The following is a 144179-nucleotide window of genomic DNA, read 5'->3' on the forward strand; positions in this document are numbered from 1 at the left end:
CCAAGTGCTCATGCAGGGAGCCAGGCCTTACAACATGGACTGCTTGAAACCCCTATGCAGTATGCATACAGGCCTCTAGTCACCTACACATTTGTCTTTTACTTCTTTAATTAACTAGTCAGTTTCTATATACTTCAATAAACATCTTGTCATTCATCTTGCACTCATCCAGTGAATGATCCAGTACCATGTACTAATCTTTTTACTGTGCCAAAACTGAAAAACTTAACAGTTTTACCCAGGCACTCTTCTAGCAGTAGTCTAATGATTCAGTCAGTTTCCAGGTACCCATGTAGTGAACCATGCATTACCACATAGAGGGCTACACATGTCTATGCAGTATGCATGCAGTCTTGTAACACACTATACACTTGTCCTTAACAGCTTCAATTCCCCAGTCAGTATCCATGTACTTTCAGCAAACATCCTGTCACTCCCCTTGCAGTGTTCCAGTGACTTATTCAGCACCATGTAGTAATGTATTCACTGTGCCAAAACTGAAACACTTGTAAATTCACCCAGGTACGCTTCTTGCAATAGTCTAATCATTCAGTCAGCACCTAAGTACTAATGGAGTGAGGCAGGCCTTAGCACATGGATTGATTCAAATGTGTTTCCAGTATGCATGGAGGCCTGTAAGTACCAACATAATTGCCTTTGAGATGTTCAATTTCTCTGTCAGTATCTATAAACTGCAATAAACACTCTTTAATTGCACACCTCCACTGACTCATTTGACAGTAAGTACTAACCTATTCACTGCACTAGAATCCAAAATCTTAAAAAGATTCACTGAGTCACTTTTTTTTGTAGTACTCTAATGATTCAGTCAGTAGTCAGGTAGTTTTGCAGTGATCCAAGTGTTACTCTATGGACTGTTTCAAACGTCTATCCATTATGGATGTAGGTCTCTAGCCACCTACATACTTGTCTTTCACACCTTCAATATCCCAGACAGTATTCATACAGTTCCTGCAAGTACTCTCTCACTCTCCTTATACTACTCCAGTGACCCATTCAGCAACATGTACTAATCCATTCACTGCACTGAAAGGCAACCACTTATAAATTTACACAGGTAGTCTCCTTGCAGTGCTTTAATCATTCAGTCAGTATCCAAGTACTCATGCAGTGAGCCAGCCCTTAGCACATGAATTGCTTCAAACGTCTATCCAGTATGCATGCAGTCTTCTAACCACCTACACACTTGTCTTTCAAATCTTTAATTCCCCACTCAGTATACATATAGTGCAGCAAACATCATATCACTCCCCTTGTACTCCTCCAGTGACCCATTCAGCACCGTGTACTAATCCATTCAGTGCGCCAAAACCCAAACACTTTTAAATTCACCCAGGCATTCTCTTTGCAGTACTCTAATCATTCAGTCAGTACCCAAGTACTCATGCAGTGAGCCAGGCCTTAGTACATGAATTGCTTCAAATGCCTATCCACTATACATGCAGTCCTCTAACCACCTACATACTTGTGTTTTCCACCTTCAATTCCCTAGTCAGTATTCATACACTTCTAGCAAATACTCAGTCACTCCTCTTAGAGTCCTCTAGTGACCCAGTCAGCACCATGGAGTAATCCATTCACTGTGCCAAAACCCGAACACTTATAAACTCACCCGGGCATTCTTCTTGCAGTACTCTAATCATTTAATCAGTATCCAAATAGTATTGGAGTGAGACAGGCGTTAACGTATGAATGGATTGAAACATGTGTCCAGTATGCATGTAGGTCTCCAATCATCTTCACACTTGTCTTTCCCACCATCAATAATCATGTCAGTATTCATACACTTCTAGGAAATACCCTGTCACACACCCAGTTTGTTTCCTAATTGTATTGTAATCATTCAGTCAGTTAGTAGGTACTCTTTTAGTGAGGTAGGCTTTAGGGCATAAACTGTTTCAAAGTAGTATGTACTGTGCTTGTAGTGTTTTAACCATTGTCACACTTGTGCTTCATGGCTATAGTTTCTTAGTCAGTTTTTATGTAAAATGTGTTTTTACAGTAATAGAATAGTATGAATTATGAAAGTTATTAATATACTTTTATTTGTGATTCTTTTTTACAGATACTGTTTTTCGACGTTAAAATAGAGAAATCATGCCTGAAAAAAAAAGAAAAAGAACAGAGACAGGAGAATTACTTGAAGAAAAGTCAACCACAAGTATTGAATGTACAAGATAATGTGGCTAAAAAGAAAAAAATCTTCTGGTAAGATCACAAAGCAATTTATTAAAAATGTTTGTAGGAGGAAACAGAATGTACAGAATGCTGAATCCACTGTAAATGTTTCAACTAGAAAAAAAAATCTAAATAAGAGGAAAAGCAAAAAAACAAATATTCAGTCAAAGGAAACAAAGTGTGCTAAAAGAAGGCAAAATCAGTATAAGGAATTACGAAAAAAAATATTTTACAAGAGAGTAGTACATAATTTGCTGAAAGATGTGAAGAAATATAAAAAGAGAGCTCTGGTTTATATAAAGAAGAAGCATATTGAAAACATTGTTGAAAAGGCTTTAGAAGTAAAAAAGTCAACTATTCATTTTAGTATTAAACAGAATTCGATCACTAGATAAACCAATCAATTTAATGAAGGCCAAAAGTAGGAGGAAAAGAGTAATTAATAGAAAAAAAAATCAGTTCCAGTTCAGAGCCTTTCTTTAATGAAGAGAGTTCAAGTCAAGTCAAATGATCTTTATTCGGATATATTAAAAACATCCATAAAAGTACATATAAATCACAACAATCATCCCTATAAACAGTAAAAACAAGCATTTGTTAACTATAACATATGTGAGGGAGCAACCATTAGTGCAAATATGCAATGTGCAAATAATGCAGAGATAGTGCAAACTTATCAGACCGTGTTCATTATTGCTCGAGATCGGACAGCAAACTGAAAGAAACAACTGACTCTAAAGGTTGCATCCATAAAAGTACTTATAAATCACAACAATCATCCCGATAAAACAATAAAAGCAGGCATTGTTAACTATAACATGTGCAAGGGAACAACCACTGGTGCAAATATGCAATGTGCAAATAATGCAAAGATAGTACAAACTTATCAGGCCATGTTCATTGTTGCTCGAGATCGGACAGAGGATTGAAAGAAACGACTAACTCTAAAGATTACATCATCTGAACTTAACAACAATAAATCTCTAAATGCTAAGTTAAAATCCGTCAAGGCACTCTCTCTAAAATATGGAATTAGGTAATGTTTGGTGTATTTTATATAAAAACCACAAAAAAATGTAAAATGTAACAAGCTTTGTTTGCCACCTAGGTTACAGGGACAGCTTAGATTTCCCAGATTTTTAATATAGCCTAAGGGGAAGCAAAGTCAATTTACAACACTCCCATCCCTGAACCGAAACAGCAAACTCCTATTCCATCTACCCAGTTTCTTTCGCAGGTAACCCTGGGGCATATTGTGGGGCCTACCACATGGTTCCTGAATGGGGATGTACCTAAGGATGGCTGGCTTTACAAACTCGATCTTTTCTCTATTTTCTCGGTACAGGTCATACAACGCCCTTTTTACTAAATTCTTATGTATACGCTCAATAGTTTGGGGTGCTAAGAATAGGTGCTTCATCTCCACACTTACTAAACTCTTCTCGACTGCCCTGAGCCAAGGTATATGATTGGCCCGCTCACTTTTTAGGCAGTCCGAGATAATATCACAGGTCAAGGAAGCAGCAGGATTCTGCCATATTTTCAACCAAAACAGGGCGGGTCTAGATTTTATGAAGTCCTCTATATAGGGGAGATTCAATTCTCTGTGGCACACGTAAGATGGGGCCGAAATGACCCCCCCCAAAACCTTCCTGCAGAATTTATTCTCTTCAATCTGTATACTAGTACAGTTCGAGTATCCCCACACCTCTGCGCCATAGGTTCCTGTTGGTAAGCACTGGGTTCTATAAATTTGTAAAAGTGGCGTGATGACCTCAGCATGTTTAGGTTGACGGAGGGTGATTATAGAGTTAATAGCTTTACCCAGTTTATTCCTCCCTCTGGCAACATGAGGTTGCCAGGATCCGAAGTCGGAAAACAACAAGCCTAAATAAGGAAAAGTGCAAGTGCTATTTAAATCATTGTTCCCTGACATGATGTAACGAATTTTATGTTTCTTTGGGCCACAGGACATTATATAGGATTTTTTAAAATTGGTACATAAGCCGAGATCGGCCATGTATAAAACAAAACCTGAGATTAAAGTGTGCAATGCATTAGGTGTGCGGCCCATAAGGACCGCATCGTCTGCATAAAGGAGTGCGGGGAGTGGTTTGCCATTAATGTGCGGAACATCGCTAGTTAATTTACACAAAGATTTGCTTAGTTCATTTATATACAAAATAAAAAGCAAGGGGGCCAAGACACAATCTTGTCTTACCCCCCTGCCAATTAAAATCTCGCCCGAGACCTCACCATCATTATTTTTTCGAACACAGGCTTTTAGGTGTAGGTGGGCCAAAAAATGAACCAAGGGTTCATCTAAGCCATAACTCAACAAAACTGACCATAAATGGGAACGGTGAACAAAATCAAAAGCAGAACTTAAATCCATAAAACCTAAATACAGTGGGGATTTTTTAGCAATGGTATATTTGGCCAATAATAAATTTAAATTTAAGCATTGCTCCACGGTCCCTACATTGCTTCTAAAGCCGAACTGGCATGGATGTAGGATCATGTGTTCTTCAGCCCAGGTTCTGATCTTATTAAAAATAACCCTGCCTAAAATCTTCAAAGTGTTATCAATTAAGGATATTGGGCGATAACTACCAGGGTCAAGTATGTTGCCTTTTTTAAAAATTGGAACAATAATACTATTAGACCAAGAACCTGGCAGTGGTGTGTTAGATAAATTATTAAAAATATTGCACAATAAAGGTGACCAAAAGTCAGGCTCTGATTTGATTAAGTCGATAGATAATCCATCAGGGCCAGGAGCTTTGTTCCCTGCACTTTGTGAAATGGCATCTTCCACCTCCATTATAGAAATATTCAGTGTCATAAGGGGCTGAGAGTTTTCCATGGAAGAGTGCGGTGCCGCGTAAATATTTGAAAAATGCTCCACCCACACATCCCCTAATATGTTACAATTTATGGGGGTAATGTTAGATCCAATTGATCTCAAATTCTTAACCTCGCTCCAAAACCCAGCAGCATCCTTCATTGCCGCTGTGCGTACAAGGGATTCCCAATGGGCTTTTAAAAGCTCTTCAGATCTTATTTTTAAGGTGCGCTTGTATCTTGATCTCAGAGTCCTCACCAGTGACTGGTCTGGTGGTTCAGCTGTAAGGGCGACCCTTAGTTCCCGATTTGCTTTGGAACATGAGTTGTCGAACCACCTTGGGTTTTTGGTGTTATTGACTGGGACTGGTTTGGAAATCTCCTTTTTTATAGCCTTACACAGCCCTGTGAATGCTTCAACGATATCATGTCCACGAAGAGAGTTATTTACAGAGAAAAAAATTACTGTTTGCAGTTGACACCAGTGGTAGAGGTTACGAAGTTAGAGATGGTTGTCCAATTGAGAAAGAGAAAATGGTTGAAAGAAATGCAGAAGAAGTGATAGCTGATGAAGTTCTACTGAGACGTCCTAAACACCCTGTGTATACATGGGATTGCGGTAGTATTTGTAGTGTACGACAGAAATCTATTGATAAATTATGTAGTTTTTTACGAGCATATACTAAAAAAAGTGTTAAACAAAAGATTATGGTGTTGCAAGGACTAGACCCTTGCAGAGTGAGAAAAAATACTGGTTTGCAAGGTCATTCTCTGGCTTGTCTTTCTAGGAAAGTTTGTGAATGTGTTTTTCACCATTTCAGGATGCGGAAGTTAGTGAGAAGATTGTATTATGCGAAAAGTCCAGCACTAAAGTTAAATGAGTTGAACAGTGCTCTTTTACATGGCTCAGTATCAGATGTGAAGAAGGTTTGTGAGGATATTGAGTTTTGTTACTTTGGTCCTCAGCAAGAGAGTGGAGAAACTGTGACATTAGTAGAAGAAAATGTTGAAGACAATGTAGAACCTGTGATTACAAAAAATGTTGCGGATAAAATCACAAATTTTAAGGTAATTTAAGGTGAAAGACCAAATGTTTCTTGTATTTGTTGTCAGCGAACTCACTATAAAAATCAGACTAGGAGTGTCAATCTGTATTTAAAAAGTGAAATAGAAGATAATGATAAGTGGATGGAATTTGCAACTTATTTGCTGGTAGAGGATTGTTTTGATTTGGGATCTGAGCAGCGTATTTGCAAATATTGTTATAACAAATTAGATGAGAATAAAATGCCTGCTAGAGCAGTTCATAATAATCTAGAGTTGGTTGCTATTCCTCCAGAGCTGATAGATTTAAATACGTATGAGTCTATTCTCATTCAATGTGTTCACCCGTTTCAGGCTATTGTTCGTATGGAGCCTAAAACAGGTAAATTACCTCCATCAGAGTTGCAGAGGATTGAAAGGAGGAGTTCTGTATTTACCGTTAGACTTAAGTAGAAATATTGAAACTATTGGTGTAGACCATGCAGAAAATGAGCCACTAGTCATTCTAGTTAATGGTGTTCCTACTAAGAATAAGAAAATCTGGCAAGAGTCAGTGGATGTTAGAAAAGTGCAAAAGGCATCATTGTATCTGTTAAAAAATAATGAGTACTATAGAAATGTGTTTGTAGGAGAAGAAGAAATAGATTTAGCAGAAGATACTGAAACATTAAGTGAACAAATTGAAAAAGTGGACATGTCCAGATGTGAAGAAATCTATGAACATTACAGTGTACATCCACTTCATTCTAAAGAGGTGATGGGGAATACAATTGAGTTGTTCCAAATGAAAAAAGCAACAGGAAGTCCCATGAGTGTATGGGAAGAGAGTTTGGAAGCTCGTTGTTTCCTGCAGTTGTTTCCAACAGGAAAAGGTGAACGATATGATGAACGTCCTGTGCAGATTCCTGCATCTGAATATCGGACAACAAGATTATATGCAGAAGATCCAAGATTTCGATAATGTATCCCTTATATGTTTCATCTTCTGTTTGAAAGTGACTTGTCTGGACTTTCATATGCAGTAAATCACATTTTAAAAAATGGAATGCATCTGCAAAATTTTACTGCTAAGGATTTTATGGATAAAGTGCATCAGAGAGATGATCATTTAGAATCTCAGTTGATTAATCTGATGGCATGTCAGCGAGGGACTAATGAATATTGGTACCGTCGTCATGGAGAACTGAAATGTATGGTACGTAACTTGAGAACTCCTTCTTGGTTTGTTACACTAAGCTGTGCTGAGTATGCTTTGGATGATTTACTTGAATTTCTTTGAGAGGCAAATTGTAATATAAAAAATATTGAATACAAGACTCCTGGAGAATTGTGCTAATTGGATCCTGTTAATGTATGCAGATATTTCAATCATAGATTTGAAGCTATGATGTCTTTCATCTACAATAAAAATAATCCTCCTCTTGGAGAAGTTGTGGATTTCTTTTGGAGAAAGGAGTATCAAGCAAGAGGTGCTCCTCAGATACATGTGTTGTTATGGATCAAGGACGCCCCCAAATTTGGAACAGATTCAGATGAAACTGTTTTGTCTTTCTTTGAAGATTATGCCACATGTGCTGTACCCAATAGCAAAGAACAGAAAAACTTAAAACAACAAGTCATACGATTCCAAAGCCATCGATGTGGAAAATACTGTCGACGAAAGTACAAGTCAAAGGATAAGTTCTATACCAAATGTTGTTTTGGATTTTCACGTCCTGTATTATCCAAAGGAAGAGTGAACAGTTTTATGTCAGCTGTGCGACATACTATCACAAGAAAGTCTCCGAAAAATACCTACAACTTAAAAAGAAGTGAAGAATCAAAATACATAATTGACTACAATCCAGTTATTTTATCCATGTGGAATGCTAACATGGATATTCAGTATGTTGCGGACAATTCCACTGCTGTCGCTCGGTATGTAACGTCCTACATTACTAAATCAGAAAAGACGGAATTGAAAGAAATGTGGGAAGAGATTTCTCACGAGAAGACTCTAAGTAAGAAATTATACAGTTTCAGTTTGAAGATGTTATCGCATTGTGAAATTGGAGCATATGAATGTTCAGATCGGTTATCATCTGCAAGTCTATATTCAAAAAGTAGAAGAATCATTTGGGTGAGTCTGGGTCTTGCAGGAATGAGAAATCGGGTACTGAAATCTGTTCAAGAAATTGAATATTTAGCAGAAAAAGAACCAGAAAGTACAGATATTTTGAAAACAAATATGTTGGACACATATTACCCGAACAGAAGTCATCATCTTGAGAGCATGTGTCTCTATGAAGTGCTGCAAAACTGAGTTGCGACACTGCTGATAAAAGGGAATTTTACTATTTAGCCCTTTTGCAAATGTTCAAACCATGGCGTTCAGAACTGGAATTACTTGGAGATTTTCAGAGCTATAAACATTCATTTAATGCTTGTAAAGACAGCATACAGTGCAGTGCTTTTGCAAATTATGTGAAAATGTTGAATGATGAAATTGATCAAGAAGCTACAATTGCAGCTGAGATTGCTAGAGACAGTTTTCAAGACAGTCAAAGTTCTGCTGCACTGAGTCAAGATCCACTAGGACAACCAATTGTTGAAAATGAAGCAGCAACTGCCATGAATGAGGTGGAAACAGCAATGTATCAAGCTCAAGAAATGTAGTACAGTTAGGAAACTTGGAAGAACATCTAAATGTTGAACAGAAACGAATATATCAACAAGTGAAAGAGCAGATTGACCATGGATTACTTCATGAAAAGAAAGGGTGCTCATGTACATCATTTCAACCTATCCGAATGTATGTGAGTAGTCAAGTTGGAACAGGAAAAAGTTTCTTAATTAAAGTAATTACAAGTTATCTGCAAAAAACAACTGAGTCGCATTTGTCTTGTGTTGTCACTGCTCCAACTGGGTTGGCAGCACATAACATTAAAGGAATTACATTACATTGTTTACTAATGCTACCAGTAGAGCATGAGAACAAATTGGAATACCACAAGCTATCTGGAGAAGCTTGTTGTGAAGTTTTAAGAGTCTTGAAGAAAATGAAACTTCTCATTATTGATGTGGTGAGCATGGTCTCTTACTTGATGCTTGCCTTTGTGCATTTAAGAATGCAACAAATTCTTAAAACAGAGTATGACGTGTTATTTGGAGGAAAACAAGTCATAGTTTTTGGAGATCTATTGCATTTTACTCCGGTAAAAGGACAACCGGTATTTAAAACACTTGCACATGAAGATACTAGAAAGTCTCTTGGTAGAGTTGGTAATGTGAACATTTGGACTAATTTTGAATACAAAGAACTGACAACAAATATGCTGAATATGGAAGTATTCTTCAAGATATAAGAATTGGAATTCTTACAAAACATGGCAAACAAGCTTTGAGAAGTTGATTACTTTGCAATGTCTTTCCAAATGAAAATGTACTTCCTGCAAAAGTGTACATGAAAATTGCTGAAAATAAATCAGTGATCTGTTTAATGCCAACACTGCAAGAGTGTTCCATATTCAACGAAGAACTATTGAAACTGGAAAATGAAGAAATTATAAAAATGGAAGCAATCGATAAAATAGAGCATGAAGGAATTACTATTATTTTGGCGAGAAAGTTGAAAACAAAACTGGATTCTTCAGAAAAAAAAATATCTAAAACAGCTGGTTTAGAAAAGACACTGTATGCGTGTGTAAACTGTCGGGTAATTTTAAGGTGAAATTTGGATGTAGAAAAAGGGTTAGTTAATGGCGCAATGGGTAAAGTGGTAGATTTTGTTAATTATCAGAAAAAAGAAGGAATTTTTAAAAATTAAATTTGATCAGATTGAAGAAGATAAAGAAATTGGTCGTTGTTCAGTTCGTTTTTTGCTTGTTAAAGATTTATATGTCTGTAGGAAACAATTTCCATTTTCTCTGGCATATGCAGTGACTATTCATAAATCTCAAGGATTAAGTGTAGACAGTGCATTGGTGAACATTGGATCTACTGTATTTAAAGAGGGTATGGCATATGTTGCTTTGTCGCGAGTCAGAACATTATCTGGTTTGTTTTTGATTGATTTTGATGAGACAAAGGTTACTGCAGATGCAAACTGTGTAAAAGAGTATAATAGGTTAAGAAGGGTATATGCTCCAAAATTAGGTCAATATCCTGTATTTGAAAAGCGTGTGGTTGGTTGAAAAAGAAGGTTTGACAGTATCTGTTCTGAAGGTGTTGAGAAGGGAATAGCACAAGATAATGTTGTGATTGCAAGTAAAAAGAAATTGGACACTGTTGAAGAGGTTGTTGGCTATCAGTTTCAAAATAGTTCAGGTGTCAACTGCTATGCTAATGTAGTGGTCAATGTTGGTTTTTATCTTGAAGGTTTGCAAGAACAAATTATATAGAATCGGCAACAAAGATTTTGTTCTCTGTTGCATTCTGTTTTTGACAACAGACACAAGTAAAATACAATCTGTTTCAGATGTTTGTAATCTTTTGGATGTGAGTTCTGGTTCTACACAATTTTCACAAAATATCCACCAAGTTGCTCAGGAATTTTTAATGTATATGCTTACCATTTTTGAAAATGAAGGTGTAGAAATAGAAAATATTTTTGGCCTTTCTTACAAATTGGAACATTATTGTGAAAATTGCATGTATACATGTAGCTCCAATGTAGACACTGAGAGATTACTGTATTTAACATTACCAGACTGTATATCAGTGCCTTTCAATAAATTAGTTAAAGGTGCAAATCAAAACATGGAGTGTAGCCAATGTAAATCAGAAATGTTATTCACATTATTTTTAACAAAATATGGCAAATACATAATATTAATGATGCAACGTTGTACGGCTGATGGAAGAAAATTGGATACTTTAATAAAGCAATTTGTAGCAGCACAACTATCAATATCAGGAAGGAGTTTTGAAGCAATTGCTATAAGTTTCCATGATGGTCCTTCCACCACATCTGGACATTACACTGCCTATCTAAAATGTGACAAAGTCTGGACACTTTGTAATGATGCCCAGTTGGTTTTCAAACAACGTTTGCCTAGTGAATTACCAATTTCTTACCTAATATTTTTAAAGCCAAAGTTTTAGGAAGATAATTCATTCTCTGAAAAATGTATTATTATAATTTAATAGGACTACCATTGGACAATGTAGATAAAAAAGGAGTTCAAAAATACCATTTTATAAGTTAAACTTATATAATTTTGTAAGCCGTAAGTATTTCATATATGTGTGATTTGTATTTTCTGGTATTTTACTGAGAATAGCATGTTGGTTTTTTTTTAACAATATTTCTGATTGTTTTTTTTTTTGCCCGCTGTTAAGTGATGAGTACGATTGAAATTACTATTTCTAGTGAAATTCAATATATTCTGAGAACAGCAAAAAAGGCAAACAAATTACCTTGTGGAAATTATGTTGTGTTGTAAAAAAAATGTTATTACATGTTATAACTATTTTTTTCTTTTCTTTCACAGATACTAATTTTAAAATAAGCAATTTACATCAATTTAGATTGCAAAGAAAATTTGAAAAAAATGTATACCATTTTTGATTTCTATTACTGTGAAGGTAAGTTTAACTAAGTATCAATATGCAGACTGGAGAGATCTGCAAGAAGCTACTAAGTTTAAACACGTTTATAAAAACACTCTGTTTATACCTATGTAGTTTTGAAATCTGACCGTAATCGGATATCATGTGACCTGCAAAAACAGAGATTTGAGGGATTCATAATATTTCCCATTGTACCTGTTGAAGGACCGCAATCATTTCAATCATTCTTCTTTGAACATCTTTGCAGACAAAACTCTGTGCTTTCCTTCTATCATTTGCAAGCAATTTTAAAAACAGAAATATGTCACTTTTTGTAACATAGTTATTGCGCAAGACACTCTTTCATATTTACAAAGAGAGGAAAAGGCACTCTGTGCACTTTTTCTAGTCCATGTCAATACAACCTCATCATACACACCACTTTGCGTTGAAAGGGTGTTCTATAAGTGTTGTTGTGCATGATTGCACTGAATGCTCATAGAACAAGACACATCTCTAGATTTATCAGAAATCATAAATCTCGATGTGTCTGAATGCTGCACCATTCTCAAATTGGTGTAAGAAAGCACAACAAGGAGAATTGTTTTCATTTCTCCACATTTTTATGTCTTCAATGCATGCTACAATACTCAGCATACATTGAAGGAGAAAAATGCCTTTACTGATTGTTTTTGTGCAGGAAGGTGTGTCTTCCTGCACACAAACAAACAGTACATGACACAGATATCCTTGCACTATGTTGCAAGGGTGCCTGTGTCACCACATGGCTGCAGTTTAAGCAGCCGTGCAGAGAGAAGCATAGATTTGCAACATATTTATGTACATATGTTGCATCCCTGTTCTTCGGAAGTACTACAGCACATTGCAGTTAAAGAGGTTACTGTGTGATGCTGCAGCACTTCCTCATAGTTCTGCACTTATACATTCACCATACGCTACTAATGCATTCATTCAGTCTACGTACTACACATACATTCATCTAAACTTTCACACACAAACAAACAAATATAGCTCTTTTTTTAAACCAGGAAAGTTAGTTCTTACAAGAACTTTTTTTTTCTTCTTTCTTCTTTTATATTTTTCTGGTGGGTTTTCTGAACAATTTTTAAATTTGTTGGTGTTTCTGCAAAAAAAAAGGAAAAAACAGAACAGGAGGAAAAAAACAATGAACTTCAGGGAAAAAAAAAAAATAGCAATGGTGACTTTCTTGCTTACGGCAGATCAGATTGATAGACTACTATCCGTAGCATAAAGTTGCATTGCATTTAGTGCAGAGCACTTTCAAAAATTGGAATTGTGGACGGATGTCCAAATTTTGTGCTGAAGGATGCACTCTTGAAGTGCTCGGCTGCGATGCGTCGGAAGGAGCAGGAGCGACTCTCATCCTTCGGCATTCCTCCCAAGCAAGATTTACCGGATGAAGGGTCCTCAGGTGCTTCATCATACTCGCCGTTCCGCAAGAATATTTCTTATTTGGATCCCCACGAGACCGCACTCTCTGGCAGATCTTGCAAGTGACCAAGGTGGCATTGGACTTTGTTTGCCCCTCTGGATAAGTAAAAAATTTCCAAACCACAGATGAAAAACGTGGTGTGCGTGGTGGCTCTTCCACAAAATCATCCTCAGATGTATGAGGAGATGCAGGAGATGCCTGCTGCCCTGAAGCCATTGTATGTTCTGAAAAAAAGTTTGAGCTAAGTAAAAACTTAGTCAAAAAAGGTTCTTTTCTGCAGAGATGCTCTTCCAAAGAAGGTCAAAGAAGAATGATTGAAATGGGTGGGGTCTTTCAATAGTTAGAACAGGAAGTGTAATGAACCAATCAAATCTCTTTTTTTTGCAGGTCACATGGGATCCGCGCACCCTGCGCTTACGAAGCACGCACCCAGCACGCATCCGCAAAAATGAATTTAAAAGGAATATAGGATTAGATCTATAAATATATTACTTTTAATAGTAGTTTAGAGTTTCTCTTCAATTAATATTCACATGAAATATATATAAATATATGTTTTTTTAAATGTTCAATATTTCGCGGGATGCGCGCACCCACACGCTTATTCGTACGCGTCGCGTATAGGCTTGGAGTCATGTACCGGTCGCATTGGAATCGCGCATCAAACACATACACAACGCATACCGTGCGCGAATGCTGTCGCGTAGGGATGTTGAACGGTGCGCATAGGGTGTGCGGATCCCCAAAAAATGGAGAAAAAAATAAAAAAGAAAGTTTTTAAAATATAGTTTATAAAATATTTTTAAAAATATAAAAAAAATATTTTTAAAAACAAATAATATTTTTTAATTTTTAAAAGGATTAATTGAAATAATAAGTTAAAAAAATGGTGATAAAAAAGTATTTAAAAAAAGATAATTAATGAAATTGACACACTGAAAATGAAAAATATAGAAATCCAATGAAAATCATTAAACGTGATATCTTTAGAGAAGTTATAGATAGAAATTAGCATTTACAAAACCTTTGAAATTCACTGAAAAAACTATAGGTTTCATGCACGTTATAGTTAGGTATTGGCATTTAAAAAACCTTTGAAATTCACTTAAAAACCATAGGTTTCAGGCAAGTTATAGTTAGGAATTAGCATTTAAAAAACCTTAGAAATTCACAGCAAAAACCATAGGTTTCAGGGGTGTTAGCTGGACATTTCACTCATACAAAAGCATAGAAATTCCCCCGTTATAGTTAGTTCAGTGAACTATAACTCGCGCCGCCGCAATGCACTGCTGATGATGTCACATATTACATCACTCATGACATGGTCAGTGACATCACTGATGACATCACTGATGACATCTCAAATGACATCACTGATGACATCATTCCTGTGATAATTTGATGCATCTTCACACACCCTAATATAAGCTTTGATACACCCACTCTAAATAACAGACTGGAATTCTCAAAACCATAGACACTCCAACACCAATAACTACATACCCACTTACTGATTCTTAGGTCTACACTCCCATCCACTCACTCACCCATACAGTCACTCACACTTATGGTCACTCATTACAGGACTATCATATGCACTCGTACACCTATATAGACACTCACACACCGCCACTCATCCACAGAGGTACACACACACCTACTCAGTCATGCAAATAATTAATCACACTGCCATTTACTCACCTATACAGTTATACGCACACCAGCTCAATTACTCATACAAATAGTAGCGAATTCTTACGCTCTTATACAATCAATGATACAAGCACACACTCATCCATACAGCCACTCTCAGAATCACACACTCTCACTTATAGCCATTTATGTACTCCAACACACATATATACTGCCTTTCACATATGTAGATACTCACACATGTACCACTGAAATATACATTCACTCACTAAGACAACCATACACACACTCACCCACCCATACTGTCCATCACAGATGCACTCTTGAAACCATGCACCCAGTGAATCACCCACTCACACATCTATGCACAGAGTCACACACACCCCACCCACACAAACAATCAGGCACCCATACAGATACTCAGACAACCAACCTATAACCCATATAGACACTCATGTAGCTATGCACAAACCCATGCAGCTGCTTACACACCAACAGACAGATCGATACAGACATTCACACAGTTTACACACCAACCCATGCATTTAGTAAGATAAGTTTAATCAATCACTTATAGACTCAGTTACGCACTCATCCAATCAGACACTTATACACCCACTCATTCTTCACTACACCTTTCCCTATATATATTAAACATAGTTAAACTTTACAGAAACACACAGTCACAGGATGATGTCATCAGTGATGTCATCAGTGATGTCATTTGAGATGTCATCAGTGATATAACTGACCATGTCATATGTGATGTAATATGTGACATCATCAGCAGTGCATTGCGGGGGCGCCAGTTATAGTTAGCTGTACTAACTATAACGGGGGAATTTCTATGGTTTTGTACGAGTGAAATGTCCAACTAACTATAACTTTCTCTAAAACCTATTTTTTATCCAGTGAATATATATATATATATACGTGTGGCAGCATCCTGATCACTACAGTGGCATCCGAAGAAGGCTTCATTAGCCGAAATGCATCATGCCTTTAAGCTGTGTGGAATAAACGCTCCTGAATCTTCTCCTCGTGTGGCCTCCTCCTTTTCCTGACTGAAGGGGCTTTGGTGCATGTTTCAGGCCGTCCAGTGGCGTTTTGGGAGGCTCCGTCCTACAAAGTGGCTGAAGTACTGCTGGAGTCTGCTGTTGCAGTTTGTTCACTTTTCCGAGGATTCGGATTACTTCAGCCCACCTTCAAAGTGAGATGTTTCAAGGCTGCTGTGCACTACAGTTCGTGATTTCACGTAGAGCAGGTCACATTGTTTTCCTGCTCACGGCCTGCTGGATTCCCATTTTATAAGGCTTGGACGTTTGAGGAGAGACAAGGAAGAGTTTTGGGACATTCTTTCACTCAGGATTTCATTTCGGACACCCTGCGCCAGTCCTGCCCAGCAACTTACCTCTTTTGGACAGAATCCATCATGTCCATCCCTGCGCAGCATCCTTCCCGGTAAGGTGGTTTCTGGGAGTCGCAGTGTATTCACACTGCTTCAGATGTGCGATCATGTGACAGGGGCTGGCTGGTACTCTCACCAATCAGAGAGCGCAGGACTATTTTAAAATGCGGGTGTGGCAGCATCCTGATCACTACAGTGGCATCCGAAGAAGGCTTCATTAGCCGAAATGCATCATGCCTTTAAGCTGTGTGGAATAAACACTCCTGAATCTTCTCCTCGTGTGGCCTCCTCCTTTTGCTGACTGAAGGGGCTTTGGTGCATGTTTCACGCCGTCCAGTGGCGTTTTGGGAGGCTCCGTCCTACAAAGTGGCTGAAGTACTGCTGGAGTCTGCTGTTGCAGTTTGTTCACTTTTCCGAGGATTCGGATTACTTCAGCCCACCTTCAAAGTGAGATTTTTCAAGGCTGCTGTGCACTACAGTTCGTGATTTCACGTAGAGCAGGTCACATTGTTTTCCTGCTCACGGCCTGCTGGATTCCCATTTTATAAGGCTTGGACGTTTGAGGAGAGACAAGGAAGCGTTTTGGGACATTATTTCACTCAGGATTTCATTTCGGACACCCTGCGCCAGTCCTGCCCAGCAACTTACCTCTTTTGGACAGAATCCATCATGTCCATCCCTGCGCAGCATCCTTCCCGGTAAGGTGGTTTCTGGGAGTCGCAGTGTATTCACACTGCTTCAGATGTGCGATCATGTGACAGGGGCTGGCTGGTACTCTCACCAATCAGAGAGCGCAGGACTATTTTAAAATGCGGGTGTGGCAGCATCCTGATCACTACAGTGGCATCCGAAGAAGGCTTCATTAGCCGAAATGCATCATGCCTTTAAGCTGTGTGGAATAAACGCTCCTGAATCTTCTCCTCGTGTGGCCTCCTCCTTTTCCTGACTGAAGGGGCTTTGGTGCATATATATATATATATATATATATATATATATATATATATATTACCTACTGGCGGTCGCCAGTAGGTAGTTATAGTTAGGACCACGTTTCCATAGGAAAACCTCAACATTCTATTTTGAATAACTTTGACGCCGGTCGACGAATCCTCGCGAATTTCTCAAAATAGGTGGGGCGCTACGCTCCGCTCCTACCCTGAAAGTCTCGGGGGGATCCGTCAAGCGGGGGCTGAGATAAAAGGGGGGTCCCAAAACGCGTTTTTCCCATGCATTTTTCCATAGGACCTTTAGAACGAGCTACAGCCCGAACGGCTGAATAGAATTACTCGAAATTTGGCAGAGAGGTAGTCCCTAGGTCAAGGAAGTGCCTTTTGTAGGTTTGGTGTAAATCTGTTCAGTAGATTCTGAGAAAATAGCCTTTAAATCAATATATATATCTGAGCCAGCTTACGGTACGCTTACCGTACGCTTACGGTAAGCGTACGGTGGCGTGCGCGAGCGCGATTCTGATTGGCTCTTAGATCTTAGTAAACATTCGGATCGGCCGAAACCAGGAAGCGGCGGCCGCCATTTTGTGTATTTCACTCTGAAAAAAAAGAGTGAAAACAAGGAAAGGGGGCAATGAGGAGAGTTACAGACCCCCTAACAATTGTAAGGGGGTCAAAGAAGGACAGAAAAGTACAAAAAAAACATTTATTGATTTAAAAAAAAATCACGGGGTACGCGTACGGTAAGCTTACGGTAAGCGTACGGTAAAAAAAAAAAATAAATAAAAGAAAATCAGATTTAAGAGTTTAGAAATTAGGGAGCTCTAAAAAGAGCTGTTGTGTTTATGGAGTCATTTTTTTAGTGGTACCTACAAGTAAGTACCGATGCAGAGTCTAAGGTTCAAGAGGAAGACTCTGTTCCCTTCATCATTGAAGTGCACACCATCTCCTCTATAAATGTCTTGCATGTCGTAACGCAAGTTGTTGTGGTAAATGGCACCCATACCATAGTCACGGAGGAAAGCAGAAACAGATTTGTTGACGTGCTTTCTTGCTTTGTCAATCTGTGGACAGAAATGATTGGACCAGTTCCATTTTTGCCTTTGGCATATGTTGGAAAACACAAAGGCAGTTTTAGGGAAAAGTGTAAACAGTTGTGCAAAGGTGTCCTTCATAAGCATTTCCAGACCTACCCCAGTCAAAGTGCCTAGGTCATTGCCACCACAGTGCACTATTATGAGGTCAGGGTGTTGGATTTGCATGAAGGATTTCACCAATGGCATCAATTGGTGCCACTTTAACCCTCTCTGACCAATCCATTTAATGTCTACATTTGGCAAAGCAAGGTCTCTCACCATATCTGTTTTCTCTGCAAACTTTTCACTCCAGAAGACATAGCTGTGCCCTACAATCCACACTGTGAACATCTTCAAAGGAGAACTGGATGCACTCAGGAGGTGTCTTTCAGTAGAATGGCAATATGAAAAGAAAGACAGTTTGGAAATGGAGGCATACATATTTTTTACAAAACAAAAAAAACTGATTGGCTGTTTCATACCATTCTAGAAAAAAAACTAGGCTGTATGTGAAAATTAATAGAAGCATGTTTTGTATTGGTACAAAAAAATGTGTAACCAAAGAACAGTACTATGGATTTGCTGTTAGGATTGAAAAGTCAAGCACTCTTGCTCTGTGGAATTGAAACATTGTGTGTCGAACTTCTGACCTAACTGCACACAGCAGTGTTCCATGAGCTGTTGCTATGGTAGCAGGCAGAAGTCAAGTTGGGGGAAGGGTACTAGGCAGAAGTCAAGTTGGGGGCAGGGTACTTTTGGAAAAGGGTTGGTTTTCAACCAATAGAAATGTGTCATTACATTTGAAAAAAAGGGGGAAGCACTGAGATTTGAAACTTACATGTATATGTGTGGAAAAAAAGAGGGAAAGTTTGCCATTATCTGGTTCTGCTGAGAGGAGAGAGGTGAACACAACAGAGATCCTGGCTCTGATAATCTGCTGTTTGAGTGACACATTTCTTTCACAACTAACTAATTTTAAAGGTGAGTTTACAGTTTGAGAGGGGATGTATGTGGTAACTTAAGAAATGAATAATAGAAATGGGAATTGTTTTTGTTGTAGTTACACATGGTGGATTCATAATGTGTCAGTCTGTAAAAGAGATTTTCACTTGGCCCGAAAAAAAAAGAGCAGTAAGTGTGCTTTCAAATTGGCAAAGAAATTTCATTTTGGGACTAATGTGAAAACATGACTCTGTGTGCATAGAAGAATTATAGGCAGAAATGTATTGCGTCTTGCTCTGGTGATTTCACAGTTGCAGTAGATGGAAAAGAGGAGCGAATTTTTGGGGGAAGAAGCAGAGGCTTAGCACACACCCATGTGCTTGCCATGTATAGTAATGCACAGTAATTAGAAGCGAGTGGGGTTTTCAGGTTTAAGTCTGTAATGCAAATACATTCAGCATCACTAAGGCTGGTTGCCCCTGCTGGAGTGTAGGCAGTCACAGAGAATACACACGGTGGTGGTCTGAAAAAAAAACAGCTTGGACATGTGCATTTAAATAAATATAAAAAAAAGGTTTCAGAATGTGTCAGTCTGTAAAAGTGATTTCAAAGTGTAAAAAGAGATTTTCACTTGGCCCGAAAAAAAAAGAGCAGTAAGTGTGCTTTCAAATTGGCAAAGAAATTTCGTTTTGGGACTAATGTGAAAACATGACTCTGTGTGCATAGAAGAATTATAGGCAGAAATGTATTGCGTCTTGCTCTGGTGATTTCACAGTTGCAGTAGATGGAAAAGAGGAGCGAATTTTTGGGGGAAGAAGCAGAGGCTTAGCACACACCCATGTGCTTGCCATGTATAGTCATGCACAGTAATTAGAAGCGAGTGGGGTTTTCAGGTTTAAGTCTGTAATGCAAATACATTCAGCATCACTAAGGCTGGTTGCCCCTGCTGGAGTGTAGGCAGTCACAGAGAATACACACGGTGGTGGTCTGAAAAAAAAACAGCTTGGACATGTGCATTTAAATAAATTTAAAAAAAAGGTTTCAGAATGTGTCAGTCTGTAAAAGTGATTTCAAAGTGTAAAAAGAGATTTTCACTTGGCCCAAAAAAAAAAGAGCAGTAAGTGTGCTTTCAAATTGGCAAAGAAATTTCGTTTTGGCACTAATGTGAAAACATGACTCTGTGTGCATAGAAGAATTATAGGCAGAAATGTATTGCGTCTTGCTCTGGTGATTTCACAGTTGCAGTAGATGGAAAAGAGGAGCGAATTTTTGGGGGAAGAAGCAGAGGCTTAGCACACACCCATGTGCTTGCCATGTATAGTCATGCACAGTAATTAGAAGCGAGTGGGGTTTTCAGGTTTAAGTCTGTAATGCAAATACATTCAGCATCACTAAGGCTGGTTGCCCCTGCTGGAGTGTAGGCAGTCACAGAGAATACACACGGTGGTGGTCTGAAAAAAAAACAGCTTGGACATGTGCATTTAAATAAATATAAAAAAAGGTTTCAGAATGTGTCAGTCTGTAAAAGTGATTTCAAAGTGTAAAAAGAGATTTTCACTTGGCCCGAAAAAAAAAGAGCAGTAAGTGTGCTTTCAAATTGGCAAAGAAATTTCGTTTTGGGACTAATGTGAAAACATGACTCTGTGTGCATAGAAGAATTATAGGCAGAAATGTATTGCGTCTTGCTCTGGTGATTTCACAGTTGCAGTAGATGGAAAAGAGGAGCGAATTTTTGGGGGAAGAAGCAGAGGCTTAGCACACACCCATGTGCTTGCCATGTATAGTCATGCACAGTAATTAGAAGCGAGTGGGGTTTTCAGGTTTAAGTCTGTAATGCAAATACATTCAGCATCACTAAGGCTGGTTGCCCCTGCTGGAGTGTAGGCAGTCACAGAGAATACACACGGTGGTGGTCTGAAAAAAAAACAGCTTGGACATGTGCATTTAAATAAATTTAAAAAAAAGGTTTCAGAATGTGTCAGTCTGTAAAAGTGATTTCAAAGTGTAAAAAGAGATTTTCACTTGGCCCAAAAAAAAAAGAGCAGTAAGTGTGCTTTCAAATTGGCAAAGAAATTTCGTTTTGGCACTAATGTGAAAACATGACTCTGTGTGCATAGAAGAATTATAGGCAGAAATTTATTGCGTCTTGCTCTGGTGATTTCACAGTTGCAGTAGATGGAAAAGAGGAGCGAATTTTTGGGGGAAGAAGCAGAGGCTTAGCACACACCCATGTGCTTGCCATGTATAGTCATGCACAGTAATTAGAAGCGAGTGGGGTTTTCAGGTTTAAGTCTGTAATGCAAATACATTCAGCATCACTAAGGCTGGTTGCCCCTGCTGGAGTGTAGGCAGTCACAGAGAATACACACGGTGGTGGTCTGAAAAAAAAACAGCTTGGACATGTGCATTTAAATAAATTTAAAAAAAAGGTTTCAGATTGTGTCAGTCTGTAAAAGTGATTTCAAAGTGTAAAAAGAGATTTTCACTTGGCCCAAAAAAAAAAGAGCAGTAAGTGTGCTTTCAAATTGGCAAAGAAATTTCGTTTTGGCACTAATGTGAAAACATGACTCTGTGTGCATAGAAGAATTATAGGCAGAAATTTATTGCGTCTTGCTCTGGTGATTTCACAGTTGCAGTAGATGGAAAAGAGGAGCGAATTTTTGGGGGAAGAAGCAGAGGCTTAGCACACACCCATGTGCTTGCCATGTATAGTCATGCACAGTAATTAGAAGCGAGTGGGGTTTTCAGGTTTAAGTCTGTAATGCAAATACATTCAGCATCACTAAGGCTGGTTGCCCCTGCTGGAGTGTAGGCAGTCACAGAGAATACACACGGTGGTGGTCTGAAAAAAAAACAGCTTGGACATGTGCATTTAAATAAATTTAAAAAAAAGGTTTCAGAATGTGTCAGTCTGTAAAAGTGATTTCAAAGTGTAAAAAGAGATTTTCACTTGGCCCAAAAAAAAAAGAGCAGTAAGTGTGCTTTCAAATTGGCAAAGAAATTTCGTTTTGGCACTAATGTGAAAACATGACTCTGTGTGCATAGAAGAATTATAGGCAGAAATGTATTGCGTCTTGCTCTGGTGATTTCACAGTTGCAGTAGATGGAAAAGAGGAGCGAATTTTTGGGGGAAGAAGCAGAGGCTTAGCACACACCCATGTGCTTGCCATGTATAGTCATGCACAGTAATTAGAAGCGAGTGGGGTTTTCAGGTTTAAGTCTGTAATGCAAATACATTCAGCATCACTAAGGCTGGTTGCCCCTGCTGGAGTGTAGGCAGTCACAGAGAATACACACGGTGGTGGTCTGAAAAAAAAAAACAGCTTGGACATGTGCATTTAAATAAATTTAAAAAAAGGTTTCAGAATGTGTCAGTCTGTAAAAGTGATTTCAAAGTGTAAAAAGAGATTTTCACTTGGCCCAAAAAAAAAAAGAGCAGTAAGTGTGCTTTCAAATTGGCAAAGAAATTTCGTTTTGGCACTAATGTGAAAACATGACTCTGTGTGCATAGAAGAATTATAGGCAGAAATTTATTGCGTCTTGCTCTGGTGATTTCACAGTTGCAGTAGATGGAAAAGAGGAGCGAATTTTTGGGGGAAGAAGCAGAGGCTTAGCACACACCCATGTGCTTGCCATGTATAGTCATGCACAGTAATTAGAAGCGAGTGGGGTTTTCAGGTTTAAGTCTGTAATGCAAATACATTCAGCATCACTAAGGCTGGTTGCCCCTGCTGGAGTGTAGGCAGTCACAGAGAATACACACGGTGGTGGTCTGAAAAAAAAACAGCTTGGACATGTGCATTTAAATAAATTTAAAAAAAAGGTTTCAGAATGTGTCAGTCTGTAAAAGTGATTTCAAAGTGTAAAAAGAGATTTTCACTTGGCCCAAAAATAAAAAAAAGAGCAGTAAGTGTGCTTTCAAATAGGCAAAGAAATTTCGTTTTGGGACTAATGTGAAAACATGACTCTGTGTGCATAGAAGAATTATAGGCAGAAATTTATTGCGTCTTGCTCTGGTGATTTCACAGTTGCAGTAGATGGAAAAGAGGAGCGAATTTTTGGGGGAAGAAGCAGAGGCTTAGCACACACCCATGTGCTTGCCATGTATAGTCATGCACAGTAATTAGAAGCGAGTGGGGTTTTCAGGTTTAAGTCTGTAATGCAAATACATTCAGCATCACTAAGGCTGGTTGCCCCTGCTGGAGTGTAGGCAGTCACAGAGAATGCACACGGTGGTGGTCTGAAAAAAAAAAACAGCTTGGACATGTGCATTTAAATAAATTTAAAAAAAAGAGCAGTTTGTGTGCATTCAAAATGGCAAAGAAATTTCGTTTTGTGACTATTGTGAAAAGAAATGTAGTAATATATTTAAATACAATAAAGGATTTTTTTTTTAGTTTTTTTCAGGTATTGCTGAAGAACAGTGAACAAAATTTAAGATGCCTACAAAATCTCGAGTTCAAAAAACGCTAAAAAAAAAACTATATTTGAAGACAACTGGAGGACCAAAGTTAGTAGAAGATGCTGATGTTGGGAAAAAGAAAAAATCTTCTGGTAAGCAAAAAAAACAATTCCTAAACAAAATATTGAAAACAAACAAAAATGTACAAAATGTCTGTTCTCGGAAAAATGTAACAAAACCTACAGAACAGCAAAAAATTGAGGATTTAGTTAATGCAAATATACCTTCTGCAATTGAAAAGTTTAACATAAACAGAAAAACAGCATTTAAAGAGATACGTAGAAAAATGTTTCTGAGAAGAGTTATGTCCAATTTGATAAAGGATATAAAGAAATATAAGCAAAAGGCTAAATATTTCAAGAGAAAAAAAGAAATTGAAGCCATTGCAGCAAAAGCATTAGAATTAAAAAGGAAACTATTCATATTAATTTTGAATAGGATGCGTACATTAGATAAAATGGTTAATGTACTGAAATCACAAAGCAAAAGGAAAAGAGTAGTGAACAGAACAAACTTTTGTAAAGTGTTTTTAGGAAAGTGGATGCATAGTTCAAGTAGTGAACCTTTTTTTAATGAAGAAAGCTATTTTCAAAGTAATAGTTTGCTGCATGCAGTTGACACCAGAGGTCGTTCATACGAAGTAAAAAATGGTTGCATAATGGAGAAGGAGATAATGGTTCCAAGAGATGAGGTACAAGTGATGGCAGATGAGGCAATGGGGAGACGTCCTAAAGCCCCAGTGTACACTTGGAATTGTAGTAGTATTTGCACTGTGCGTCAGGAATCTATTGACAGATTTCGAGAGTTTCTAAGAGAATATAGTAAAAAAAGTGTAAAACAAAAGATTAAGGTGCTTCAAAGTCTGGATCCATGCAGAGTGAGAGAGAATACTGGTTTGCAGGGTCATTCTCTTGCTTGTCTATCTAGAAAAGTGTGCAATAGTGTTTTCCATCATTTTAGGATGCTGGCTGTTCATCATACTGAAATGAGAAAGTTTGTGAGACGGTTGTATTTTGCCAAAAGTCCAGCAATACAGTTAAATGAATTGAATAGGGCTCTGTTCCGAGGAACGGTATCAGATGTAGAGAAGGTTGTTGATGAAATTCAGTTTTGTTACTTTGGTCCTGAACAAAACAGTGCAGAGAAGGACACAGTAAATGAGGCAGAAGTGGAAGAGAATGTAGAACCTTGTGTAAGTAAGACATTTAATGATCACATAACAAAATTTGCAATAGTCTCTAATGAAAGACCAAATGTTACTTGTATTTGTTGCCGCAGAACTCATTATAGAAAACAAACTAGGAATGTTGATCTCTACAGAAAGAGTGAAAATGAAGATAATTATAAGTGGATGGATTTTGCCACATATATATTTCTTGAAAATTGTTTTGAATTGGGTGAAGATCAGCGTATTTGTAAATACTGCTACAACAAGTTAGAGGAAAATAGAATGCCGACCAGAGCAGTACATAATAATTTAGAATTGGATGCTATTCCTGCTGAACTTTCTGAATTAAATACATATGAGTCTATACTCATTCAATGTGTTCATCCGTTCCAGACCATAGTACGTATGGAGCCCAAAACTGGTAAATTACCTCCTTCAGATTTACTGAGAGGTTTAAAAGGTAGAGTGGTGTATTTGCCCTTGGATTTGAAAAAAAATATGGAAACTATTGATGCAGATACTTTGGAAACTGAACCATTAATTATTCTGGTTAATGGTGTCCCTACAAAGAATAAGAAGATTTGGCAGGAGCTGGTAGATGTGCGGAAAGTACAAAGAGCAAATTTGTATTTGAAAAAAAATAACAAATGGTATGAATCAATTTATATAGAAGAAGAAGAAGAAGAAGAAGATTTACAAGGAGACACAGAAACACCAACTGGACAAATTGAAAAAGTGGACAAGTCAAAGGAAGAAGAAATTTATGAACATTTTAGCATACATCCTCTCCATTCGAAAGAAGTTATGGGAGACAATATTGATCTCTTTCAGATGAAGAAAGCAAAAGGAAATCCCGTGAGTGTATGGGAGGAGAGCTTGGAAGCTCGATGTTTTCCCCAGCTGTTTCCTAAAGGAAAAGGAGGACGATACGATGAACGTCCGGAACAGATTCCAGCTTCTGAGTATCGGACTACAAGACTATATGCTGAAGATCCCAGATTTCGACAAAGTATCCCTTATTTGTTCCATCTTTTATTTGAAAGCGACTTGTCTGCACTGTCTTATGCAGTAAATCACATTTTAAAAAGTGGAGTACATTTACAAAATGTGTCTGCTAAGGATTTTATGGAGAAAGTGCAGCACCGAGATGATCATTTGGAAACACAACTGATCAATCTGATGGCTTGTCAGCGTGGGACAAATGAATATTGGTACAGACGCCATGGTGAACTAAAATGCATGTTACGGAATTTAGGAACACCAACATGGTTCCTTACCCTAAGCTGTGCCGAGTACGCTTGGGATGATTTACTGGATTTTCTACGAGAGGCCAATTCAAACATTAAAAACATCGAATACAAGACAGCAGGAGAACTGTGCTCATTGGATCCGGTTAATGTTTGCAGATATTTCAATCATAGATTTGAGGCTATGATGTCCTTCATCTGCAATAAAAAAAATCCACCCCTTGGAGAAGTAGTGGATTTCTTTTGGAGAAAAGAGTACCAGGCAAGAGGTGCTCCTCATATTCATATGCTGCTGTGGATCAAGGATGCCCCAAAGTTTGGAACAGATACTGATGAAGCAGTGTTATCTTACATTGAAGAATATGCAACATGTGCTATACCTAAAAGCACAGAAGAGAACAAGTTAAAGGAGCAAGTTCTACGTTTCCAAAGTCATCGGTGTGGAAAATACTGTCGACGGAAATACAAGAGCAAAGAAAAATACTACACTAAATGTCGATTTGGATTTCCTAGACCTGTTCTTACAAATGGAAGAGTCAACAGTTTTATGTCAGCTGTGAGACATACTATCACAAGAAAATCACCTAAGAATACCTACAACCTTAAAAGAAAAGAAGAATCAAAAAATATAAATGACTACAACCCAGTCATTTTATCCATGTGGAACGCTAACATGGATATACAGTATGTTGCTGACAATTCCATTGCTGTTGCTCGATATGTAACGTCTTACATTACGAAATCAGAAAAAACAGAATTGAAGGAAATGTGGGAAGAGATTTCTCACGAGAAGACTGTCAGTAAGAAGCTGTACAGTTTCAGTTTGAAGATGTTATCGCATCGAGAAATTGGATCCTACGAATGTTCAGATAGGTTATCTTCTGCAAGTCTCTACTCGAAGTCAAGAAGAATAATTTGGGCAAGTTTAGGCCTTGCAGCAATGAGAAATCGGGTACTGAAATCTGTTGGAGAAATTGAATATTTGGCTGAGAATGACCCAGAAAGTACAGACATATTGAAAACAAACATGTTGGACACATATTATCCCAAGAGAAGTCATCATCTGGAGAACATGTGTCTCTATGAAGTGCTGCAGAACTACATTTATTCACGGAAAGCTGCAGAAGACATCAACAGTGGAAAATATAAAGTTGTTGGTGAAGAAGGATGTTTGGTGAAGCAAACCAAAGGAAGTTTGATAAATCACCGGAAGCTGAGTTGCGACACTACCGACAAGAAAGAATTTTACTACTTGGCTCTTTTACAGTTGTTTAAACCATGGCGTACAGAGGATGAACTACTGGGAGAATTCCAGAGCTATGAAGATTCTTTTAATGCTTGCAAAGACAGCATACAATGCAGTACATTCTCAACTTATCTGCAAATGTTAAATGAAGAAATTGAACAGGAAACTACAATTGCAGCAGAAATAGCTAGAGACAGTTCTCAGGACAGCCAAAGTTCAGGAACATACAGTCAAGATCCCCTAGGACAACCAATCGTTGAAAATGAAGCATCAATAGCCATGAATGAAGTGGAAACGGCTATGAATCAAGCTCAAGAAGAATTTATAGACTTAGAAAATTTGGAAAGACAACTGAATCAAGAGCAGCAACAAATTTATGAAGAGATCAAAAACAAAATTGATCACGGATTTCTACATGAAAAAAAAGAGTGCTCATGCACATCATTTCATCCAATCAGGATGTATGTAAGCGGACAAGCTGGCACTGGAAAAAGTTTCCTAATTAAAGTCATCAGAAGCTACCTAAAGCAAAAAACGGATTCTACTTTGTCTTGTGTGGTTACTGCTCCAACTGGGTTAGCAGCATATAACATAAAAGGAATCACCTTACATCGTTTGCTAATGTTACCAGTGGAGCATGAGAACAAAATACAATTCAACAAGCTAACTGGAGAAGCATCCTTGGAAGTGTCAAGAGTATTGAAGAAGATGCAAGTTCTCATTATTGATGAGGTGAGCATGGTATCAAACTTAATGCTTGCCTTTGTGCATTTAAGAATGCAGCAAATTTTGAAGACAGACTATGACGTGTTATTTGGTGGAAAACACGTCATAGTTTTTGGGGATCTTTTGCAACTTACTCCAGTTAAAGGACAACCAGTGTTTAATACTGTGACACATGAAGACACGAAGAAGTCATTGGGAAGCATTGGAAATACAAATATTTGGTCCTTCTTTGAGTACAAGGAACTTACAACTAATATGAGGCAAGCAAACGATGAAGAATATGGAAGTATTCTGAAAGATATCAGAATTGGACTACTCACAGAAGTTGGCAAAAAAGCATTACAGAGTCGGCTGTTACATAACTTATTTCCAAAGGAAGAAATAGTTGCAGAGAAAATATACAAGAATATTGCAGAAAACAAAAGTGTCATCTGCTTAATGCCAACTCTACGTGAATGCTCAATCTTTAATGAGGAGCTTTTGAAATTGGAAAATGAAGACATCAAGAAATTGGAAGCAGTGGACAAAATTGAGGATGGAAGAATTACTGTCACAGTAACAGGCAAACTGAAAAATAAATTGGACTCACTAGAGAAGAATATCTCCAAAACAGCAGGATTAGAAAAAAATCTATATGTTTGCATGAACTGTAGAGTGTTTTTAAGGAGAAATTTGGATGTTGAAAAAGGCTTAGTGAATGGAGCGATGGGAAGAGTTGTGGGTTTTATTAATTATCAGAAAAAAGATGGAATTGAATGTTTAAAAATAAAATTTGATCAGATAGAGGAAGTTAAAGACATTTGTCGTTGTTCAGTTCGTTTCATGCTTGTGAAAGACTTATATGTACGTAGGAAGCAGTTTCCGTTTTCACTAGCATATGCTGTAACTATCCACAAGTCTCAAGGATTGACTGTAGATTGTGCATTTGTGAACATTGGTTCAACTGTGTTCAAAGAAGGTATGGCATATGTAGCTTTGTCACGAGTCAAAACATTATCAGGTTTATTCATGATTGACTTTGATGATTCAAAAGTTAGTGCTGATACAAACTGTGTAAAGGAGTATAATAGATTAAGAAGAAGCTATGCTCCTCATTTAGGTCAGTATCCTGTGTTGGAGAAACGTGTAAGTTCTCGTAAAAGGAGAAATGAGAATATCTGTAATGAAGATGTAGAGAAGAGGAAAAAAAAGAGGAGTGATGTAATTGCAAGCAAAAAGAATAAGGAAAATGAAGAAGAGGTTGTAGGATGTCATTTTGAAAATAGCTCTGGTGTCAACTGCTACGCTAATGTAGTGCTGAATGTTGCATTTTATCTGGAAAGTTTGCAAGAGCAGATAATAGAAAATCAGGGAAAAAGATTCTGTTCAGAGCTCAGTCTCCTTTTTCAAAAGCTGAGTAAAGACAAAACTCAAATAGAAAGTGCTACTGACATTAGAAAACTTTTAGATGTATGTTCAGGACGAACACAGTTTTCTCAAAATGAACAGCAAGATGCACACGATTTTTTGATGTATTTTCTTCAGGTAGTGGAAGAAGAAGGAGTTCCCATTGACATTTTTTTTGGTCTCTCTTATAAATGGGAACATAGTTGTGAAAATTGTTATAATATATGTGGCTCTATTGTTGATAATGAAAGGTTTATTTATTTGACATTGCCAGAGAGTAAAACAGTCACTTTTGCAAAATTAGTTAAAGATGCTAATCATAGCATGAAATGTGGTGAGTGTAATTCTGACATGTTTTCAACATTAATTTTAAGGGAATACGGACAGTATGTAATTTTAATGATGCAACGATGTAGAGCTGATGGTTCAAAATTGGATACTTTAATAAAGAAGTTTACAGGACAGCAATTATCAATTTCAGGAAAAACTTTTGTAACTGTTGCAATAATTTTCCATGAAGGACCTACTGTTACTTCTGGACATTACACAGTTTATCTTAAATGTGAAAAAGGCTGGACACTGTGTAATGATTCCCAATTGATTTTCAAACAACGTTTGCCTTTTGATTTAGCAAATTCCTATCTAATCTTCCTGAAACCTAAATTTTAGAGAGACTTGGCAAGATCTGGACAAAATAATTTTACCATTTTACTGGATTACCATTACAATTTTGTTGAAAAAATATTTTTTAAAATTATCATTTGGCCTAAAGGAAAGATAACCAATTGTAATGTGGACTTTTTAAATTTTTAATGCAATTTTGAAAAACCAATAATTTAGAGATAATCGGTAACTTCTGCACATTTTAAATTTTGGAATGCTTTTGGACTGCCATTGGAAATTTTTACAAAAATGATTTAAAAAATTACTATTTGGCCATGTGGAAAAGTAAGCAATTCTATTGTGGACTAAATATATTATTCCAAAAATTTTCGTGAACCAAAATGTTACAGAGAATCGGTGAGATCTGGACAGATTAAACTTTAGAATTTTAATGGTTTTCCCTTGGAAATTTATTCCAGGGGAAAAAAAAAAATACTATTTGGCCTAAAGGAAATAAAATCAGATGTATTTTGGAGTTATTTGAGATATAATATTGTGATTATACTCCTGAAACAAAAATATCAGACGGTATTTTAAAGAAAAAAGTATTGTTTTTAGATGATATTTTTTTAGAATAATATGCATTTCTGTAATGATATGTTTAAGTGAGAAGAGATTCTGGGCTTTTTTAATACAATCTTTGAGATTGTTATTTTTTTTTGCCCGCTGTAAAATGATGAATGCAATTGCTTTCACAATTTATAGTGAAATGCAATATATTCTGAAAACAGCAAAAATAAGGCAAAAATATTTTTGGGTAAAAAATGTAAATATGTGTACTGTATTATAAAATGGTTTAAAAATATTAATACTTTTTTCTTTTTTTTCAGATCGATATAGAAAATTTTCGTAAACTACAACCATTTTAAAAACTATTTTTTAAAAAAACAAATGAATAAATATTTTTTTGAGTGAGTATGGTAAGTCAATTGTAATAATTGTAGTCTCTCAAGGACCTTGTAATGTGATAAATGATTTTTAGTGTTTTTTTTAAAAATAAAAAAAAAGGTACGCTTACCGTACGCGTACGGTAAAAAAAAAAAAAAAAGTTTTTAAAAAAAAATGTAAAAAAAAGATGAAAGATAAGGTTGGCTCTTAAAAGAACCGTTGTGTTCATGCAGGGACAGAGGAAAGGAACCATGGGAAAATCATTCAAAGCTACAAATGTGCTGATCTATTTTGTTATTCACTAGGGAAACACTGGTCTCCCTATAACAAATTAGAGCTTTACAAAATGTGCAATGAATATCAACCTTCCGAAATCGAGGGTTCATTTCCAGAGGGCCAGCAAAAGGAGATTCTCCCCCCACAGATGAAGGGCTCACCTGAGCTGCAGAAGAAGGAGTAAGCTCTGCAGGTGATGGTCCAGGCTGAGCTGCTGTGGATGTACTGGCTCGTCTTTCTGAAGAGTTACCTCCAAAAAGTTGAGCATGTGTCCTTTTGTGTACATCCTTGAGGTGCCTCATCATGGTGTGATTCCCAAAGGAATACTTCCTGTCAGGATTACCTCTAGAAAGTACACGCTGACACAGCTTGCAAGTAACTAAGGGTGAATTCACCTTTTGCTGGCCTTCTGGAAAAGTAAAATAATCCCAAACATAAGAAGGTTTTACTTTCCTCGCTCTCTGCCTCAAGACAGTGCTGCTGGTGCTAGCCTCACTCTCAGAAGAGCTCTGCTGTTCTGCCATCGTATCCCAAAGACAAACCAGCTCCTTCTCCCAAGGGATCACAAGCAGAAATGAGGGGAATGGGTGTGGTGTAGGAGAGTTCTAGAACTGAAAGTACTTTCAACCAATCAAAAGTTGTGTTTCATGATCACATGACCTACCGTACGCTTACGGTACGCTTACGGTACGCTTACGGCAAAAAGTACGCGTGCGCGTAAAAAAGACACGCGCTTGCGCGCATGCGCATAACAGTCACTCCCCGGCACTTCCGCGTAACGTGCGCGTGTTGCGTAAGCGCGCACGCGTTCCACGCGCAGTACGCGCGGCTACGCAAAGTACGTAACTATACGCAAGCAGCGTAGATAGATTACGGACGTTGCGTAAACCGTACGCTTACCGTGAGCTTACGGTACGCGTACTATAAAAAAAAAAAAAAAAAAAAAAATAAATCTGGAAATAAATTTTACTTGTTTATTTTAAAAAATTTATATAAAATAAATATTTAATGATTTTAAAAAATTAAGCATAGACTTTATAAAAGGTAAGAAAATTAAATTAAAAATATGTTTGAAAAAAATGAAGAAAAAAAAAAAAAATAGCATTTAAAAAACCTTGCAAATTCACTGAAAAAAACATGGGTTTCACACACGTTATAGTTAGGAATTAGCATTTAAAAAACCTTAGAAATTCACTGAAAAAACCATAGGTTTCACACACGTTATAGTTAGGAATTAGCATTTAAAAAACCTTAGAAATTCAGTGAAAAAACCATAGGTTTCACACATGTTATAGTTAGCTGGACATTTTACTCGTAAAAAACCAATGAAATTGCCCCGTTATAGTTAGTTCAGCTAACTATAACTCGCGCGCCCGCAATGCACTGCTGATGACGTCACATATTACATCACTCATGACATGGTCAGTGACATCACTCATGACATCACTGATGACATCTCAAATGACATCACTGATGACATCACTGATGACATCATCCTTGTGATAGAGTGACAGACCGCCTCTCACACTAATATAACCTTTGATACACACATTCAAAAATAGAGACTAAAATTTTCAAAACAATGGACATACCAATACCAGTTACAACAACCTCTTCAGTAATACTAAGATCCACATACACATCCACTCATTCACCAACAGTCCTATACAGTCACTCATACATGTACTCACTCATCATATTTACTCATACACCTATACATCCTGTAACACAATGCCACTCATCCATAGAGTTACTCACACACATAGTCACTCATGCTAATAAAGAATCAAACATACATTCACCTGCATATACAGTTATACACACACCACCACACTTACTTCTACGGAAACTTACACATACTTAGTCTTTTAAACAATCACTTATAGAAACATATACTTATTCATACAGGAACTCTTTCAATCTCTCCCTCTCACATATACTCACATATATACACCAATAATCACATATACTAGTTTAAAACATATGTAGTTACTCCTGAAGACACTATTGAGACAGTCATTCACTCACTAACACACCCATACACACACTCATCCACCCATACAGTCTTGCACACATGCTGTGTTCAACACATACAAACCGTGAGTCACTCATTCATGCACCTATGTACTACGTAATACCCCCCACCGAACCATGCAGACACTCAGACTGATACTCAAAAAAACAACTAATAACCTATATAGACACCCATGTAGCTACTCACCAACCCATGCAGCCACTTATACACAAAGTGAGAGACTGTCACAGATATTTATATGTTTAAACATTACTCACTAAACCATGTATTCACTATGATACACTTAAACAGTCAGTTACACAATCAATTTTTCAAAAAAAAAACAACCATTTACACACTTATATACCCATTTATTCTTCCATCGACCTTTAGATATACATATATAAAACATATTTAATTTTTCAGAAAAACACACATTCACTGGATGATGTCATCAGTGATGTCATCAGTGATGTCATTTGAGATGTCATCAGTGATGTCATGAGTGATGTCACTGACCATGTCATGAGTGATGTAATATGTGACGTCATCAGCAGTGCATTGCGGGCGCGCGAGTTATAGTTAGCTGAACTAACTATAACGGGGCAATTTCATTGGTTTTTTACGAGTAAAATGTCCAGCTAACTATAACATGTGTGAAACCTATGGTTTTTTCACTGAATTTCTAAGGTTTTTTAAATGCTAATTCCTAACTATAACGTGTGTGAAACCTATGGTTTTTTCAGTGAATATATATATATATATATATATATATATATATATATATATATATATATATATATAATCTACTGGCGGTCGGCAGTAGATAGTTATAGTTAGGACCGTGTTTCCATAGGAGATCCGCAACATTCTATTTGGAATAACTTTGGCGCCGGTTGACGAATCCTCGCAAAATTTTCAAAATAGGTGGGGCGCTCCGTTCCGCTCCTACCCTGAAAGTCTCGGGGTGATTCGTCAAGCGGGGGCTGAGAAAAAAGGGGGGAAAGTATTTCCTACTGAGGAGACTGCAGTAAATGAGGAAATTAGGAAACTTCATAACAAATAAGTCTCCCAAGATGGCCACCAGAGACAAAAGAGCCCAAATGTAGCCCAAATATCACCCAGATGTAGCCCAAGTATAGCCCAATGACAGAATGTCCCAGAGTAGTTCTTAAAAACAACTAGAGCGCTTACTGTCTTCATTATGACAAAAGTATGGCACACCTGAAGCCATCTTGATTGGAATAAACTGGTAACACTTAAAACATTTAATCTAAAAAGGAACACAATGAGGGGGTTCATTTTGCCATAGAAATTATGATTAATGCTGAAGAAAGAAAATGAGGGCACATTTTGAGTGACTTCTCAAATCCTCTTCTATTTCATTAAAAAATTCTGACATGCAGACTGAAACATGCACTTTTAATACCAGGAGCAGACTTCCATGGTGAACAGTAGTTTTACTACAGTGATCTAATGAGCAACTAGATTGCTAACATTCAGAATTTATGGCAAATGTGTGACATATCTGAATACCTTCATGATGGAATCAAAATAAAAAACTGAAAGCATTTCCTACTGAGGAGACTGCAGTACATGAGGAAATTAGGAAACTTCATAACAAATAAATCTCCCAAAATGGCCACCGGAGACAAAAGAGCCCAAATGTAGCCCAAAATCACCCAGATGTAGCCCAAATATAGCCCAATGACAGAAGTGTGCAAAACACTTATTATTTTGTGTTTTTGCAGTGTTATATTGTGCAGACTTGCAAGGTATTGGAGTGCTTTACATGAGCATTGGTTACATCACAAAAGAACAAATTCATTTTGGTTGTAGACATGGGGAGACTAAGTGAATTGACCAGAATCACAGAATGTCGAGCTGAAGCAGAAACTCCAACCTGGTCCCCAGTTAAAAAGTCTGCAGTTCTGGAAGTAACACCACATCCTCTCCCCTAAGTGCAACATTTAATCAAGTGGTCAACTGGATAAAAAAACATAAAGATAACAAATAATTTAAAAGTGGTTTGTCGCTATTTGAAAACTCAGAAAATATGTCCTTATTTTAGTCTTTTAGAACACTAACCATAATTTTGATGCCAATAAGACCCTTTCATATATGTAATTTCTAAAGGAAATGCTCTAGGTATTACAGTTTTGATTACATCAAGATGATGTCAGGCGTTCCACACTTTTGTAATAAATATAGAATGTTAGCAATCTAGTTGTTCATTAGGATATTGTTGAGAGGCAGAGGCCAGGGGCACGGACTCTGAAAATTGAAGGCAGGTAGGAGGGTGCAAAGGCAACAATTTAACCACACTGAGAAGGCAGGAAGGGCCGTGGCAGCACAACAGACTATGGAGGGCAGTGGAAAGGGGGGCAGGGGCAACAAACCAACAATACAGGACTTGCAAGAGAGGCTGTGGCAATGTAATAGACCATTGTGGGCAGAAGGAAGAGGCAATGGTAGTACAACCATACATGCCAACAGACCCGATTCAGCCAGGAAACGTCCAATGTTTTTAAGCTCAAATGGGCTTTATTTGATCTGTCTCCTGTCTACAATCTCCTATTTTTCAATGTAACTCAAACGGGAAAATCAATACCCTAGCTTTTTTTCAAAATCTCCCTCTTACCAACTTCAAAATGTTCGCAAGTATGGTACATTGGATCATTGAAGGAAATGGGGTAGGGACATGGATTTGGATAACAGAGGACAGGAGGGACATGGAGAGGTGCACCAAACTGACCCTGCAGGGCAGGCATCAGGGTTTGCAGCAGCACAATACACCACACAGGGCATGCGGGACAGGAGTGCAGCACAACAATCCATAGAAAGCAAGAGGGAGGGGACAGGACCATGCACATGGACAACAGAGAACAGAGGGGCAAGAGGCAATGGTAGCTAGCTGACCATAATGGACAGACAGGAGAGAAAGCTGCAGCATAACAGACCATAAAGGGCAGGAGGGATGGATCAGGGGCATTACAATGGAACAGACAAGCCAGGAGGGAGGGAGTAGGGGTCTGCACATGTAAACAGAGGGCTGGGGGCAAGGGGGCAGGGCAGGAGCAGCAAGATAGCCATGGAGGTCAGGCAGGATGGGCACTAGAAGCAAGACACACCATGAAGAGCAACAGTGAGACTGTGATGGCATACACACAGACCATGGAGGGAAGGTGGGAGGGGGTCAGGGGCAGCTAACTGACCACACAGGGAAGGTGGGAGGGGCCAATGCAGCACAGAAGACCATGCATGGCAAGTGGGAGGGTTAGTGGCAGCACAATGGCTATGATGGGCAAGAAGGAGGGTGCAGGGGCATGCACAAAGGACGATGGAGGATAGAAGGGAGGGTCAGGACCTGTGCACAGACAAGAAAGTTCAGGGGAAGGGGCCTCACAACAGACCGCATGGGGCAGGCAGGAGGAGCAGTTGCAGCACAACAGACCAGGGAGGGCAGAAGGGTGTGGCAGTACAATGGACCATGTGGACAGGAGGAAGAGGATAGGGGCGTGGCATGTGGACAGGCAGGGTGGAGGTGGCAGGGACAGGTTACAGTCATCTGACAATGCTAGGCAGGTGGGAGGGGAGTGGCAGCTCAACAGAACACTCAGAGTAGATAGGAGTGGCAGGTCCATGGAACATGGTGGGCAAAAACGATGGAGCAGGGGCATGCACAAAGACATCGGAGGGCAGGGGGAAAGAGAATAGGGGCAGCAAGCTAAGCACAGAGTTTAAGCAGGAGGTCAATGATGGGACATAGAATTGGGCAATGGAGGGCAGGAGGAGTGGACTGGTACATCATACTAAATTGAGGGCAGTGGCAGCACATCAGACCATGCATGGCAGGAGGGAGGAGGCTAGTCCATGGATTCACACAACAGAGGATAGGGAGGAGGGGGATGGGGCAGCAAGCTAACTGTTCAGAGAAGGCAGGTATTAGGAACTTTATTGTTTTTAAAACGTGTGTCTGTGCGAACTACTTAAAATATGAACAAGTATGCAGCATAATCTCACTTTTATTCAGGAAGAAGAGGACGTTTGTGACCGTGAATCCGGGCTCACTTGGCAGAAAGACCCCCTGACCCTCCACCCCCTATCGCAAAATGTAATGCCCGTGAAAAGGGTAGGTGAACACAGTGTTATATAGAACATAGTCCTGAGAGCACGATTGAAAATGAAAACTAGATATAGTGTATGGTATAAACTATGCACCAAAAAGTGTGATATAAGATGAACCGGGTGTGAAATATAATATGCAATACATTGTGCGCAATGACAGATTCATTGGAGAGCGCGAGATAGCACAGGCACTAGCGCATGCTATGCGATATGCGCCTTGGAGTGTAATATGCACAGGGCAGTGTTGTGTAACCTAACTAGTCTCTAAAGTTGTAATATAAAATATGTGCTGGGGAGTGTAACGTTGCTTATGCACTGTGACAAAGATATGGATCCCAGATTGTAATATTTATGGCATAGCACTGTGCGTTATAACATAGGCATCGAGGAAGGCACGTTAGATGGGTCAATATAACCCGTGCGAAGACAAGTGTGGCATGACATATTCACGGGGTGGTGTTACAGTGCACATGGGCTAGAGAGTGTCATAGCATATGCAGTAGCTAATGGAATACAACACAGAGGTGTGTGGCACTCAGCAGGCAATGGTGGGTGTAACACAGCATTGGGCTCTGCCAGGAGCGCGCTGTGACTCTCAAGTGATGTGCGCCCCCTTTCCAGAGAGTAAAATAAAAAGTATTACACATCCGGCAGTGGATGTGTGTTTTATTAATCGTGAGGGGGGTTTCTTGCATAGTTTTGGTCGAATTTTTGTCAAATCCCCTTTGAATGGCTTGGTGTGCATGTGTATTAAATGTGCCCGTCAATAGCTACCCATGTTTGTATAAATAAACGACAAGGGTGTCTACCGGGATTAGGCACGGTAGGGCATCAGACATGTCAGAGCTTCACTAGTGGTGTAAATACATTCCACATGGATTCATTGTATGCATAGTCGCCTTTTAATGAATATCACGCAAATCGTCATGGTGATAGGTACGTACGGTTTATCCAGCATGTCATAGGTGTGTCTATAAATATATATTTTTTAAAAATAATAAAAAACAGTGGCCGGCCCTGGGGATTGGGGTCAAAAAAATATAATTAGGAGTCAGGCCCTGGGGGATGGGGTCATCAGGGCCAATAAATTAGAATAAGAAGGGGAACAACACAGCCCCCCTTCTTAAAAAATTAAAATAAATAAAAGACTGGCATCGTGCCGGAGGCGACGCCCCCTCCTTGCAGCACTCTGCAAACGCGCCCCCTGGCGAGTTGTAAGTTGGGGAATTAATTCCTCTTCAGTACTGAGGGTCCCTGAGGGCCAACTAGCCCAACAGGCATCTCCAGTATGCGCCAGGGAGCTGCGCTGCAGACAGGTGTTCTGAGGCCAGGCCCCTTTTTACACCTCTCTGCAACGCAGCTCTGTGGCGCTTACTGGAGGTACCTAGTGGTCTAGTTTGACCCTAGGGACCCTTAGGATTCAAGGGGACTTAATCTCTCAACTTAGAACAGCCACAGGGCGCGTTTACACAGTGGTGAAGGGAGGGGATGGGGCCTGAGGTGACGTGTGCAAACACGCACTATTTCACGTTTTAAATTGGGGATATAATTTCCCTTCAATACTGAGGGCCCCTGGGGGCTAACTAGCCCACCAAGTGCTTCCAGTAAGCGCCACTGAGCTGCATTGCAGAGAGGTGGTCCAGGCCGTGCCACTTTTTACACCTCTCTGCAACGCAGCTCTGTGGCACTTACTGGAGGTACCTAGTGGGCTAGTTGGACCCTAGGGACCCTCAGGATTCAAATGAACTTAATCTCCCAACTAAAAACGGACACAGGGCGTGTTTACACAGTGGTGAAGGGAGGGGACGGGGCCTGAATTAACGTGTGCAAAAACGCCCTGTGGCCTGTTTTAAGAGGTAGTTTTAATCCCCCTGCCCTATTATATACTCGGGGCTTACAGAGGAGGTCATGCTAATCACAGGGGGACTCCAACGCATAATGTTCCCTAGTGTATGTAGGTGTTTTCACTGTATTCTAAGTGTCTTTTAACATAGCACTGGCTCTAGGACTGGTTAGTCAGACTCAGTTACCACCAGTATCCGTCTGAAAAAGTTGAGGGTACAGGATGATTTTGCAACAAGGCTTCTTTCTGCTCTTCTTTTTGTTCTTTCTGCACGTTATCCTTCTTCCTGCACTTTTCTTCGTCTTTGAGGAATTCTGTTGCTTCTTTCTGCACTTCTTTTTTTCTTTCTGTGCATTTTTTCTTCTTTCTTCACATGTCCTATCTCTGTAGGCATAGTTAGAAATTAGCATTTAAAAAACCTTTGAAATTCACAGAAAAAACCATAGGTTTCAGGCACGTTATAGTTAGGAATTAGCATTTAAAAAACCTCAGAAATTCACTGAAAAAACCATAGGTTTCAGGGGTGTTATAGTTAGCTGGACTTTTCACTTGTACAAAACCATTGAAATTCCCCCGTTATAGTTAGTTCAGCTAACTATAACTCGCGCGCCCGCAATGCACTGCTGACATGGTTTCCCAGATGATGAAGCGAGCCACCTTATGTGGATGATGGGAACACTTTTGTTTTGAATATACATACATTCATACATACATATATCAACATATGTCAATTAACAGGATTACTCAACGGAGCATTCTCTTTGTACTAGTGTTTAGGTCTTAAATACTACAAGTCTCATAGTTTTCTTTGTGTATTATAGTATTGTGATTTGGGGATTTTGAAACTATTCGAGTCTTTAAAACAGATCCCTTTGACCCCTACTCTTTACTGAGATACTTTAATATTGTTGTGTAACTGGATATACAAGAGGTTGTATGGGGGTGTGAGTGGGTGTTATGCTCCTCCCCCCCCGAACATCGTGCGTACCATGTACACCTCCGACCTTGCGGAGAGGTGGCGGGGGCATACGGCAAGAAATCAAAGCAAAGGCCCTTTGGGGATGGCTGACCGAGTGGTGGGGGCAACTCGAAAACTATAACAGAGACGGACAGACCATACGCCAGGCAGCGGGACTACAGTTCCCAGGTGTCCCAGCTCGCCGTTACTGACGCCGCTCCCGTGGGCGTAACCCGGAAGCGGCTCCTGTTTAAAACGCCGCTTGGCGTTTCCTTCGCTGCTGGTTATTCCTGGATGCAGCCGAGGACTTCTAAGCAGTAGTTCGATTACCCGATCTACAGAACCACCCGTGTAGGGTAAGGGTGCACCTGCACCACCGTGAACCTTGTGAGCCGACCGGCTCTCGTGACATTAACGCGGAGAACGTGTTGCTCTTCGCAAAATCAGACGCTACAGGCGTTGTTTGTATTCTGGTGAGCTGAGCACCGGTAACATTGTCATGCCACAGCAAGTCTTGAGGGGGTTAGGTGATTAGGAAACCAGTACCCCTATTGAGGCATTAACCTGTGACCAGCGATACTTACAGAGTTGAAAGACGTATTTTAACTCACCTTTCCTTGTATGCTTTAACAGGGGGTTTAAGAGGCGGCAGTCTGCTCTTCCCCTGTGACGAGAAGCAAGGCATTGACTCTGGTGTGTATGAGTTCCGGGCGCGGCTGGGAGTTGGTGCATGGTGGATTGTGAAGGGTGCATGTACTTACCAGGTTTCCTTTTCTCCATAGAAACCATAGTGACATACAGAACCTATTATTGATTGTGTGAAGTCCAGGATGATTACACCTGGAGAACACGAGTTTATTTGATTTACAGGTGTGTTAGATACAATACCCTCACAGGCTGAAGTTACCTCCATTAAGGGCCAGGAGGCTAATGTTGTAGTGTCTTTTCCTTTTCAGATCTCCCTCCCAGCTGTTCCCATCCTTTCCTTCCCCCGCTTGACCATCCCGCTCTCCTGTGCTTTAACAGCAATCAGGGTTGGGGCTGTCGAGAGAGGGACCCCTTTTGGCATCGAACCGCTCCCGAGGAATCTTCGAGGCAACAGAATAACCAGCCCACGAATTGAATTCCTCCTGGGCGGGTCAATGCAAACATGACAACATTAGAAGAGGTATTGGGTGCCCTGTCATTAGTGCAGCAAGAGCTAGCCGCCTCTCGGGCAGAGACAGCGGCCTTAAAACAAAGATTCGAAGGGATGCAACGAAATCCCTTCGATGCAGGTACAGGAAGGTTTCCCTCAGGGAGTTTTTCAGCTTCAGCCACCCCATTTAGCGTAGAATTCCCAACGCCTATTCAGCTTGCTGCACCAGAACGGTTCTCAGGAGAAGCCCATAAGGTCCAGGTGTTCATTACACAAATTCTCCTGCACTTTTCTTGCAAGCCGAAGGCATTCCCTTCTAACCAGTCTCGGGTGGCCTTTACTATTTCTTACTTAAACGGCGATGCTGCTCAGTGGGCCGTTCCCTTAGTAAGGCGAGATGATCCCCTGTTGTACGACTGGGACGCGTTCCGTGAGGAATTTGAACGTGTGTTTGATCGCAGGGCAGCCACCTTTACAGCTGACCGTGAGTTATTAGAATTACGACAAGGGAACAGGGACCTTGTAGCCTACGTAAACGCCTTCCAACGGTTGGTTGCGGAAACAGAGTGGCCAGATAGTAAACAAAGCGCACTGTTTTATCAGGGCCTCAAAGATGAACTCAAGGACGCCCTAGCGACGATCGACCCGCAACCCACCTCCTGTCAAGCTCTTATAAGTTTAACCCAGAGGTTAGATCATCGCCTAGTAGACCGCCGTGAAAATAGAAGATGAGGAGATAAACCCACACTCAGGTATGACAGAGCTAGAACAGTTCCAGGAAGTTATACTACAGCACCAGAACCCATGGAAATAGGTTCGGTACGGGCCCACCTCACCACAGAGGAAAAAGAGCAAAGACGCAGGAATGGATTGTGTTTATACTGCGGTAAGAAAGGCCATTACGTGAAGGATTGTGTAGCAAAACCTAAAGGGAGGGACAGAGAGCTGTTAACTCGTATGGGAGGCGAAGGCACGAAGGCGGAAAACCCCAGGGCTCAAGAAATCAAGAAGGGAGGTCCTTGGGCATGAAAACAATCCCTTCGGTTCAAAACACCGTTGAAGGACCGACATCCCACTTCCATGTGCGGCTACAAGTGCACCTGGAGGAACGGGAGTGTTCTTTTACAGCCATGGTGGATTCAGGAGCCACAGGCCTATTTATGGATAAAGAACTAGCTACCTTATTGCAGATACCATTGATACCCAAATCCGAACCGGAAATAGTGATGACCGTGGATGGGCGGCAACTGCTTTCTGGCCCCATTCGGCATTGTACCAAAGATCTGGTAATTTCCTGGGAAGACCATCACTGGGAAACACTCAGTTTCAACGTCATACATGCACCCCAGTATGGGGTTATCTTAGGCCTTCCATGGCTCAGAAAGCACAATCCAACCATTGATTGGGAGAAAGAAGTAATTGACTTCACATCACCCTATTGTAAGGAACATTGCTTCCATAGCCACAAACCAGGGAAAGAACCTTTCACAACACATGTGATAGCCACAGCTGAAGAAAAGGAAGTCCTTTTACCATCCCACTATCAGGATCTTAAGGAAGTATTCGACGAGGACCAAGCCAATGTATTGCCACCGCATCGCAGCTACGACTGCCAAATAGATTTGATACCAGGGGCAGTGGTGCCATGTGGTAGAGTGTACGCCCTCACCGAGCCGGAAAATAAGCATCTGCGCCAGTATCTGGACACCTACTTGCACAACGGATTCATAAGGCCATCCCAATCACCCGCAGCTTCACCACTCTTTTTTATACCAAAGGCAAACAAAGAACTTAGAGCCTGTGTGGACTTCAGGGCGCTGAATAGCATTACTATAAAGAACCGGTATCCCTTGCCGCTTATTCCCGTGCTATTAGATCAAGTGCGTCAAGCGGTAATATATACCCGCTTGGACCTAAAAGGCGCATACCACTTGGTACGGATGCGCAAAGGCGATGAATGGAAAACTGCCTTTCGTACCAGATATGGGTTATTTGAGTACTGCGTTATGCCCTATGGACTATGTAATGCCCCAGCCGCATTTCAATACTTTCTGACAGATGTACTTCGGGAATTCCTTGATATCACGGTCATCGTATACATCGATGATATTTTGGTATATTCAGAAAGAGAAGAAGACCACATAGAACATGTTCGGGCAGTGTTGCTTACTCTTAGAAAACATCGCCTATATTGCAAGATAAGCAAATGCGAGTTTCAGGTGAGAAAGGTAGAATTCCTGGGAATAATTCTATCAGCTGAGGGACAAGAGATGGCGGTCCGGAAGATACAAGCCGTCCTAGATTGGTCACCTCCCAAGAATGTGAAAGAGCTACAACGTTTTCTGGGATTCGCTAACTTTTATAGGCGTTTTATTCAGCAATTCTCACAGGTATCAGCCCCCTTAACAGGACTGCTGAAGAAAAACGTTGCCTATACATGGACTGAAGATACCCAGAAGGCTTTTGACAGGTTGAAAACCGCCTTCACCACCGCCCCTGTTTTGGCTCACCCTGACACTGAAGTGCCCTATATAGTAGAGGCAGATGCATCGGACGTGGCGGTAGGGGCCATTTTATCCCAAAGAAATAAGGATAACGGGCAACTACATCCGGTGGCTTATATGTCCCGTAAGTTGAACACGGCAGAAACCCACTACACGATAGCGGAGAAAGAACTCCTAGCCATCAAAGACGCCTTTCTGGAGTGGAGGCATCATCTAATGGGAGCCAAACATACGGTCACGGTTTATACGGACCATAGAAACCTGCAATTTATGAAGTCAGCCCGCTTGCTTACACCGCGTCAACTACGATGGATGTTGTTCTTCGCTGAGTTCGACTTCATAGTGACGTATAGACCAGGGGCTGAGAACCGGAAGGCAGATGCCCTATCACGTCGTGACAATTCCCTTGCTGTAGAACAACCTGAACTACACGCCATCATTTCCTCCGATAAGGTTATCGGTGTAATCCAAACAGATAAATTCCTGGACCAAGTGAAACAAGCCATGAAAAAGGTAACATGGAAGAAATGGATGGAAAAAAATACCGAATGGCAAGTAAAAGATGGCCTTCCTATGAGGAAAAATCAGTTGTTAATCCCAACCGCTATTTTAAGGAAAACTGTCTTCAATTGGTGTCATGAGAATCCATGTGCAGGACACGCAGGGATTGAGAAAACCATGGAGAAAATATCACGAAACTTTTGGTGGCCAAAACTCAGACAAGACATTACTGAAAGAATCCAACAATGCACAGTGTGCAGCCAGGCCAAGGCAGACCACAGGAAACCCTCAGGATTGCTGCAACCGTTACCCACTCCTGAAAAACCTTGGGAAAGTGTATCTATGGATTTCATTGTAGGATTACCTATGGACCAAGGTTACACAGTCATCCTGGTGGTAGTGGATAGCCTTACAAAGTTGGGTCACTTTATTGCATGTACAGGCCTCCCTTCGTCATCTCAGTTGGCAACGATATTGCTTACAAACATCGTTCGTTTTCACGGCCTACCCAAAGTTATCATCACAGATAGGGGCCCTCAATTCACCAGCAGGTTTTGGAAAACCTGGTGCGCAACCCCGCACATTTCAAACAATACATCCACGGCGTTCCACCCCCAAACAGACGGACAGACAGAGCGTCTTAATCAAACGTTAAAACAATACTTACGATGCTATGTCGACCAATCAACAGAGGAATGGGTGGATCTATTATGGTTGGCCGAGGTTGCTTATAACGATGCCCGGCACAGTTCTAGTAATCTCTCACCATTCTACTGTACTTATGGATTTCATCCCTGCTTCCTCCCCATGGCAAAACCTCACGGCAATGAAAGGATACCTAAAGTACACGAACGAATTACACTCATACAAGAGAACTTGAAGAACGCTAGGAAGAACCTACAAAAATCTAAGGACCTATACAAAGCACAGGCTGATAAACATCGTAGGGCGGGCCCAGACTATAAGAAAGGCGATTTTGTGTGGCTTTCTACAAGAAATTTACGATTTCGCAAATACAGTATATTTAATCCGCGGTACATTGGGCCATACCGCATACTGAAAAGAGTCAACCCGGTGGCGTTCAAACTTGCCTTGCCCTCACACATGAAAATCCATCCGGTTTTTCATGTTTCCCTTCTGAAACCTTCAACCAGACCACAACAACCACCACAGAACCCGGTATTAGTAGACGGGGAACCCGAGTACGAGGTGAAAAAAATCCTTGATTCCAAATGGAGACGCAAGACCTTGTGGTACCTTTTGGCATGGAAAAACTACGGACCCGAAGAAAATTCATGGGAGTCAGCGGCGAATATACACGCTCCTCGCCTAGTCGCTCTTTTCCACAGAAACCATCCGAATAAACCTGGTCCTCGGAAAGGGGCCCCGAAAGAAGGATGTGCTGTTATGCTCCTCCCCCCCCGAACATCGTGCGTACCATGTACACCTCCGACCTTGCGGAGAGGTGGCGGGGGCATACAGCAAGAAATCAAAGCAAAGGCCCTTTGGGGATGGCTGACCGAGTGGTGGGGGCAACTCGAAAACTATAACAGAGACGGACAGACCATACGCCAGGCAGCGGGACTACAGTTCCCAGGTGTCCCAGCTCGCCGTTACTGACGCCGCTCCCGTGGGCGTAACCCGGAAGCGGCTCCTGTTTAAAACGCCGCTTGGCGTTTCCTTCGCTGCTGGTTATTCCTGGATGCAGCCGAGGACTTCTAAGCAGTAGTTAGATTACCCGATCTACAGAACCACCCGTGTAGGGTAAGGGTGCACCTGCACCACCGTGAACCTTGTGAGCCGACCGGCTCTCGTGACATTAACGCGGAGAACGTGTTGCTCTTCGCAAAATCAGACGCTACAGGCGTTGTTTGTATTCTGGTGAGCTGAGCACCGGTAACATTGTCATGCCACAGCAAGTCTTGAGGGGGTTAGGTGATTAGGAAACCAGTACCCCTATTGAGGCATTAACCTGTGACCAGCGATACTTACGGAGTTGAAAGACGTATTTTAACTCACCTTTCCTTGTATGCTTTAACAGGGGGTTTAAGAGGCGGCAGTCTGCTCTTCCCCTGTGACGAGAAGCAAGGCATTGACTCTGGTGTGTATGAGTTCCGGGCGCGGCTGGGAGTTGGTGCATGGTGGATTGTGAAGGGTGCATGTACTTACCAGGTTTCCTTTTCTCCATAGAAACCATAGTGACATACAGAACCTAATATTGATTGTGTGAAGTCCAGGATGATTACACCTGGAGAACACGAGTTTATTTGATTTACAGGTGTGTTAGATACAATACCCTCACAGGCTGAAGTTACCTCCATTAAGGGCCAGGAGGCTAATGTTGTAGTGTCTTTTCCTTTTCAGATCTCCCTCCCAGCTGTTCCCATCCTTTCCTTCCCCCGCTTGACCATCCCGCTCTCCTGTGCTTTAACAGCAATCATGGTTGGGGCTGTCGAGAGAGGGACCCCTTTTGGCATCGAACCGCTCCCGAGGAATCTTCGAGGCAACAGTGGGTGTGTGAGTGGGTCTGTGGATATCATCTGTGATATCATCAGCTATGTCATTTGAAATGACATCAGTGATGTCATCAGAGATGTTACTGACCATATCATGAGTTATGTAATATGTAGGAATGGAAGTATAACTGAGTATATGTGCCTGAAAGTGTGGAAGTAGGTCACTGAAATTACTAACTACATGTGTTGATTTTATACACGTAAGAGAGTATCCTTCTGCCTATCTATATGCTAACTTACGTTTGGGTTACATCTGGTAGAACAAGAGGGTAAAGCTTGTCAAGGAGTTTTATATGTCAAGTTGACCTACTAGTAGAACTGGATGGATAGCGTCAAGTATACCAGGTATACGACATGTTTAAAGGGTTAGTACTGTGGGTGGTTTGCTTGATTGTATAAGTTCTTTACTACATATCTGAAACACTGTCTCAGTTCCTATCGGGAGTCTGTTTCCATATGTAAGTATGTTTGTTGGTGCATTGCTTCCTCTGTGTGTAAGTGCATATCTCTCTAAATGTATATGTAATAGATAGTATGGACTGCCCTCTGGTTGTATTGTTAGTATTGGGGAATTTAGCGAAGTGTTCCACTACATGCATTAGTGCCACATCCATACGAGATCTGTCTGTGCATATGAGTGAATATTTAGATGATTGTGACAATGTCTAAGGTGATATATTAGTAAGTTAGCCCTTTTAAATGTGCTTATCTGAGATTCTAATTAGAGTATGAGAATGGATGTATAACTGAGCATATGTTCCTGAAAGTATGCATGCACATCACTGAAACTAGTAACTATATATGTTAGCTTCTATACACATTGCACACTAGCCTATCCTACTGTCATAACCATGTAAACATTCACTGTGATGTACCAAGATAGATAGATACATATGAAACACACCTCTACATAGTTACTGAGACATCAATCCAGATATCTACTAAAGAACTGACACTATCATCCTTGCAGACAATTAGCCCTTTTAACATAGCTCAGGCCTGGTACATTTGAGCATGTGTATGCAGTTCTAATCGTAGGATGAGGTGGTATCCAAAACACCTTCACAAGCCTTAATATGCTGTTCTACCACATATAACTCCTCCATAAGGTAGCCTATAGGTAGGCCATAGGGTACAGTGCAATGTACCACTGTCACTAGTAGTGACTATATAGCTCTCTAAATATGCATCAAAGGAGCAACATCAATTACTTTCAGCTTGTATTAGTCAGTATTCATGTACACAAGTCTGTGATTGCAGGAGTGCTCCTAGTTAGACTAGATGCATATAATGTATCAGTATATGTGAGTAGATGCTTCAGTGTTAATGTAAGTGAGCGAGTGGGTGTAGGAATGAGTATCTTTATGGCTCCATACATATGATTTATCTCTATATGCAAGCTCTGAATCAGTAACTTAGACTGTGTATGAGTGCAGTTTGAGTGAGTAAATGGCTGTTTTAGTGACTATTTCAGAAAACAAGTGGCTACACTTGATGAATGAAGTAGTGGGTATGTGAGTGTTTGTAAGATAATTTAATGAATGACACGTTGATGGGGGGTCTGTAATTCTATAATTTCATACTGAAATGTTTACTTATAAAAATAGGCAGAAAAAAGTCATGTGAAGCTCTCACAAGACCACTTAATGTATAAAAACATTCTCCATCAATACCTCTAATCAATGTTTATTTTAAAAATGTATTTTCAGATATCTTAGAATGTTGAATTGTAGCCAGTATTAAAAACAAAAAGACAGAAAAATGCATTAATATGATATCTTTTCAAATACAGTATTAGAACAATACATATTTCTTTTACTATAGCACTGTATTACAAATGGATAAAAGTATTAATTCGTCTTTTTTAATGTTCTCAGCTTTCATTCTACTTTACCATACACAGTGGTCTGTATGTAGCATCATCTTCGAACAGTGGGGAAAAAGCAATTGTATGGATTATCGAAAAAAATAATTGCGCAATACATCATTGTAAATAAGTGTTACTATGCTTGCACTCACTACAATTTGCTAATCTGTTGTTTTACCTACACTTAGTCTACTACTGAAAACAAATGCATCTCAAAACATTTTCTATTATTACTATACCTGGTACAGTACTACAAATAAATGTATTCCATACTTGAATTTTCAAGATACTTTTAAAAATATCCTGCTTTGAAGTTTGCAATTTCAGTTTCCAACATAGATCTATCTGCTTTACATTGTTGCATTATTAATTTGAGGTATTTTCTACTTCTGTATATTTGCAATATAGGTACAACCTCTGATTTACATTTTGGCAGCTCATATTTTGGTTTGCTGTTTTAATCAATCTGTCAAAAGACACTGATTTGCAATCTAGTAGTGTTAGGTACAAGAATCGGTCAACATTTATTTTGGTGATAGGTGTCAATGAGCAATCTACACACTCATGGTCCCGTTTGTAAGTTAGTCCAAATAAGTAATCGGTATTTACTTCTGAAAACTGCAAGTATGAAAATTATAAATTATTGTGCATCTTGTTGAATGTTGAGACAAAATATTACTGATCTGATACATGTATCAAAATGATCTTGAATACCTGTAGCAGAATGTATTAAAATTCTGTTACTGACTAATGTTGGAGTAAATGATACTATGCAGAACTGAAGCTTTTTTCACGTTTCTGTTCAATCTGATTACCAAGATGTGGTACGTGAAACACTACATTGAGAACAACATTTGCACAGCAGTTGATTCCTGAACTGTTTTCCAATTGGTGTCCTACAATATATGTCTGAGCTTCAAATTGTTTCTTCTTAGCAGTTTGTACTGAAAAGTTTATAGCTTTCTTTTCTTCAACATCAGTTGAGTCTTTTGTTTGCTTCCATTTTGGACACATTATCTGCTTCTCATAAATAAGGTATTGATTAAATAAGGACCGTACAACATCTTATCTGGTTGTATTCTATTGCACAATTTCCATTGAAACAAACTTTTTTGCCATCAAATTTAATCAACTACAAACCGGACAATATTTTTACTCCAGACAATGCAACGTATGTCATTCCTTCTTTGAACACACTACTACAGATGTTCACAAAATCACTATCTCCACTTAAACCTTCAGGCTTCTGGATATTTACAGCATATGTTAGGGACACTAGCAACTGTTGTTGTCAGACATACAAGTCCTTTACAAGCACAAAACGAGCAATACATCACCTAATCTGCTTTATGCAATCAATATGATCAAATTTTATAGCCAAGAATTCTATCTGATCCATGTTTGGATAAATAATGAACTCAATAACTTTACCTATATCACCATTTACCAACCCTTCCTCTGCATTCAAATTACGCTGCAAATTTACTTTACAGTTTTTACACGTGTAAACAGTTTTCTAAAGCTGCACTCTTTCATACAGACTTCTCCACAGAATACAATTTTGCTTGTAGTTTTCCATTTAGTAGTATTGTTACTTCCTGTTGTTTCATTTTTGCTGATAGCTGTCATTTCCAAAATATGCTGTTTTTCCAATTGTATTAGTTTTTCATTAAAGTTGGAGCATTCTTGTAGTGCAGGCATTAAACAAATGAAGGATTTGTCTTCTGCAATGAAATTACACATTAGTTGCGCTGGTGTATTTTGAGATGAAAACAGTTTCTTGATTAATACATTTTCCAAAGCATGTTTACTGTTTTTAGTCAAAACTCCTATTCTGGTGTCCTTTAGAATATTTCCATAATCTCCATCAGATGCTTGACACATATTCTTTACTAGTTCCTTGTATTCAAAGTTGAACCAAATATTTTCAATGCAAATGCTACCCAAAGAATTCCCTTTCTCCTTATGGAGAAGTGTCTTGAAAACTGGTGGCCCTCTCACAGGGGTAGGTTGCAGTATGCCAGCAAAGACAATGAAATTCTGTCCTCCAAACAGTACATTGTACACTGTTTTTAAAATCTATTGCATTCTCAAGTGTTAGTTTGAGACCATCATCGCCTCATTGATGATTAAAAGTTTCAGTTATTTCAGTACTCTTGAGACTTCATGTCAAGCTTCACCAGATAACTTCTGGTATTCCAGTTTATTATCATGTTCAACAGGAGCTCAAGTAGTCGATGTAAAGAAATTCCTTTAATAATGTGTGTTGGTAATCCAGTTAGTGCTGTTACTATACAGAAAAAGACACACAATTGATGGACGGAATTCAGAACAAATCAAAACATTCACCCCCAGTCAAGAGATCTGGGTTAAATCCATAATTCATTTGTTCACCATGCCACCCCAGTTTAGACCTGGCCATTTGCAAATCAGTCTTGACCCTGTGCCTCATGGGAACAGTCAATACTGAACTGCCAAGCCAGGTCCTCACTGAACTGGAAACAAGCATCCTGGGGCTGGTTTCAGGGTTTCACCCCTCATCAGCCAGAATATCTTGAATCCAGTGGCACAGTGAGCCTGCGACCTACGTCTGGGCATACCTGGCACACTTAGGACGAGAAAGCAAAAGACACACAATTGATGGACAGAATGCAGAACAAATTAAAACATTCACCCCCAGTCAAGAGATGTATAATAGAATAGGTTTAAATGATGAGCATTGACGTTCTTTCGTCTTGTGGAGGAATCCATGTTGTTTTATCTCTTTTAATTTTATAAAGATTTCTTTCTGTTCAGTATTTAGTTGTCCTTCTAACTGTTCAAAATCAATAGTATCCTTCCTCGCTTGTTCCATTGGAGTTTCCACCTCATTCATGGTTATTGCTGCTTCAATCTGAATAATTGGTTGTCCAAGAGGATCTTGACTCAATGGCTCTGAAATTTGGTTACTTTGTGAACTCTCTTTAGCTATTTCAGCTGCAAATGTTTCTTCTTGTTCAATCTCATCATTCAACATTTTCAAATCGATAGAAAAGACTGAACACTGAATATTGTCTTTTATAAGGTTGAAAGAATCTTTGCTGCAGTCATAGTCTCCAAGTAATTCTGTTTCAGCACGCCTGGGCTTGAAGAGTTGCAAAAGTGCTAAATAAAAAAATACTCTCTTATTCAGAGTTAGGCAACTGAGTTTTCTATGGTTAATAAGATTTCTTTCGGCATGTTTGACCAAACATCCGTCACATCACTACTGTATATTTTTCTTCTGTAGGTTTACTGTTAAATACTTTTTATACCTGTAGTGTTGAAGTACTTCATAGAGGCACATATTTACCAGATGTGGGTTCCTTATTGGAGAGTAGATATCCAACATATTTGTTTTGACAACATCAGTACTTTCTGGCTCAAACTCTGCTAATTATTGGATTTCTGGAAAGACTTCAACACTCTCTTCCATGTGCTGGCTAGGGCTTGGCTCACTCAAACGATTCCTCTTGACTTTGAGAACAAACTGGCCGAGCTCAACCGATCTGAACACTCATAAAGTCCTATCTCTCTATGGGAAAGCATCTTCAAGCTGAAGCTGTACAATCTCTTGCTGAGACTCTTTTCCGCAGAAATCTCCTCCCACATCTTTTTCATCTCTGACTTCTCTGATTTTGTAATGTGTGATGTGCCGTAACGAGCAACAGCAATTGTAACTTGCAAACTGCAATCTGCAACAAACTGAATATCGATGTTCACATTTCACATTTTCAGAATGACTGGATTATAGTCATTAATATACTTTGAAGCTTCTGTTCTCCTTAGCTTGTATGTGTTTTTGGGTGATTTCCGAGTTACTGTATGTCTTGCTGCTGTTTACTCTTCCTTGTGAAATGACAGGTCCTGGGAATCTTAAATGACATCTTGTATAATATTTACCTTTGCATCTGTATTTTCGACAGCAGGATTTTCCACACCTATGACTTTGAAACCATAACACTTTTTGTCTGAAGGTGTTTTCAACCCTATCTTTTGGGATGGCACATGTGACATACTGTTCAGTGAAAGACAGGACAGCCTCATCCCTATCTCTCCTAAATTTTGATGCATCCTTTATCCATAATAGAAAGTGTATATGTGGAGCACCTCTGACTTGACACTCTTTTTGCCAAAAGAAATCAGTCACTTCTCCTAAAGGAGGATTTCTTTTGTTGCAAATGAAAGATACCCTAGCTTCAAACCACCAGCTATCTTCACTTCAAAATTCTTTGTTTAAATTTGTTTCTCGCAAGAACTTGAGTAGGTCATCCCACGCATACTCAGCACAACTGAGTGTTAGAAACCAAGTAGGTGCTCCTAGGTTTCTCAACAAGCACTTGAGTTCACCATGACGATGACACCAATACTCGTTGATGCCAAGTTGGCATGCCATCAAATTGATTAGGTTATATTCCATCTCTTCAATTAATTTTGCCAATTAATTCCCTTGAAGAGAAATTTTGTAGATGACGTCCTGTCTTTAATATATGGTTAACAGCATATGAAAGTCCAGATAAATCGCACTCAAACAAAAGATGAAATATGTAGGGAATATACTACCCAAACTTGGATCATGTGAGCATAATCTCGTGGGCTGGTATTCAGATGCTGGTATTAGGCCTGGGCTAAAATTCTGTTCCGCTCGCGGAAATTGCGATAATTTCACATTTTCATGTTCCGCGGAGAGCGCGTAAAGGTCAAAATTTCCGCAATCCGCATCTTACCGGAAAGTTTTTGCTTGCTCGCACTATAAAAAGATACATTATCATGTGCACGCGATCGCCTTACCTGAATCCCTGCGTTCGCCGACAAGTTTTCCCGATCCGGTCACGTTCTCCACGAGCTGTTGGATTGTTGGTAGCCATTTGCGCTGTCTCGCGACAGTTCGCGCCCGCAGTAACGTAATTCGTCGCGCGATCACGTCTTTCTTCTCGCGATCATGCACAGCGAGACAAGTGAAATCAAGATTGCCGCGCACGTGAGCAACCGCATGGGTAAGTTGGCGAGCTGCGACCACGCAGAAAATACCGCGAACGGGCGGGAAAAAAACTTCTGCGTCTTTGCAATATTTCCACGTGTTTGCGGAGATTTTTAACATTTTCGCGATAGTTTGCGAAAGTGAATTTCGCAAATTCCGCCCACCCCTAGCTGGTATCTTTACAGGGCGGTCATCAAAGCATCCACCTTCTCCAATGGGAAAGAGGTGTAGAAAACAGCAAGCTTCTAAACTTTTCTCCAATATACTCATTGGAGCACCTTTTGCTGGCTTCTTTTGAAATAATTCAATACCATTACCTATCACTTGTTTTGAATGTAGAGGATGGATGCTGTAGTGTTCATAAATCTCTTCTGATTTGGATCAATTCACTTTTTCAATCTGTCCACTTGATGGCAATATATTTTCCTGTACAAATGTCGCATATTGAACAACATCAACATTCTTATAATGAAGATTATTTTGTACCAGGTATAATGTTACATTTTCAGCTTTATTAATATCTACTACCGCTTGCCAGATTTTTTTATTCTTTGTAGGCTTACCATTTACTAGAACAACAAGTAGTTCTTGATTGTCTCTGGCTACAAGTATACAACTCTTCTTTTAAGAACTTTTTGTAGGTCAGTTGGTGGCAGCTTCCCTGTTTTAGCCTCCATACGAACTATGCCTGGAACGGATGTACAAGTTGTTTTAGAATAGACTCATAAACAGTTAATTCTGCTAGTTCTTGAGGAATAGTTGCCAACTCTAAGTTATTAATTACTGCTCTGGCTGGCATTTTGTTTTCTTCTAACCTGCTGTAAAAGGTAGTACGTATAACTTGACAGGTGGACAAGTCAAACTGCTCCTCTACATATAAATAAACAGCAAATTTTTGACACTTATCATTGTTTTGTTTTTCACTTTTTAAATACAAGTCAACATTCAACATTCTGAGTTTGTCTTTTGTAGTGAGTGTGTCGACACCAAATACAAACACACTTTGGTTTTTCAGAAGAAACTGTGTTACATTTTGTAATTTCTTCTACAAAGTTATCAATACTAATCTTTATGTTATCTTCTATTACACCTGCAGTTGACAAGTCATCACTTTACCTATACTCCTCTTTAGGACCAAAGAAACTAAACTAAACTGAACATCATCACAGACTTTGTCATGTCTGCTACTCTACCACTATTCATTTCTCCTAAACATAGTGCAGGGGTTTTAACATAGTAAAGTCTCCTAACTTCTGCATTTCAGACTGGTCAACAGCTAAAATTCTGAAAAATGCTTTAGTACACATTCTTTGATAGACAAGCTAGTGAATGTCCTTCTAAATTACTATACTTTCTCACTTTGCATGGACCTAAGCCCTGTAAAAATTAACATTTTCTGCTTCAAACTTCAGCATGAAAACTCACATAGAAAGCTTTTTATTATATCAATTGATTCTTACCCTCTTTTTACTGTCTTACCCATACCTCTTCAGCTATCACTTCCTCAATATTCCTAGTAACAAATTCCTCTTTTGCAACAGGAATACCACCTAAATACATAGGAGTTGGTTTTGTGCATGTGAGTGAATGTGCATACGCTTCTGACAGTGTCTCAGGGGATGTTTTAGTGGGTCTCTGCTTCTGGGCATGCTTATATAAGATGCAAATCAGGGTGGGAGAGTGGATATATAACTGAGCATATAGGCCTGTAAGTGTGCATATAGATTTCTGAAACTTCTAACTGCATGTGTTAGCTTTTATGCACATAGCAGTGTACCTTATATGCCTAGCTACAACCTACTTTAAGGTTAAGCTATATGTGAGAGAACAGCAGGTTAACATTTGTCAAGGAGTCTTAAATGCAAAGTTGGCCTAACGGTAGAATTGGTGCACACTCTCAAGTATATCAAACTCAGACATGTTTAAATGGCTATTTCTCTAGATGGTTAACTTGGTAGTGTCTGTTATTTATTAGATATTTGAATGAGTGTGTCAGTTCCTATGTGGGGGGTGTTTCCATTTATAACTAAGGTTGTTGAAAAATTGCTGCATTTGTTTGTGACTGTATAGTTCTGTATTTTTATGTGTGAGGGGCAGCATGGTTTCCCTCTTGAGTGTGTTATTACTATTGAGTTATTTTAGAGAGTTAGTGCGGCCTCCATTAGTGCTAGATACATAACATTTCTGTCTGCATATGTGAGTGAATGTTTAGATGTTTTGTGACAGTGTGTAAGGGGATGTATTTCTGGTTCTCCCCTTTTCTATATGCTTATATAAGATTCCAATCATTGTGAAACACTGCGTGTATATTTGAGCATATGGGCCTTTAAGTGTCCATGTAGCTGACTCAAACTTATAACTACTTGTGTGAGCTTTTATGCCCATATGACGAATAATATGGGCTAGCTATAGGCTACCTTTCTACTGTAAACGTTCTTGGTAAATTGCTGGCTCTGTTTGTGATTGTATGACTCTGCAAATCTATATGTAAGGGGTGGCATGGATTGGCTCTTGGGTGTGTCAGTCATTCATGGGGTATGTAAGTGGGTATCTCACTGCCTGAATTAGTGCTATATCCATAAGAGTTCTGTTTGTGCATATGAGTGAAAGTTTACATGATTGTGACACTGTCTAAGTGGATGTTTTAGTAGATTAAACCTTTTCAACGTGCTTTTCTGAGATTTAAATCAGACTGCCAGACTGGATGTATAATTGACCATTAAAACCTGAAAATGTGGCTGTAACTCACTGAAACTTCTAACTACATGTGCTAGCTTGCATGCACATAGGAGTGTACCATATGGCCTACCTATCCACTACTTAACAGCTCACTTATATGTAGTACAACACCAATTTAAAACGTGACGATGTTTTTTAAAACTCAAATCAAGCAAGCAGTAACACTTCATCACATCTTCAACAGCACAAGATTCTATCTCAAGTAGAGCACTGAAATTCAACCTTACAAACAAATAAAAAAAACACCACTTCCAGATAAGGTAACAAAACTATGTATACAACTTAAAAATATTCACTAAACCAGAGCAAATTATTTAATCATCTCATTTGAAATGCATTGTTGAAAGGATAAGATTTATGGATGGTGAGTATTTCATTATGCAAATACCTATCTATGACACTCTTCACATGTACATATTAATTACTATTCCAATAAATAACTAGTTCAGTATTCACTACACTTAATCTATAAGAAAATATTCCAAATCTTTTACATTTAGCTCTTCAGCAGAATCATCCTCAATTGGGAGAAGATAATAATGCCGCAAACATAGCAGTGGACAAGTGGATTGTTGAACCACTGGATGCAGTTACTCTATGGACTACTAATATCCCTCAGAGACTAACCAAATTGGCGCCATGGTTCAATGAAGATCTGATGTTAGTTAAAAATCCTGCAAGCGCATAGAGCGCCAATAGAGGAAAAATTTCTCCAAAAGCAATAAGGCTGCCTACAAGTCAGAACTAAAGAACTACTATTCTCTTATTAAGAAAACCCGCGCTGCTTACTATAATGATAGAATAGAGCAGGCGGACAATTCTGCCAAAGAACTGTTCACCATCCTTAAAGATTTATCCTCCCTGAAGAGAAATATGGCTTCTGCCATTAGTTCTCCAGAGTTGTGTAACCAGATTGCAGAATTCTTTGGTATGAAGATATCCAAAATATATGAGTCCTTTCCTGATGAGGCCCGTAACTGCACATTTTCTCAATCCGAGAGAATCCCTGTGTTTTAGGCCAATTCCCTCTCGAATTTCTCCGCTCCTTCATTGGAAGATTTAAAAGGTCTAGTTCTAATAATCAAATCTGGTTCACAAGTGGACCCAGCCCCGCCTAAAATCATTAGGGAAGTTCTAGAAGTAATACTGCCCTATGTACAGCAACTCCTGGAGATGTCCTTCCGCTGCAGTGAGTTCCAGAGTAAGTGAAAGCAAGTAATTGTCCTCGCCTTAAAGAAACAAATATCAGCGAATCTGGGTCTATTGGATAACCTGTGCCCTATTTCACTCCTGCCCTACTTCTCTAAAATAGCAGAGAATATGGTACAACCTATACCATCCCACACAATCAGGATTCAGAGCCAAGTACTCTATGGAGTCAGCGTTACTCCTCGCCACAGAGACACTATACAGACCTAGTTTTCAGTCTAGAATGTTCGCAAACAGCCAATCATGAGTGATGTAATATGTGACGTCATCAGCAGTGCATTGCGGGCGTGCGAGTTATAGTTAGCTGAACTAACTATAACGGGGGAATTTCAATGGTTTTGTACAAGTGAAAAGTCCAGCTAACTATAACACCCCTGAAACCTATGGTTTTTTCAGTGAATTTCTGAGGTTTTTTAAATGCTAATTCCTAACTATAACGTGCCTGAAACCTATGGTTTTTTCTGTGAATTTCAAAGGTTTTTTAAATGCTAATTTCTAACTATGCCTACAGAGATAGGACATGTGAAGAAAGAAGAAAAAATGCACAGAAAGAAAAAAAAGAAGTGCAGAAAGAAGCAACAGAAGTCCTCAAAGACAAAGAAAAGTGCAGGAAGAAGGATAACGTGCGGAAAGAACAAAAAGAAGAGCAGAAAGAATCCTTGTTGCAAAATCATCCTGTACCCTCAACTTTTTCAGACGGATACTGGTGGTAACTGAGTCTGACTAACCAGTCCTAGAGCCAGTGCTATGTTAAAAGACACTTAGAATACAGTGAAAACACCTACATACACTAGGGAACATTATGCGTTGGGGTCCCCCTGTGATTAGCATGACCTCCTCTGTAAGCCCCTAGTATATAATAGGGCAGGGGGATTAAAACTACCTCTTAAAACAGGCCACAGGGCGTTGTTGCACACGTTAACTCAGGCCCCGTCCCCTCCCTTCACCACTGTGTAAACCCGCCCTGTGTCCGTTTTTAGTTGGGAGATTAAGTTCATTTGAATCCTGAGGGTCCCTAGGGTCCAACTAGCCCACTAGGTACCTCAAGTAAGTGCCACAGAGCTGCGTTGCAGAGAGGTGTAAAAAGTGGCACAGCCTGGACCACCTCTCTGCAATGCAGCTCAGTGGCGCTTACTGGAAGCACTTGGTGGGCTAGTTAGCCCCCAGGGGCCCTCAGTATTGAAGGGAAATTATATCCCCAATTTAAAACGTGCCATAGTGCGTGTTTGCACACGTCACCTCAGGCCCCGTCCCCTCCCTTCACCACTGTGTAAACGCGCCCTGTGGCTGTTCTAAGTTGAGAGATTAAGTCCCCTTGAATCCTAAGGGTCCCTAGGGTCAAACTAGACCACTAGGTACCTCCAGAAAGCGCCACAGAGCTGCGTTGCAGAGAGGTGTAAAAAGGGGCTTGGCCTCAGAACACCTGTCTGCAGCGCAGCTCCCTGGCGCATACTAAAGATGCCTAGTTGGCCCTCAGGGGCCCTCAGTATTGAAGAGGAATTAATTCCCCAACTTACAACTCGCCAGGGGGTGCGTTTGCAGAGTGCTGCAAGGAGGGGGCGTGGCCTCCGGCACAATGCCAGTCTTTTATTTATTTTAATTTTTTAAGAAGGGGGGCTGTGTGGTTCCCCTTCTTATTCCAATTTATTGGCCCTGATGACCCCATCCCCCAGGGCCTGTCTCCTAATAATATTTTTGTTGACCCCAATCCCCAAGGCCGGCCACTGTTTTTTATTATTTTTAAAAAATATATATTTATAGACACACCTAGGACATGCTGGACAAACCGTACGTACCTATCACCATTTGAGTGATATTCATTAAAAGGCGACTATGCATACAATGAATCCACGTGGAATATATATTACACCACTAGTAAAGCTCTGACATGTCTGATGCCCTACCGTGCCTAATCCCGGTAGACACCCTTGTCGTTTATTTATACAAACATGGGTAGCTATTGACGGGCACATTTAATACACATGCACACCAAGCCATTCAAAGGGAATTCGACAACAATTCGACCAAAACTATGTAAGAAACCCCCCTCACGGTTAATAAAACACACATCCACTGCCGGATGTGTGATACTTTTTATTTTACTCTCTGGAAAGGGGACGAACATCACTTGAGAGTCACAGCGCGCTCCTGGCAGAGCCCAATGCTGTGTTACACCCACCATTGCCTGCTGAGTGCCACACACGTCTGTGTTGTATTCCACAAGCTAGTGCATATGCTATGACACTCTCTAGCCCATGTGCAGTGTAACACCACCCCGTGAATATGTCATGCCACACTTGTCTTCGCACGGGTTATATTGCCCCATCTAACGTGCCTTCCTCGATGCCTATGTTATAACGCACAGTGCTATGCCATACATATTACAATCTGGGAGCCATATCTTTGTCACAGTGCATATGCAACGTTACACTCCCCAGCACATATTTTATATTACAACTTTAGAGACTAGTTAGGTTACACAACACTGCCCTGTGCATATTACACTCCAAGGCGCACATCGTATAGCACGCGCTAGTGCCTGTGCTATCTCGCGCTCTCCAATGAATCTGTCATTGCGCACAATGTATTGCATATTATATTTCACGCCCGGTTCATCTTATATCACACTTTTTGGTGCATAGTTTATACCATACACTATATCTAGTTTTCATTTTCAATCGTGCTCTCAGGACTATGTTCTATATAACACTGTGTTCACCTACCCTTTTCACGGGCATTACATTTTGCGATAGGGGGTGGAGGGTCAGGGGGTGTTTCTGCCAAGTGAGCCCGGAGTCACAGTCACAAACGTCCTCTTCTTCCTGAATAAAAGTGAGATTATGCTGCATACTTGTTCATATTTTAAGTAGTTCGCACAGACACACGTTTTAAAAACAATAAAGTTCCTAATACCCGCCTTCTCTGAACAGTTAGCTTGCTGCCCCATCCCCCTCCTCCCTATCCTCTGTTGTGTGAATCCATGGACTAGCCTCCTCCCTCCTGCCATGCATGGTCTGATGTGCTGCCACTGCCCTCAATTTAGTATGATGTACCAGTCCCCTCCTCCTGCGCTCCATTGCCCAATTCTATGCCCCATCATTGACCTCCTGCTTAAACTCTGTGCTTAGCTTGCTGCCCCTATTCTCCTGCCCCCTGCCCTCCGATGTCTTTGTGCATGCCCCTGCTCCATCCTTTTTGCCCACCATGTTCCATGGACCTGCCACTCCTATCTACTCCATTTATTGTTCTGTTGAGCTGCCACTCCCCTCCCACCTGCCTAGCATTGTCAGATGACTGTAACCTGTCCCTGCCACCTCCACCCTGCCTGTCCACATGCCATGCCCCTATCCTCTTCCATCTGTCCTACATGGTCCATTGTACTGCCACACCCTTCTGCCCTCCCTGGTCTGGCGTGCTGCAACTGCTCCTCCTGCCTGCCCCGTGCGGTCTGTTGTGAGGCCCCTTCCCCTGAACTTTCTTGTCTGTGCACAGGTCGTTACTCTGCCTTCTATCCTCCATCGTCCTTTGTGCATGCCCCTGCACCCTCCTTCTTGCCCATCATAGCCATTATGCTGTCACTAACCCTCCCACTTGCCATGCATGGTCTTCTGTGCTGCCATGGCCCCTGCCACCTTCCCTGTGTGGTCAGTTAGCTGCCCCTGACCCCCTCCCACCTTCCCTCCATGGTCTGTGTGTATGCCATCACAGTCTCACTGTTGCGCTTCATGGTGTGTCTTGCTTCTAGTGCCCATCCTGCCTGACCTCCATGGCTATCTTGCTGCTCCTGCCCTGCCCCCTTGCCCCCAGCCCTCTGTTTACATGTGAAGACCCCTACTCCCTCCCTCCTGGCTTGTCTGTTCCATTGTAATGCCCCTGATCCGCCCCTCCTGTCCTTTATGGTCTGTTATGCTGCAGCTTTCTCTCCTGTCTGTCCATTATGGTCAGCTAGCTACCATTGCCTCTTGCCCCTCTGTTCTCTGTTGTCCATGTGCATGGTCCTGTCCCCTCCCTCTTGCTTTCTATGGATTGTTGTGCTGCACTCCCGTCCCGCATGCCCTGTGTGGTGTATTGTGCTGCTGCAAACCCTGATGCCTGCCCTGCAGGGTCAGTTTGGTGCACCTTTCCATGTCCCTCCTGTCCTCTGTTATCCAAGTCCATGTCCCTACCCTATTTCCTTCCATGATCCAATGTACCATACTTGCGAACATTTTGAACTTGGTAAGAGGGAGATTTTGAAAAAAAAACTGGGGTATTGATTTTCCCCTTTGAGTTACATTGAAAAAGAGGAGATTGTAGACAGGAGACAGCTCAAATAAAGCCCATTTGAGCTTAAAAACATTGGACGTTTCCTTGCTGAATCGGGTCTGTTGGCATGTATGGTTGTACTACCATTGCCTCTTCCTTCTGCCCACAATGCTCTATTACATTGCCACAGCCTCTCTTGCAAGTCCTGTATTGTTGGTTTGTTGCCCCTGCCCCCCTTTCCACTGCCCTCCATAGTCTGTTGTGCTGCCACGGCCCTTCCTGCCTACTCAGTGTGGTTAAATTGTTGCCTTTGCACCCTCCTACCTGCCTTCAATTTTCAGAGTCCGTGCCCCTGGCCTCTGCCTCTCAACAGTATCCTAATGAACAACTAGATTGCTAACATTCTATATTTATTACAAAAGTGTGGAACGCCTGACTTCATCTTGATGTAATCAAAACTGTAATACCTAGAGCATTTCCTTTAGAAATTACATATATGAGAGGGTCTTATTGGCATCAAAATTATGGTTAGTGCTCTAAAAGACTAAAAAAAGGACATATTTTCTGAGTTTTCAAATAGCGACAAAGCACTTTTAAATTATTTGTTATCTTTATGTTTTTTTATCCAGTTGACCACTTGATTAAATGTGGCACTTAGGGGAGAGGATGTGGTGTTACTTCTAGAACTGCAGACTTTGCAACTGGGGAACCAGGTTGGAGTTTCTGCTTCAGCTCGACATTCTGTGATTCTGGTCAAATCACTTAGTCTCCCCATGTCTACAACCAAAATGAATGTGTTCTTGTGTGATGTAACCAATGTTCATGTAAAGCACTCCAATACCTGACAAGTCTGCACTATATAACACTGCAAAAACACAAAATAATAAGTGTTTTGCACACTTCTGTCATTAGGCTATATTTGGGCTACATCTGGGTGATTTTGGGCTACATTTGGGCTCTTTTGTCTCCGGTGGCCATCTTGGGAGATTTATTGGTTATGAAGTTCCTAATTTCCTCATGTACTGCAGTCTCCTCAGTAGGAAATGCTTTCAGTTTTTTACTTTGATTCCATCATGAAGGTATTCAGATATGTCACACATTTGCCATAAATTCTGAAAGTTAGCACTCTAGTTGCTCATTAGATCACTGTAGTAAAACTACTGTTCACCATGGAAGTCTGCTCCTGGTATTAAAAGTGCATGTTTCAGTCTGCATGTCAGAATTTTTTAATGAAATAGAAGAGGATTTGAGAAGTCACTCAAAATGTGCCCTAATTTTCTTTCTGCAGCATTAATCATAATTTCTATGGCAAAATGAACCCCCTCATTGTGTTCCTTTTTAAATTAAGTGTTTTAAGTGTTACCAGTTTATTCCAATCAAGATGGCTTCAGGTGTGCCATACTTTTGTCATAATGAAGACAGTAAGCACTCTAGTTGTTTTTAAGAACACTCTGGGACATTCTGACATTGGGCTATACTTGGGCTACATCTGGGTGATATTTGGGCTACATTTGTGCTCTTTTGTCTCTGGTGGCCATCTTGGGAGACTTGTTATGAAGTTTCCTAATTTCCTCATTTACTGAGAGTCTCCTCAGTAGGAAATACTTTCAGCTTTTTACTTTGATTCCATCAAGAAGGCATTCAGATGTGTCACACATTTGCCATAAATTCAGAATGTTAGTACTCTTTTTGCTCATTAGATCACCGTAGTAAAGCTACTGCTCACCAGGGAAAACTGCTGCTGGTATTGAAAGTGCATGTTCCAGTCTGCATGTCAAAATTTTTTAATGAAATAAAAGAGGATTTCAGAAGTGAAAATGTGCCCTAGTTTTTCTTTCTGCAGCACTTATCATACTTGTTATGGAAAAATTAACCCCCTCATTTTGTTTCTTTTTAAATTAAATGTTTTAAGAGTTACCACTTTAATCCAAGCAAGATGGCTTCAGGTGTGCCATACGTTTATCATAAGTAGGATTGTTAGCGCTCTAGTTGTTCTTTGGAACACTCTGGGAAGCTGCAGCAGAACACAAAGGAATCAACTGACAGTCTCTGACCTTGTTGGATGTACATGTTTTACTGAGAATGTCAGACTTCATTCTCACATGACTGAGAAAGATAATGTGAATTTACATAAAATAAGCTCTCAGTTTAGCTTATAGATCACCTTCCAAACCTCTGTGGGAAAAGCATGAGAAAATATTTTTCTCTCAATCATGATATCCCAGCAGAAGGCTTTTTCACATGGTGAAATCACCTTAGAACATACCACAATTCCTAAAATGAGTATGGTACCATCAACAAATGATTTATAATGTAACTAAAGTCTTAAAACCTTCTATTAACTGCAATGCTTTTTAATGAGGTGCTATCATGTATATTGGTCCCAAGATGGCTGCCAACACTTCTTGGATGAAGTGCTGACAGCCAATCAGATTTCAGGATGAGATGTGTGGTTAGGCTCCGCCCACATATATATTTATATGATTTTACTTTTGATTTTCTCAGGAACTACTGAACAGATTGACACCAGACCTGCAAAAGGCACTTCCCTGAGGTGAGGACTACCTCTCTGCCAAATTTCAAATAATTCTGTTCAGCCGTTCGGGCTGTACCTTGGACTGAAGGTCCCTATGGAAAATTGCATGGGGAAAATGTGTTTTGTGACCCCCCTTTTTTCTCAGCCCCCGCTTGACAAATCCACCCGAGACTTTCAGGGTAGGAGCGGAGCGGAGCGCCCCACCTATTTTGAAAATTTTGCGAGGATTCGTCAACCGGGGCCAAAGTTATTCCAAATAGAATGTTGCGGATTTCCTATGGAAACACGGTCCTAACTATAACTATCTACTGGCGACCGCCAGTAGATAATATAGATATATATATATATTCACTGAAAAAACAGGGCCGTTATAGTTAGGAAATGGGTATGTACGTGGTTGTGTGGGTATGCAAGTGAGTGTTTGAGTTCCTGTATGGGTGAGTGAATGATTGTGTTGAGAGGCTTTATGGGTGTATGTGTTGCTGTATAGATGAATACATCTGCATATGAGTAGCTGTATGGGTGACTGTATAGCTATGTGAGTGGCTGTGTTGCTGAGTGGCTTGTTGTATGAATAGCTGCATGGGTGAGTGAATAGTTGGTTGAGTCACTGTATGAGGGAGGGAGTGGATGTGTGAGTACCTCAAAGGAGGAATGAGTGGTTGTGTGAGTACTTGTGCGGGTCTACGAATAGGCATATGAGTGGATGTGTGGATGTGTGAAAGGGTGTACAAGAGGTTATATGAGGTGTGAGTGGGTGTGTGAGTGGTCATGTGGATGATATCACCAATAATGTCATTTGAGTTGTCATCAGTGATGTCACTGACCATGTCATGAGGGATGTAATATGTGAGGTCATGAGACGTGCTTTGCGGGGGCATAAGTTGTAGTTAGCTCAGGTAACTATAACTGCTGAATTTCATTGATTTTGTACTAGTAAAATTTGAGCCTCACTACAACATCTCTCTAACCTTTGGTTTTTCAGTGAATTTCTATGGTTTTATCATTCTATTTCCTAATTATAACATCCCTGTAACCTTTGTTTTTTTCATTGAATTTGTACAGCTTTTAAAATATCGTACTCTAACTAAAAGTTTCCTGCAGCTTTTGTTCTTATCAGTGAATCACTATAGTTTTTTTATTTTATGATCTTACCGTAATTTGTAAGTGGTGAGAGTGGATGTGTGACAGGATGCATTAGTTTGTGACTAGGTGTGTGACTAGGTAGGTGAGTGTAAGAGTGCGTCTGTGAATGAGAGCATCTCTGTTTGAATGTATATATGATTGAGTACATGAGTGTAAGTGGGTTTGTAATGAGTTGTTTTAGAATGCTACTTAATATCTTTGCAAACACAGTGTATTGTAAGTTGTGGTTGGTCAAACTGAAGTTATTATTTAATTAAATTAGGAGTTGCGCACCCATTGCGACCCCTCACGTACAGTACGCAACTCTGACATACTGTAGACAGTAATAACATACATATATAGAGATTTCTATTTTTGGCTTGGGAATTAGTAATATACTAAACATGAAAGTGTAGTAAGAAGTCAAATTCATGTTTATAGTCACTTGAATTGATTTTAAAGATTCGCACAGCTGCAACTTTTATTTATTGAGTGGCGCTGGGGACACAGCTCCAATGTAGTTTTGGTAGTAATAAGACACACATATATATATATATATATATATATATATATATATATATATATATATATATATATATATATATATATTCACTGAAAAAACCATAGGTTTCACACATGTTATAGTTAGCTGGAAATTTTACTGATAAAAAACCAATGAAATTCCCCCGTTATAGTTACTGTAGGCAACTATAACTCACGCGACCGCAATCCTCTGCTGATGCTAATACTGTATTTAGACACTTATTTGCCCATGTCTTCTTCCATTAAATTTTAGCTATACATATATTACAAATTTTTTTTTTTCATAAAGACACATATGTCATCAGCAGAGGATTACGGTCGCGTGAGTTATAGTTGCCTACAGTAACTATAACGGGGGAATTTCATTGGTTTTTTATCAGTAAAATTTCCAGCTAACTATAACATGTGTGAAACCTATGGTTTTTTCAGTGAATTAGCAAGGTTTTTTAAATGCTAATTCCTAACTATAACGTGTGTGAAACCTATGGTTTTTTCAGTGAATTTGTACGGTTTTTTAAATGCTAAGTTACTTTACGCCATTCGTGGCGTGCGCACCCACTTAACGCAGTTCGTTCCGTGCGCGCACGGTGAGCACGCGGTGCGCTTCGCGCACCGCGCGCCCACTTTACGCAGTTAGTGCCGTACACGCAAGGTGGGCACGTTACGCACCGTGCGCACATGGAGGACATATTATGCGCTTCCTTGTGTTAGGTAATCTGTTAAATTTAATTTGTAAGTGATGACAATAATATGCCATGCACAGAGAGTGTGTTTTTTTTTTTTATATATTTTTTAGCGTAAGCGCACGGTACGCGTACGGTAAGCGTAATCGGCGAAATTTTCAAAAAATAAAAATTTACCGTTTTTGGCCTTGGGGGATCTTTGAGGACTCAACTAACATGGCTATGTGCATGGGCGCTGTCTAAACAGCCCCTTTATATGTTTTTTGCCTTTGTTTACAGCGCCTCCCTCACAGTGCGAGAGAGAAAATGGCGGCCGCCGCTTCCTGGTTTCGACCGATTCGAATGTTTACTTAGATGTAACAGCCAATCAGAATCGCGCTCGCGCACGTCACCGTACGCGTACGGTAAGCGTACCGTAAGCGCACCGTAAGCTGGCTCAGATATATATATTGATTTAAAGGCTATTTTCTCAGAATCTACTGAACAGATTTACACCAAACCAACAAAAGGCACTTCCTTGACCTGAGGACTACCTCTCTGCCAAATTTCAAGTAATTCTGTTCAGCCGTTCGGGCTGTAGCTGTGTCTAAAGGTCCTATGGAAAAATGCATGGGAAAAACGCGTTTTGGGACCCCCCTTTTATCTCAGCCCCCGCTTGACGAATCCCCCCGAGACTTTCAGGGTAGGAGCGGAGCGTAGCGCCCCACCTATTTTGAAAAATTTGCGAGGATTCGTCAACCGGCGCCAAAGTTATTCAAAATAGAATGTTGAGGATTTCCTATGGAAACGTGGTCCTAACTATAACTACCTACTGGCGACCGCCAGTAGGTAATATATATATATATATAGTAGGTAGATACAGTTAGGACCTATTTTCCATAGGAAATCCACAACATTCTATTTGGAATAACTTTGGCACCGATTGACCAATCTTTGCGTAATTTTCAAAACTTTTGGGCAGCTCCGGTCTGCTCCTATCCTGAAAGTTTCACGGTGATTTGTCAAGCGGGGGCCGAGAAAAGAAGGGGGTCCCAAAATGCATTTTCCCCATGCAATTTCCCATAGAACCTTTAGCTGCAGCTACAGCCCGAACTGCTAAACGGAATTACACCAAATTTGGCAAAGAGGTAGTCCTTAGTTCAGACTTGTGACCTTTGCTTAAATGGTGTAAATCCATTCAGTAGTTCCAGAGAAAATGACAGTTAAATGTACAGGATCTATGCACCCTGAGCGCACCCTGAGCGCTGCCTCCCGATCACGAGCTGAATTTTAATTGTCTGCCAACACTCTGAATCAGGAAGTGTTGGCAGCCATCTTGTGCCTCGGTAGAACCGAGGCACAAGAAACCCCCCAAAAAACATCGCAGAACGTGAAAAGGGGGCAGGGCAGAAACACCCTGACGTCCTAGGCCTGCTGAGGGGGTCCCAAAAGGACCCCCAAGGCTCCATTTTTTAAAAAATAAACGGGAGGATGCACACTGGATGTGCGCATCCTGCCGATAGAAAAAACAAATCAGCGCGGGCTCCCGCGCTAAATATGCTAATTTTCCCCCGGGGTGTCCAAATCCCGGAGCATAATGAAAAAATAGTATGGGGGGGTCACAATCCCCCCCACACTGCCCCGGAGACCACCACCCCCGGGGCTCTAACATAATAAAGGCGGGGGGCTCACAGCCCCCCCACAGGCCCGGGGACTGCCACCCCCCAGGGCTTCTTTAAAATGGGTGGGGGGGCTCTCAGCCCCCCCAGCCCTGAGGACTGCCACCCCCCAGTGCTTAAAAACATTTGGTGTGGGGGGCTCTCATGCCCCCCTAGCCCCGGGGACCGCCACCCCCTGGGGCAACTTCAAAATGTGAGAGGGGGCCACGCGGCCCCCCTCCTGGAGCCTTGTATAGGCCCTGGGGACCACCGGCTCCTGCAGTGTCCCGGGGTGCCTCGCGGCTCCCGCCCTGTCATTGCAGACTGCTTTGCTTCAATGAAGCAAAGAAGATTGCTTTTCCACATGGGGAGCAGCATGTTAGCTGCTCCCCATGTGGAAAAGCAATGCCGGCTCCCGCAGGACGCGGGGAGCCAGCTGGGATTGTGGGGGGATTCGGGACCCCCCCACAGCCCCCAACAAAGAAGGCCAGCCCCGGGGGGTGGGGTTCCCCGGGGCTAGTAGTAGCCCGGGAGGGGGGCCAGGCCGCCACCCTCCTAAAAAATAAATTAAAAAAAGCAACAAAAAAAAAGAAACGCCCTGGGGATGGGGTCCCCAGGGCTATAAGTGGCGATAGGAGGGGGGCAAGGCAACCCCCCTTCAAAATATTTTTTTTTTAAAAAAGGACCTTGCCCCGGGAGATGGGGTCCTTGGGGCAAATTATGGTCTCGGGAGGGGGCCATGCGGCCCCCTCCCCAATTTTTTTTTTTTATAACAAATTGAGGCAGGCCCTGGGGGATGGGGTCCCCAGGGCCAATAAATTAGAAAAAGAAGGGGGGCTACACAGCCCCTTCTAAAAAAATAAAAGGCAAGGCAGCGCCCCTCCTATATGCAATATATGGGGTCCCTGGGGCTGATTAAGGCCTCGGCAGGGGGGCCATGTGGCCCCCTTCCCGAATTGTAATATATACAAAAAAAAAAAGGGGACAGGCCCTGGGGACCCCATCTAAAAAATGAGTAAAAGAAGGGGGGCAACGCAACCCGCTTCTTAAAAAAAAAAAAAGAATACCAGCATCGCGCCGTAGGCAACGTCCCCTTGTTTCAGCACTCTGCAAATGCGCCCCCTGGTGTGTTTGTGGATGGGGAACGAATGCCCCTTGAATACTGGGGGTCCCTAGGAGCCAACTAGACCACCAGGAACCTCCAGTATGCGCCGGGGGCTGCTTTGCAGAGAGGTGTTCTGAGGCCACTCCCCTTTTTACACCTCTCTGCAATGCAACTCTGTGGTGTTTAATGGAGGTAGCTGATGTGGTAGGTGCACCCCTGGGCTGCTCAGGATTCAAGGGGGGGTAATCCCCCAACTCAAAAAGCACCACGGGCGCGTTTGCACAGTGGTTAAGGGAGGGGGCGGGGCCTGAGGTGATATGTGTGCAAACACGCCCTGTGGCGCGTTTCAAGTTCAGGAATTAATTCCTCTTCAATCGGGAGGGTCCCTGGGGGCCAACTAGCCCAAAAGGTACCTCCAGTAAGCGCCACGGAGCTGTGTTGCAGAGTGTTGTAAAAAAGGGGTGTGGCCTCTGAACACCTCTCTGCAAGGCAACTTTCTGGCGCATACTGGAGGTACGGGGGGCTAGTTGGCCCCCAGGGACACTCAGGATTGAGGATCAATTAATTCCCCTGCCCTATTATATACTAGGGGCTTACAGAGGAGATCATGGTAATAACAGGGGTACCACAACGCATAGTGTTCCCTAGTGTAGGTAGGTGTTTTAACTGTATTCTAAGTGTCTTTTAGCATAGCACTGACTCTAGGACTGGTTAGTCAGAGTCAGTTACCACCAGTACTCAGTATAACTGACCATGTCATGAGTGATGTAATATGTGACATCATCAGCAGTGCATTGCGGGGGCGCGAGTTAAAGTTAGCTGCACTAACTATAACGGGGGAATTTCTATGGTTTTGTATGAGTGAAATGTCCAACTAACTATAACTTTCCCTAAAACCTATGTTTTTTTCAGTGAATATATATATTACCTACTGGCTGTCACCAGTAGGTAGTTATAGTTAGGACCTATTTCCCATAGGAAATCCGCAACATTCTATTCCCAATAAGTCTGGCGTCAATTGACGAATCTTCGCGAAATTTTCGAAACTTTTGGCCAGCTCCAGTCCGCTCCTATCCTGAAAATTTCACGGTGATTCGTCAAGCGGCGGCCGAGAAAAAAAGAGGGGTTCAAAATGCATTTTCCCCATGCATTTTCCCATAGGACCTGTTGACGCAGCTACAGCCTGAACTGCTGAACGGAATTACAGCAAATTTGGCAAAGAGGTAGTCCTCAGTTCAGACCCGTGCCTTTTGCTTAAATGGTGCAAATACATTCAGTAGTTCCTGAGAAAATTAGAGTTTAAAGTACATGTATATCTATGGTCTCTGAGGATCCGCGCACCCTCCCCGCACCCTAAGCGCACCCTCTGCGAACCGTGCGTGCACCCTCCCAATCACACGCTGAATGCTAATTGGCTGTCGAGTGTCTGTCTACATTCGAAAGCAGGAACTGTTGGCAGCCATTTTGTGCCTCGGTAGAAGCGAGGCTGAAGAAGTAAGGGGATTAAGTGTCTAAAATATATAAAGGGGGCAGGGTAGAAATACTCTGACCCTCTAGTGTTGCTCAGGGGTCCCAGAAGGACCCCCTGGGGCCCCCTTTTTAAAAAAAAAAAAATCGGCGAAATGCGCGCATGGTGCGCTGATCCGGATGAAAAAATTTCAAAAAACCCGAAGCGCGGGCTTCCGCGCTTCATTAATAATTAGCCCCCGGATGGGCCAAATCACCCGGGCAAAATGTTTATATATTAATAGGGGAGAGGGGCTGCGTGACCCCCTTCCTGGAGCCCTCAAGGGCCCTGGGGACCGCCACCACACAGGGCCGGCTCCTACAGTGTCCTGGGGTGCCCACCCCCAGGACACTGTTGTTTGCTATGAGAGGGCGGGAGTCTCCCGCCCTCCCATAGCAAACTTTGTTAGGATTTTGAAAGAGAGAGCAGGTCCTGCTTTCTCTTTAACCCCTTCAGTGCCCGCCCCTTTTCCCGCCCTGTGCCGGCCGTTGAATTAGCGGGCGGGGTCTATGACGAGCTGGACTCGTCATGGGCACAGCGCCACCGCGGCCCATGACGAGTCCAGCTCGTCATGGGCACTGAAGGGGTTAAAAATCCAAACGATATTGCTTTTCCACACGGGGAGCTGCATGTCAGCAGCTCTCCATGTGGAAAAGCAATGCCGGCTCCCGAAGAACGCGGGGAGCCGGCTGGGACCGTGGGGGCGTTGGGGCTCCCCCCACGGTCTTCTACATTTTTTTATAAGGGACGGGGTCCCCAGGGATAATAATAATTAGTGATAGGGGCTATTTTTTTTTTTACGGTAAAATTAGGAGTCGCGCATCCTAACGCGTTGGGTGCACGGCTCCTCTCGCCTTTGGTGCGCGGTTCCTAACGCATTGGGTGCGCGGATCCAAGGGAAAAAAACTGACAATTTTGGGAGAAAAACATCTAGCTTAAGTGTTATGTTCTTGAGTGGCTCTAAAAAGAGCCGTTGTGTTCATTGAGAGTTTTTGGTACTTATAAGTAAGTACCTATACAGAGTCTAAAGTTGTTGAGGAAGACTCTTTTTCCTTCATCAGTAAAGTGTACTCCATCTCTCCTATACATCTCTTGCATATGAAAGCGCAGATTGTTATTGTAAATGGACCCCATTCTATAGTCTCGGAGAAAAGCAGAAACAGATTTATTCACATGTTTCCTAGCTTTCTCAATCTGTGGACAAAAATGATTGGACCAGTTCCACTTCTGCCTTTGGCATATGTTAGAATACACAAAGGCAGTTTTTGGAAAAAGTGAAAACAATTCTGCAAAGGTGTCCTTCATAAGCATTTCCAGACCTACCCCAGTCAAAGTGCCTAGGTCATTGCCACCACAGTGCACTATTATGAGGTCAGGGTGTTGGATATGCATAAAGGTTTTTACCAATGGCATCAATTGGTGCCACTTTAACCCTCTCTGTCCAATCCATTTAATGTCTACATTTGGCAAACCTAGGTCTTTGTGAATGTCTTTGTTTTCTGCATACCTTTGGCTCCAGAAAATATAGCTGTGTCCCAAAATCCACACTCTAAGCATCTTGAAGGGAGGTCTGGATGCACTCAGATGGTCTCTGTAAATGAAATGGCAGTTTGAAAAGTAATATTTTTCTAAAATGGTGGCTAAGATGCAGTTTTGAAAAAAGACAAGAAATCATTGGTTGTTTGACAACCTTCTACACTGAAAGGTAGGGTGCATGTTTCTGTTTTTTAAACGCATTATTCTTATTGGTTAACAACAAGTGTGTGAAAGGAATATTATATATGATAAGCTGATATGTTGAAAAGTCAAGCACACTTGCTGTTTTGATTAGCAACATTGTGTGCTGAACTTGTGACCTGTGTGCACAGTTCAGTGTTCCATGACCTGTTGCTATGGTAACAGGCAGAAGGCAGAATAGGGGTAGGGTTCAAATTTATGTCATTTGGAAAGGGTTGAAATGTTTAACCAATAGAAATGTGTGTTTGCTTTTGAATTTATGTGGGAAGGAATGTGATTTGATGTTTACATGTATATGTGTGGAAAACGAGAGGGAAACTTTGCCATTCTTTGGTTTTGCTGACAGGTGCACAGTGCAGAGATTCTGTATAAGACAATCTGGTGTGTGACTGATATCTGGTGTGTTACTGATATACTTCTTAATCTACAAAACAACTTGAAAGGTGAGTTATTTAATTGTGAGGGGATGTATGTAGACTATTTTGATTTTAATCAGACTAATGTGTTTCTCCTGTGTAGGGAGTACTTTTTTTGTCTACAATCTTATTGACAGTGTGTGTGCATGTAGAAACCATTCTGTGAAGCATTTGTGTATTTCATGTGTTTGCAGACAGATAACTGTGCAGTTTTATATTTTGGTACAATTAGAAATCAGTCATTGTTTATGAATTTGCAAAATGAGTCATGTTTGAACACTAAAATGTCGTACTCGTAGATTAAGAAATGTGTTTTGATAAACTCCTAGGGATAGTGTTGTTTGTCTAGAATCACACTGTGAGTCTATGTGCATTTGGGAACCACTGTGAGAGAAGCATTTGGTAACATCATGTATTTGCTGACAGATAACTGTTTTAAAACCTGTCAAGTTGTTAAGTTTTAGTAGCATTAGAAGCCAGTCTTTGCTTATGCATTGATAAAATGAGTCAGGCTTTGACAGTAAAGTGCAGTTCTTAAATATGTAGATTGTGTGCAGTACACTTATCTCTTCTAGACTAGTGAATGAGTTTTGGTAAACTCCTAGGACAGTGTTGCTTGTCTAAAATCACACTGTGAGTCTGTGTGCATTTGGGTAAGGATTGTGAGAGAAGCATTTGCTAACATTATGTATTTGATGACAGATAAGTGTTTTAAAACCTGTCATGTTGTCAAGTTTTAGTAGCATTAGAAGCCAGTCATGGCTTATGCTTTGATTAAATGAGTCTGGCATTGACATTAAAGTGGAGTCCTGAAATATGTAGATTGTGTGCAGTCGCCTTACCCCTTCCATAGTAGTGAATGAGTTTTTGTAAACTCCTAGGGATAGTGTTGCTTGTATAAAATCACACTGTGAGTCTGTGTGCATTTGGAAACCACTGTGAGAGACGCATTTGGGAACATCATGTATTTGCTGACAGATAAATATTTTAAAACATGTCATGTTGTCAAGTTTTAGTAGCATTAGAAGCCGGTGTTTGCTTATGGATTGATAAAATGAGTCAGGCTTTGACACTAAAGTGCAGTACTTAAATATGTAGATTGTGTACAGTATTCTTACGCCTTCTACACTACTGAATGAGTTTTGGTAAACTCCTATGATAGTGTTTCTTGCCTAAAATCACACTGTGAGTCTTTGTGCATTTGGGTAAGGATTGTGAGACAAGGATTTGGTAACATCGTGTATTTGCTGACAGATAACTGTTTTAAAACCTGTATTGTTGTCAAATTTTAGTAGTATTAGAAGCCAGTCTTTGCTTATGCTTTGATTAAATGAGTCAGGCATTGACACTAAAGCGGAGTCCTGAAATATGTAGATTGTGTGCAGTCCTCGTACCCCTTCCATAGTAGTGAATGAGTTTTGGTAAACTCCTAGGGATAGTGTTGCTTGTATAGAATCACACTGTGAGTCTGTGTGCATTTGGGAACTACTGTGAGAGAAGCATTTGGGAACATCATGTATTTGCTGACAGATAACTGTTTTAAAACCTGCTATGTTGTCAAGTTTTAGTAGCATTAGAAACCAGTCTTTGCTTATGCTTTGATAAAATGAGTCAGGTTTTGACACTAAAGTGCAGTACTTAAATATGTAGATTATGTGCAGTCCCCTTACCCCTTGCTCAGTAGTGAATGAGTTTTGGTAAACTCCTAGGGATAGTGTTGCTTGTCGAGAATCACACTGTGAGTCTGTGTGCATTTGGGAACCACTGTGAGAGAAGCCTTTGGGAACATCATGTATTTGCTGACAGATAACTGTTTTAAAACCTGTCATGTTGTCAAGTTTTAGTAGCATTAGAAGCCAGTCATTGCTTATGCATTGATAAAATGAGACAGGCATTGATAGTAAAGTGTAGTACTGAAATATGTAGGTTGTGTGCAGTATCCTTACCCCTTCCACAGTAGTGAATTAGTTTTGGTAAACTCCTAGAGATAGTGTTGCTCATCTAGAATCACACTGTGAGTCTGTGTGCATTTGGGAACTACTGTGAGAGAAGCATTTGGGTACTTCATATGTTTGAATATGCATAACTGCTTAAAAACTTTCCTGTTCTCAAGTTTTGTTAGAATTAGAAGGCAGTTATTGCTTATGTAATCACCCAGGAAAGGTCCTTGCAATGCTGTAAACATTCAGTTAATATTCAAGTAGTAACTAAGTGAGGCAGGCCTTAGCATATGCTTTGATTCAAATGCTTATCCACTATGCATGCAGTCCTCTAACCATCTACACAGTTCTCTTTCACACCTTTAATTTCACAGTCAGTATTCATACACTTCAAGCAAACACTCTGTTACTCCCCATGTACTCCTCTAGTGACCCATTCAGTAGCATACACTAAACCATTCACTTTGCCAAAACCCAAACACTTGTAAATTCACTCAGGCACTCTCTTTTTAGTACTCTTATCATTCAGTCAGTATCCAAGTGCTCATGCAGCGAGCCAGGCCTTACAACATGGACTGCTTGAAACCCCTATGCAGTATGCATACAGGCCTCTAGTCACCTACACATTTGTCTTTTACTTCTTTAATTAACTAGTCAGTTTCTATATACTTCAATAAACATCTTGTCATTCATCTTGCACTCATCCAGTGAATGATCCAGTACCATGTACTAATCTTTTTACTGTGCCAAAACTGAAAAACTTAACAGTTTTACCCAGGCACTCTTCTAGCAGTAGTCTAATGATTCAGTCAGTTTCCAGGTACCCATGTAGTGAACCATGCATTACCACATAGAGGGCTACAAATGTCTATGCAGTATGCATGCAGTCTTGTAACACACTATACACTTGTCCTTAACAGCTTCAATTCCCCAGTCAGTATCCATGTACTTTCAGCAAACATCCTGTCACTCCCCTTGCAGTGTTCCAGTGACTTATTCAGCACCATGTAGTAATGTATTCACTGTGCCAAAACTGAAACACTTGTAAATTCACCCAGGTACGCTTCTTGCAATAGTCTAATCATTCAGTCAGCACCTAAGTACTAATGGAGTGAGGCAGGCCTTAGCACATGGATTGATTCAAATGTGTTTCCAGTATGCATGGAGGCCTGTAAGTACCAACATAATTGCCTTTGAGATGTTCAATTTCTCTGTCAGTATCTATAAACTGCAATAAACACTCTTTAATTGCACACCTCCACTGACTCATTTGACAGTAAGTACTAACCTATTCACTGCACTAGAATCCAAAATCTTAAAAAGATTCACTGAGTCACTTTTTTTTGTAGTACTCTAATGATTCAGTCAGTAGTCAGGTAGTTTTGCAGTGATCCAAGTGTTACTCTATGGACTGTTTCAAACGTCTATCCATTATGGATGTAGGTCTCTAGCCACCTACATACTTGTCTTTCACACCTTCAATATCCCAGACAGTATTCATACAGTTCCTGCAAGTACTCTCTCACTCTCCTTATACTACTCCAGTGACCCATTCAGCAACATGTACTAATCCATTCACTGCACTGAAAGGCAACCACTTATAAATTTACACAGGTAGTCTCCTTGCAGTGCTTTAATCATTCAGTCAGTATCCAAGTACTCATGCAGTGAGCCAGCCCTTAGCACATGAATTGCTTCAAACGTCTATCCAGTATGCATGCAGTCTTCTAACCACCTACACACTTGTCTTTCAAATCTTTAATTCCCCACTCAGTATACATATAGTGCAGCAAACATCATATCACTCCCCTTGTACTCCTCCAGTGACCCATTCAGCACCGTGTACTAATCCATTCAGTGCGCCAAAACCCAAACACTTTTAAATTCACCCAGGCATTCTCTTTGCAGTACTCTAATCATTCAGTCAGTACCCAAGTACTCATGCAGTGAGCCAGGCCTTAGTACATGAATTGCTTCAAATGCCTATCCACTATACATGCAGTCCTCTAACCACCTACATACTTGTGTTTTCCACCTTCAATTCCCTAGTCAGTATTCATACACTTCTAGCAAATACTCAGTCACTCCTCTTAGAGTCCTCTAGTGACCCAGTCAGCACCATGGAGTAATCCATTCACTGTGCCAAAACCCGAACACTTATAAACTCACCCGGGCATTCTTCTTGCAGTACTCTAATCATTTAATCAGTATCCAAATAGTATTGGAGTGAGACAGGCGTTAACGTATGAATGGATTGAAACATGTGTCCAGTATGCATGTAGGTCTCCAATCATCTTCACACTTGTCTTTCCCACCATCAATAATCATGTCAGTATTCATACACTTCTAGGAAATACCCTGTCACACAGCCAGTTTGTTTCCTAATTGTATTGTAATCATTCAGTCAGTTAGTAGGTACTCTTTTAGTGAGGTAGGCTTTAGGGCATAAACTGTTTCAAAGTAGTATGTACTGTGCTTGTAGTGTTTTAACCATTGTCACACTTGTGCTTCATGGCTATAGTTTCTTAGTCAGTTTTTATGTAAAATGTGTTTTTACAGTAATAGAATAGTATGAATTATGAAAGTTATTAATATACTTTTATTTGTGATTCTTTTTTACAGATACTGTTTTTCGACGTTAAAATAGAGAAATCATGCCTGAAAAAAAAAGAAAAAGAACAGAGACAGGAGAATTACTTGAAGAAAAGTCAACCACAAGTATTGAATGTACAAGATAATGTGGCTAAAAAGAAAAAAATCTTCTGGTAAGATCACAAAGCAATTTATTAAAAATGTTTGTAGGAGGAAACAGAATGTACAGAATGCTGAATCCACTGTAAATGTTTCAACTAGAAAAAAAAATCTAAATAAGAGGAAAAGCAAAAAAACAAATATTCAGTCAAAGGAAACAAAGTGTGCTAAAAGAAGGCAAAATCAGTATAAGGAATTACGAAAAAAAATATTTTACAAGAGAGTAGTACATAATTTGCTGAAAGATGTGAAGAAATATAAAAAGAGAGCTCTGTTTTATATAAAGAAGAAGCATATTGAAAACATTGTTGAAAAGGCTTTAGAAGTAAAAAAGTCAACTATTCATTTTAGTATTAAACAGAATTCGATCACTAGATAAACCAATCAATTTAATGAAGGCCAAAAGTAGGAGGACAAGAGTAATTAATAGAAAAAAAAAATCAGTTCCAGTTCAGAGCCTTTCTTTAATGAAGAGAGTTCAAGTCAAGTCAAATGATCTTTATTCGGATATATTAAAAACATCCATAAAAGTACATATAAATCACAACAATCATCCCTATAAACAGTAAAAACAAGCATTTGTTAACTATAACATATGCGAGGGAGCAACCATTAGTGCAAATATGCAATGTGCAAATAATGCAGAGATAGTGCAAACTTATCAGACCGTGTTCATTATTGCTCGAGATCGGACAGCAAACTGAAAGAAACAACTGACTCTAAAGGTTGCATCCATAAAAGTACTTATAAATCACAACAATCATCCCGATAAAACAATAAAAGCAGGCATTGTTAACTATAACATGTGCAAGGGAACAACCACTTGTGCAAATATGCAATGTGCAAATAATGCAAAGATAGTACAAACTTATCAGGCCATGTTCATTGTTGCTCGAGATCGGACAGCGGATTGAAAGAAACGACTAACTCTAAAGATTACATCATCTGAACTTAACAACAATAAATCTCTAAATGCTAAGTTAAAATCCGTCAAGGCACTCTCTCTAAAATACGGAATTAGGTAATGTTTGGTGTATTTTATATAAAAACCACAAAAAAATGTAAAATGTAACAAGCTTTGTTTGCCACCTAGGTTACAGGGACAGCTTAGATTTCCCAGATTTTTAATATAGCCTAAGGGGAAGCAAAGTCAATTTACAACACTCCCATCCCTGAACCGAAACAGCAAACTCCTATTCCATCTACCCAGTTTCTTTCGCAGGTAACCCTGGGGCATATTGTGGGGCCTACCACATGGTTCCTGAATGGGGATGTACCTAACGATGGCTGGCTTTACAAACTCGATCTTTTCTCTATTTTCTCGGTACAGGTCATACAACGCCCTTTTTACTAAATTCTTATGTATACGCTCAATAGTTTGGGGTGCTAAGAATAGGTGCTTCATCTCCACACTTACTAAACTCTTCTCGACTGCCCTGAGCCAAGGTATATGATTGGCCCGCTCACTTTTTAGGCAGTCCGAGATAATATCACAGGTCAAGGAAGCAGCAGGATTCTGCCATATTTTCAACCAAAACAGGGCGGGTCTAGATTTTATGAAGTCCTCTATATAGGGGAGATTCAATTCTCTGTGGCACACGTAAGATGGGGCCGAAATGACCCCCCCCAAAACCTTCCTGCAGAATTTATTCTCTTCAATCTGTATACTAGTACAGTTTGAGTATCCCCACACCTCTGTGCCATAGGTTCCTGTTGGTAAGCACTGGGTTCTATAAATTTGTAAAAGTGGCGTGATGACCTCAGCATGTTTAGGTTGACGGAGGGTGATTAAAGAGTTAATAGCTTTACCCAGTTTATTCCTCCCTCTGGCAACATGAGGTTGCCAGGATCCGAAGTCGGAAAACAACAAGCCTAAATAAGGAAAAGTGCAAGTGCTATTTAAATCATTGTTCCCTGACATGATGTAACGAATTTTATGTTTCTTTGGGCCACAGGACATTATATAGGATTTTTTAAAATTGGTACATAAGCCGAGATCGGCCATGTGTAAAACAAAACCTGAGATTAAAGTGCGCAATGCATTAGGTGTGCGGCCCATAAGGACCGCATCGTCTGCATAAAGGAGTGCGGGGAGTGGTTTGCCATTAATGTGCGGAACATCGCTAGTTAATTTACACAAAGATTTGCTTAGTTCATTTATATACAAAATAAAAAGCAAGGGGGCCAAGACACAATCTTGTCTTACCCCCCTGCCAATTAAAATCTCACCCAAGACCTCACCATCATTATTTTTTCGAACACAGGCTTTTAAATCACTGTGTAGGTGGGCCAAAAAATGAACCAAGGGTTCATCTAAGCCATAACTCAACAAAACTGACCATAAACGGGAACGGTGAACAAAATCAAAAGCAGAACTTAAATCCATAAAACCTAAATACAGTGGGGATTTTTTAGCAATGGTATATTTGGCCAATAATAAATTTTAATTTAAGCATTGCTCCACGGTCCCTACATTGCTTCTAAAGCCTAACTGGCATGGATGTAGGATCATGTGTTCTTCAGCCCAGGTTCTGATCTTATTAAAAATAACCCTGCCTAAAATCTTCAAAGTGTTATCAATTAAGGATATTGGGCGATAACTACCAGGGTCAAGTATGTTGCCTTTTTTAAAAATTGGAACAATAATACTATTAGACCAAGAACCTGGCAGTGGTGTGTTAGATAAATTATTAAAAATATTGCACAATAAAGGTGACCAAAAGTCAGGCTCTGATTTGATTAAGTCGATAGATAATCCATCAGGGCCAGGAGCTTTGTTCCCTGCACTTTGTGAAATGGCATCTTCCACCTCCATTATAGAAATATTCAGTGTCATAAGGGGCTGAGAGTTTTCCATGGAAGAGTGCGGTGCCGCGTAAATATTTGAAAAATGCTCCACCCACACATCCCCTAATATGTTACAATTTATGGGGGTAATGTTAGATCCAATTGATCTCAAATTCTTAACCTCGCTCCAAAACCCAGCAGCATCCTTCATTGCCGCTGTGCGTACAAGGGATTCCCAATGGGCTTTTAAAAGCTCTTCAGATCCTATTTTTAAGGTGCGCTTGTATCTTGATCTCAGAGTCCTCACCAGTGACTGGTCTGGTGGTTCAGCTGTAACGGCGACCCTTAGATCCCGATTTGCTTTGGAACATGAGTTGTCGAACCACCTTGGGTTTTTGGTGTTATTGACTGGGACTGGTTTGGAAATCTCCTTTTTTATAGCCTTACACAGCCCTGTGAATGCTTCAACGATATCATGTCCACGAAGAGAGTTATTTACAGAGAAAAAAATTACTGTTTGCAGTTGACACCAGTGGTAGAGGTTACGAAGTTAGAGATGGTTGTCCAATTGAGAAAGAGAAAATGGTTGAAAGAAATGCAGAAGAAGTGATAGCTGATGAAGTTCTACGGAGACGTCCTAAACACCCTGTGTATACATGGGATTGCGGTAGTATTTGTAGTGTACGACAGAAATCTATTGATAAATTATGTAGTTTTTTACGAGCATATACTAAAAAAAGTGTTAAACAAAAGATTATGGTGTTGCAAGGACTAGACCCTTGCAGAGTGAGAAAAAATACTGGTTTGCAAGGTCATTCTCTGGCTTGTCTTTCTAGGAAAGTTTGTGAATGTGTTTTTCACCATTTCAGGATGCGGAAGTTAGTGAGAAGATTGTATTATGCGAAAAGTCCAGCACTAAAGTTAAATGAGTTGAACAGTGCTCTTTTACACGGCTCAGTATCAGATGTGAAGAAGGTTTGTGAGGATACTGAGTTTTGTTACTTTGGTCCTCAGCAAGAGAGTGGAGAAACTGTGACATTAGTAGAAGAAAATGTTGAAGACAATGTAGAACCTGTGATTACAAAAAATGTTGCGGATAAAATCACAAATTTTAAGGTAATTTAAGGTGAAAGACCAAATGTTTCTTGTATTTGTTGTCAGCGAACTCACTATAAAAATCAGACTAGGAGTGTCAATCTGTATTTAAAAAGTGAAATAGAAGATAATGATAAGTGGATGGAATTTGCAACTTATTTGCTGGTAGAGGATTGTTTTGATTTGGGATCTGAGCAGCGTATTTGCAAATATTGTTATAACAAATTAGATGAGAATAAAATACCTGCTAGAGCAGTTCATAATAATCTAGAGTTGGTTGCTATTCCTCCAGAGCTGATAGATTTAAATACGTATGAGTCTATTCTCATTCAATGTGTTCACCCGTTTCAGGCTATTGTTCGTATGGAGCCTAAAACAGGTAAATTACTAACCCTGGGCGTAGTTCGCGTAGTCGCGCTTCGCGAAGCTTCGCGAAGATGTCATTGCACTACGCGACCTTCGCGAAGCTTCGCGAGCTTGCGTAGTTGCTTGTGGCAACCTGTTCGCGATGGCTTTTTCTTGTTCGCGAGCGCGGTAAGCATGTTCGGGGAACTGTTTGCATGCTCGGGGGATATATCTCGCGATCTTACCCATGCGGTCGCCAATGGGCGCGGCCATCTTGTTTTTCTATAGTCCCGCCCGCTCGCGATGCCTTATTTCCTGTTCCGGGTCGCGGATAGCGTGTTCGCGATGTGCATTGACGTGTTCGGGGGCGCATTTTACTTGTTCGCGATAAATTGTACATGTTCGCGAGAAATATCGCGCGAACTTACCCACGCGGTCGCGAATGGGCGCGGCCATCTTGTTTTTCACTCTATGCCATGTTTCTGGGCCTACTTTTGTATCCTCCCTTTATCTCAGCAATCCTTTGTCTTTAAAGCCTTTTTCCTGACTTTTTTTAGTTATTATCTATCTCTCTGTTTGCCTCAGTTTATATTTTGCATTTTATTTCTACTTTTACTGTGTTTTTGTTACTTTTATAAAGTTCTTTCAATCTTCTTCCCCCTAACTTTTTTTCCCCTTCGGACTTTTCTTTTCCGCCTCCCACCCACCCCAGAACCATGGCCAAGGGCACACCAAGTCCCAAGGGCAAGGGACCTGCAGGCGCAGAGAAGCGCCGCCTGCCTTGCGGCAGAATGCGTCCTGCAGGGGTGCAGGCCCGGCAACTGTTTGGGGAGGAGGAGGTGGCGGCTCTTGTTTTTTTCATCCAGCGCCTCCTCCCCTTGACCTTGGCAGCAGGCGGCAGGCCCGGCTCCGGGTACGCTACCCAGGAGCGGCACCGTCGGTGGGCGAAGGTGCGCCGGGCCGTGTTCCGGTGCACTGGGATCCGGCGCACCCACAACCAGCTAGCTCACCGGTGGTCCGACATCCTGGACCGGGAGCAGGACCTGTTGGACCTGCTAGGTGTCGAGGTCATCGGGCTTGGTGAGTAACTGATTGTGTATATTAAATTAGATGAACAACAAGATTACTGCTGCTTGCCAAGCGTTGCTGGTATTACGTTCCAAAAAGCAAAATGTTCTTTGATTTAAGGACCCAGGTGCACGGTGGTACTCTTACTTGTTTGCAACGTAGTTTGCGCTAGCTTGTGCTGATGCTGATTATGTAAGAGTTTACTTTACAGAACTGAAGTTAGGTAATGCGATTTGCTAGAGAGACTCTAGTCCTTCCATTGTCCTACTGTGAAATAGTGGTGGATGGATATTGGATACTAGGTTTAGTTTGTTAGTAGTAGTTACTAATTGTTTTATGCGGTCTGCGTGACGCATCCTCTGTCACTGAGTGCTGCTTACCCCAGTCCTCCGTCGAACCTTTTGTACTTTGTTTAGTGTGTGGTAGGCTTAGCATGGTCAGTCAGTAGCAGAACTAGATCAGCATTATGCAACCAACCCACAATTTGTTGTATGTATGCACTAATGTATGCAACTATGCATGTGTCCTCCATCTCATCATCTTTGCGTTTGATGGCTGAAAAAAATTGAAGTGCAGACTTAGTGAACAATTGGCCCGTCTGGAATAGGTGGTGTAGGTCAGGTGGTACTTACTAGGCTTTGTTAGTATTTGGAATCAGAATGATCAAGGAACACTGGAGTGTTCATAAATAAGTAGACGATCCGTAAATGGACTAGGAAGCAGCCAGTAGTCGATCCATCTGATTAGATAGGTCAATTTTATTGCACTTGTTGTTTCCTAAAATGTTCTTTGAATTATTGTTTTTCCAAATGATTTATTATTTTTCTCACAGCACTCCTTAATGTTGGTCTCTTTCTTTATTATATTTTACATGATCATCAGCACCACCCAGGGGCAAGAAGACGGGGTCGGAGTCGGCGGGGGAACCCCAGGACCTCTCCTCTACTGAGGCTCCTGCAGCTGGCCCCAGTAAGTCCTCCATTGGTTAGATTGACATTTATATTTCCCTAAATGTTATGTTACTGCATTTTTTTTTCCCCAAACTCTAAATTATGGTTCCACTTTCTGAATCTCTTTTTTACAAAAGCTTACTTCTTTGACCTTGACTATCTGTTTACTAATTCTGTTTATCCCTGCCTCGAAGTTGCTTCTAACTCCCTCTGCTATGACTCTCTGTGCTACTAATACTACTACTACTATTACTATTATTACTCTGTGTGTAGCGAAGCTTGCACAGTTGCCCACTCTTTAATAGAAGGTTTTCTTTGCAACAATAAAACTCTGATTGACCAATAGCTCTAGCCACTGGGTCCTGTCCTTTGGGTTGTCCTCTTCAAGTCTTCTCAATGTTGAGGCTTTGACAATTACCACAAACAAAATGCCCAACCAGATATTTGACTAGTATTTTTGATCGGATAGTACATGATACTACTATTGTCTAGGATTCTGCAGAGCCACATACAGAACTATGCACAACAAAATAGGATGGTGCTGATGGGAGGTTGGATCTTACTGATCACACCTCAGTCCGAAAAACCCAGGATCCCCTAACAGACTAGCTATAGTGTCTCACATTAGGGTCCCACTCCCGACCCCCCCACGAAGACGATACACAATGTAGATGATGACGGAGACAGAGACAAACCAGAACATAATAACAAACACCATTTTGCTCACACACTTGTGTAAGTCCACTCCACCACACCAAATACCACAGAGTCTATGTGTAAGTTCAAAAGGTTTATTTGAAACAAGTATCAAACTCTGTACATCGTTAATATGAAATTTAATTTACGACAGCCATAGTCAATAAGCCAGCAAAAAGCCTAACATTAAAACAGTAAACATTTACAAGTGCATGATTGACAACAAGAACAAGAGCCAAGATCTTTATAATTGTGGAAGATCCCTCACCGTAGAACGTAGAAATACTGGTTACATCATCTTGCATCCACTATGCTCTGTAAATCTCTGGTTTGTAGAAGGGAATCTTTCGCCTATGATATATGAGAAAAACGCTGCGAGTTAGCCGTTAGATAGTATACTGGTGAATGATGCTAGCATTTTGCAGTCATGCCAAAAAGTGTAACATGTATGTGTGATGGCTAAGCAATATAAACTAAACAAAGTCAATATGTTTTTTTTTTTTTTACCTCTTCACTTGTACGCAACAGTCAAGCGGCCTTAAAGGCATCTACTGCACATGTCAATACGCTGGCAGGTATAATATGCACCAAAAGAGTAGTAGTCGACATGATGAATCTAAAAGGGTTACTCATGGCTCAGGCTAATTTTCAAAAGAGTAGAGTAGGACTAGATGACCCTAGGAAGTGGAACCATATCCTACTAGTGTCTGTCTACTGACTGTACTTACTGTCTAGTGCTGATGTATGTTGCATCGCATGAACTTTTTGTTCAATGTTTCAAGTGAACACTTAAAATAGGGGGAGGTTTACAGGCATCTAAAAATTTTTTGATGCTTTTTTCTAGGCACACTACCATCCACCAGTGCCGTCAGGGCCAGCGATGCGGCCATTCCGGAGGGGGCAGGCGAACTGGTGGCACCTGCAGGAGACACAGGGCCCAGGGGGGATCCAGCAGCAGTGGCCGGCGGCGGTAAGTTATATTCATTACTTCTTGACATTACAGCTAGATGGAACTGTGTTCACTATTTCACTGTACTGTGCGACATTATACAACGGTTGAAGAAGACACCCTTTACGTAGCATTACCAGCGTGAGTAGAGTAACCAATGGCCTCTTCTATTTGACTCCAAAATCAGCTGTGAATGTTTTATGGAGAAGACAAACTCAGATCAGATGACCTTCATGGATGTGTTGAACATAGAGGGAAAGCACTAAGGGTGGAAGGACGGGCGAGATAAACAATATGAGTGACCGGCAGAGAAGGATATGTTGTTGGAAGCATGTATAGGAGTCTGATAGTAATAAGATCAGATGCATGGTTGTTGAAGGGTGGGTGGAAGGTGAAAGAATGCCTGCCTGGGTGGGCGACACAGTATGGGTGGATAGTACTAGATAGCAAGAATCAGCGGTGTTTTTGGTTCAAACTCAAAGCCAAGGCAAGGAAGGAAGGAGCAGAAGCATGGGTGTTTGTTGGTGAAACCAACTAAGGTTTGTTAAGAGATATATACAAAAGGATAGACGTTTACTTTAATGGATGTATGCCTGGATGTACTATCACCAAGAGACAGTATAGGTGGAAAGTGTCACTGGAGATTCTTACTTTGAAGAAAATGTAACAGAAACTGCGCGACAGTAGCAAAGCCTAGAGGAATCAAGGTAGTATTATGAGCATACAGTACACTTGCAGTAGTTTGCAAGCACGTCATATATTATCAAGCGGAAACCCCTTCCTCCCACTCTGGGGACCACTCCCTACCTATTATTATTCATGTATTTTCGATTGGGGCAGCCAGCCTGCAAAGGGTGGCCTATCTGTTTAATGTTTATGTATATTGGTTACACAAGCAATGAAAGCAAAGTACCCTCTGCAGTAGCGGTTGGTGGTGGGATTGTTGGCGAGCGGCGACATGGGGAGGGGACGGGTGGGTGGCACTGGCGAGTAAACTGTGTATTACTGTTACGGCCAAATACAGGTAATCAACATAAAAATAAATAAAACTGTTTTCAAGGTGCGCACTGCACTGCCGAATGCGATGCAGTGTATGCTACTGTGTGCAGCAATGTTTTTTTTTTTATGTATTCTTTAATTACCTGTGAATGTCCTTAATCCATCTTTTACTATCCCCACCCTGCACCTTCCCACGTCACCGACCGGCAGCACTCCCACCACCGACCTCTACCGACCTGATGTCGTATATCGTATTAGCACTAGCAGCATCTATAATATGAATATAAGCAATGATCGTTGGATCCGATAAATAAATAATCAGCCTTTTTGTAGTACCCATGGTAGGGTGTAAGTGAAATTGTGCATGCCATTTGCCCTCATGTAACAGAGTATGACCAGTGCCAACGGCCGTAAGGCGTCAGACAAAAAGATGAGCTTCCCCACCTGCAGACAGTAGTAGTAAATAAAAGTAACGTGAGTCTGCATCATCATGTGGCTCATATCTGTTTCTCTTGGGTGCAAGCTTAGCTGATGGACCTGGCATGCCGCCTACAACAAGGTTATGTAATTGGGCTAAACTACAGATAAGAACAGCACGACTGGTGTACCGCAGTACATACATAGTACGATTATATTTATAAATAATGTCTGAAACGGTCACAAATGTTAGAGTCCAAGGAAGTAGGATTAGAGATACTTACCCCAGCACCAAATCCCAAATGTTATGAACTGTGCTTGCTAGTGATACTGTGACACTATGTGTTGAATGATTTTAGTGTTCCTGTTTTGCTAAGAGTATTGGCTCCAACATGTTCTTTTTCTTTTTTGATATAGATGATACTCCTTCCAATAAACCATCAAGGAAGGAGTTGGCCGCTAGGGCCCGGCGCCGGAAACTGGAGGCCATCTGCGAGCATTATCGCCGGCTGGTGGCTCAGGAGGAGGAGAAGGAGGAGGCGGCTGAAGCTGCAGCCTCCTCCAATGCCCCGGGCCCCAGTCAGGCCCGGCCTCCACTTTCACGGCGCCGTGGTCCGGCATTTGCCCGCCGCCGCGCCTCGATTTCCAGCACTGCTGCCCCCCACCCTGGAAGCAACTTTAGGGCATTTCGCCGCCAGCTGCTCCGCCGGATGGCCCGCTGGGAGGAGAACATGGAGGAGCGGGTCAAGATCCTGGTGGACAAACACCTTAAGCTTAAGGCCCGCCGACAATAGAGGACCTCGTCGTTTGCCCCTTTTTTAATTCCTTTTGTTGGTGGGTGGGTTTGTGGGCGTTGGGGATTTCAACGGACATTGGGACTTTGGACTTTCGTTTCGTTGGGGTTAGGGAGGGGGGTGGGTTAGGTCAGAGCGGGATAGTTTATTTTTGTTAGGGGATATTAAAAATATACTTACTATTTATTTATATGATGTTAATGTTTTTTGTGGTGGGTTACAGTTTTCCGAATTCAATGTAAGTTACATGGTTGTTGACTTTGTTTCCGTGCTGCTGCATGCCCACAGCCACTGTTTGATTTAAAAGATCTGCCGATTTTGTAACACACAAACCGATAGATGCAGTACCCCTCACTGAGTTATTTTTAATTGTCATAGTACTGTCAGTCTCTCCTCCTAGTCCATACCTCCCACCAAACTTATCTTACCTGTGATTGATGATGAAGTTCGGCACACTGATGGCTGCATGGTTGGTTTCCCAAATTGACGGAGTAGATGCCATTATAGTGGTGGTAGTAGTAGACACTGGCAATAGCGTTTGAAAAAAGAAAGAGAAAGTCACTTGACTGAGACTCAGGGAGGAGGAGTGGAACAGAACACAAAGTAAACTACAGCATGGGTGGTCAAGCAGAAGAAGATCCTTGCCCTGCCTTAGTTGAAATTCAATTAGTGTTGCTTTCACCACATCTGCCCCAGCAAGCGTGTGATCAATTGGTGTACATAGTCATCACATCACACCTCAATATAAATCACACAGCCCGGGGGAAGAGGGTTAGGGATTGATGATTGGATGGGAAGTGGGGTTTTGGGAAAGGTTTGAGAAAGAAAAACAGACAATATGCATGGACACAACAAAAGTAAAACACAATCTTGTAAGACGACCATGATCCATTATCAAAGAAATCAAAGTATGAAGTCAGAGAAAGCAAATGCATGCATGCTGAGGAGGATAACTTGATGGTTAATGAGATAATGAGTTGTACTATAACTACTATGACCCAATGAGACAGTACAGTCAGGGACGAAATTGAAATTTGCCTTGCCTGTCTGACGCCCTCAGAGCTCAGACCGAACCCAATTACCTGCTCTACCGGGCTTACTTTCATTTTTCAAGCTAGCTAAGGAAACTAAAAAAAAGTTGGATCAATTAACAAGCAAACCACAACACACAGTCGTAATGATTAAAGAGAAAAAAGCAAGCAAATAAATGTAAAGACGAATGATGATACTAAAGTTACTGTATTATCCTGGTCCAAATGAGGAGTTGCATCATTCTCGTCATTCTTCTTGGTCCTCCCTTCCATGGACACTCCGCACATCAATCTTGGGTATCACTGCCTGCCTGATGCGTATTGGTAAGGTACGTGTGAGTCGTTTCTCCCACTGTAGCACAGGATAAAGTGCCGGCCGGCCTGTAAGTGTAGATGGAAAAACAAACGGGGTATTGAAAAATTACAGCCTTTACAACAATAAACTCAATTACAGTGGAGTGCAAGACAACACTCTGGAGAGAACACTTTCAGACTGAGGCAGCTTGGATAGGCTACATAGTGTGTCTACTCTACAGCAAGCATTAAGGTACAACAACAACGGGACAGGATTCAGGAGCCAGCACAGCCACAGAACAGGAGAACCGCGGCACAGGCCAGGCACCCTACCCCTTACTTACATTTTGACCGAGCCAGAGAAATGTCCAATGCACTGCAGCAACCTAGAATTTTCCCAATGAAGTGACTAAATCAATGCGCCACTGTCCGTCATACCACTACACTCTACTCCAGTCCACACCACTACAAGGACATCTAGCTTAGGTCTGCTGTGGTTCTTGTTCAAACTTTTTACCTTTTATGTCAGCCCATGAAAAGCCTGATGCGTATTGGTAAGGTACGTGTGAGTCGTTTCTCCCACTGTAGCACAGGGTAAAGGCCGGCCTGTAAGTGTAGATGGAAAAACAAACGGGGTATTGAAAAATTACAGCCTTTACAACAATAAACTCAATTACAGTGGAGTGCAAGACAACACTCTGGAGAGAACACTTTCAGACTGAGGCAGCTTGGATAGGCTACATAGTGTGTCTACTCTACAGCAAGCATTAAGGTACAACAACAACGGGACAGGATTCAGGAGCCAGCACAGCCACAGAACAGAAGAACCGCGGCACAGGCCAGGCACCCTACCCCTTACTTACATTTTGACCGAGCCAGAGAAATGTCAAATGCACTGCAGCAACCTAGAATTTTCCCAATGAAGTGACTGAATCAATGCGCCACTGTCCGTCATACCACTACACTCTACTCCAGTCCACACCACTACACGGACATCTAGCCTAGGTCTGCTGTGGTTCTTGTTCAAACTTTTTACCTTTTATGTCAGCCCATGAAACGCCGTTATTCCATAAATTTTCTCCAATCCAACTGACTGTGTGCAAAGATAGTATGCTCAGCATCCTCAATGATGGTGACCGTGTGGTACGTATTCTCCAACACCAACTCAGTCTGTAGTGACTGATTAAGTTTATAATATATTCCATATTACCAAATTGCAACGGATATTGGCCGGCACCTGCAGTGGTAGGAGTACAATGTGGTCATTATTAAACAGCAAGGAAACATTAACTGTCACCACACCTGAGTCACTTGTACTTTGTCGGTAAACTAGTATAGTTCTACTTCATGGCATGCACAATTCTTCGTAGTCAGCCAGCATCCAATGCAATGCATGCCACCATCATTCACAATAATCACTCATTACCTGTCTTGGTGTTCTCTTTGGCTGTCTGATCTGATGCCTGCCTAGCCTTCTGCCAGTCAGTGATGAGTTTCTTTTGGATTGGAAACAAAATGGAATATAGGTGGAGTCACGTTTCACTTCTTATGGAGGGACTGTTAGAGGCAACATGTATTGTACTATTCTCCATCTCCATCCAATGTCTGACTTGCTTGAAATGTACTTAGGGAGAGTAAGGAACATGGAGCAGGACCCTGAGGAGTGGAGTGGACAGTTATGCACAGACGTGCAACTCCAATAGGGAAATAAAAAAAGGAGACTGTTGATGGCTTTGTTGTGAATGTAGATTTTGAACCAGAAAAACCGATACACACAGTCACACACAAATAAAGGAAGGGAGAACAATTTGAAAGCCTAGTTGTCAGGGAAGAGGAGCTCGTCCTCAAACTCTGGTGGTTCGGACAGCAGTACGTCTAACAATCCACTACTTATGTCATCAAAGTCACTCTCCTCTTCCTCCTGTGATTCACGTATTTTGTACTCCGGTGGTATAAAGTGTTGATTCATTTTGATCATGGTTAACCTCTCAACACTTTTGGGCGAGAGACTGGTCCTTATGACAGTAACAATGGCACCAGCAGCACTGAAAACACGCTCTGAAGAGACACTTGCAACAGGGCAAGCCACATACTTTATCGCCAGCCTGCTGAGCACTGGCCATTGGCTTCTTTTCCCATACCAATACACCAATGGGCTTTGCTCCATGTAGACCTCTGTTGTGTCATCTAGATAGGCCTGAACCATCCGCTCAATGTTCAGGGGTGCTCCGATTTCCTGGGCCTCTTTTGCCTTTGCATCAGTCATTGATGTGCAATACCCTTTCCGTAGAAACCAATCACCTGCCGTTTTTGGAAATGTGCCTGATGATCCTGTTGGTGCTGTTGATGTTATTGCTGCTGGCAGTGTTGACTGCTGGGAGGCCAACGCACTGCTCTTGGCTTCTGAAGTAGAACTTCGTTCTGGGTGCCCTGCAGTACTTTTTCTGACCTGGAGGGGCGGGCCTTTAATGAAGATCCTTTCGTTTTCAAACTCAGTGGCTTCCTCAGCTATCCAAGTTTTGTACTGGGCAACATTCACTTCTGAAAAAGGAATGACTTCATTACTGCGCAGCAATAATTTGTAACGTGGATCCTAAATTGAGGCAGTAATGTAATGTGGATCTGACAGAATGTTATTTTGAAGCCTTGTATTGTGAGATAAGCGAGTGGATAAGGTGTCTGCCAAAGAATGTGCTTCTACTTTGTCATCCACATCTGCGTACATTTCTGCCACATCCTTCAGCTGTTGCTCTAGCATGTACAACAATGGGATAGCTTGGCCCATAGTACAGTCCTCCCGGCTCACTTCACGGGTGAAGACCTCAAAAGGAAGTAGCATCTCTGTCAGGCTTTTGACAAGGTCCCATTGGGTCATCTCAACTCTCATGCCTTTCACTGTAGGATCCCCTGACCTTTTCATGACATAAGCATTAAGTGGTATGTACTGCTCAAACAGACGCTCAAGCATGTAATACGTTGAGTTCCAACGTGTTGGCACCTCTTAGATGAGTGCTTTGACTGGCATTTTATGCTCACGTTGAATCACCCTCAGCTCCTTCCGGGCTTTAAAAGAATGGTTGAAATGTGTGCATATTCTTCTGCAGGTGGTCAGTAAGCTGCTGACTTTGCTTTCATTTTTCAGAAAGTCTTGCACAACAATGTTAATGCAGTGTGCCAAACATGGCACCCTGAAATACCCACCATCTTTCATGGCCCGAACTACATTACTGCCATTGTCCGTGGCAACAAAACCAATGGTAAGACCTCTTGGTCGCAGCCACTCCAACACCTTGCTGTTAAACTCATCCAAAATGTTAGCAGCAGCATGAGATTTCTCCATTGCAAACATGGCTACAGTTGCATGTTTGCGAGTGTCTTTAAAAATCTCAGCGGTGTCAACAACGCCGTCAGATATCTTATCTTTAACACCCGAAAAAGAGACCCAGTGTGCAGTGATGCACATGTAATCAGTGGCTTGGCAACTGGTCCACATGTCTGTTGTCAGGTGTATACTCTGAACAGCACTCTGTTTTAAGGCTTTTCCAAGCAATTCCAGCACGTCGTGATGTAGTGCTGGAACAGCAACTCTTGCAAAATAGTAGCGGCTGGGAACTTTCCATTTTGGGCAGATGGTGGTCACAAACTCAAGAAAACCCACCCCTTCAACAAAAGAAAAAGGGAGAAGGTCCAGTGCTAACATTTTTGCCAGCTTAGCATTGTACAAACGTGCTATTGGGTGATTGCGTTCGTACTGCCCCTCCGGCCTACTAAACATGCTAAGAATGGTAGGCTGCATGGTATTCCTTCCTGTGGTCGACGTCGCACTTTTTGGCCCAGCAGTACTCCTTGGTGTCTCAGGCTGGCTCTTACTCTTGTGCCAATGAGATGTGGCTGAGGATGTGGGCGTTACCACTGCAGTGCTGGGGACAGGGCTACTTTGTGTACCACTAGCACAGAGAATGTCTCCCTCTTCTTCCTGTTCCACCGTGAGCGGACTTTCTACTCGTTTATGCCCAACAGCAATGGTTCCAGTTTTGATGAGCCTAAGGTGCTCCTCCCACTGGATTGCGTGGTGTTTTTTCAGATGGGTCATTTGGCCTCCGGTACCATAGTTTGTACCAAGCTTTCCACGGCTAACAGAGGAATGACAAACGGAGCATACAGCAATGTTCTCCTCCTTTGGGCTAACCGTAAAGTAGTCCCACACTGGGGAGCTTAACTTTTGTCTCCTGCTGGAGGTGCCACTCCCACTTCCAATGCCGGATGAACTGGAGGGTGTGTGTTGAATTTGACTCTGTGCAGGACCACTACCTACTTCTGCTGAGGTGGTGCTTGTTGTGCTGGATGTAGGACGCTGCCGGCCCTTTGCTAATGTAAATATGGAAGCTGGAGGTCGTGTTGGTGTTACCTGTGTTGGAGGTATGCGTGCTACATCCCTCGCATCCATTTTGGATAATGTAAAAATGTTGCTCTCCATCTCCTCAGGCCCGGGAGTGATGTTTGTGATGACTGGCTCATCATCATCATCATCATCAACCTGCTCTTCTACATCAACATCCATAAGTGTAAGGCTTTCTGGAACCTTCCTTTTGCCATGCCTGCTCTTGTGATGTGTTTCCCTCTCAGACTCTGTTTGTGGCTTCCAAGTGACATCTAGATCATCAGAAGGGGGGCTTGGTGAAGAACTTGATGTACTAACCCTCCTTTTCCTTGCTGGGGATTTAAAAGCCAATGCAACTTCTAAAGGAGTGGCTTCCTCTTCTTCCTCTGCATGAGGCTCAATTTCCTGAACTGCCCCTACTTCAGGAGGAACAGCTACTATTGCGGGCGGTAGCTGCGGCTGTTGACCACTTATCTGCTGTGTTGATGATGTTCCCTCCTGCGTTGATTGTGTACTACTTTGAGATAGCGATAAGTTTAGTTCAGGCTCAGCATCACTGCTTTCTACCATAAGGCTGGCTACCTCTTCCACACTCATCTGCTTGGGCATGGGTTGGTGGGTTGGGCCCACTGATGTGGAGGTGCTGCCCCCAGCTTGCCCCCGCGACACCGCTGCTGCAGGCCTCATTTTTGTTGAACCAAAAAAGGTTTTGGGAGGTACACCAGACTTAAGTGACACTTCCTTCTTCTTCTGTTCCTTCCTCTCCATGGCAACTTTCTTGGTACCAGAGGACCTGCTACCTGCTTTCTTTGGGGGCATCTTCAACAGATGTCAAAACAGCACTCAGTTGCACAAGTTGCAGAGATGCCTGGTCAGGTCACTGACACGTCACGTTGTGTACACTACAGCAGCAGGACGTCGGTCTGGCACCACAACAGTGGATGATGATGACACACCTCTGTCTTTTGTGCACCTAAAAGCAAAAAAGCCAGAAGAACATCAGTCAAAAGATCCATAATATAATATATCATTTATTAGTGTCTCGTGGGTGGTCATCACAATTATTAAATTTCATGCAGTCAGTGAACAACATCAACAGTATAGCCAGCCATTAAGAGACTGACAAGGCCAGGGATCCTGTTGTATTTGTACTGTGTAGTGTACACTTAGGAAGAAGAATAGCAAGGAAAAAAAACCCGCCGTGATGATTGCTGAGTTGTACCCCTGGGCCTACTGTACGTCTAGGCCACAAGTTTGGATGCCTATGGCAAAGGCACAATGCATGCCTTCCTAAATTGGCCGCCACACACATGCTCAGCCCCCCCACCACAATAACACACAAAAAGTGATTGGAAAGGACAGGAAGAGGAAGTTGTAGTGTCTGTGGAACTTAATCCCTCTCATAAAAATGTTTTCCAGACAAATAACAGCTTCTCCCTGCTCCAAACCTACAGCTCAATGACAGCCTGAGGAGTTTTTTGTGCAGAAATGCACAAAAAAGCGTTTTCGAGAAGGGTCTATGTTGCTCGCGAGATATTGTTTGCCAGATTGCAAAAGCTGCGTGTTCGGGATCGCGAACTGTACAAAAAGGCTTTCTCACGTGCGCGAACACGCATATTGCGAGCGCAAAAATGACGAAAACTGTAAGTCCGCGTTGTCGCGCTGTGCAGAGTTACCGAAAGTTCGCGAGCTGAATCCCTTGCCTTAAATGCAGGCCACAATAGCCCAATTTGTTTAGCACACACCCAAAAAATGCTATTGCACCCCAAACACACCTTTTGCAACAAAATCCAAAGCCATCCATGGAGTAAAGGAAAATCACCAGACAACACCAACTGTACATTTAAAATCACGCACCACAGCTTGGAGGCTGACTACCTCTGGGCCTAGTGGAAGACTACTAGGCCACAAGCTTGGAACCGGATGGCAAAAGCAAGCACACTGCTTGGATGGCTTCACAAAATGGCCGCCACACACCCACAACAACCACAAGAAATGGGAGACAGTCAATGGACGCCTATGGCAAAGGCACAATGCATGCCTTCCTAAAATGGCCGCCACACACATGCTCAGCCCCCCCACCACAATAACACACAAAAAGTGATTGGAAAGGACAGGAAGAGGAAGTTGTAGTGTCTGTGGAACTTAATCCCTCTCATAAAAATGTTTTCCAGACAAATAACAGCTTCTCCCTGCTCCAAACCTACAGCTCAATGACAGCCTGAGGAGTTTTTTGTGCAGAAATGCACAAAAAAGCGTTTTCGAGAAGGGTCTATGTTGCTCGCGAGATATTGTTTGCCAGATTGCAAAAGCTGCGTGTTCGGGATCGCGAACTGTACAAAAAGGCTTTCTCGCGTGCGCGAACACGCATATTGCGAGCGCAAAAATGACGAAAACTGTAAGTCCGTGTTGTCGCGCTGTGCAGAGTTACCGAAAGTTCGCGAGCTGAATCCCTTGCCTTAAATGCAGGCCAAAATAGCCCAATTTGTTTAGCACACACCCAAAAAATGCTATTGCACCCCAAACACACCTTTTGCAACAAAATCCAAAGCCATCCATGGAGTAAAGGAAAATCACCAGACAACACCAACTGTACATTTAAAATCACGCACCACAGCTTGGAGGCTGACTACCTCTGGGCCTAGTGGAAGACTACTAGGCCACAAGCTTGGAACCGGATGGCAAAAGCAAGCACACTGCTTGGATGGCTTCACAAAATGGCCGCCACACACCCACAACAACCACAAGAAATGGGAGACAGTCAATGGACGCCTATGGCAAAGGCACAATGCATGCCTTCCTAAAATGGCCGCCACACACATGCTCAGCCCCCCCACCACAATAACACACAAAAAGTGATTGGAAAGGACAGGAAGAGGAAGTTGTAGTGTCTGTGGAACTTAATCCCTCTCATAAAAATGTTTTCCAGACAAATAACAGCTTCTCCCTGCTCCAAACCTACAGCTCAATGACAGCCTGAGGAGTTTTTTGTGCAGAAATGCACAAAAAAGCGTTTTCGAGAAGGGTCTATGTTGCTCGCGAGATATTGTTTGCCAGATTGCAAAAGCTGCGTGTTCGGGATCGCGAACTGTACAAAAAGGCTTTCTCGCGTGCGCGAACACGCATATTGCGAGCGCAAAAATGACAAACTAAGTCCGCGTTGTCGCGCTGTGCAGAGTTACCGAAAGTTCGCGAGCTGAATCCCTTGCCTTAAATGCAGGCCAAAATAGCCCAATTTGTTTAGCACACACCCAAAAAATGCTATTGCACCCCAAACACACCTTTTGCAACAAAATCCAAAGCCATCCATGGAGTAAAGGAAAATCACCAGACAACACCAACTGTACATTTAAAATCACTCACCACAGCTTGGAGGCTGACTACCTCTGGGCCTAGTGGAAGACTACTAGGCCACAAGCTTGGAACCGGATGGCAAAAGCAAGCACACTGCTTGGATGGCTTCACAAAATGGCCACCACACACCCACAACAACCACAAGAAATGGGAGACAGTCAATGGACGCCTATGGCAAAGGCACAATGCATGCCTTCCTAAAATGGCCGCCACACACATGCTCAGCCCCCCCACCACAATAACACACAAAAAGTGATTGGAAAGGACAGGAAGAGGAAGTTGTAGTGTCTGTGGAACTTAATCCCTCTCATAAAAATGTTTTCCAGACAAATAACAGCTTCTCCCTGCTCCAAACCTACAGCTCAATGACAGCCTGAGGAGTTTTTTGTGCAGAAATGCACAAAAAAGCGTTTTCGAGAAGGGTCTATGTTGCTCGCGAGATATTGTTTGCCAGATTGCAAAAGCTGCGTGTTCGGGATCGCGAACTGTACAAAAAGGCTTTCTCGCGTGCGCGAACACGCATATTGCGAGCGCAAAAATGACGAAAACTCTAAGTCCGCGTTGTCGCGCTGTGCAGAGTTACCGAAAGTTCGTGAGCTGAATCCCTTGCCTTAAATGCAGGCCAAAATAGCCCAATTTGTTTAGCACACACCCAAAAAATGATATTGCACCCCAAACACACCTTTTGCAACAAAATCCAAAGCCATCCATAGAGTAAAGGAAAATCACCAGACAACACCAACTGTACATTTAAAATCACGCACCACAGCTTGGAGGCTGACTACCTCTGGGCCTAGTGGAAGACTACTAGGCCACAAGCACACACATCCAACAAAGGTAAATCACACACACACACCAACAGTGAAATACACCACAGCCACGTTTAGCATTTCAATCCTATGCCATCCATGCCCTACATGATGTAGAAATTCTACAGACACCACAAAACATGGACCCATGGGTACCCTACTGGCTGAAATTGCAGAGAAAAACAACTAGGCCCATATTGAAAGTAGTACAGGCCACCCACCACAACAATAATTTTTAAAAACAATAAAAATCCCAGAAAAATGTAGGTACAAACAAGCCCCAATGAAACAAAAACACCAATTCTCCAACTTACTTGTCGTAAATTAAATCTCAAATCAAAAATTCCTCAAATAAATCCAAAAAAATGGTGTGATGCAGCAGACAGACACAAAAAGTGATCCTTCCAGCTCCAAATCCAAATGAAAGTGAACAACACATGCACAAAGCACGTGGGAGGAGCCTGCTGGACAGGAACAGGAAGTTGTAGTGTCAGGGGCACTTCCTTCCTCTTGAAAAAAAAGTGTTAAAAAAATTAAAGGACTCTTTCTTACACAAAGACTACAGCAAGATCACAATCTGAGGAGTTTTCTGAGCAAAATGATCATTTTAGAGAAGGTTTTATGAAGCTCGCGAGATATTCTTTGCCAGATTGCAGTTTTTCCATGTTCGGGATCGCGATCTTACCAAAACAGCCGCCGGAAGTCAGTACGCGCGCACCAATGACGTGTTCGGGGGCGCACACTCTCGCGGGCTTGGGCAGCCATAGTACAAATCTCGTGGCGCTCGCAAACAGACAGAAAAGCAAGTTGGCGATCGCAGAATCAAGGTAAGACATTACCGCGCGCGCGAGAATGAATATTGAGCGCGCGAGGAAGCAAATTTACTACGCTACGCGCTAGATTGCGTAGCAATCTGCAACTTCGCGCTCTACGCGAAGCGCGAAGTTACCAAAACTTCGCAAGCTCCGCGAACGGAGCGTAGTTCAACGCCCAGGCTTATAAATTACCTCCATCAGAGTTGCAAAGAGGATTGAAAGGAGGAGTTCTGTATTTACCGTTAGACTTAAGTAAAAATATTGAAACTATTGGTGTAGACCATGCAGAAAATGAGCCACTAGTCATTCTAGTTAATGGTGTTCCTACTAAGAATAAGAAAATCTGGCAAGAGTTAGTGGATGTTAGAAAAGTGCAAAAGGCATCATTGTATCTGTTAAAAAATAATGAGTACTATAGAAATGTGTTTGTAGGAGAAGAAGAAATAGATTTAGCAGAAGATACTGAAACATTAAGTGAACAAATTGAAAAAGTGGACATGTCCAGATGTGAAGAAATCTATGAACATTACAGTGTACATTCACTTCATTCTAAAGAGGTGATGGGGAATACAATTGAGTTGTTCCAAATGAAAAAAACAACAGGAAGTCCCATGAGTGTATGGGAAGAGAGTTTGGAAGCTCGTTGTTTCCTGCAGTTGTTTCCAACAGGAAAAGGTGGACGATATGATGAACGTCCTGTGCAGATTCCTGCATCTGAATATCGGACAACAAGATTATATGCAGAAGATCCAAGATTTCGATAATGTATCCCTTATATGTTTCATCTTCTGTTTGAAAGTGACTTGTCTGGACTTTCATATGCAGTAAATCACATTTTAAAAAATGGAATGCATCTGCAAAATTTTACTGCTAAGGATTTTATGGATAAAGTGCATCAGAGAGATGATCATTTAGAATCTCAGTTGATTAATCTGATGGCATGTCAGCGAGGGACTAATGAATATTGGTACCGTCGTCATGGAGAACTGAAATGTATGGTACGTAACTTGAGAACTCCTTCTTGGTTTGTTACACTAAGCTGTGCTGAGTATGCTTTGGATGATTTACTTGAATTTCTTCGAGAGGCAAATTGTAATATAAAAAATATTGAATACAAGACTCCTGGAGAATTGTGCTAATTGGATCCTGTTAATGTATGCAGATATTTCAATCATAGATTTGAAGCTATGATGTCTTTCATCTGCAATAAAAATAATCCTCCTCTTGGAGAAGTTGTGGATTTCTTTTGGAGAAAGGAGTATCAAGCAAGAGGTGCTCCTCAGATACATATGTTGTTATGGATCAAGGACGCCCCCAAATTTGGAACAGATTCAGATGAAACTGTTTTGTCTTTCTTTGAAGATTATGCCACGTGTGCTGTACCCAATAGCAAAGAACAGAAAAACTTAAAACAACAAGTCATACGATTCCAAAGCCATCGATGTGGAAAATACTGTCGACGAAAGTACAAGTCAAAGGATAAGTTCTATACCAAATGTTGTTTTGGATTTTCACGTCCTGTATTATCCAAAGGAAGAGTGAACAGTTTTATGTCAGCTGTGCGACATACTATCACAAGAAAGTCTCCGAAAAATACCTACAACTTAAAAAGAAGTGAAGAATCAAAATACATAAATGACTACAATCCAGTTATTTTATCCATGTGGAATGCTAACATGGATATTCAGTATGTTGCGGACAATTCCACTGATGTCGCTCGGTATGTAACGTCCTACATTACTAAATCAGAAAAGACGGAATTGAAAGAAATGTGGGAAGAGATTTCTCACGAGAAGACTCTAAGTAAGAAATTATACAGTTTCAGTTTGAAGATGTTATCGCATTGTGAAATTGGAGCATATGAATGTTCAGATCGGTTATCATCTGCAAGTCTATATTCAAAAAGTAGAAGAATCATTTGGGTGAGTCTAGGTCTTGCAGGAATGAGAAATCGGGCACTGAAATCTGTTCAAGAAATTGAATATTTAGCAGAAAAAGAACCAGAAAGTACAGATATTTTGAAAACAAATATGTTGGACACATATTACCCGAACAGAAGTCATCATCTTGAGAGCATGTGTCTCTATGAAGTGCTGCAAAACTACACTTTTAAACGGAATACCTCAGAGAACATCAATGATGGAAAATATGCAGTTATTGGTTCTGAAGGATGTCTGGTAAAACAGAGGAAAGGAAATGTAAATAATCACAGGAAACTGAGTTGCGACACTGCTGATAAAAGGGAATTTTACTATTTAGCCCTTTTGCAAATGTTCAAACCATGGCGTTCAGAACTGGAATTACTTGGAGATTTTCAGAGCTATGAAGATTCATTTAATGCTTGTAAAGATAGCATACAGTGCAGTGCTTTTGCAAATTATGTGAAAATGTTGAATGATGAAATTGATCAAGAAGCTACAATTGCAGCTGAGATTGCTAGAGACAGTTTTCAAGACAGTCAAAGTTCTGCTGCACTGAGTCAAGATCCACTAGGACAACCAATTGTTGAAAATGAAGCAGCAACTGCCATGAATGAGGTGGAAACAGCAATGTATCAAGCTCAAGAAATGTAGTACAGTTAGGAAACTTGGAAGAACATCTAAATGTTGAACAGAAACGAATATATCAACAAGTGAAAGAGCAGATTGACCATGGATTACTTCATGAAAAGAAAGGGTGCTCATGTACATCATTTCAACCTATCCGAATGTATGTAAGTAGTCAAGTTGGAACAGGAAAAAGTTTCTTAATTAAAGTAATTACAAGTTATCTGCAAAAAACAACTGAGTCGCATTTGTCTTGTGTTGTCACTGCTCCAACTGGGTTGGCAGCACATAACATTAAAGGAATTACATTACATTGTTTACTAATGCTACCAGTAGAGCATGAGAACAAATTGGATTACCACAAGCTATCTGGAGAAGCTAGTTGTGAAGTTTTAAGAGTCTTGAAGAAAATGAAACTTCTCATTATTGATGTGGTGAGCATGGTCTCTTACTTGATGCTTGCCTTTGTGCATTTAAGAATGCAACAAATTCTTAAAACAGAGTATGACGTGTTATTTGGAGGAAAACAAGTCATAGTTTTTGGAGATCTATTGCATTTTACTCCGGTAAAAGGACAACCGGTATTTAAAACACTTGCACATGAAGATACTAGAAAGTCTCTTGGTAGAGTTGGTAATGTGAACATTTGGACTAATTTTGAATACAAAGAACTGACAACAAATATGCTGAATATGGAAGTATTCTTCAAGATATAAGAATTGGAATTCTTACAAAACATGGCAAACAAGCTTTGAGAAGTTGATTACTTTGCAATGTCTTTCCAAATGAAAATGTACTTCCTGCAAAAGTGTACATGAAAATTGCTGAAAATAAATCAGTGATCTGTTTAATGCCAACACTGCAAGAGTGTTCCATATTCAACGAAGAACTATTGAAACTGGAAAATGAAGAAATTATAAAAATGGAAGCAATCGATAAAATAGAGCATGATGGAATTACTATTATTTTGGCGAGAAAGTTGAAAACAAAACTGGATTCTTCAGAAAAAAAAATATCTAAAACAGCTGGTTTAGAAAAGACACTGTATGCGTGTGTAAACTGTCGGGTAATTTTAAGGTGAAATTTGGATGTAGAAAAAGGGTTAGTTAATGGCGCAATGGGTAAAGTGGTAGATTTTGTTAATTATCAGAAAAAAGAAGGAATTGAATTTTTAAAAATTAAATTTGATCAGATTGAAGAAGTTAAAGAAATTGGTCGTTGTTCAGTTCGTTTTTTGCTTGTTAAAGATTTATATGTCTGTAGGAAACAATTTCCATTTTCTCTGGCATATGCAGTGACTATTCATAAATCTCAAGGATTAAGTGTAGACAGTGCATTGGTGAACATTGGATCTACTGTATTTAAAGAGGGTATGGCATATGTTGCTTTGTCGCGAGTCAGAACATTATCTGGTTTGTTTTTGATTGATTTTGATGAGACAAAGGTTACTGCAGATGCAAACTGTGTAAAAGAGTATAATAGGTTAAGAAGGGTATATGCTCCAAAATTAGGTCAATATCCTGTATTTGAAAAGCGTGTGGTTGGTTGAAAAAGAAGGTTTGACAGTATCTGTTCTGAAGGTGTTGAGAAGGGAATAGCACAAGATAATGTTGTGATTGCAAGTAAAAAGAAATTGGACACTGTTGAAGAGGTTGTTGGCTATCAGTTTCAAAATAGTTCAGGTGTCAACTGCTATGCTAATGTAGTGGTCAATGTTGGTTTTTATCTTGAAGGTTTGCAAGAACAAATTATATAGAATCGGCAACAAAGATTTTGTTCTCTGTTGCATTCTGTTTTTGACAACAGACACAAGTAAAATACAATCTGTTTCAGATGTTTGTAATCTTTTGGATGTGTGTTCTGGTTCTACACAATTTTCACAAAATATCCACCAAGATGCTCAGGAATTTTTAATGTATATGCTTACCATTTTTGAAAATGAAGGTGTAGAAATAGAAAATATTTTTGGCCTTTCTTACAAATTGGAACATTATTGAGAAAATTGCATGTATACATGTAGCTCCAATGTAGACACTGAGAGATTACTGTATTTAACATTACCAGACTGTATATCAGTGTCTTTCAATAAATTAGTTAAAGGTGCAAATCAAAACATGGAGTGTAGCCAATGTAAATCAGAAATGTTATTCACATTTTTAACAAAATATGGCAAATACATAATATTAATGATGCAACGTTGTACGGCTGATGGAAGAAAATTGGATACTTTAATAAAGCAATTTGTAGCAGCACAACTATCAATATCAGGAAGGACTTTTGAAGCAATTGCTATAAGTTTCCATGATGGTCCTTCCACCACATCTGGACATTACACTGCCTATCTAAAATGTGACAAAGTCTGGACACTTTGTAATGATGCCCAGTTGGTTTTCAAACAACGTTTGCCTAGTGAATTACCAATTTCTTACCTAATATTTTTAAAGCCAAAGTTTTAGGACGATAATTCATTCTCTGAAAAATGTATTATTATAATTTAATAGGACTACCATTGGACAATGTAGATAAAAAAGGAGTTCAAAAATACCATTTGGCCTCAAGGAAAGGTATATGTTTGAATTATGGACTTTTTGGTGGTCATTGAATCGGTGAATATTTTAAAGCGGCAACATTTACAGTTTTTATAAGTTAAACTTATATAATTTTGTAAGCCGTAAGTATTTCATATATGTGTGATTTGTATTTCCTGGTATTTTACTGAGAATAGCATGTTGTTTTTTTTTTAACAATATTTCTGATTGTTTTTTTTTTTTGCCCGCTGTTAAGTGATGAGTACGATTGAAATTACTATTTCTAGTGAAATTCAATATATTCTGAGAACAGCAAAAAAGGCAAACAAATTACCTTGTGGAAATTATGTTGTGTTTTTTTCTTTTCTTTCACAGATACTAATTTTAAAATAAGCAATTTACATCAATTTAGATTGCAAAGAAAATTTGAAAAAAATGTATACCATTTTTGATTTCTATTACTGTGAAGGTAAGTTTAACTAAGTATCAATATGCAGACTGGAGAGATCTGCAAGAAGCTACTAAGTTTAAACACGTTTATAAAAACACTCTGTTTATACCTATGTAGTTTTGAAATCTGACCGTAATCGGATATCATGTGACCTGCAAAAAAAGAGATTTGAGGGGTTCATAATATTTCCCATTGTACCTGTTGAAGGACCGCAATCATTTCAATCATTCTTCTTTGAACATCTTTGCAGACAAAACTCTGTGCTTACCTTCTATCATTTGCAAGCAATTTTAAAAACAGAAATATGTCACTTTTTGTAACATAGTTATTGCGCAAGACACTCTTTCATATTTACAAAGAGAGGAAAAGGCACTCTGTGCACTTTTTCTAGTCCATGTCAATACAACCTCATCATACACACCACTTTGCGTTGAAAGGGTGTTCTATAAGTGTTGTTGTGCATGATTGCACTGAATGCTCATAGAACAAGACACATCTCTAGATTTATCAGAAATCATAAATCTCGATGTGTCTGAATGCTGCACCATTCTCAAATTGGTGTAAGAAAGCACAACAAGGAGAATTGTTTTCATTTCTCCACATTTTTATGTCTTCAATGCATGCTACAATGCTCAGCATACATTGAAGGAGAAAAATGCCTTTACTGATTGTTTTTGTGCAGGAAGGTGTGTCTTCCTGCACAAAAACAAACAGTACATGACACAGATATCCTTGCACTATGTTGCAAGGGTGCCTGTGTCACCACATGGCTGCAGTTTAAGCAGCCGTGCAGAGAGAAGCATAGATTTGCAACATATTTATGTACATATGTTGCATCCCTGTTCTTCGGAAGTACTACAGCACATTGCAAGTAAAGAGGTTACTGTGTGATGCTGCAGCACTTCCTCATAGTTCTGCACTTATACATTCACCATACGCTACTAATGCATTCATTCAGTCTACGTACTACACATACATTCATCTAAACTTTCACACACAAACAAACAAATTTAGCTCTTTTTTTAAACCAGGAAAGTTAGTTCTTACAAGAACTTTTTTTTTCTTCTTTCTTCTTTTATATTTTTCTGGTGGGTTTTCTGAACAATTTTTAAATTTGTTGGTGTTTCTGCAAAAAAAAAGGAAAAAACAGAACAGGAGGAAAAAAACAATGAACTTCAGGGAAAAAAAAAAAAAATAGCAATGGTGACTTTCTTGCTTACGGCAGATCAGATTGATAGACTACTCTCCGTAGCATAAAGTTGCATTGCATTTAGTGCAGAGCACTTTCAAAAATTGGAATTGTGGACGGATGTCCAAATTTTGTGCTGAAGGATGCACTCTTGAAGTGCTCGGCTGCGATGCGTCGGAAGGAGCAGGAGCGACTCTCATCCTTCGGCATTCCTCCCAAGCAAGATTTACCGGATGAAGGGTCCTCAGGTGCTTCATCATACTCGCCGTTCCGCAAGAATATTTCTTATTTGGATCCCCACGAGACCGCACTCTCTGGCAGATCTTGCAAGTGACCAAGGTGGCATTGGACTTTGTTTGCCCCTCTGGATAAGTAACAAATTTCCACACCACAGATGAAAAACGTAGTGTGCTTGGTGGCTCTTCCACAAAATCATCCTCAGATGTATGAGGAGATGCAGGAGATGCCTGCTGCCCTGAAGCCATTGTATGTTCTGAAAAAAAGTTTGAGCTAAGTAAAAACTTAGTCAAAAAAGGTTCTTTTCTGCAGAGATGCTCTTCCAAAGAAGGTCAAAGAAGAATGATTGAAATGGGTGGGGTCTTTCAATAGTTAGAACAGGAAGTGTAATGAACCAATCAAATCTCTTTTTTTTGCAGGTCACATGGGATCCGCGCACCCTGCGCTTACGAAGCACGCACCCAGCACGCATCCGCAAAAATGAATTTAAAAGGAATATAGGATTAGATGTATACATATATTACTTTTAATAGTAGTTTAGAGTTTCTCTTCAATTAATATTCACATGAAATATATATAAATATATGTTTTTTTAAATGTTCAATATTTCGCGGGATGTGCGCACCCACACGCTTATTCGTACGCGTCGCGTATAGGCTTGGAGTCATGTACCGGTCGCATTGGAATCGCGCATCAAACACATACACAACGCATACCGTGCGCGAATGCTGTCGCGTAGGGATGTTGAACGGTGCGCATAGGGTGTGCGGATCCCCAAAAAATGGAGAAAAAAATAAAAAAGAAAGTTTTTAAAATATAGTTTATAAAATATTTTTAAAAATATAAAAAAATATTTTTAAAAACAAATAATATTTTTTAATTTTTAAAAGGATTAATTGAAATAATAAGTTAAAAAAATGGTGATAAAAAAGTATTTAAAAAAAGATAATTAATGAAATTGACACACTGAAAATGAAAAATATAGAAATCCAATGAAAATCATTAAACGTGATATCTTTAGAGAAGTTATAGATAGAAATTAGCATTTACAAAACCTTTGAAATTCACTGAAAAAACTATAGGTTTCATGCACGTTATAGTTAGGTATTGGCATTTAAAAAACCTTTGAAATTCACTTAAAAACCATAGGTTTCAGGCAAGTTATAGTTAGGAATTAGCATTTAAAAAACCTTAGAAATTCACAGCAAAAACCGTAGGTTTCAGGGGTGTTAGCTGGACATTTCACTCATACAAAAGAATAGAAATTCCCCCGTTATAGTTAGTTCAGTGAACTATAACTCGCGCCGCCGCAATGCACTGCTGATGATGTCACATATTACATCACTCATGACATGGTCAGTGACATCACTGATGACATCACTGATGACATCTCAAATGACATCACTGATGACATCATTCCTGTGATAATTTGATGCATCTTCACACACCCTAATATAAGCTTTGATACACCCACTCTAAATAACAGACTGGAATTCTCAAAACCATAGACACTCCAACACCAATAACTACATACCCACTTACTGATTCTTAGGTCTACACTCCCATCCACTCACTCACCCATACAGTCACTCACACTTATGGTCACTCATTACAGGACTATCATATGCACTCGTACACCTATATAGACACTCACACACCGCCACTCATCCACAGAGGTACACACACACCTACTCTGTCATGCAAATAATTAATCACACTGCCATTTACTCACCTATACAGTTATACGCACACCAGCTCAATTACTCATACAAATAGTAGCAAATTCTTACGCTCTTATACAATCAATGATACAAGCACACACTCATCCATACAGCCACTCTCAGAATCACACACTCTCACTTATAGCCATTTATGTACTCCAACACACATATATACTGCCTTTCACATATGTAGATACTCACACATGTACCACTGAAATATACATTCACTCACTAAGACAACCATACACACACTCACCCACCCATACTGTCCATCACAGATGCACTCTTGAAACCATGCACCCAGTGAATCACCCACTCACACATCTTTGCACAGAGTCACACACACCCCACCCACACAAACACTCAGGCACCCATACAGATACTCAGACAACCAACCTATAACCCATATAGACACTCATGTAGCTATGCACAAACCCATGCTGCTGCTTACACACCAACAGACAGATCGATACAGACATTCACACAGTTTACTCACCAACCCATGCATTTAGTAAGATAAGTTTAATCACTCACTTATAGACTCAGTTACGCACTCATCCAATCAGACACTTATACACCCACTCATTCTTCACTACACCTTTCCCTATATATATTAAACATAGTTAAACTTTACAGAAACACACAGTCACAGGATGATGTCATCAGTGATGTCATCAGTGATGTCATTTGAGATGTCATCAGTGATATAACTGACCATGTCATGAGTGATGTAATATGTGACATCATCAGCAGTGCATTGCGGGGGCGCCAGTTATAGTTAGCTGTACTAACTATAACGGGGGAATTTCTATGGTTTTGTACGAGTGAAATGTCCAACTAACTATAACTTTCCCTAAAACCTATTTTTTATCCAGTGAATATATATATATATATATATGTGTGTGGCAGCATCCTGATCACTACAGTGGCATCCGAAGAAGGCTTCATTAGCCGAAATGCATCATGCCTTTAAGCTGTGTGGAATAAACGCTCCTGAATCTTCTCCTCGTGTGGCCTCCTCCTTTTCCTGACTGAAGGGGCTTTGGTGCATGTTTCACGCCGTCCAGTGGCGTTTTGGGAGGCTCCGTCCTACAAAGTGGCTGAAGTACTGCTGGAGTCTGCTGTTGCAGTTTGTTCACTTTTCCGAGGATTCGTATTACTTCAGCCCACCTTCAAAGTGAGATTTTTCAAGGCTGCTGTGCACTACAGTTCGTGATTTCACGTAGAGCAGGTCACATTGTTTTCCTGCTCACGGCCTGCTGGATTCCCATTTTATAAGGCTTGGACGTTTGAGGAGAGACAAGGAAGAGTTTTGGGACATTCTTTCACTCAGGATTTCATTTCGGACACCCTGCGCCAGTCCTGCCCAGCAACTTACCTCTTTTGGACAGAATCCATCATGTCCATCCCTGCGCAGCATCCTTCCCGGTAAGGTGGTTTCTGGGAGTCGCAGTGTATTCACACTGCTTCAGATGTGCGATCATGTGACAGGGGCTGGCTGGTACTCTCACCAATCAGAGAGCGCAGGACTATTTTAAAATGCGGGTGTGGCAGCATCCTGATCACTACAGTGGCATCCGAAGAAGGCTTCATTAGCCGAAATGCATCATGCCTTTAAGCTGTGTGGAATAAACACTCCTGAATCTTCTCCTCGTGTGGCCTCCTCCTTTTCCTGACTGAAGGGGCTTTGGTGCATGTTTCACGCCGTCCAGTGGCGTTTTGGGAGGCTCCATCCTACAAAGTGGCTGAAGTACTGCTGGAGTCTGCTGTTGCAGTTTGTTCACTTTTCCGAGGATTCGGATTACTTCAGCCCACCTTCAAAGTGAGATTTTTCAAGGCTGCTGTGCACTACAGTTCGTGATTTCACGTAGAGCAGGTCTCATTGTTTTCCTGCTCACGGCCTGCTGGATTCCCATTTTATAAGGCTTGGACGTTTGAGGAGAGACAAGGAAGCGTTTTGGGACATTATTTCACTCAGGATTTCATTTCGGACACCCTGCGCCAGTCCTGCCCAGCAACTTACCTCTTTTAGACAGAATCCATCATGTCCATCCCTGCGCAGCATCCTTCCCGGTAAGGTGGTTTCTGGGAGTCGCAGTGTATTCACACTGCTTCAGATGTGCGATCATGTGACAGGGGCTGGCTGGTACTCTCACCAATCAGAGAGCGCAGGACTATTTTAAAATGCGGGTGTGGCAGCATCCTGATCACTACAGTGGCATCCGAAGAAGGCTTCATTAGCCGAAATGCATCATGCCTTTAAGCTGTGTGGAATAAACGCTCCTGAATCTTCTCCTCGTGTGGCCTCCTCCTTTTCCTGACTGAAGGGGCTTTGGTGCATATATATATATATATATATATATATATATATATATAATCTACTGGCGGTCGGCAGTAGATAGTTATAGTTAGGACCGTGTTTCCATAGGAGATCCGCAACATTCTATTTGGAAGAACTTTGGCGCCGGTTGACGAATCCTCGCAAAATTTTCAAAATAGGTGGGGCGCTCCGTTCCGCTCCTACCCTTAAAGTCTCGGGGTGATTCGTCAAGCGGGGGCTGAGAAAAAAGGGGGGAAAGTATTTCCTACTGAGGAGACTGCAGTAAATGAGGAAATTAGGAAACTTCATAACAAATAAGTCTCCCAAGATGGCCACCAGAGACAAAAGAGCCCAAATGTAGCCCAAATATCACCCAGATGTAGCCCAAGTATAGCCCAATGACAGAATGTCCCAGAGTGTTCTTAAAAACAACTAGAGTGCTTACTGTCTTCATTATGACAAAAGTATGGCACACCTGAAGCCATCTTGATTGGAATAAACTGGTAACACTTAAAACATTTAATCTAAAAAGGAACACAATGAGGGGGTTCATTTTGCCATAGAAATTATGATTAATGCTGAAGAAAGAAAATGAGGGCACATTTTGAGTGACTTCTCAAATCCTCTTCTATTTCATTAAAAAATTCTGACATGCAGACTGAAACATGCACTTTTAATACCAGGAGCAGACTTCCATGGTGAACAGTAGTTTTACTACAGTGATCTAATGAGCAACTAGATTGCTAACATTCAGAATTTATGGCAAATGTGTGACATATCTGAATACCTTCATGATGGAATCAAAGTAAAAAACTGAAAGCATTTCCTACTGAGGAGACTGCAGTACATGAGGAAATTAGGAAACTTCATAACAGATAAATCTCCCAAAATGGCCACTGGAGACAAAAGAGCCCAAATGTAGCCCAAAATCACCCAGATGTAGCCCAAATATAGCCCAATGACAGAAGTGTGCAAAACACTTATTATTTTGTGTTTTTGCAGTGTTATATTGTGCAGACTTGCAAGGTATTGGAGTGCTTTACATGAGCATTGGTTACATCACAAAAGAACAAATTCATTTTGGTTGTAGACATGGGGAGACTAAGTGATTTGACCAGAATCACAGAATGTCGAGCTGAAGCAGAAACTCCAACCTGGTCCCCAGTTAAAAAGTCTGCAGTTCTGGAAGTAACACCACATCCTCTCCCCTAAGTGCAACATTTAATCAAGTGGTCAACTGGATAAAAAAACATAAAGATAACAAATAATTTAAAAGTGGTTTGTCGCTATTTGAAAACTCAGAAAATATGTCCTTATTTTAGTCTTTTAGAACACTAACCATAATTTTGATGCCAATAAGACCCTTTCATATATGTAATTTCTAAAGGAAATGCTCTAGGTATTACAGTTTTGATGACATCAAGATGACGTCAGGCGTTCCACACTTTTGTAATCAATATAGAATGTTAGCAATCTAGTTGTTCATTAGGATATTGTTGAGAGGCAGAGGCCAGGGGCACGGACTCTGAAAATTGAAGGCAGGTAGGAGGGTGCAAAGGCAACAATTTAACCACACTGAGCAGGCAGGAAGGGCCGTGGCAGCACAACAGACTATGGCGGGCAGTGGAAAGGGGGGCAGGGGCAACAAACCAACAATACAGGACTTGCAAGAGAGGCTGTGGCAATGTAATAGACCATTGTGGGCAGAAGGAAGAGGCAATGATAGTACAACCATACATGCCAACAGACCCGATTCAGCCAGGAAACGTCCAATGTTTTTAAGCTCAAATGGGCTTTATTTGATCTGTCTCCTGTCTACAATCTCCTATTTTTCAATGTAACTCAAAGGGGAAAATCAATACCCTAGCTTTTTTTCAAAATCTCCCTCTTACCAAGTTCAAAATGTTCGCAAGTATGGTACATTGGATCATTGAAGGAAATGGGGTAGGGACATGGACTTGGATAACAGAGGACAGGAGGGACATGGAGAGGTGCACCAAACTGACCCTGCAGGGCAGGCATCAGGGTTTGCAGCAGCACAATACACCACACAGGGCATGCGGAACGGGAGTGCAGCACAACAATCCATAGAAAGCAAGAGGGAGGGAACAGGACCATGCACATGGACAACAGAGAACAGAGGGGCAAGAGGCAATGGTAGCTAGCTGACCATAATGGACAGACAGGAGAGAAAGCTGCAGCATAACAGACCATAAAGGGCAGGAGGGATGGATCAGGGGCATTACAATGGAACAGACAAGCCAGGAGGGAGGGAGTAGGGGTCTGCACATGTAAACAGAGGGCTGGGGGCAAGGGGGCAGGGCAGGAGCAGTAAGATAGCCATGGAGGTCAGGCAGGATGGGCACTAGAAGCAAGACACACCATGAAGAGCAACAGTGAGACTGTGATGGCATACACACAGACCATGGAGGGAAGGTGGGAGGGGGTCAGGGGCAGCTAACTGACCACACAGGGAAGGTGGGAGGGGCCATGGCAGCACAGAAGACCATGCACGGCAAGTGGGAGGGTTAGTGGCAGCACAATGGCTATGATGGGCAAGAAGGAGGGTGCAGGGGCATGCACAAAGGACGATGGAGGATAGAAGGGAGGGTCAGGACCTGTGCACAGACAAGAAAGTTCAGGGGAAGGGGCCTCACAACAGACCGCATGGGGCAGGCAGGAGGAGCAGTTGCAGCACAACAGACCAGGGAGGGCAGAAGGGTGTGGCAGTACAATGGACCATGTGGACAGGAGGAAGAGGATAGGGGCGTGGCATGTGGACAGGCAGGGTGGAGCTGGCAGGGACAGGTTACAGTCATCTGACAATGCTAGGCAGGTGGGAGGGGAGTGGCAGCTCAACAGAACACTCAGAGTAGATAGGAGTGGCAGGTCCATGGAACATGGTGGGCAAAAACGATGGAGCAGGGGCATGCACAAAGACATCGGAGGGCAGGGGGAAAGAGAATAGGGGCAGCAAGCTAAGCACAGAGTTTAAGCAGGAGGTCAATGATGGGACATAGAATTGGGCAATCGAGGGCAGGAGGAGTGGACCGGTACATCATACTAAATTGAGGGCAGTGGCAGCACATCAGACCATGCATGGCAGGAGGGAGGAGGCTAGTCCATGGATTCACACAACAGAGGATAGGGAGGAGGGGGATGGGGCAGCAAGCTAACTGTTCAGAGAAGGCAGGTATTAGGAACTTTATTGTTTTTAAAACGTGTGTCTGTGCGAACTACTTAAAATATGAACAAGTATGCAGCATAATCTCACTTTTATTCAGGAAGAAGAGGACGTTTGTGACTGTGAATCCGGGCTCACTTGGCAGAAAGACCCACTGACCCTCCACCCCCTATCGCAAAATGTAATGCCCGTGAAAAGGGTAGGTGAACACAGTGTTATATAGAACATAGTCCTGAGAGCACGATTGAAAATGAAAACTAGATATAGTGTATGGTATAAACTATGCACCAAAAAGTGTGATATAAGATGAACCGGGTGTGAAATATAATATGCAATACATTGTGAGCAATGACAGATTCATTGGAGAGCGCGAGATAGCACAGGCACTAGTGCATGCTATGCGATATGCGCCTTGGAGTGTAATATGCACAGGGCAGTGTTGTGTAACCTAACTAGTCTCTAAAGTTGTAATATAAAATATGTGCTGGGGAGTGTAACGTTGCTTATGCACTGTGACAAAGATATGGATCCCAGATTGTAATATTTATGGCATAGCACTGTGCGTTATAACATAGGCATCGAGGAAGGCACGTTAGATGGGGCAATATAACCCGTGCGAAGACAAGTGTGGCATGACATATTCACGGGGTGGTGTTACAGTGCACATGGGCTAGAGAGTGTCATAGCATATGCAGTAGCTAATGGAATACAACACAGAGGTGTGTGGCACTCAGCAGGCAATGGTGGGTGTAACACAGCATTGGGCTCTGCCAGGAGCGCGCTGTGACTCTCAAGTGATGTGCGCCCCCTTTCCAGAGAGTAAAATAAAAAGTATTACACATCCGGCAGTGGATGTGTGTTTTATTAATCGTGAGGGGGGTTTCTTGCATAGTTTTGGTCGAATTTTTGTCAAATCCCCTTTGAATGGCTTGGTGTGCATGTGTATTAAATGTGCCCGTCAATAGCTACCCATGTTTGTATAAATAAACGACAAGGGTGTCTACCGGGATTAGGCACGGTAGGGCATCAGACATGTCAGAGCTTCACTAGTGGTGTAAATACATTCCACATGGATTCATTGTATGCATAGTCGCCTTTTAATGAATATCACGCAAATCGTCATGGTGATAGGTACGTACGGTTTATCCAGCATGTCCTAGGTGTGTCTATAAATATATATTTTTTTAAAATAATAAAAAACAGTGACCGGCCCTGGGGATTGGGGTCAAAAAAATATAATTAGGAGTCAGGCCCTGGGGGATGGGGTCATCAGGGCCAATAAATTAGAATAAGAAGGGGAACAACACAGCCCCCCTTCTTAAAAAATTAAAATAAATAAAAGACTGGCATCGTGCCAGAGGCGACGCCCCCTCCTTGCAGCACTCTGCAAACGCGCCCCCTGGCGAGTTGTAAGTTGGGGAATTAATTCCTCTTCAATACTGAGGGTCCCTGAGGGCCAACTAGCCCAACAGGCATCTCCAGTATGCGCCAGGGAGCTGCGCTGCAGACAGGTGTTCTGAGGCCAAGCCCCTTTTTACACCTCTCTGCAACGCAGCTCTGTGGCGCTTACTGGAGGTACCTAGTGGTCTAGTTTGACCCTAGGGACCCTTAGGATTCAAGGGGACTTAATCTCTCAACTTAGAACAGCCACAGGGCGCGTTTACACAGTGGTGAAGGGAGGGGATGGGGCCTGAGGTGACGTGTGCAAACACGCACTATTTCACGTTTTAAATTGGGGATATAATTTCCCTTCAATACTGAGGGCCCCTGGGGGCTAACTAGCCCACCAAGTGCTTCCAGTAAGCGCCACTGAGCTGCATTGCAGAGAGGTGGTCCAGGCCGTGCCACTTTTTACACCTCTCTGCAACGCAGCTCTGTGGCACTTACTGGAGGTACCTAGTGGGCTAGTTGGACCCTAGGGACCCTCAGGATTCAAATGAACTTAATCTCCCAACTAAAAACGGACACAGGGCGTGTTTACACAGTGGTGAAGGGAGGGGACGGGGCCTGAATTAACGTGTGCAAAAACGCCCTGTGGCCTGTTTTAAGAGGTAGTTTTAATCCCCCTGCCCTATTATATACTCGGGGCTTACAGAGGAGGTCATGCTAATCACAGGGGGACTCCAACGCATAATGTTCCCTAGTGTATGTAGGTGTTTTCACTGTATTCTAAGTGTCTTTCAAATAGCACTGGCTCTAGGACTGGTTAGTCAGACTCAGTTACCACCAGTATCCGTCTGAAAAAGTTGAGGGTACAGGATGATTTTGCAACAAGGCTTCTTTCTGCTCTTCTTTTTGTTCTTTCTGCACGTTATCCTTCTTCCTGCACTTTTCTTCGTCTTTGAGGACTTCTGTTGCTTCTTTCTGCACTTCTTTTTTTCTTTCTGTGCATTTTTTCTTCTTTCTTCACATGTCCTATCTCTGTAGGCATAGTTAGAAATTAGCATTTAAAAAACCTTTGAAATTCACAGAAAAAACCATTGGTTTCAGGCACGTTATAGTTAGGAATTAGCATTTAAAAAACCTCAGAAATTCACTGAAAAAACCATAGGTTTCAGGGGTGTTATAGTTAGCTGGACTTTTCACTTGTACAAAACCATTGAAATTCCCCCGTTATAGTTAGTTCAGCTAACTATAACTCGCGCGCCCGCAATGCACTGCTGACATGGTTTCCCAGATGATGAAGCGAGCCACCTTATGTGGATGATGGGAACACTTTTGTTTTGAATATACATACATTCATACATACATATATCAACATATGTCAATTAACAGGATTACTCAACGGAGCATTCTCTTTGTACTAGTGTTTAGGTCTTAAATACTACAAGTCTCATAGTTTTCTTTGTGTATTATAATATTGTGATTTGGGGATTTTGAAACTATTCGAGTCTTTAAAACAGATCCCTTTGACCCCTACTCTTTACTGAGATACTTTAATATTGTTGTGTAACTGGATATACAAGAGGTTGTATGGGGGTGTGAGTGGGTGTGTGAGTGGGTCTGTGGATATCATCTGTGATATCATCAGCTATGTCATTTGAAATGACATCAGTGATGTCATCAGAGATGTTACTGACCATATCATGAGTTATGTAATATGTAGGAATGGAAGTATAACTGAGTATATGTGCCTGAAAGTGTGGAAGTAGGTCACTGAAATTACTAACTACATGTGTTGATTTTATACACGTAAGAGAGTATCCTTCTGCCTATCTATATGCTAACTTACGTTTGGGTTACATCTGGTAGAACAAGAGGGTAAAGCTTGTCAAGGAGTTTTATATGTCAAGTTGACCTACTAGTAGAACTGGATGGATAGCGTCAAGTATACCAGGTATACGACATGTTTAAAGGGTTAGTACTGTGGGTGGTTTGCTTGATTGTATAAGTTCTTTACTACATATCTGAAACACTGTCTCAGTTCCTATCGGGAGTCTGTTTCCATATGTAAGTATGTTTGTTGGTGCATTGCTTCCTCTGTGTGTAAGTGCATATCTCTCTAAATGTATATGTAATAGATAGTATGGACTGCCCTCTGGTTGTATTGTTAGTATTGGGGAATTTAGCGAAGTGTTCCACTACATGCATTAGTGCCACATCCATACGAGATCTGTCTGTGCATATGAGTGAATATTTAGATGATTGTGACAATGTCTAAGGTGATATATTAGTAAGTTAGCCCTTTTAAATGTGCTTATCTGAGATTCTAATTAGAGTATGAGAATGGATGTATAACTGAGCATATGTTCCTGAAAGTATGCATGCACATCACTGAAACTAGTAACTATATATGTTAGCTTCTATACACATTGCACACTAGCCTATCCTACTGTCACAACCATGTAAACATTCACTGTGATGTACCAAGATAGATAGATACATATGAAACACACCTCTACATAGTTACTGAGACATCAATCCAGATATCTACTAAAGAACTGACACTATCATCCTTGCAGACAATTAGCCCTTTTAACATAGCTCAGGCCTGGTACATTTGAGCATGTGTATGCAGTTCTAATCGTAGGATGAGGTGGTATCCAAAACACCTTCACAAGCCTTAATATGCTGTTCTACCACATATAACTCCTCCATAAGGTAGCCTATAGGTAGGCCATAGGGTACAGTGCAATGTACCACTGTCACTAGTAGTGACTATATAGCTCTCTAAATATGCATCAAAGGAGCAACATCAATTACTTTCAGCTTGTATTAGTCAGTATTCATGTACACAAGTCTGTGATTGCAGGAGTGCTCCTAGTTAGACTAGATGCATATAATGTATCAGTATATGTGAGTAGATGCTTCAGTGTTAATGTAAGTGAGCGAGTGGGTGTAGGAATGAGTATCTTTATGGCTCCATACATATGATTTATCTCTATATGCAAGCTCTGAATCAGTAACTTAGACTGTGTATGAGTGCAGTTTGAGTGAGTAAATGGCTGTTTTAGTGACTATTTCAGAAAACAAGTGGCTACACTTGATGAATGAAGTAGTGGGTATGTGAGTGTTTGTAAGATAATTTAATGAATGACACGTTGATGGGGGGTCTGTAATTCTATAATTTCATACTGAAATGTTTACTTATAAAAATAGGCAGAAAAAAGTCATGTGAAGCTCTCACAAGACCACTTAATGTATAAAAACATTCTCCATCAATACCTCTAATCAATGTTTATTTTAAAAATGTATTTTCAGATATCTTAGAATGTTGAATTGTAGCCAGTATTAAAAACAAAAAGACAGAAAAATGCATTAATATGATATCTTTTCAAATACAGTATTAGAACAATACATATTTCTTTTACTATAGCACTGTATTACAAATGGATAAAAGTATTAATTCGTCTTTTTTAATGTTCTCAGCTTTCATTCTACTTTACCATACACAGTGGTCTGTATGTAGCATCATCTTCGAACAGTGGGGAAAAAGCAATTGTATGGATTATCGAAAAAAATAATTGCGCAATACATCATTGTAAATAAGTGTTACTATGCTTGCACTCACTACAATTTGCTAATCTGTTGTTTTACCTACACTTAGTCTACTACTGAAAACAAATGCATCTCAAAACATTTTCTATTATTACTATACCTGGTACAGTACTACAAATAAATGTATTCCATACTTGAATTTTCAAGATACTTTTAAAAATATCCTGCTTTGAAGTTTGCAATTTCAGTTTCCAACATAGATCTATCTGCTTTACATTGTTGCATTATTAATTTGAGGTATTTTCTACTTCTGTATATTTGCAATATAGGTACAACCTCTGATTTACATTTTGGCAGCTCATATTTTGGTTTGCTGTTTTAATCAATCTGTCAAAAGACACTGATTTGCAATCTAGTAGTGTTAGGTACAAGATTCGGTCAACATTTATTTTGGTGATAGGTGTCAATGAGCAATCTACACACTCATGGTCCCGTTTGTAAGTTAGTCCAAATAAGTAATCGGTATTTACTTCTGAAAACTGCAAGTATGAAAATTATAAATTATTGTGCATCTTGTTGAATGTTGAGACAAAATATTACTGATCTGATACATGTATCAAAATGATCTTGAATACCTGTAGCAGAATGTATTAAAATTCTGTTACTGACTAATGTTGGAGTAAATGATACTATGCAGAACTGAAGCTTTTTTCACGTTTCTGTTCAATCTGATTACCAAGATGTGGTACGTGAAACACTACATTGAGAACAACATTTGCACAGCAGTTGATTCCTGAACTGTTTTCCAATTGGTGTCCTACAATATATGTCTGAGCTTCAAATTGTTTCTTCTTAGCAGTTTGTACTGAAAAGTTTATAGCTTTCTTTTCTTCAACATCAGTTGAGTCTTTTGTTTGCTTCCATTTTGGACACATTATCTGCTTCTCATAAATAAGGTATTGATTAAATAAGGACCGTACAACATCTTATCTGGTTGTATTCTATTGCACAATTTCCATTGAAACAAACTTTTTTGCCATCAAATTTAATCAACTACAAACCGGACAATATTTTTACTCCAGACAATGCAACGTATGTCATTCCTTCTTTGAACACACTACTACAGATGTTCACAAAATCACTATCTCCACTTAAACCTTCAGGCTTCTGGATATTTACAGCATATGCTAGGGACACTAGTAACTGTTGTTGTCAGACATACAAGTCCTTTACAAGCACAAAACGAGCAATACATCACCTAATCTGCTTTATGCAATCAATATGATCAAATTTTATAGCCAAGAATTCTATCTGATCCATGTTTGGATAAATAATGAACTCAATAACTTTACCTATATCACCATTTACCAACCCTTCCTCTGCATTCAAATTACGCTGCAAATTTACTTTACAGTTTTTACACGTGTAAACAGTTTTCTAAAGCTGCACTCTTTGATACAGACTTCTCCACAGAATACAATTTTGCTTGTAGTTTTCCATTTAGTAGTATTGTTACTTCCTGTTGTTTCATTTTTGCTGATAGCTGTCATTTCCAAAATATGCTGTTTTTCCAATTGTATTAGTTTTTCATTAAAGTTGGAGCATTCTTGTAGTGCAGGCATTAAACAAATGAAGGATTTGTCTTCTGCAATGAAATTACACATTAGTTGCGCTGGTGTATTTTGAGATGAAAACAGTTTCTTGATTAATACATTTTCCAAAGCATGTTTACTGTTTTTAGTCAAAACTCCTATTCTGATGTCCTTTAGAATATTTCCATAATCTCCATCAGATGTTTGACACATATTCTTTACTAGTTCCTTGTATTCAAAAATGAACCAAATATTTTCAATGCCAATGCTACCCAAAGAATTCCCTTTCTCATTATGGAGAAGTGTCTTGAAAACTGGTGACCCTCTCACAGGGGTAGGTTGCAGTATGCCAGCAAAGACAATGAAATTCTGTCCTCCAAACAGTACATTGTACATTGTTTTTAAAATCTATTGCATTCTCAAGTGTTAGTTTGAGACCATCATCGCCTCATTGATGATTAAAAGTTTCAGTTATTTCAGTACTCTTGAGACTTCATGTCAAGCTTCACCAGATAACTTCTGGTATTCCAGTTTATTATCATGTTCAACAGGAGCTCAAGTAGTCGATGTAAAGAAATTCCTTTAATGTTGTGTGTTGGTAATCCAGTTAGTGCTGTTACTATACAGAAAAAGACACACAATTGATGGACGGAATTCAGAACAAATCAAAACATTCACCCCCAGTCAAGAGATCTGGGTTAAATCCATAATTCATTTGCTCACCATGCCACCCCAGTTTAGACCTGGCCATTTGCAAATCAGTCTTGACCCTGTGCCTCATGGGAACAGTCAATACTGAACTGCCAAGCCAGGTCCTCACTGAACTGGAAACAAGCATCCTGGGGCTGGTTTCAGGGTTTCACCCCTCATCAGCCAGAATATCTTGAATCCAGTGGCACAGTGAGCCTGGGACCTACGTCTGGGCATACCTGACACACTTAGGACGAGAAAGCAAAAGACACACAATTGATGGACAGAATGCAGAACAAATTAAAACATTCACCCCCATTCAAGAGATGTATAATAGAATAGGTTTAAATGATGAGCATTGACGTTCTTTCGTCTTGTGGAGGAATCCATGTTGTTTTATCTCTTTTAATTTTATAAAGATTTCTTTCTGTTCAGTATTTAGTTGTCCTTCTAACTGTTCAAAATCAATAGTATCCTTCCTTGCTTGTTCCATTGGAGTTTCCACCTCATTCATGGTTATTGCTGCTTCAATCTGAATAATTGGTTGTCCAAGAGGATCTTGACTCAATGGCTCTGAAATTTGGTTACTTTGTGAACTCTCTTTAGCTATTTCAGCTGCAAATGTTTCTTCTTGTTCAATCTCATCATTCAACATTTTCAAATCGATAGAAAAGACTGAACACTGAATATTGTCTTTTATAAGGTTGAAAGAATCTTTGCTGCAGTCATAGTCTCCAAGTAATTCTGTTTCAGCACGCCTGGGCTTGAAGAGTTGCAAAAGTGCTAAATAAAAAAAATACTCTCTTATTCAGAGTTAGGCAACTGAGTTTTCTATGGTTAATAAGATTTCTTTCGGCATGTTTGACCAAACATCCGTCACATCACTACTGTATATTTTTCTTCTGTAGGTTTACTGTTAAATTCTTTTTATACCTGTAGTGTTGAAGTACTTCATAGAGGCACATATTTTCCAGATGTGGGTTCCTTATTGGAGAGTAGATATCCAACATATTTGTTTTGACAACATCAGTACTTTCTGGCTCAAACTCTGCTAATTATTGGATTTCTGGAAAGACTTCAACACTCTCTTCCATGTGCTGGCTAGGCCTCGGCTCACTCAAACGATTCCTCTTGACTTTGAGAACAAACTGGCCGAGCTCAACCGATCTGAACACTCATAGAGTCCTATCTCTCTATGGGAAAGCATCTTCAAGCTGAAGCTGTACAATCTCTTGCTGAGACTCTTTTCCGCAGAAATCTCCTCCCACATCTTTTTCATCTCTGACTTCTCTGATTTTGTAATGTGTGATGTGACGTAACGAGCAACAGCAATTGTAACTTGCAAACTGCAATCTGCAACAAACTGAATATCGATGTTCACATTTCACATTTTCAGAATGACTGGATTATAGTCATTAATATACTTTGAAGCTTCTGTTCTCCTTAGCTTGTATGTGTTTTTGGGTGATTTCCGAGTTACTGTATGTCTTGCTGCTGTTTACTCTTCCTTGTGAAATGACAGGTCCTGGGAATCCTAAATGACATCTTGTATAATATTTACCTTTGCATCTGTATTTTCGACAGCAGGATTTTCCACACCTATGACTTTGAAACCATAACACTTTTTGTCTGAAGGTGTTTTCAACCCTATCTTTTGGGATGGCACATGTGACATACTGTTCAGTGAAAGACAGGACAGCCTCATCCCTATCTCTCCTAAATTTTGATGCATCCTTTATCCATAATAGAAAGTGTATATGTGGAGCACCTCTGACTTGACACTCTTTTTGCCAAAAGAAATCAGTCACTTCTCCTAAAGGAGGATTTCTTTTGTTGCAAATGAAAGATACCCTAGCTTCAAACCACCAGCTATCTTCACTTCAAAATTCTTTGTTTAAATTTGTTTCTCGCAAGAACTTGAGTAGGTCATCCCACGCATACTCAGCACAACTGAGTGTTAGAAACCAAGTAGGTGCTCCCAGGTTTCTCAACAAGCACTTGAGTTCACCATGACGATGACACCAATACTCGTTGATGCCAAGTTGGCATGCCATCAAATTGATTAGGTTATATTCCATCTCTTCAATTAATTTTGTCAATTAATTCCCTTGAAGAGAAATTTTGTAGATGACGTCCTGTCTTTAATATATGGTTAACAGCATATGAAAGTCCAGATAAATCGCACTCAAACAAAAGATGAAATATGTAGGGAATATACTGCCCAAACTTGGATCATGTGAGCATAATCTTGTGGGCTGGTATTCAGATGCTGGTATTAAGCCTGGGCTAAAATTCTGTTCCGCTCGCGGAAATTGCGATAATTTCACATTTTCATGTTCAGCGGAGAGCGCGTAAAGGTCAAAATTTCCGCAATCCGCATCTTACCGGAAAATTTTTGCTTGCTCGCACTATAAAAAGATACATTATCATGTGCACGCGATCGCCTTACCTGAATCCCTGCGTTCGCCGACAAGTTTTCCCGATCCGGTCACGTTCTCCACGAGCTGTTGGATTGTTGGTAGCCATTTGCGCTGTCTCGCGACAGTTCGCGCCCGCAGTAACGTAATTCGTCGCGCGATCACGTCTTTCTTCTCGCGATCATGCACAGCGAGACAAGTGAAAACAAGATGGCCGCGCACGTGAGCAACCGCATGGGTAAGTTGGCGAGCTGCGACCACGCAGAAAATACCGCGAACGGGCGGGAAAAAAACTTCTGCGTCTTTGCAATATTTCCACGTGTTTGCGGAGATTTTTAACATTTTTGCGATAGTTTGCGAAAGTGAATTTCGCAAATTCCGCTTACCCCTAGCTGGTATCTTTACAGGGCGGTCATCAAAGCATCCACCTTCTCCAATGGGAAAGAGGTGTAGAAAACAGCAAGCTTCTAAACTTTTCTCCAATATACTCATTGGAGCACCTTTTGCTGGCTTCTTTTGAAATAATTCAATACCATTACCTATCACTTGTTTTGAATGTAGAGGATGGATGCTGTAGTGTTCATAAATCTCTTCTGATTTGGATCAATTCACTTTTTCAATCTGTCCACTTGATGGCAATATATTTTCCTGTACAAATGTCGCATATTGAACAACATCAACATTCTTATAATGAAGATTATTTTGTACCAGGTAAAATGTTACATTTTCAGCTTTATTAATATCTACTACCGCTTGCCAGATTTTTTTATTCTTTGTAGGCTTACCATTTACTAGAACAACAAGTAGTTCTTGATTGTCTCTGGCTACAAGTATACAACTCTTCTTTTAAGAACTTTTTGTAGGTCAGTTGGTGGCAGCTTCCCTGTTTTATCCTCCATACGAACTATGCCTGGAACGGATGTACAAGTTGTTTTAGAATAGACTCATAAACAGTTAATTCTGCTAGTTCTTGAGGAATAGTTGCCAACTCTAAGTTATTAATTACTGCTCTGGCTGGCATTTTGTTTTCTTCTAACCTGCTGTAAAAGGTAGTACGTATAACTTGACAGGTGGACAAGTCAAACTGCTCCTCTACATATAAATAAACAGCAAATTTTTGACACTTATCATTGTTTTGTTTTTCACTTTTTAAATACAAGTCAACATTCAACATTCTGAGTTTGTCTTTTGTAGTGAGTGTGTCGACAACAAATACAAACACACTTTGGTTTTTCAGAAGAAACTGTGTTACATTTTGTAATTTCTTCTACAAAGTTATCAATACTAATCTTTATGTTATCTTCTATTACACCTGCAGTTGACAAGTCATCACTTTACCTATACTCCTCTTTAGGACCAAAGAAACTAAACTAAACTGAACATCATCACAGACTTTGTCATGTCTGCTACTCTACCACTATTCATTTCTCCTAAACATAGTGCAGGGGTTTTAACATAGTAAAGTCTCCTAACTTCTGCATTTCAGACTGGTCAACAGCTAAAATTCTGAAAAATGCTTTAGTACACATTCTTTGATAGACAAGCTAGTGAATGTCCTTCTAAATTACTATACTTTCTCACTTTGCATGGACCTAAGCCCTGTAAAAATTAAAATTTTCTGCTTCAAACTTCAGCATGAAAACTCACATAGAAAGCTTTTCATTATATCAATTGATTCTTACCCTCTTTTTACCGTCTTGCCCATACCTCTTCAGCTATCACTTCCTCAATATTCCTAGTAACAAATTCCTCTTTTGCAACAGGAATACCACCTAAATACATAGGAGTTGGTTTTGTGCATGTGAGTGAATGTGCATACGCTTCTGACAGTGTCTCAGGGGATGTTTTAGTGGGTCTCTGCTTCTGGGCATGCTTATATAAGATGCAAATCAGGGTGGGAGAGTGGATATATAACTGAGCATATAGGCCTGTAAGTGTGCATATAGATTTCTGAAACTTCTAACTGCATGTGTTAGCTTTTATGCACATAGCAGTGTACCTTATATGCCTAGCCACAACCTACTTTAAGGTTAAGCTATATGTGAGAGAACAGCAGGTTAACATTTGTTAAGGAGTCTTAAATGCAAAGTTGGCCTAACGGTAGAATTGGTGCACACTCTCAAGTATATCAAACTCAGACATGTTTAAATGGCTATTTCTCTAGATGGTTAACTTGGTAGTGTCTGTTCTTTATTAGATATCTGAATGAGTGTGTCAGTTCCTATGTGGGGGGTGTTTCCATATATAACTAAGGTTGTTGAAAAATTGCTGCATTTGTTTGTGACTGTATAGTTCTGTATTTTTATGTGTGAGGGGCAGCATGGTTTCCCTCTTGAGTGTGTTATTACTATTGAGTTATTTTAGAGAGTTAGTGCGGCCTCCATTAGTGCTAGATACATAACATTTCTGTCTGCATATGTGAGTGAATGTTTAGATGTTTTGTGACAGTGTGTAAGGGGATGTATTTCTGGTTCTCCCCTTTTCTATATGCTTATATGAGATTCCAATCATTGTGAAACACTGCGTGTATATTTGAGCATATGGGCCTTTAAGTGTCCATGTAGCTGACTCAAACTTATAACTACTTGTGTGAGCTTTTATGCACATATGACGAATAATATGGGCTAGCTATAGGCTACCTTTCTACTGTAAACGTTCTTGGTAAATTGCTGGCTCTGTTTGTGATTGTATGACTCTGCAAATCTATATGTAAGGGGTGGCATGGATTGGCTCTTGGGTGTGTCAGTCATTCATGGGGTATGTAAGTGGGTATCTCACTGCCTGAATTAGTGCTATATGCATAAGAGTTCTGTTTGTGCATATGAGTGAAAGTTTACATGATTGTGACACTGTCTAAGTGGATGTTTTAGTAGATTAAACCTTTTCAACGTGCTTTTCTGAGATTTAAATCAGACTGCCAGACTGGATGTATAATTGACCATTAAAACCTGAAAATGTGGCTGTAACTCACTGAAACTTCTAACTACATGTGCTAGCTTGCATGCACATAGGAGTGTACCATATGGCCTACCTATCCACTACTTAACAGCTCACTTATATGTAGTACAACACCAATTTAAAACGTGACGATGTTTTTTAAAACTCAAATCAAGCAAGCAGTAACACTTCATCACATCTTCAACAGCACAAGATTCTATCTCAAGTAGAGCACTGAAATTCAACCTTACAAACAAATAAAAAAAACACCACTTCCAGATAAGGTAACAAAACTATGTATACAACTTAAAAATATTCACTAAACCAGAGCAAATTATTTAATCATCTCATTTGAAATGCATTGTTGAAAGGATAAGATTTATTGATGGTGAGTATTTCATTATGCAAATACCTATCTATGACACTCTTCACATGTACATATTAATTACTATTCCAATAAATAACTAGTTCAGTATTCACTACACTTAATCTATAAGAAAATATTCCAAATCTTTTACATTTAGCTCTTCAGCAGAATCATCCTCAATTGGGAGAAGATATTAATGCCGCAAACATAGCAGTGGACAAGTGGATTGTTGAACCACTGGATGCAGTTACTCTATGGACTACTAATATCCCTCAGAGACTAACCAAATCGGCGCCATGGTTCAATGAAGATCTGATGTTAGTTAAAAATCCTGCAAGCGCATAGAGCGCCAATGGAGGAAAAATTTCTCCAAAAGCAATAAGGCTGCCTACAAGTCAGAACTAAAGAACTACTATTCTCTTATTAAGAAAACCCGCGCTGCTTACTATAATGATAGAATAGAGCAGGCGGACAATTCTGCCAAAGAACTGTTCACCATCCTTAAAGATTTATCCTCCCTGAAGAGAAATATGGCTTCTGCCATTAGTTCTCCAGAGTTGTGTAACCAGATTGCAGAATTCTTTGGTATGAAGATATCCAAAATATATGAGTCCTTTCCTGATGAGGCCCGTAACTGCACATTTTCTCAATCCGAGAGAATCCCTGTGTTTTAGGCCAATTCCCTCTCGAATTTCTCCGCTCCTTCATTGGAAGATTTAAAAGGTCTAGTTTTAATAATCAAATCTGGTTCACAAGTGGACCCAGCCCCGCCTAAAATCATTAGGGAAGTTCTAGAAGTAATACTGCCCTATGTACAGCAACTCCTGGAGATGTCCTTCCGCTGCAGTGAGTTCCAGAGTAAGTGAAAGCAAGTAATTGTCCTCGCCTTAAAGAAACAAATATCAGCGAATCTGGGTCTATTGGATAACCTGTGCCCTATTTCACTCCTGCCCTACTTCTCTAAAATAGCAGAGAATATGGTAAACACACAACAGGTTGCGCATATTAAGCGGCACAACCTATACCATCCCACACAATCAGGATTCAGAGCCAAGTACTCTATGGAGTCAGCGTTACTCCTCGCCACAGAGACACTATACAGACGTGCGGATAAAGGTCAAACTGTAGCTTTAGTTCTACTGGACTTCAGCACAGCCTTCAACACGGTATCCTACAAACTGCTCTTGTAGCGGCTTAGGTCAGGTGGGCTGGAGGGAGTAGCTCTAAAATGGATGATTTCCTTCATCAAGGATCACAGCTTCCAAGTTGAGCAGCGCCAACACATTTTTAAAAGCATTCCACTCTCACAAGGGGGCCCACAAGGCTCAATTTTTAGCCCAACTCTTTTTAATCTTTACATCGGACCCCTGGCGGAGATTGTGGAAAGACACAATGTCACCATTGTGTCTTATGCGGATGAAACACAGGTTGTTGTCACCCTGTCTTATAACTCAGAAGACAACCAGTTTCCTTCCTGCCTGAGCGACCTCGCTTCCTGGATGTTGAGTAATTGCCTCAAGTTGAAAGACAGCAAAACCGAGGTCTTGGTCGAAGGGAAGTCCCCTTCCATCTGGTCCTCAGCTTGGTGGCCCCAGAATCTGGGCCCCACACCCACCCCAAAGAAGGAAGCCAAACATCTAGGAGTCTGGCTGGTCCCCAAACTCTCCATCGAGACCCACACTAGGAAGGTTACAGGGAAATGTTTTGGAATACTCAAAATGTTGAGAAAAACCCTGGACATCTTCCCTGTCTCAGCCAGGAAAACCCTGGTCAATGCTCTTGTAACGTCCAAGTTATACTATGAAAATGTACTCTCTTTTGGAGCAACAAAAAAAGGTCTCCACAGGCTGCAAATTATCCAGAATGCAGCAGCATGACTAGTCCTTAACTTACATTTATATTATATATATATATTTACAGAGATGTTATATATATATTAAGAATGTAAGAAAAACCCTGGACATGAGGGAGTAAAAATTATTTGGTCATCTTGCTGCCCTGCCCCTTGCCCCCAGCCCTCTGTTTCCTTGTGCAGACCCATATTCCCTCCCTCCTGGCTTGTCTGTTCCATTGTAATGCCCCTGATCTGTCCCTCCTACCCGTTATGGTCTGTTATGCTGCAGCTTTCTCTCCTGTCTGTCCATTATGGTCAACTAGCTACCATTGCCTCTTTCCCTTCTGTTCTCTGTTGTCCATGTGCATGGTCCTGTCCCATCCCTATTGCTTTCTATGGATTGTTGTGCTGCACTCCCGTCCCGCATGCCCTGTGTGGTGTATTGTGCTGCTGCAAACCCTGATGCCCGCCCTGTAGGGTCAGTTTGGTGCACCTCTCCATGTCCCTCCTGTCCTCTGTTATCCAAGTCCATGTCCCTACCCCAATTCCTCCTGCCTTCCATGATCCAATGTACCATACTTGCGAACATTTTGAACTTTGTAAGAGGGAGATTTTAAAAAAAAACTGGAGACAGATCAAATATTGCCCATTTGAGCTTAAAAACATTGGACGTTTCCTGGCTGAATCGGGTCTATTGGCATGTATGGTTGTACTACCACTGCCTCTTCATTCTGCCCACAACGGTCTATTATATTGCCACAGCCTCTCTTGCCAGTCCTGTATTGTTGGTTTGTTGCCCCTGCCCCCCTTTCCACTGCCCTCCATAGTCTGTTGTGCTGCCACTGCCCTTCCTGCCTGCCCAATGTGGTCAAATTGTTGCCTCTGCACCCTCCTACCTGCCTTCAATTTTCAGAGTCCGTGCCCCTGGCCTCTGCCTCTCAACAGTATCCTAATGAACAACTAATTGCTAATATTCTTTATTTATTACAAAAGTGTGGAACGCCTGACGTCATCTTGATGTAATCAAAACTGTAATACCTAGAGCATTTCCTTTAGAAATTACATATATAAGAGGGTCTTATTTGCATCACAATTATGGTTAGTGCTCTAAAAAACTAAAATGAGGACATATTTTCTGAGTTTTCAAATAGCGACAAAGCACTTTTAAATTATTTGTTATCTTAGTTTTTTTATCCAGTTGACCACTTGATTAAATGTTGCATATAGGGGAGAGGATGTGGTGTTACTTCCAGAGCTGCAGACTTTGCAACTGGGGAACCAGGTTGGAGTTTCTGCTTCAGCTCGACATTCTGTGATTCTGGTCAAATCACTTAATCTCCCCATGTCTACAACCAAAATGAATTTGTTCTTGTGTGATGTAACCAATGCTCATTTAAAGCATTCCAATGCCTGACAAGTCTGCACTATATAAAACTGCAAAAAACACACAAAATAAAAAGTGTTTTGCACACTTCTGTCATTGGGCTCTATGTGGGCTATATCTGGGTGTTATTTGTGCTGCATTTGGGCTCTTTTGTCTCTGGTGGCCATCTTGGGAGATTTATTTGTTATGAAGTTTCCTAATTTCCTCATTTACTGCAGTCTCCTCAGTAGGAAATGCTTTCAGTTTTTTACTTTGATTCCATCAAGAAGGTATTCAGATATGTCACACGTTTGCCATAAATTCTTAATGTTAGCACTCTAGTTGCTCATTAGATCACTGTAGTAAAGCTACTGCTCACCAGGGAAGTCTGCTGCTGGTATTCAAAGTGCATGTTTCAGTCTGTATGTCAGAATTTTTTAATGAAATAGAAGAGGATTTGAGAAGTCAAAATGTGCCCTAATGTTTCTTTCTGCAGCACTAATCATAAATTCTAAGGAAAAATTAACCCCCTCTTTTTATTCCTTTGAAATTAATTGTTTTAAGTGTTACCACTTTATTCCAATCAAGATTGCTTCAGGTGTGCCATACTTTTGTCATAAGTAAGACTGTTAGCGCTCTAGTTGTTCTTTAGAACACTCTGGGACATTCTGTCATTGGGCTATACTTGGGCTACATCTGGGTGATATTTGTGCTACATTTGTGCTCTTTTGTCTCTGGTGGCCATCTTGGGAGACTTATTTGTTATGAATTTTCCCAATTTCCTCATTTACTACAGTCTCCTCAGTAAGAAATACTTTCAGTTTTTTACTGTGATTCCAGCAAGAAGGCATTCAGATGTGTCACACATTTGCCATAAATTCAGAATGTTAGCACTCTAGTTGCTCATTAGATCACTGTAGTAAAGCTACTGCTCACCAGGGAAGTCTGCTGCTGTTATTGAAAGTGCATGTTTCAGTCTGCATGTCAGAATTTTTTAATGCAATAGAAGAGGATTTGAGAAGTCACTCAAAACGTGCCCTAATTTTCTTTCTGCAGCACTAATCATACTTTCTATGGCAAAACGAACCCCCTCATTTTGTTCCTTTTTAAATTAAATGTTTTAAGAGTTACCACTTTATTCCAATCAAGATGGCTTCAGGTGTGCAATACGTTTGTCATAAGTAGGACTGTTAGCGCTCTAGTTGTTCTTTAGATCACTCTGGGAAGCTGCAGTGGAGCACAAAGGAATCAACTGACAGTCTCTGCCCTTGATGGATGTTCATGTTTTACTGAGAATGTCAGACTTCATTCTCACATGACTGAGAAAGATAATGTGAATTTGCAGAAAATATGCCCTCAGTTTAGCTTATAGATCACCTTCCAAACCACTGTGGGAAAAGCATGAGAAAATAGTTTTCTCTCAAACATGATTCATGATATCCCAGCAGAAGGCTTTTTCACATGGTAAAATCACCTTAGAACACTCACACAATTCCCAAAATGAGTATGGTACCATCAACAAATGATTTATAATGTAACTAAAGTCTTAAAACCTTCTATTAACTGCAGTGCTTTTTAATGAGGTGCTATCATGTATATTGGTCCCAAGATGGCTACCAACACTTCTTGGATGAAGTGCTGACAGCCAATCAGATCTCACAATGAGATGTGTGGTTAGGCTCCGCCCAGATATATATGTGATTTTACTTTTAATTTTCTCAGGAAATACTGAACGGATTTACACCATTTAACCAAAAGGCACGACTCTGAACCAAGGGCTACCGGTTTGCCAAATTTGGTGTAATTCCGTTCAGCAGTTCGGGCTATAGCTGCGATTAAATGTTCCTATGGAAAATTGAATGGGGAAAACACGTTTTGGAACCCCCCTTTTTTCTCAGCGCCTGCTTGACAAATCACCCCGAGACTTTTAGGATAGGAGCGGACCGGAGTTTACCTACTGGCAGTCGCCAATAGGTAGATATAGTTAGGACCTATTTTCCATAGGAAATCTGCAGCATTCTAATTGGAATAACGTTGGCGCCGATTGACGAATCTTGGCAAAATTTTCCAAACTTTTGGCCAGCTCTGGTCCGCTCCTATCCTGCAAATTTCACTGTGATTTGTCAAGTGGGGGCAGAGAAAAAAGGGGGGTCCCAAAACGAGTTTTCCCAATGCATTTTCCCATAGGACCTTTTGACTCAGCTACAGCCCGAACTGCTGAACGGAATTATACCAAATTTGGCAAAGAGGTAGTCCTCAGTTCAGACTCGTGCCTTTTGCTTAAATGGTGTAAATCCGTTCAGTAGCCCCGGGGCTTAAAACTATTTGATGTGGGGGGGCTCTCAGGTCCCCCTAGCCCCGGGGACTGCCACCACCCGGGGCAATGTGTACATGTGGGAGGGGGGCCTGTATTGGCCCTGGGGACCGCCACCCCCCAGGGCCAGATCCTGCAGTGTCCCGGGGTGCCCACCCCAGGAAACTGCTGTTTGCAATGGCAGGGCGGGAGCATCGCGGCTCCCACCCTGCCATTGCAAACTGCTTTGCTTCATTGAAGCGAGAGCAGGGAAACGTACTGTCGCTTCAATGAAGCAAAGCAGATTGCTTTTCCACATGGGGAGCAGCATGTTAGCTACTCCCCATGTGGAAAAGCAATGCCGGCTCACGCAGGAGGCAGCGAGCCGGCTGGGACCGTGGGGGGATTGGGGACATCCCACGGTCTCCAACGAGAGGCCAGGCCCCGGTGGATGGGATCCCGGGGCCAGAAGTGGCCCTGGAGGAGGGCCACGTGGCCCCCTCCCCCATTAAATAAAAAAAAAACAATGGCCGGCCCCGGGGAATGGGGTCCCCGGGGCCTTAAAGTGGCCAGAGGAGGGGGGCTACGCAGCCCCCTCCATAATTTTTTTGTTTAAAAAGCCCCATGCCCCGGGGGATGGGGTCCCCGGGGCAAATTATGGCATCGGGAGGGGGGCCACGCGGCCCCCTTACCGATTTATTTTTTATCATATATAAAAATTGGGGTCAGGCCGTGGGGAATGGGGTCCCCAGGGCCAAAAAAATAGAAAAAGAAGGAGGGCTACACAGGCCCCCTTCTAAAAAATAAAAAAGGAAAAAAAAACGAGATCGGGACGGAGGCCACGCCCCCTCCTTACACCACTCTGCAAAACGCGCCCCCTGGGGCATTTGCAGAGGGAGAAATAATTCCCCTTGAATACTGGGAGTCCCTGGGGGCCAACTAGCCCACCAGGAACCTCCAATATGCACCAGGGGGCTGCGTTGCAGAGAGGTGTAATGAGGCCACGCCCCTATTTACACCTCTCGCCTAGTTGGCCGCTAGGGGGCCTCAGGATTCAAGGGGACTTAATCCCCAAACTTAAAAAGCGCCATGGGCCGCGTTTGCACAGTGGTGAAGTTAGGGGGCGGAGCCTGAGGTGATACTGTGCAAACACACTGTGTGGTGCGTTTTAAGCTGGGAAATTCATTCCTCTTCAATCGAGACGTCCCCTAGGGGCCAACTAGCCCACCAGGTCGCCACGGAGCTGTGTTTCAGAGTGTTGTAAAAAGGGGCGTGGCCTCTGAACACCTCTCTGCAACACAGCTCCGTGACGCATACTGGAGGTACCTGGTGGGCTAGTTGGCCCCCAGAGGACCGCAGGATTGAAGAGGAAATAATTCCTCAACTTAAAACGCGCCACAGGGCGTGTTTGCACACGTCACCTCAGGCCCCGACCCCTTCATTTTACAAATATTCCTCTAAAATCATCCGAACTATGAATTCCGATTTACTCACCTGTTATCAGGAGAGAACCCAGTGTTGCATCTTTTAGACCAGCACTGACCCTGAAATGTAATTCTAAGCGTACTTACCAGTAACTTGTATTTCTTTCCATAGGAATCCATTGTGTGGTTTTCAGCAGAAAAGTTTCTAAGTGTCCATTTTTGAAACGTACAAATATTCCTCTAAAATCAGCCGAACTACAAATTCCGATTTACTCGCCTGTTATCAGGAGAGAAGCCAGGGCTGCATCTTTTAGACCAGCACTGACCCTGAAAAGTAATTCTAAGCGTTCTTACCAGTAACTTGTATTTCCTTCCATAGGAATCCATTGTGTAGTTTTTAGCAGAAAAGTTTCTAAGTGTCCATTTTTGAAACGTTCAAATATTCCTCTAAAATCAGCCAAACTACGAATTACGATTTACTCACCTGTTATCAGGAGAGAACCCAGGGCTGCATCTTTTAGACCAGCACTGACCCTGAAAAGTAATTCTAAGCGTACTTACCAGTAACTTGTTTTCCTTCCATAGGAATCCATTGTGCGCTTTTAAGTAGAAAAGTTTCTAAGTGTCTATATTCCCAAACTAAAAATATTCCCAAAAAATTGCCCGCATGACTTAAACACATTCTTTCAACTGTTTACAGGAGATTGGCCAGTGCTGGATCCAGGATCCACCACTGAGTAAGAAAAAGTAACGATAACTCTACTTACCTGCTAAGTGATTTTTCTGCCATAGGATAACATTGGTGATTCTATGTGAACATTTTTCTAAGTGTCAACTTTTAAAATACAATAATAATCCTTAAAAATCACTTCTGTAACCAAAACGCTTTTACTCAACTGTTTACAGAAGATGTCCAAGGACTAAATCTAGCATCCAGTCCTGTGGTTAGAAAAGTAATCCATAAAGTAACTAATTGCATTTGACTAGAAATTCACATTGAGCTCAATGTTGCTTTGTGATTGAATTTGTGTTGCCCACTGCAACAACTGTAACTACTGTACTTAAGTCTATTGCCTATTTGCAAAGTATTTAAACTAAAGTAATTCATTCTGAGAAAGTATATTGTGTATTGTAATGTATAATGTAATTAAAAAAATAAAATATCTAAAAAATAAACAGTTTAAACAATGTAGTAAATCAGTATCAAAAAAATCAGTATAACAATTAATACATAAAAAATTGTAATTTACAAAACCTTTGAAATTCACTGAAAAAACCATAGGTTTCAGGCCTGATATAGTTAGGAATTAGCATTTAAAAAACCTTTGAAATTCACTGAAAAATACCATAGGTTTTAGGCCTGATATAGTTAGGAATTAGCACTTAAAAAACCTTTGAAATTGACTGAAAAACCATAGGTTTCAGGAATGATATAGTTAGGAATTAGCATTTAAAAAACCTTAGAAATTCACTGAAAAAACAATAGGTTTTAGGAGTGTTATAGTTAGCTGGTCATTTCACTCGAACAAAACCATTGAAATTCCTCCGATATAGTTAGTTGTACTAACTACATCTCGCGCACCCGCAATTCACTGCTGATGATGTCACATATTACATCATTCGTGACATGGTCAGTGACATCACTGATGACATCTCAAATGACATCACTGATGACATCATCCATGTAACAATCAGATACACCTCATCATACACTAATATAACCTTTCATCACTCACTGTAAAATACAGAGTGCCAGATTTAAAACCATTTACACACCAATACAAGTTTCTAAACACCCACTCAGTGATTCCTAGATCTATACACACATCTAATCACTTACCTATAGATTCACTCATACATGCTGTCAATGATCAATAGAACACTATCAAATATACTTCTACACCTATATTGACATTACACACCAGCACACATCCTAATAACTTATGAAGTCATCCTACTCACTTATGCAAACAATGGATCATACTTACTTTTACTTAGCTATACACTTATAAAAACGCCACTTCATCTATTCATGTAGATAATAGCTCATACTTAGTGTGTTTTAAAATCACTATTACAACTATACAGTTATCCATACAGTCATACATACAATCACTGAGTTTTATGTATACTTGTATATAAGTGACACATACACTGGCTTTCATTTTTCTAGTTGGTTGGACATGTACCATTGAGACATATATTTGCTCATCGCCACACCCATAAAGATATTCACTCACCCAAACAACTGTTATAACATGTAGCTTTAACTTCATATACCTACTTAATCAACTATTCACACATCTTTGGGCAGTCACACACCCCCCATCAAACCACACACATATTCACTCTCCCATACAAATACTCAGTTAACTAATCAATAAATAATATAGACTTTCACGTAGCTAGTAACCTACTAGTGCAGCAGTTTACACAACAGCTGACAAAGTGATACCGATATTAACACAATTTAGTCACTATCCAATATATTTAGTGAGACACTATAAATTAGTCAAGTAAACAGTCAATCACACTGCTACTAAATCCTCCATCCAGATATTTATATTTATATATCCACTCATTCTTCAATGCAAATTGCTATATATATAATACATATTTAAATAACAAACCAAACCACATTCTCTGGATGATGTCTTCAGTGATGTTATCAGTGATGTCATTTGAGATGTCATCAGTGATGTCACTGACCTTGTCATGAATGATGTAATATGTGACATCATCAGCAGTGGATTGTGGGCGCGTGACATGTAGTTAGTACTACTAACTATATCGGAGTAATTTCAATGGTTTTGTTCGTGAGAAATGTCCAGCTAACTATAACACCCCTAAAACCTATTGTTTTTCAGTGAATTTCTAAGGTTTTTTAAATGTTAATTCCAAACTATATCAGGCCTGAAACCTATGGTCTTTTCAGTGAATATGTATATATATATATTATGGCGGAAATGGCTGAATAAACACAACAGCACAAGAATTACTGGGTCCACGCTAGTTTGTTTCTTCAAAAAGGAAAGTGAAGGCGAGTAGTTGCATATTATCTACTGGCGGTTGCCAGTAGATAGTTATAGTTAGGACCGTGTTTCCATAGGAAATCCGCAACATTCTATTTGGAATAACTTTGACGCCAGTTGACGAATCCTCGCGAAATTTTCAAAATAGGTGGGGCGCTCCGCTCCTACCCTGAAAGTCTCGGGGGGATTCGTCAAGCGGGGGCTGAGAAAAAAGGGGGGTCCCAAAACGCGTTTTCCCCATGCAATTTTCCATAGGGACCTTTAGTCCAAGGTACAGCCCGAACGGCTGAACAGAATTACTTGAAATTTTTTCCAGATAGGTAGTCCTCAGCTCAGTGATGTGCCTTTTGCATATATGGAGTCAATCTGTTCAGTAGTTCCGGAGAAAATCAAAAGTAAAATCACATATATATCTGGGCGGAGCCTAACCACACATCTCATCGTGAGATCCGATTGGCTGTCAGTACTTCATCCAAGAAGTGTTGGCAGCCATCTTGGGACCAATATACATGATAGCACCTCATTAAAAAGCATTGCAGTTAATAGAAGGTTTTAAGACTTTAGTTACATTATAAATCATTGGTTGATGGTACCATACTCATTTTAGGAATTGTGGTGTGTTCTAAGGTGATTTTACCATGTGAAAATGCCGTGGCAGCACAGAAGACCATGCATGGCAAGCGGGAGGGTTAGTGGCAGCACAATGGTTATGATGGGCAAGAGGGAGGGTGCATGGGCATGCACAAAGGACCATGGAGGATAGAAGGGCGGGTCAGGACCTGGGCACGGACAAGAGAGTTCAGGGGAAGGGGCCTCACAACAGACCACGCGGGGCAGGCAGGAGGAGCAGCTGCAGCACAACAGACCAGGGAGGGCAGAAGGGTGTGGCAGTAAAATGGACCATGGAGGACAGGAGGAAGGGGATAGGGGCATGACATGTGGACAGGCAGGGTGGAGGTAGCAGGGACAGGTTACAGTCATCTGACAATGCTAGGCAGGTGGGAGGGGAAAGGCAGCTCAACAGAACACTCAGAGTAGATAGGAGTGGCAGGTCCATGGAACATGGTGGTCAAAAAGGATGGTGCAGGGGCATGCACAAAGACATCGGAGGGCAGGGGGAAGGAGAATAGGTGCAGCAAGCTATGCACAGAGGCTAAGCAGGAGGTCAATGATGGACCATAGAATTGGGCAATGATGGGCAGGAGGAGTGGACTGGTACATCATGCTAAATGGAGGGCAGTGGCAGCACATCAGACCATGCATGGCAGGAGGGAGGAGGCTAGTCCATGGATTGAGACAACAGAGGATAGGGAGGAGGTGGATGGGGCAGCAAGCTAACTGTTCATAGAAGGTGGGTAATAGGAACTTTATTGTTTTTAAAATGTGTGTCTGTGCGAACTACTTAAAATATGTATGCAGCATAATCTCACTTTTATTCAGGAAGAAAAGGACGTTTGGGACTGTGACTCCGGGCTCACTTGGCAGAAACATCTCTTGACCCTCCACCCCCCATCGTAAAATGTAATGCTCGTGAAAAGGGTAGGTGGACGCAGTGTTATATAGAACATAGTCCTGAGAGCACGATTGAAAATGAAAACTAGATATAGTATATGGTATAAACTATGCACCAAAAAGTGTGATATAAGATGAACGGGGGCGTGAAATATAATATGCAATACATTGTGCGCAATGACAGATTCATTGGAGAGCGCAAGATAGCACAGGCACTAGCGCTTGCTATGTGATATGCGCCTTGGAGTGTAATATGCACAGGGCAGTGTTGTGTAACCTAAGTAGTCTCTAAAGTTGTAATATAAAATATGTGCTGGGTAGTGTAACATTGCATATGCACTGTGACAAAGATATGGATCCCAGATTGTAATATGTATGGCATAGCACTGTGCTTTATAACATAGGCATCGAGGAAGCACGTTAGATGGGGCAATATAACCCGTGCGAAGGCAAGTGTGGCATGACATATTCACGGTGGTGTTACAATGCACATGGGCAAAAGAGTGTCATAGCATACGCACTAGCTGGTGGAATACAACACAGAGGTGTGTGGCACTCGGCAGGCACTGGTAGGTGTAACACAGCATTGGGCTCAGCCAGGAGCACGCTGTGACTCTCAAGTGAGGTTTGTCTCCTTTCCAGAGAGTAAAATAAAAAGTATTACACATCCGGCGGTGGATGTGTGTTTTATTAAACGTGAGAGGGTTTCTTGCATAGTTTGGTCGAATTTTTGTCGAATCCCCTTTGAATGGCTTGGTGTGCATGTGTATTAAATGTGCCCGTCAATAGCTACACATGTTTGTATAAATAAACGACAAGGGTGTCTACTTGGAGAGTACCCACCAGCGGGGGCGCCGGGATTAGGCACGGTAGGGTGTCAGACATGTCAGAGCTTCACTAGCGATGTGAATACATTCTACGTGGATTCATTGTATGCATAGTCGCCTTTTAATGAATATCACGCAAATCGTCATGGTGATAGGTACATACGGTTTGTCCAGCATGTCCTAGGTGTTTCTATAAATATATATTTTTTTTAAATAATAAAAAACAAAGGCCGGCCCTGGGGGATGGGGTCCCCGGGGCCATAAGTGACCCGAGGAGAAGGGCAACACAGCCCCCCTCCTAAAGAATTAAAAAAAAAAAAAAAGGCCATGACCCGGGGGTCGGGGTCCCCGGGGCCGATTAAGGCCTTGGGAGGGCCAAATTAATTTTTTTCAACAAAAAATATTAGGGTGCAGGCCCTGGGGGATGGGGTCCCCAGGGCTAATAAATTAGAAAAAGAAAGGGGGCCACACAGCCCTCCTTCTTAAAAAAAAATAATAAAAGACCGGCATCGCGCCGGAGGCCACGCCCCCTCCTTGCAGCACTCTGCAAACACGCCCCCTAGCCAGTTGTAAGTTGAGGAATTAATTCCCCTTCAATACTGAGTGTCCCTGAGGGCCAACTAGCCCAACAGGTATCTCCAGTATGCGCCAGGAAGCTGCGTTGCACACAGGTGTTCTGAGGCCACGCCCCTTTTTACAAATCCATGCAACGCAGGTCTGTGGCACTTACTGGAGGTACCTAGTGGGCTAGTTTGACCCTAAGGACCCTTAGGATTCAAGGGGACTTAATCTCTCAACTCAGAATGGCCACAGGGCACGTTTACACAGTGGTGAAGGGAGGGGACGGGGCCTGAGGTGACGTGTGCAAACACGCCCTGTGGTGCGTTTTTAAGATGGGGGAATAATTCCCTTTCAATCCCGAGGGACCCTGGGGTCCAACTAGCCCACCAGGTGCTTCCAGTAAGCACCACGGCTCTGCGTTGCAGAGAGGTGGTGCAGGCCGTGCCACTTTTTACACCTCTCTGCAACGCAGCTCTGTGACGCTAACTGGAGGTACCGAGTGGTCTAGTTGGACCCTAGGGACCCTCAGGATTCAAGGGGACTTAATCTCCCAACTTAAAACGGCTGCAGGGCGTGTTTACACAGTGGGGAAGGGAGGGGACGGGGCATGAGGTGACGTGTTCAAACACGCCCTGTGGTGCGTTTTCAGAGGTAGTTTTAATCCCCTGCCCTATTGTATACTAGGGGCTTACAGAGGAGGTCATGCTAATCACTGGGGGACCCCAACGCATAGTGTGCCCTAGTGTATGTAGGTGTTTTCACTGTATTCTGAGTGTCTTTTAACATAACACTGGCTCTAGGACTAGTTACTCAGTTACCACCAGTATTCGTCTGAAAAAGTTGAGGGTACAGGATGATTTTGCAACAAGGCTTGTTTTTGCTCTTCGGTTTGTTTTTTCTGCACGTTATACTTCTTCCTGCACTTTTCTTCGTCTTTGAGGACTTCTGTTGCTTCTTTCTGCATTTCTTTTTTTTCTTTCTGTGCGTTTTTCCTTCTTTCTTCACATGTCCTATCTCTGTAGGCATAGCTAGAAATTAGCATTTAAAAAACCTTTGAAATTCACTGACAAAAACCATAGGTTTCATGCACGTTATAGCTAGGAATTAGCATTTTAAAAACCTTAGAAATTCACTGAAAAAACCATAGGTTTCAGGGGCGTTATAGTTAGCTGGACTTTTCACTCGTACAAAACCATAGAAATTCCCCCGTTATAGTTAGTTCAGCTAACTATAACTCACACGCCCGCAATGCACTGCTGATGACGTCACATATTACATCACTCATGACATGGTCAGTGACATCACTCATGACATCACTCATGACATCACTGATGACATCATCCTTGTGATAGAGTGGCAGACCTCCTCTCCCCCTAATATAACCTTTGATACACACATTCAAAAATAGAAATTCAAGTTTTCAAAACAATGGACATACCAATACCAGTTGCAACAACCTATTCAGTAATTGTAAGATCCACATCCACATCCACTCATTCACCAACAGTCCTATACTGTCACTCATACATGTACTCACTCATCATATGTACTCACACACCTATACATCCTGTTACACAACGCCACTCATCCATAAAGTTACTCACACACATAGTCACTCATGCTAATAAAGAATCAAACATCCGTTTACCTGCATATACAGTTATACACACACCACCACACTACTTCTACAGAAACTTACACATACTTAGTCTTTTAAACGATCACTTATAGAAACACATACTTATTCATAGAGGAACTCTTTCAATCTCTCACTCTCACATATACTCACTTATATACACCAATAGTCACATATACTAGTTTAAAACATATGTAGTTACTCATAGAGACACTATTGAGACAGTCATTCACTCACTAACACACCCATGCACACACTCAACCACCCATACAGTCCTGCACACATGCTGTCTTCAACACATACAGTGAGTCACTCATTCATGCACCTATGCACTACGTAATACCCCCCACCAAACCATACAGACATCAGACACTTATACTGATACTCAAAAAACCAACTAATAACCTATATAGACACTCATGTAGCTACTCACCAACCCATGCAGCCACTTATACACAAAGTGAGAGACTGATACAGATATTTACATATTTAAACATTACTCACTAAGCCATGTATTCACTAAGATACACTTAATCAGTCAGTTATACAATCAATTTTTCAAAAACAAATCATCCATTTAGACACTTATATACCCATTTATTCTTCCATCGACCTTGAGATATACATATATAAAACATATGTAATTTTCAGAAAAACACACATTCACTGGATGATGTCATCAGTGATGTCATTTGAGATGTCATCAGTGACGTCATGAGTGATGTCACTGACCATGTCATGAGTGATGTAATATGTGACGTCATCAGCCGTGCATTGCGGGCGTGCGAGTTATAGTTAGCTGAACTAACTATAAAGGGGGAATTTCTATGGTTTTGTACGAGTGAAAAGTCCAGCTAACTATAACGCCCCTGAAACCTATGGTTTTTTCAGTGAATATATATTATCTACTGGCGGTCGCCAGTAGATAGTTATAGTTAGGACCGTGTTTCCATAGGAAATCCGCAACATTCTATTTGGAATTACTTTGGCGCCGGTTGACGAATCCTCGCGAAATTTTCAAAATAGGTGGGGCGCTCCGCTCCTACCCTGAAAGTCTCGGGGGGATTTGTCAAGCGGGGGCTGAGAAAAAAGGGGGTCCCAAAATGCGTTTTCCCCATGCAATTTTCCATAGGGCCCTTTAGTCCAAGGTACAGCCCGAACAGCTGAACAGAATAACTTTAAATTTGGCAAAGAGGTAGTCCTCAGTTCAGGGACGTGCCTTTTGCAGGTCTGGTGTCAATCTGTTCAGTAGTTCCTGAGAAAATCAAAAGTAAAATCATATATATATGTGGGCGGAGCCTAACCACACATCTCATCCTGATATCTGATTGGCTGTCAGCACTTCATCCAACAAGTGTTGGCAGCCATCTTGGGACCAATATACATGATAGCACCTCATTAAAAAGCATTGCAGTTAATAGAAGGTTTTAAGACTTTAGTTACATTATAAATCATTTGTTGATGGTACCATACTCATTTTAGGAATTGTGGTATGTTCTAAGGTGATTTCACCATGTGAAAAAGCCTTCTGCTGGGATATCATGATTGAGAGAAAAATATTTTCTCATGCTTTTCCCACAGAGGTTTGGAAGGTGATCTATAAGCTAAACTGAGAGCTTATTTTCTGTAAATTCACATTATCTTTCTCAGTCATGTGAGAATGAAGTCTGACATTCTCAGTAAAACATGTACATCCAACAAGGTCAGAGACTGTCAGTTGATTCCTTTGTGTTCTACTGCTGCTTCGCAGAGTGTTCCAAAGAACAACTAGAGCGCTAACAGTCCTACTTATGATAAACGTATGGCACACCTGAAGCCATCTTGCTTGGATTAAAGTGGTAACTCTTAAAACATTTGATTTAAAAAGGAACAAAATGAGGGGGTTCATTTTTCCATAAAAAGTATGATTAGTGCTGCAGAAAGACAAATTAGGGCACATTTTGAGTGACTTCTCAAATCCTCTTCTATTTCATTAAAAAATTCTGACATGCAGACTGAAACATGCACTTTCAATACCAGCAGCAGTTTTCCCTGGTGAGCAGTAGCTAACATTCTGAATTTGTGGCAAATGTGTGACACATCTGAATGCCTTCTTGATGGAATCAAAGTAAAAAACTGAAAGTATTTCCTACTGAGGAGACTGCAGTAAATGAGGAAATTAGGAAACTTCATAACAAATAAGTCTCCCAAGATGGCCACCAGAGACAAAAGAGCCCAAATGTAGCCCAAATATCACCCAGATGTAGCCTAAGTATATCCCAATGACAGAATGTCCCAGAGTGTTCTTAAAAACAACTAGAGCGCTTACTGTCTTCATTATGACAAAAGTATGGCACACATGAAGCCATCTTGATTGGAATAAACTGGTAACACTTAAAACATTTAATTTAAAAAGGAACACAATGAGGGGGTTCATTTTGCCATAGAAATTATGATTAATGCTGAAGAAAGAAAATGAGGGCACATTATGAGTGACTTCTCAAATCCTCTTCTATTTCATAAAAAAATTCTGACATGCAGACTGAAACATGCACTTTTAATACCAGGAGCAGACTTCCATGGTGAACAGTAGTTTTACTACAGTGATAAAATGAGCAACTAGAGTGCTAACTTTCAGAATTGATGGCAAATGTGTGACATATCTGAATACCTTCATGATGGAATCAAAGTAAAAAACTGAAAGCATTTCCTACTGAGGAGACTGCAGTACATGAGGAAATTAGGAACTTCATAACAAATAAATCTCCCAAGATGGCCACCGGAAACAAAAGAGCCCAAATGTAGCCTAAAATCACCCAGATGTAGCCCAAATATAGCCCAATGACAGAAGTGTGCAAAACACTTATTATTTTGTGTTTTTGCAGTGTTATATAGTGCAGACTTGTCAGGTATTGGAGTGCTTTACATGAGCATTGGTTACATCACACAAGAACAAATTCATTTTGGTTGTAGACATGGGGAGACTAAGTGATTTGACCAGAATCACAGAATGTCGAGCTGAAGAAGAAACTCCAACCTGGTTCCCCAGTTGCAAAGTCTGCAGTTCTGGAAGTAACACCACATCCTCTCCCCTAAGTGCAACATTTAATCAAGTGGTCAACTGGATAAAAAAACATAAAGATAACAAATAATTTAAAAGTTGTTTGTCGCTATTTGAAAACTCAGAAAATATGTCCTTATTTTAGTCTTTTAGAGAACTAACCATAATTTTGATGCCAATAAGACCCTCTCATATATGTAATTTCTAAAGGAAATGATCTAGGTATTACAAGATGACGTCAGGCGTTCAACACTTTTGTAATAAATATAGAATGTTTGCAATCTAGTTGTTCATTAGGATACTGTTGAGAGGCAGAGGCCAGGGGCACGGACTCTGAAAATTGAAGGCAGGTAGGAGGGTGCAAAGGCAACAATTTAACCATACTGAGCAGGCAGGAAGGGCGGTGGCAGCACAACAGACTATGGAGGGCAGTGGAAAGGGGGGCAGGGGCAACAAACCAACAATACAGGAATTGCAAGAGAGGCTGTGGCAATGTAATAGACCATTGTGGGCAGAAGGAAGAGGCAATGGTAGTACAACCATACATGCCAACAGACCCGATTCAGCGAGGAAACGTCCAATGTTTTTAAGCTCAAATGGGCTTTATTTGATCTGTCTCCTGTCTACAATATCCTCTTTTTCAATGTAACTCAAAGGGGAAAATCAATACCCCAGTTTTTTTTCAAAATCTCCCTCTTACCAAGCTCAAAATGTTCGCAAGTATGGTACATTGGATCATGGAAGGAAATGGGGTAGGGACATGGACTTGGATAACAGAGGACAGGAGGGACATGGAGAGGTGCACCAAACTGACCCTGCAGGGCAGGCATCAGGGTTTGCAGCAGCACAATACACCACACAGGCCATGCGGGACGGGAGTGCAGCACAACAATTCATAGAAAGCAAGAGGGAGGGGACAGGACCATGCACATGGACA

This window comes from Triturus cristatus, chromosome 10 (genome assembly GCF_964204655.1).
Source record: "Triturus cristatus chromosome 10, aTriCri1.1, whole genome shotgun sequence".
Taxonomy (NCBI): Eukaryota; Metazoa; Chordata; class Amphibia; order Caudata; family Salamandridae; genus Triturus; species Triturus cristatus.